This window comes from Aristolochia californica, unplaced genomic scaffold (genome assembly GCF_029961685.1).
Source record: "Aristolochia californica isolate CCGP_79_NKW_82.1479 unplaced genomic scaffold, dmAriCali1.0.hap1 SCAF_8, whole genome shotgun sequence".
In the NCBI taxonomy this organism is placed as follows: Eukaryota; Viridiplantae; Streptophyta; class Magnoliopsida; order Piperales; family Aristolochiaceae; genus Aristolochia; species Aristolochia californica.
The window spans coordinates 22,965,462-23,109,640 of NW_027182279.1; the positions used below are offsets into that span (position 1 = coordinate 22,965,462).

Genomic DNA, 144,179 nt, shown 5'->3' on the forward strand with positions numbered 1-144,179 from the left:
ACAAAACCTAATATATAAAAAACTAAAAGCGTTTACAATCCGTAAAAATTACAGATACTTTTTAAAATTATCTCCCTCAGCATTTGTGCATTTCCATTTTGGTTGTTCAATTATTTTTCAAATCCAAACTTAGGTTTTCACTCTCCCATTTTTCTCGTAAACAAAAGGATAAGGCAAATAGATCACATGAAAATGAACATTCTAGAATTTATGTATGCAAAACATTGAAAACTATAATAAATGTAAGTGAAGAAAATTATTTCACGCTCCAAAAATGAACACCAAAGTTTTGTTATCCATGTTTTGGAAATTCCACTAGTACAACCTCAAACAGCTTGGTGGATTTTTATAAGAAAGAGATTTCTAATTGATCATAACATGTTTTAAATATGGATATGCATGCCTGAAACATTTTGAAGATGCAAATGACCTAATGATAAAAAAATTTCAAGGAGTAGAAAAATTTAAATTCTCAAGTTAACGTGCGGTGGTATATTTAACAAAAGAAAACAACCCAGTTTTTGCCTATTACAAAAGGCGGACCTAACAATCATAGATCATCGTAAACGTTTTGATAGATTAATAATGTGCAACGTCTATAATTTTTGTTAGAAATGACTTATGGTTTGGGAGTTTACACTCAGTGAAGAGTGCCTCGCCGCCAACCCCCCCCCCCCCCCCCTTTTTCAGATGATTGCAAAACCTAATATATAAAAAACTAAAAGAGTTTATAATCCTTAAAAATCACAGATACTCTTTGGAATTATCTCTTTTAGCATTTGGGTATTTCCATTTTGGATGTTCAATTTTTTTTCAAATCCAAACTTGAGTTTTCACACTCCCTTTTATCTCATAAACAAAAAGATAAGGCTAATAGATCACAACAAAAGGAAAATTTTGGAGTTTATGTATGAAAAAAATTGAAAATAATAATAAATGTAAGCGAAGAAAATTATTTCCCTAACTAAAAATAAACTCCAAACTTTTGTTATCCGTTTTTGGGAATTTCCACTAGTACAACCCCTAATAGCTTGGTGGAATTTTATAAGAAAGAGATTTCTAAATTATCTTAACATGTTTTAAATATGGATATGCATGCCTGAATCATGTTGAAGATGCAAATGACCTTATAGACCAAAAATTTCAAGGAGTAGAAAAATTTTAATTCTCAAGTTAACGTGCGGTTGGATATTTACCAGTGCCAAACAGACAAGTTTTTGCCTTTTTACAAAAAGCGGACCTAACAATCATAGATCATCATAAATGTATTGATCGATTAATGATGTGTAACAGCTATAATTTTTGTTAGAAATGACTTATGGTTTGAGAGTCAACACTCTGTTAAAAATGCCTCACCCCCTTTTTCGATGATTGCAAAACCTAATATATAAAAATCTAAAAGAGTTTACAATCCTTAAAAATCACATATACTTTTTGGAATTATCTCTCTTAGCATTTGTGCATTTCCATTTTGGATGTTCAAATTGTTTTCAAATCCAAACTTGAGTTTTCACTCTCCCATTTTTCTCATAAACAAAACGATAAGGCAAATAGATCACAATAAAATGAAAATTTTAGAGTTTAAGTATGTAAAAAATTGAAAACTCTAATAAATGTAAGTGAAGAAAATTATTTCACGCACTAAAAATGAACACCAAAGTTTTGTTATCCATGTTTTGGAAATGCCAATAGTACAACCCCTAATAGCATGGTGGAATTTGATAAGAAAGAGAATTCTAATTGATCCTAACATGTTTTAAATATGGATATGCATGCCTGAAACTTGTTGAAGGTGCAAATGACCCAATGAACCAAAAATTTCAAGGAGCAGAAAAATTTTAATTCTCAAGTTAACGTGCGGTGGGATATTTACCATAGCCAAATAACCCACTTTTTTTCGATTTACAAAAAGTGGACCTAACAATCATAGATCATCATAAATGTTTTGATAGATTAATAATGTGTAACGGCTATTATTTTTGTTAGAAATGACTAATGGTTTGGGAGTCAACACTCATTTAAAAATGCCTTGCCTGCTTTTTTCGATCATTGCAAAACCTAATATATAAAAAACTAAAAGAGTTTACAATACTTAAAAATCACAAATACTTTTTGGAATTATCTTTCTCAGCATTTGGTCATTTCCATTTTGGATGTTCAATTTTTTTCAAATCCAAACTTGAGTTTTCCCTCTCCCATTTTTCTGGTAAACAAAAAGATAAGGCAAAATTTTAGAGTTATATATGCAAAAAATTGAAAACTATAATAAATATAAGTGAAGAAAATTATTTCACTTACTAAAAATGAGCAGCAAAGTTTTGTTATCAATATTGGGAAATTTGACTAGTACAACCCCTAATAGCTTGGTGCAATTTTATAAGAAAGACATATCTAATTGATCCTAACATGTTTTAAATATGGATATGCATGCCTGAAACATGTTTAAGATTCAATTGACCTAATGATCAAAAAATTACAAAGAGTAGAAAATTTTTAATTTTCAAGTTTTCGTGTGTGGGATATTTACCAAAGTCAAACAACCCACTTTTTGCCTATTTACAAAAAGCGGATCTAAGAATCATAGATCATCGTAAATGTTTTGATTGACTAATCATGTGTAACGACTACAATTTTTGTTAGAAATAACTTATGGTTTGGGAGTCAACACTCAGTTAAAAAAGCCTCCCCCCCCCCCCCCCCCTTTCGATGATTGCAAAACCTAATATAAAAAAAAACTAAAAGATTTTACAATCCTTAAAAATTACAGATACTTTTGGGAATTATCTATCTCAGCATTTGTGCATTTCCATTTTGGATGTTCAATTTTTTATCAAATGCAAACTTGAATTTTCACTCTCCCTTTTTTCTAGTAAACAAGAAGATTGGGCAAATAAATCACACCAAAATGAAAATTTTAGAGTTTATGTATGTAAAAAATCAAAAAAAATAAATAAATGTAAGTGAACAAAATTATTTCCCGCACTAAAAATCACCACCAAAGTTTTGTTATCCATGTTTGTGAAATTCTACTAGTACAACCCCTAATAACTTGGTGGAATTTTATAAGAAAGAGATTTCTAAATTATCCTAACATTTTTTAAATATGGATATGCATGCCCGAAACTTGTTGAAGATGCCAATGACCTAATGATCAAAAAATTTAAACGAGTAGAAAAATTTAAATTCTCAAGTAAATGTTCGGTGGGATATTTACCAGAGCCAAACAACCCACTTTTTTCCTAGTTACAAAAAGCGAACTTAACAATCATTGATCATTGTAAATGTTTTGATCGATTAATAATGTGTAACGGCTATAATTTTTGTTAGAAATTACTTCTGGTTTGGGAGTCAACACTCAGATAAAAAAGCCCCCCCCCCTTCCCTCTCCCCCCTTTATTGATGATTGAAAAACCTAACATATAAAAAACTAAAAGAGTTTACAATACTTAAAAATCACAGATACTTTTTGGAATAATCTCTCTCAGCATTTGTGCATTTCTATTTTGGATGTTAAATTTTTTTCAAATCCGAACATTGGTTTTTACTCTCCCATTTTTCTCGTAAACAAAAAGATAAGGCAAATCGATCACAACAAAATGAAAATTTTAGAGTTAATGTATGCAAGAAATTGAAAACTATAATAAATTTAAGTACAAGAAATTATTTCACGCACTAAAAATAAACACCAAAGTTTTGTTATACATGTTTGGGAAATTCCACTACCCCTAATAGCTTGGTGGAATTTTATAAGAAAGAGATTTCTAATTGATCCTAACATGTTTTAAATATGGATATGCATGCCTGAAACATCTTGTAGATGCAAATGACGTAATGATCCAAAAATTTCAAGGAGTAGAAAAAATTAAATAATCAAGTCAACGTGTAGTGGGATATTTACCAATAGGAAACAACCCAGTTTCTTCCAATTTACAAAAAGCGGGCCAAAAAATTATAGATCATCGTAAACGTTTTGATCGATTAATAATGTGTAATATCTATATTTTTTGTTAGAAATGACTTATGGTTTGGGAGTCAACACTTAGTTAAAAATGCCTCGCCCCCCCTTTTTCGATGATTGAAAAACCTAATATATAAAATACTAAAAGAGTCTACAATCCTAAAAAATCACAGATACTTTTTGGACTTATCTCTCTTTGCATTGGAGCATTTCCATTTTGGATGTTCAATTATTTTTCAAATCCAAACTTGAGTTTTCACTCTCCCTTTTTTCTGGTAAACAAAAAGATAAGGCAAATAAATCTCAACAAAATGAAAATTTTAGAGTTTATGTATGTAAAAAAATGAAAACTATAATAAATGTAAGTGAAGAAAATTATTTCCCGCACTAAAAATGAACACCAAAGTTTTGTTATCCATGTTTTGGAAATTTCACTAGTAGAACCCCTAATAGCTTGGTGGAATTTTAAAAGAAAGAGATTTCTAAATTATCCTAACATGTTTTAAATATGGATATGCATGCCTAAAACATGTTGATGATGCAAATGACCTAATGATCCAAAAATTTCGAGGAGTAAAAAAATTTAAATTCTCAAGTTAATGTGGGGTTGGATATTTGCCAAAGCCAAACAACCCACTTTTTGCCTATTTACAAAAAGCAGACCTAACAATCGTAGATCATCGTAGACGTTTTGATCGATTAATGATGTGTAATGGCTGTAATTTTTGTTAGAAATGACTTCTGGTTTGGGAGTCAATACTCAGTTAAAAATACCTCGCCCTCCCTTTTTCGATGATTGTAAAACCTAATATATAAAACACTAAAAGTGTTTACAATCCTTAAAAATTACAGATACTTTTTGGAATTATCTCTTTCAGCATTTGTGCATTTCCATTTTGGATATTCAATTTTTTTTCAAATCCAAACTTGAGTTTTCACTCTCCCATTTTTCTCATGAACAAAAAGATAAGGTAAATTGATCACAAAAAAATGAAAATTTTAGAGTTCGAGTATGTAAAAAATCGAAAACTATAATAAATGTAAGCGATGAAAATTATTTCACACACTACAAATGAACACCAAAGTTTTGTTATCCATGTTTGGGAAATTTCACTAGTACAACTCCTAATAGCTTGGTGGAATTTCATAAGAAAGAGATTTCTAATTGATCCTAACATGTTCTAAATATGGATATGCAAGCCTGAAACATGTTGAAAATGCAAACGACCTAATGATCTAAAATTTCAAGGAGAAGAAAAATTTTAATTCTCAAGTTAACATGCTGAGGGATATTTACCAGAGCCAAACAACCCACTTTTTGCCTATTTAAAAAAAGTGGACCAAACAATCATAGATCATCGTAAACATTTTGATTGATTAATCATGTGTAACGGGTAAAATTTTTATTAGAAATGACTTATGGTTTGGGAGTCAACACTCAGTTAAAAATGCCTCGCCCCCCTTTTCCAATGATTGCAAAACCTAATACATAAAAAACTAAAAGAGTTTACAATCCTTAAAAATCTCACATACTTTTTTTAATTATCTCTCTCAGATTTTGTGTATTTCCATTTTGGATGTTCAATATTTTTTCAAATCCAAACTTTGGTTTTCACTCTCCCATTTTTCTCATAAACAAAACGATAAGGAAAATAGATCACTACAAAATGAAAATTTTAGAGTTTACGTATGTAAAAAAACGAAAACTATAATAAATGTAAGCGAAGAAAATTATTTCCCTAAGTAAAAATGAACACCAAAGTTTTGTTATCCATGTTTGGAAAATTCCACTAGTACAACCCCTAATATCTTGGTGGAATTTTATAAGAAACAGATTTCTAATTGATCCTAACATGTTTAAATATGGAAATGCATGTCAGAAACATGTTGAAGGCGCAAATGACCTAATGATCCTAAAATATCAAGGAGTAGAAATAATTAAATTCTCAAGTTAATGTGCGGTGGGATATTTACCAGAGTCAAACAACCCAAAGTTTTCCTATCTACAAAAACCGAACCTAACAATCATAGATCATTGTAAATATTTTGATCGATTAATAAAGTGTAACGGCTATAATTTTATTTAGAAATGACTTATGGTTTAGGAGTCAACACTCAGTCAAACATGCCACCCCCCCCCCCCCCCCCTTTTCCGATGATTGCAAAACCTAATATATAAAAAACTAAAAGATTTTACTATCCTTAAAAATCACAGATACTTTTTGGAATAATCTCTCTCAGCAATTGTGCATTTCCATTTTGGATGTTCATTTTTTTTTCAAATCCGAACTTGAGTTTTCACTCTCCCTTTTTTGTCATAAACAAAAAGATAAGGCAAATAGATCACAACAAAATGATAATTTTACAGTTTATGTATGTAATAAATCAAAAACTATAATAAATGTAAGTGAAGAAAATTATTTCCCGCACTCAAAATGAACACCAAAGTTTTGTTATCCATGTTTGGGAAATTCCAATAGTAGAACCCCTTATAGCTTGGTGGAATTTTATAAGAAATAGATTTCTAATTGATCCTAAAATGTTTTAAATATGGATATGCTAGCCTGAAACAAGTTGAAGATGCAAATAACCTAATGATCAAAAAATTTCAAGTAGAAAAATTTTAATTCTCAAGTTAACGAGCGGTGGGATATTTACCAGAGACAAACAACCCAATTTTTGCCTTTTTACAAAAAGCGGACCTAACAATCATAGATCATCGTAAATGTTTTGATCAATTAATAATGTGTAACGGCTATAATTTTTATTAGAAATGAGTTATGGTTTGGGAGTAAAAACTCAATTAAAAATGCCTCGCCCCCCCCACCCCCCCCCCCCCCCCTTTCCGATGATTGTAAAACCTAATATAAAAAAATTAAAAGAGTTTACAATCATTATAAGTCACAAATACTTTTTGGAGTTATCTCTCTCAGCATTTGTGCATTTCCATTTTGAATGTTCAATTTTTTTTCAAATCCAAACTTGAGTTTTCACTCTCCCTTTTTTCTCGTAAACAAAAAGATAAGGCAAATAGATGACAACAAAATGAAAATTTTAAAGTTTATGTATGCAAAAAATTGAAAACTATAAATAATGTAACAGAAGAAAATTATTTCCCGCACTAAAAATTAACACCAAACTTTTGTTATACATGTCAGGGAAATTCCACTAGTACAACCCCTTATAGCTTGGTGGAATTTTATAAGAAAGAGATTTCTAATTGATCTAACATGTTTTATATATGGATATGCATGCCTAGAACATGTTGACGATGGATATGACCTAATGATCAAAAAAATTCAAGGAGTAGAAAAATTTTAATTATCAAGTTAATAAGCGGTGGGATATTTACCAGAGCCAAACAACCCATTTTTTTCCCTATTTACAAAAACTGGACCTAACAATCATAGATCATCGTAAACGTTTTGATCGATTAATAATGTGTAACGGCTATAATTTTTGTTAGAAATGACTTATGGTTTGGGAGTCAACACTCAGTTAAAAATGCCACGCCCCCCGCCCCCCCCCCCCCCCCCCCCCCCCCTTTCCGATGATTGCAAAGCCTAATATATAAAAAACTAAAAGAGTTTACAATCCTTAAAAGTATTAAATACATTTTGGAATTATCTCTCTCAACATTTGTGCATTTCCATTTTGGATGTTCAGTTTTTTTTCAAATCCAAACTTTGATTTTCACTCTCTCATTTTTCTTGTAAAAAAAAAAAGATAAGGCAAATAGATCACAACAAAATGAAATTTTAGAGTTTATGTATGCAAAAAGTGAAAACTATTATAAATGTAAGTGAAGAAAATTATTTCACACACTAAAAATGAACACCAAAATTTTGTTATCCATATTTGGGAAATTCCACTAGTGCAACCCCTTATAGCTTGGTGGATTTTTATAAGAAAGAGATTTCTAATTGATCCTAACATGTTTTAAATATGGATGTGCATGCCTAAAACATGTTGAAGATGCAAATGACCTAATGATCCAAAAATTTCAAGGAGTATAAAAAATTAAATAATCAAGTCAACGTGTGGTGGGATATTTACCAGAGCCAAACAACCCAGTTTTTTCCTATTTAAAAAAACCGGACTAAAAAATTATAGATCATCGTACACGTTGTGATCGATTAATAATGTGTAATGTCTATAATTTTTTTTTAAAAATGACTTATGGTTTGGGAGTCAACACTTAGTTAAAAATGCCTCCCCCCCCCCCCCCCTTTCCGGTGAAATCGTAAGGCGTTGTTCCAACAAGTACTTTAAGCTACAGTGGTCGGTGCGGATAAGGAAATGACGGCCCCACAGATAAGGTGTCCAATGCTGAATGGCTTTAGCTAGTCCAATAAGTTCTCGCTCATAAGCCGCCAATTAGTGATGATGTATTGCCAGTTGTCTGCAGGAATAAGTAATTGGATGGCCTTGCTGCTGTAATACCGCTCTGATGCCGCCCCCGGATGCATCACATTCAATAATAAAGAGATCCTCAAAATTAGGAAGATGAAGCACCGGTGCAGACGCTAAGGCTTGCTTGAGCTGAGCAAAGGAGGAAGAGGCGGCCTTGAACCAAATGAAAGCATTCTTTTTCAGCAAACTTGTCAATGGGGCTGCTATTTGGCCATAATCTTGGATAAATTTGCATTAGTAGCTAGATAAACCCAAGAAGTCCTTTAACACAAATGCTGATTCAGGAGGGGGCCAGTCAATAATGGTCTGAATTTTAGTATGGTCAACCTTGATGCCAGAGGCGGAAATAACATGCCCCAAATAAGCTACTTCCGGGTCTCCGAAAGAACACTTCAAATGCTTGAGGAATAAGTGATGAGCACGCAATATGTGGAAGACGGAACCCAAGTGTTGTAGGTGGCCTTCCCAAGTGGAGATGTAGATCAAAATATCATCGAAGAAAACAAGAACAAATTTGCGTAAAAGGGGCCGAAATACCTTGTTCATGAGCGCCTGGAAAGTGGAGGGGGCGTTGGAAAGCCCTAATGGCATGACCAGAAACTCGAAATGGCCATCATGGGTACCAAAAGTGGTCTTTTCCACGTCTTCGGGGTGGACACGTATCTGATGGTACCCGGATCGCAAATCCAGCTTTGTAAAAAAGTGGGCGCCATGTAGTTCATCCAAAAGTTCATCAACCACTGGAATGGGAAATTCATCCTTGACGGTATGTGCATTCAATTTTCTGTAATCAACACAAAACGCCAAGTATGATCCTTTTTCTTTACTAAGAGCACTGGTGACGTAAAGGGAGATCGGCTGACTTGAATGAGGCCTTTCTCGAGCATTTGTTGGCATTGGCATTCTATTTCATCTTTTTGAAAATGTGGGTAGCAATACGGTCCTACCACTACCGGCTCCGTTCCCATTTTTCGGTGGTCACAATGATGGATAGGAGGCAGAGATTGCTGCTCCATAAATAAATCCCCAAATTCTGCAATGAGAGAGTGTATTTGATTGCGGTCGGGGTCCGCCACCTGAAGTTACTGGAGTGCGCACAGCGAAGGTGACTGAGTCCCATGAAGGGTGATGTGGTGCTGGCCCGAAGTGAAACTCATAGTCAATGAAGTGAAATCCCACAATATCGGACCCAGCATTTGGAGCCACTTAATGCCCAATACGAGATCAAACCTGGCCAATGGAATATCCAAAAATTCTGCGGCAAAGTGGTGGCCCTCAATAATAGACTTTACTAATGAACAGAGACCCACACTGGTGATCCTTTTCCCGTTAGCTACTGAGACTGAAAGTCCAGAATTCTGCTTGATTGCTAAGCCCAATTGAGTGGATGCTGTTTGCCTTATAAAATTGTGGGTACTTCCCGAATCAACCAAGGCAACTAACCGGAAATTTTGAATGCCCCCGTGAACTTGCATGGTGTTGGTGCTTTGTAACTCAGTCATAGCATGGATTGAAATGGTCGGTTCTTCATCCTCAAGGGCTTCCTCATTTTCAGGTGGGGGGGGGGGGGGGGGGGTGGTCTCCTCTGGATCTTCCATTTCCAAAAAAAAGAGCTGCTTGCATAAATGACCCGACAAATATTTTTCATCATAGTTAAAACAGAGCCCTTGTGCCTTGCGCTATTCCATGTCTGTTTTGGACAGGCGCTTGATGTATTGTGGAGGTGGAGTAGATCGGGGAAGCTCAGAAGGCTGCATAGGAGCTGGTCCTAGGCGCAGAGGGGACGCCACAGAGTCTTTCATCAGACGTTGTTTGGCATCCAACGTTCGTGCCAAAATCATAGCATGGGCTAGAGAGGGGAGGGGGTGTCATTTAATTCCACCTAGAGGTGAAGTGCCTCCACTAAACCAGCAGTTAACAAATTAACATATTGAGTAGGACACACATTTGGACTAGCTCGGGCCAGTCGTTTCTGAAATTATTTTTGGTAGGCCTCGATGGAACATGTTTGTTTCTGTTAAGCACCTAGCCAATACTACCCAAAAGACCGGCCTGTTAGGAGCGGAAGACATAGGTACTTAACCCCACGACCATAACATCACACCCCACCTTCGCGAGCTGACGACCACGGCAGCTCAACGACACTGGCCCAACCTGGTGGCCTACTCTAGCGGCGGCCTACTCCTAGTGCCCCTTCACAATTCTCCAGGTCGCACCCTCTGCTAGGTATCCCCTTTCGAACCTATCAGTAATTTTAATCCAGCCTTTGCGCTCCCCGAGACTCGAACTCGCGACGTGGGAGCCTACTCTAATACCAAATGTTAAGCACCTAGCCAATACTACCCAAAACATCAGCCTGTTAGGAGCGAAAGACATAGGTACTTAACCCCAAGACCATAACAGTTTCAGATTGACTAAATCCCCCAAAGGATTGCTGCGGGCGGGGGGTCCAAACCGCCACATACAAAATTCACGAAAAAGGTCTCAATCATGCACCGGATGCTCAAATTTAAATTGGTGGTACCACAAGTTGGCTTCACCGAGCATGTGAAATGCAGCTAACAGAACCCGGTCCTCTAGCTGGGTTCATTGGTTCCCAAAATATTGGTCACTCCGTTGCAACCAAATCAGAGGGTCAGTAGACCCATCATAAGAAGGAAAATCCAGCTTAGTGTACTTGGGAAGAGTGGAAGGGATGTGGCCATGAAGTCCTCCTGGAACAGGGTGTGCTGGGCACAGAGGAGCCATTGGTGGTGGCCGAAGAGGTGGGTGGTGGTGGTGGTGGTGCGGGTAAGCAATAGGGGCAGTGGTCCCTACCATAAACTCTTCCATTCGAAGAGCAAATTGTTGTAAAGAGTCCCGCAGCTCAATTAGTTATGTGCGGACAGAAGCTACAGAGTGTTGAGTCTCCATTCTAAGTTCATCCAATTGATTACTCACATCTGTAAGGGAAGATGAATCATCGGCAGTGGTCCTATCTGATACCACGGTGTTATATTCCTTCGCCATAGATCGAGTCACCCAACGATCACTCTTTCCTTCCAGGTTGACGTGTGTCGTCGAAGAAGACTTGGAATTCTTTGATCGAGCAATAGTGAGAATATAGAATTAACAAGAGGAGGAATAACTTAGCTTGTGAAGGGAAGCACACCTTGGACCTCAAAGGGAGAATCCAACCTTGCACTAAGTTAATTGATCAAAGCTCTCTCTTCTTCTTACTTCCCTCATTTATATAATAAGAAGGACCATCGTCCACACAATTTCTCAAACAAATCCTTTTCCCATGAGGTCCACACCTTGCCCAAGACGTCCCTACATTTCTCATGATGCCCACTCTTTGCCCAAGACGTCCATACACTTCTCATGACGTCCACTCATTGCCCAAGACATAGCTACATTTCTCATGACGTCCACTCCTTTCCCATAACCTGACGCTAACCTCTATGACAAGCCCCACACATATAATGCAAATTACATTCAACCCATCCCATAACGTGACATGAAAAAGACACCCACTAAGTATGAAAATGACACCCACTAAGTAACCTCCATGACAAGCACCCACACTATTGCTGAAAATTACATTAGACCCAATTCATAACGTGACATGAAAATTATATCAAACCTTTATCCTTACTTGAAAGTGATCCCACCTTGGTCCTAGGTCTAGCAACCACTCTAGATGTTATGGATTCCATAACAGAAAGGTGGTGTTCATAGTCCTTACAAATGGTATCAGAGCCTATGCCTCGGAGTTAGCCATTGTGGATGAATCCTCAAAATGACGAATGAGTGTGGTGGGCTTTGATTAGATCATGATAGGATACGTGGATGAGCTCTTCTATCCATGTGGGGGACATTTGTACTTAGCTAAAAAGTTCATTTTATTAAATTTTTCTTTTAATAAGAGGAGGAATTCTAGTTATGGGTTTATACAGGTCAAATGACCCAACATTAAATTTTGAATGTAGTGGCATTGGAAATAATGTTCGGTATTTGGTTTGGGCTTCCTTATTGCTTATGTTTATACTGTCAAATCACCGATTATACTCACTCCTACATACATGGTTACCATATACCCATGGGGAAGCACATTCGTATGCTTCTAGCCCGAATTTATTACATATAATGTGTCTTCAAACATGGCTCGCCAGTGGTGGTGGTTGGGGGCCGTCATTGATAGTTTGTTCGACGACCACACCGTCTGCCGCTGGTGGTGGATCGGGGCCACCAATCGTAGTGGCGACCACACCATCTGTTGCTGGTGGTGGTGGTGGTAGTTCGGGGATACAAATCGTAGTGGTGACCACACCATCTACTACGTGTAGTGGTGGTGGTGGTTCGGGGCCACCCTTGATAGGCTGCTATTCGGTGACCATCGATTCGAACAAGGGACGAGGTGGAGCTCGTGAGGATAGACAGCAAGGTGATTGCCATTCTCCTTCTTCTCGCTCTCTCATTTCTTCGAGCAACCATTAAATAGAGGATTCGTAGCAAGCATGTAGAGACAATAATCTCCATTGGTATGAGGTCTTTTGGGGTTAACCCCATGAACAAATCCATGAGGGCTATGACCCAAAATGGACCATATCATACAAATATGGGGAAAGGTGGTGTTCAAAGTCCTTACAAATGGTATCAAAGCCTATGCCCCGGAGTTAGCCTTTGTGGATGAATCCTTTGAATGGGGAACAAAGGTGATGGGATTTGATTAGATCGTGATGGGATCCATGGATGGCCTCTTCTATCCATGTGGGGGACATTTGTACTCAGCAACAAAGTTCATTTTGTTCCATTTTTCTTTTAATAGGAGTTCCAGGTATGGGTTTATACGGGTCAAATGACCCAACATTATATTTTGAAACATCAGCTAATCAATCATATCCTATGGCAGCAGCATTGGAAATAATATTCCATATTTGGTTTGGGCTTCCTTATTGCTTATGCTTATACTATCAAATCACCGATTATACCTACCCTTACATACATGGTTACCATATACCCATGGGGAAGCACATTCTTGTTCTTCTAGCCGGAATTTATTACATATAATCTCATCAAACATGGCACGCCCATGGTGGTGGTGGTTGGGGGCCATCGTTGATAGTTTGTTCGGTGACCACACCATCTACTGGTGATGGTGTTGGTGGTGGTTCGGGGCCGCTGACCATAGTGGCGACCACACCATCTGCTGGTGGTGGTAGTGGTGTTGGTGATGGTTTGGGGCCACCCTTGATAAGGTGCGCTTTGGTAAACATCGACTCAGACGAGGTGACAAGGAGGAGCCCAGTGAGGATAGACAGCAAAGTGATTGTCATTCTCCTTCTTCTGGCTCTCTCATTTCTTTGAGGCTCCATTAAATAGAGGGCTCGAAGCAAGCATGGCGTGAAGCGGGCTCTACGCACCACCTCTTATGTGCCATCCCAAGAGAGCCACACGCTTGAGATGGGAGAGAAGAGTACACCCAAAACTCCTCTCTCTTAATTTTCTTCTTCTCTCTTCTTTCTGTTTTCTTTTGTTTTAATTTTTGTATCTTTTCAAAATGGTAACTCCATCTATGTTGTTGATGGAGTAGATTTTTGTTCGATGTGGAGAGCGAATTTAAAAAATGACCCTAAAGCTTTGTATACTGACTCCTAATTGAATTATTTGGGATTCAGAATCTCTCGCTGAGATGATTCAGGATTGCTCCTGAGTATCTCTCTGTAGATAACTCCGATTGGAACAAATTATTTTTCTTTAGAAAGTAGACTCAAATATATTTTTCGTCAATATATAATTTGAAATATAAAAAATAACTTACAAAGGTAAAAAACGCAACTCAAACTACGGGTATAGGGACTAAAAAAAATAACTACGAACCTAGACTTAGGGTTTAGAGAAAAGGATCACATTACCTTCGTGAGTTTACCAAGTCAACTCACAAAACCTGTTCTGATACCATGTTGAATTTATGGAAAAGATAAATACTTTATTGACATCAATAACTTGTTGTAATAAGAGTACATGAACCTCTATTTATAATAAAGGATGGTAGTAGAGTCCAATTATAATAAAACTACCATTGTCCCAATTACACCCAAACTCTAACACTTAAAGATAAGTACTTGCATAATTAAATAACTCAATATTGATAAAAGACAAACATAACTCAAATTAAAACTCTTCTAGGTCGTGACCCTAAGATAAAGATACTTTTGTGAGTCCTTCTTGATCTTCCAATTGATGTGATAAGGATGTCAGCTCATGGTAATCATGGTGGGTCCTACTTCTTATGTGTTTGGGCCCATCTTGTAGGCCTTCCTTGGTCTTGTGGCCCATCTTATAATAATCCTGGATATGTGAGCCTTCCTTGGTCGTGTGGGCTTGAGCTTATCTTCCAACAAGGCAAAATAGAAAGATAGGGCTTAAATACACTTAAAAATGTTTCTCTTCATGTTTATATATAATAGACCAAAACTTCTACTTTAAGTTTTTTTAAAAAAAATTGGATTGTTAGGACTCGTTTACCACTTCTAACATTGTTTAAAGTATATCTTGAGTTAACTCGTCCAAATTTGTGTCACCTTGTTTAACGTGTGGCCTATCTCTCTCTCTCTCTCTTCCATGTGAAGGAAGACAAAGACGTGGGAAATGAGCTTTCTCATGGGATTTGAGCCTCCTGAGATTTTTTGAATAGTGATAAACCATGAGACAAAACCAGACTAGTTCATTCATGTGAGAGATTCCGGTTCAAGCAAAGATGCAGCAATAGAATTACTAAGTTCTTGGAAGACAAGTGTCAAACTTTTATTTATTATTTATTACATTATATCTTCAAACACGGCACGCCCGTGGAGGTGGTGGTTGGGGGCCCAACAGCTTTCCATCGTTTACGGCTAAGACTTTTGGGGTATCTAATCCCATTCGCTCTCCTAGCTTTCGTCGTCTCTCAGTGTTAGTGTTGGCCCAACAGAGTGCTTTCATCGTTGGTGTTCTTTTCGATCTCTACACATTTCACCGCTCCACCGAAAATTCCCTCTGCCCCCTACCATTCTCCAACTTGGTAGTTTCCACCGCTTGTCTAAGGTTGAGCCCTGTGATTTGACAGTGGATTTTAAAAGCCACCTACAGACGCTTTACGCCCAATCATTCCGGATAACGCTTGCATTCTTTGTCTTACCATGGCTGCTGGCACAAAGTTAGTTGATGTTTATTCCTCAGATATTGTCATTGCTTCTTCTCTAAGAAAAGAAGTTCACAACCCGTGGACCTTCTACCTCCAAGCGGCATTGCTCTATCAGGCTTTCACCCATTGCGGAAAACTCCCCACTACTGCCTCCAGTAGGAGTCTGGGCCGTGTCTCAGTCCCAGTGTGGTTGATCATCCTCTTGGACCAGCTACTGATCATCGCCAAGGTAAGCTACTGCCTCACCAACTAGCCAATCAGACATGAGCCCCTCCTCGGGTGGATTCCTCTTTTTGCTTCTCAGCCTACGGGGTATTAGCAGTCTTTTCCAGCTATTGTTCCCCTCCCAAGGGCAGGTTCTTACGTGTTACTCACCCGTCTTCCACTGGAAACACCACTTCCAGTCCGACTTACATGTGTTAAACATGCCACCAGAGTTCATCCCGAGCTAGGATCGAACTCTCCAACCCACTCTAATTCGAATGAGTTGAACCGATCGATTCAGTCTGGTTGTTTCAACATTGAAAAAAAACACTGATTTCTTAGTAAAAACATTGCTATTTAACAAAAGAGGAAGAGGAATTGAAAATTTTTCGAACAAGGATCTTCTACTACCAAACAACCAAGTTGAGAAAAAAAAAATCTGAGTTTAGAAACACAGCCATAAATGGGATCCTGAAGGCAGCCTCGAGGCGATCTTGCACTGGGAGGTGCATCAGGAGCTTGGAGACATTGCTTGCTCCAAAGACCTTGTGAATGGCAGAAAAGTGTGTAGCCCCTTGTTCATGGTAGAAGTAGGGTGCAAAAACACAACCTCTGTCACATTTCCTTCTGAGGAACTTGCAAGCTCAACAGGAAGACCCAAACCCTGTCATCTTGGCCTCTCTGCAAGTGTAATGGATGACTTTTGGTTTGCAGCCAAATGCAAGCACTAGCCTGTGTTTTGTATAAACGTTGGAGAGACGAGGAGGTGGATGATATAATAATAATAGTTATTTCCTCTTGGTCTCCATTATGGCCTACAAATTTCTTTATTTTTATATACAAAAGCACCCTTTAACCCATCTTCAATTTTATAATCTGGGTGGGTTTTAAGATTCCATTCAAAGAGCCAAAAACGACAAATGCTCTCATATTGGCTTCATTTATCATCTCATGGAGGACTCTTCCAAGTGTGATAGCCCAAACTGCTTACATTGATATGTAAAAAAAGGCTCCAACAGAGGACTTGAACCAGCAGAATATTCCTAAAATGAATGAAACAAATGATAATGACACTAAATTGGAACACTTCACAAGAGGGAGAGAGAGAGAGAGAGAGAGAGAGAGAGAACCTATTATGTGCTGGATCACTAAACCTTTATTTTCTTCTGTGTTGCTTTATCACAAATGATAATCAAAACTCATTCAGAATGGTGAGTGTCCCTTAACATGAGAAGCCTATTAGAAGGTTAACCTGGGGATAGAATGCATATTTGCTTCAGATATAATGCACGTAAAGAACCCAAACCCTTGGATAAGAATGCTGGAGCTGCCAAAGTTATACCCAGAAACCCACCTGCAATCTGATTCAAGCTGGCTATCCCAAAAATATAAAATCTGAACCCATAATTGCTTCTCACGAGACTCTCAGATTAAAAATTTCAAAGAGACACACAGGATCCAACAAGAAGAATATATTCTTAAAATCAATGAAACAAAAGGGAATGACACAAAAATAGAACACAACAAGAGTGAAAAAGAGAGAGTTTTAGTCTGTGATTTGTTATGACTTGTTAGTGTCACAGTACACAGCTTGTCTAGCAATAGCCAAAAACTAATGATACTAGTTGCTGTATAATCAATTTCCCTTGTCACATATAAATCCCAACATGTACGGCCTTTCCAGGCCACATCCTGACCCCATAAAAGTCTCACCCATCTAACATGAGCCCTCAAATATTGCACCATTAACCCAAAGTTGCCAAATGAACAGCAACGGTTAAGCTCACCTAGTGACAACATTGACAACTGAATAGAGCTCTGCAATTGGGTATTCCCATGGGTTAGATTTCTAACATATCATTACTAGGGTTCCCAGTTCTCGACGAATTAGTCAAGCACAAAGACAGGTTATTGCGTGGCATACGCCTCCGTGGAAGCCATTATCTGTCTCTTTCTTTCTCTCTCTCCCTCTCTCCCCAGGAAACACTTTTGCAAGATTAAATTCAATTCTTGTATACTTTGTTGGCCACTTAACAATTAGGGAGCAAGTGATATTGGAGACAGGAAGGCAGGTTTTTTCAATGAGATTATTAAAATAATTCCTTAGACAATAATGTGGGGGTTCAACTAATCCAGGTAACCAACCTTGAACCACAATATGCTGTAAATTAGAAACCCACTTTGGATATTGGTATCCTCAAAAAGCCTTTCCAATAAGCTTTCATAAATGTAAAAGTGACTCCTATTCATATCAAACTATTTTAATAACCTGCCTAGACTGGCAGTCTTATTTTAGAGCTATGAGGTATTCAGGATGAATCAAATCAGGTAAAAAGAAAAGATACTCTTGAAAACAGTAAACATTATGAGCTCAACCAGCCTCTCAATCATTCACACCCATGATCAATAATTTCAAGAGAGATTTTTAAGTAAACGTAAGCATCTAGAGACATCCTTTTTTATATTTCAGTCTTGTTCTTATGTCAGGCATCCTCAGTTATTCTCATTAGTATGCCTATCATCAACACTATGATGGCACTGACTCCTACTGGTAAATCTTTATCCTTTGATTTACTGTTAAATTTGCAGCCTCTCCCACTTTCATGTCGGCAAGGACATTACCAGTAAGACAAATCTGGGCTCTCTACATCCATGAAATAAACGTGCATGCAGATTCAAAGCTCCATTGAACTTCTTTAGCTTTAAACAGTTCATTCTCTTATGTAAAACCTAGAGAAGCTTCCACACACAAGAGTTGTAACCATAAGGAAATCTAAGGGTAATGTGAATTCACATTTGCCCTAGTATTTCCTCAGGATATCATTAGTGAAACTCTCAACACTCATCTTTATGCTTTCTCAATGAATATTATGGCCTTTCAGGGGTCAAGAGGTTAACTGTTTCACTTTTAATGGAGATCAGACTTGAAAAGAAGTGATAAAAACTGCTCGAGAGCTCTTCATTCATCAGCCCTTTAAGGAAGCAAACTCTGAAAATTTCACACCTTTATTAGATCATCAATGGCAGGGCCATTGAGACCCCTCAATCTCCACCAAATGTGAAGTTTATAAAAGGGTCTTCAGCCTAAACTGGGTCTGTTTTTAAGCTCTTACAAATGAATAAATCCTTATACTGCAGATTTCTAAAGGACAACCAGTTTCTCCATTGATTGTAAAACAAAAATTCAGTAAGCAATTCAGTTTGGCATGGTGGCATGTATTCCGGTGCTTCACATCCATGCAGAAGAAGGATGGAAGTCATCCTAGGAAGGAATCCACATCTTTTCTTAAACTGCTTTCAAAGAGAAAAGAGCAAATAATCTAAACTATTGTGCGAGACACGTGAACTATTATGGAAGATTGTTTATGGATTCCTCCGTGTAGGGATTGTTAGAGTTTGGCTTTCTACAAATGCCGCCGTAATTAACCAGCTAATTGTTAGTGCTAGATATGAGCCTAGAAATGCTCATAACTTCTAGAAATCTCCATTTCCTTGATTAGCCAGCCACCACAGCATCAGCCCTTGGATTAGGCTCCAAAAGCTGACGGAGCTTCCCGGAGTTCTCATGAGTCTCACCATCACGTTGACTGCTTCTGCTCAACAAGCTCGTGTTGTTCACTCTGGTCAGGAGATTTTCAATATTGACAGGCGGAGTCTCTTGTTTTTCTATCCTTTCAGTATCAGTTTCTCCCTCTCCTTGTTGAGCATTTTTAAGTTTCTCCAGTAGTTGGGAATTTTCTTGTCTTAATTTCTATGCATTCTCAGTTAAGCGATTTATCTCAGATCTAACAGTCATGTTCTCTGCATTCAGTATGTCAACTTTCATAGCTAGTTGCTCAGCCTCAGCCTGTTTTCTCAACCTTGACCTTCTAGCAGATTCTCTGTTTGACTGTTTTCGCTTCTCTCGTTTGAACTCCCGCTCATCCTTTCCCCAGAATTCAGATGGTAAACCATCGCAAGTAGGAATGACAGCCCTCAGAGGAACATTGGCTGCTCCTGTTTTATCATTACTGGAACTCCTGAATTCCAGTCCTGGCACTGCAGGTGAAGGTACACGTGCTAACTGCCTGGTAGATGACTTTTTTTCTTTTCTTTCAGTGGCATGCCTTCAGAACTTTTACTCTTTGAGTCACTCCCCTCTTGGCTGCTTCTTCTGTCACTTGAACTTCCTGTTCGCTTCCTTCACTTGGAGACTGCACCTCCAGAAACATTTTCAGCATTTCCAGTGCTCAATGAGACAGCAATTCCATCAAAACCTTTCAATTTCTTCATTAGACCTCTATCTTTATTCCCTGATTTTGCAGGTTTTCTATGCTTAATGGAGATGCCATATGTTCGGCTGTTGCAGCAGGTGAAATTATGCCAGGAGCATGTGGATGTGGTCCTACTGGCATAGATAGGTGAGCATAGATGTGGGTAAACAGCAGCATATGGTGACCCATAAGGTGGCATAATATGTTGTGGACCCCACAAACATGGGTGAGGAGGATGACCAGCTGCCATAGGTGAACCAAAATATGGAGGTGGCAAACTGAGACCTGGCCCTTAATATGCCTGAATTGTTGCTCAGTCTGGATAACCATGAAAGTTAGCTTGTTCCTGCACAGGGGAAGGCGCTTTCTCCGTTTTAGAAGGGGTCCATGCCTCACCATTTCCCATGGGTGCCTACCTAATTTCAGAGAGTACTAAAATTTTTGTTGCTTATGGCAAACGTTGCACCTCAGCAAAGAATATTTTTGGATCCAAGACCAAGTTTATGCTACCCAAAATACCAATCTATTAGGAGAGGAAAGCCAAACTCTAACACCCACCGTTCCCGGGTTCATTCCGCTGCACTCAGGGATTCAAACGCAGAATGTGGCGGAGGGCTCTGATACCATGTCAAACGCCCAGCCAATATTACCCAAAAGACCGATCTATTAGGAAAGGAAAGCCAAACTCTAACACCCACCGTTCCCGAGTTCATACCGTTGCACTCCGGGATTTGAATGTGGAACATGGCGGAGGGCCCTAATACCATGTCAAATGCCTAGCCAATACTACCCAAAAGACCGATCTATTAGGAGTAGAAAGTCAAACTCTAACACCCACCGTTCCTGGGTTCATACCGTTGCACTGCGAAATTCAAACATAGAACATGGCAGAGGACTCTAATACCATGTAAAACACCTAGTCAATACCTAGTCAATACTACCCAAAAGATCGATCTATTAGGAGCGGAAAGCCAAACTCTAACACCCACCATTCCCGGGTTCATACCGCTGCACTCCGAGATTCGGACGCAGAACGTGGCGGAGGGCTCTGATACCATGTCAAACGCCTAGCCAATACTACCCAAAAGACCGATCTATTAGGAGCGAAAAGCCAAACTCTAACAAGGATTAAGCTCAAAATATCATTATCTTATTATCTTAACCCTCTAATCATGGTTTACAATTGCGTATAACCCAATAGTTAAACCAAAACATTAAAACATTAATAATTTTAAAAGAATTTCTGGAGCAATCTTAGATCAATTTAGCCAGAGATTCTGAATCCCAAATAATTCGATTAGGAGTCAGTACACAAAGCTTTAGGGTCATTACTTCAATTCGCTCTCCACATCGAACAGAAATCGACTCCATCAACAACATAGATGGAGTTACCGTTTTGAAAGGATATAAGAAAACAAACAAAAGAAAATGGAAAGAAGAGAGAAGAAGAAAATTAAGAAAGAGGAGTTTCGAGCGTACTCTTCTCTCCCATCTTAGGCATGTGGCTCTCTTGGGATGACATAGAAGAGGTGGTGCATAGAGCCTGCTTCACGCCATGCTTGCTTCGAGTCCTCTATTTAATGGTGGTTCGAAGAAATGAGAGAGCGAGAAAAAGGAGAATGTCAATCACCTTGTTGTCTATCCTCAATGGGCTCCTCCTCGTCACCTCGTCCAAGTTGATGGTTTCTGAAGCGCACCTTAACAAGGGTGGCCCCAAACCACCACCACCACCAGCAGATGGTGTGGTCGGCGAACAAACTATCAATGATGGTCCCAACCACCACCACCATGGGCGTGCCGTGTTTGAAGACACATTATATCTGTAATAAATAATAAATAAAAATTTGGCACTTGTCTGCTAGGAACATGGTAATTCCATAGCTGCATCTTTGCTTGAAACGGAATCTCTCACATGAATGAACTAGTCTGGTTTCGTCTCGCCGTTTATCATAGTTCATAAAATCTTAGGATGCTCATCTCCCATGAGGAAGCTCATTTCTCGTGTCTTTGTCTCCCTTCACGTGGAAGAGAGAGAAAGAGAGAGAGAGAGAGAGAGAGGCCACACGCTAAACAAGGTGACACAAATTTGGACGAGTTAACTCAAGATAGACTTTAAACAATGTTAGGAGTGGTAAACGAGTCTTAACAATCCAAATGTTTTTCAAAAGAAAATTTTAAGTAGAAGTTTCGGTCAGTTATATATAAACATGAAGAGAAACATTTTTAAGTGCATTTAAGCCCTATCTTTCTATTTTGCCTCTAATAATCGTGCTTTGAAGTTTTTAAAGCATTCAAGTTCTACCTCATCACTGTGCCTCAAAAATTCAAAACTATGTTCTAGAGAAAGAATTTAATATTATTCACTTAACTCTTCAAATTGGTAATTTTTATCAATTTTTGTATACATATAATTGCTTGAAACTGTAGAAATTTCAATGGGATGGTTGGTTAGAACCTTTCAAAATCTATAGGAGTGCAGTGAGCAAGATTTGTCAAATCTTATTTTATGTGGATCGTTATTATTAGTAGCTCTTTTAGTCATTACACTTAGAAAAAAACTTAGGCGCTATTGATAAAAGTAATAATTTACTAATTGGATCATTTTACAAAGCACCTCCTTTCTTTCATTTAGAAATTATCACAAGTATCAATTTACTCGATGGTACGATCATTGGAGTTATCGTGTTATTAGTCTAGGATTTACTTTTTTAACCATAGGTATTCTTTCGGGAGCAGTATTGGCTAATGAGGCATGGGGATCTTATTGGAATTGGAACCCTACGGAAAATTGGGCATTTATTACTTGGACCATATTCGCAATTTATTTACATGGCTCAAAGTTTGCAAGGTGTGAATTCCGCAATTGTGGCTTTCTGTGGGATTTCTTATAATTTGGATATGTTATTTCGGGGCCAATCATCTATTAGGGGTAGGAGTACATGGTTATGGTTCATTCACATTAACATCTAATTGAAGAAAAATCTTGAAGAGTCCATAGCGGTTCCCTTAGATAACGAAAGTTTTTCGAGTTTTTGAGAACATTACATTGGTTCTTAAAAAACTCTGGATGTTTCTGATTACAATTCAAAACCACTTCACTTTTTTTTCTTTTGATTTTTTCATTTATAGTTATAGAAAATAAAAATATTTTTAAAATAATTTAATTAGAATTTAGAATTAAATTAAAATAATTATTAATATAATTAATATTTTAATAAAAAAATTAAATTATAAAAATGAAAATAAACATATATTATTATAATATAAAATAAACAAATCAAGTTCTCTTTCGTTCAGATCCGAAATGAATGAAGAAATAAACTAGAATTTTAGAGATAAGAAATAAACCATGGATAAATCCAAGCGACCCTTTCGTAAATCCAAGCGATCTTTTCATAGGCGTTTGCCCCCAATTGGATCGGGGGATCGAATTGATTATAGAAACATGAGCTTAATTAGTCAATTTATTACTGAACAAGGAAAAATATTATCTAGAAGAGTGAACTGATTGACTTTGAAACAACAAAGATTAATTACCATAACTATAAAACAAGCTTGCATTTTATCTTCATTACCTTTTTCTTAATAATGAGAAAAAATTTGAGAGAGCGGAGTCGTTCCCTAGAATTACTGGCCCTAGAAACATAAATAAGTAGACCCACCACCTGAATTGAATAAAAACTCTAATTGGAACTCAAACTCTGATTGATGTTTTTTTGGAAAAGTCAAGAGATTTGATTGTCGTGCCATAAGAAAAAAAGACAAAATAATGGGTAGGGAGAGAAATATTTTATTTATTTATTTATTTATTTATTTATTTATTTATTTTATTCATTCCTACTGTTATCATATGTAGGGGTGGCATTGAGTCGAGCAAAGGCCGAACTTGCCTATGTTCGAGCTGAGCTTGATTTAAATATTTTATACTCGAGCTCGAGGCCAGCCTCGAGCCTAAAATTGTTATTGATCTCAAGCCCAATAATTTTAACCCAGTTCGAGCCGAGCTAGAGCCAAGCTCGAGCTTCAACATTCATTTAAAACTTTTCAAAAAATACATGTTTCCAGTTCGAGCTCCAACATACATTTAAAACTTTTCAAAAAATACATGCCAAATAAATTGTATATAAAATTATGCATTTACTACGATTCCACTAAGAGGTATCTCTCCAATTACCTTAGCTGATCACAATCGGTACGGAAGGTTCTCATTACTCGTGACCTTCTAAGTCATGTTATCAAAATCCTTCCTCTGATTGATGAAGAAGATGAAGTCTACCACAAGTGGGTTAAAAATGATAACATGGTTATCAGTTTGCTCATCAATAGCATGGAAGAGCACGTGGCTAACAATGTGGTCCATTGGAAACAGCCAAGGACATTTGGGACACTTGTGCTAAGCTTTACTCGAGTACTGCCTCATTACAAAGAGTATATGGTGTCTTACAAAGTATGCTGCATACTAAACACGGAGATAACATTCATGAATTTTTGGCCCGATTTCGGGGCCCTCTCCAAGAATGAAAAATAGCTCAGTCATACTCCACTGACATTGTTGTTCAAGAACAACAACGAGAAGCCTTGGCAGCAGCTATTTTCTTGTCAAACATTAAGCCTTACATTGAGGTTGCAAAGACCCAACTTCTAAGTTCCTCCGCTCTTCCATCCTTCGATGACATTAGTGCTACATTACTATGGATACTTGATCCATCCCCTCCTTCTCCTATTGATGCTCTATTGGCTATGTTCTCTGGCAATCGAGGTACATCATCCTCATACCGAGGATGGGGTAGAAACATGAGAGGGGGTAGAACTATGAAAGGGGCAGAAAATAGAGGTGGTCGAATGGGTCCGAATAATTCCCGTACTGAGCCTCGACTTTGCACTTACTGTGGTGGTCAGAACCACCTTGTGGAAACATGCTGAAAACTTCATGGCAAGCTTGATTGGGCCACGACTAACCTAGTCTCTATTAATGTTGAGAAAAGTGAAGAAAAGGCTCCCACTCAAGAAATGTGACTCTCACTACTGAAGACTATGTTATATTTAAGAAGATGAAGTCCTCAATGGAATCCTCCATTCCTCCATTCCTCCATTATCTACTGCCACTACTACTATTGCCTCAGATATGCTTTCTTCCTCTTCATCCTCTTCCTCTTGGACCATCGACTCTAGGGCCTCCGAACATCTATCAAGTAACAAACACTTGTTTTAGTCATTATCTCCTTGTTTTTCTCAGAAATTCATTACTATTGCTAATGGTACCCAAACCAAGGTCATTGGCAAAGGTTCCACCTCTCTTACCTCATCTATTCCTCTTTAAGATATTTTGTTTATCCCTCAATTTCTTTTAAATTTGCTTTTTGTAAGTCAATTAACAAAACAGTTGAATTGCTCTGTCACCTTTTCACCGTCTTCTTGTATATTTCAGGATCTCACTACGAAGCAGGTGATTGGTGGCGACCATGAAAAAAGGGCTTGTACTACTACACTCTTCCACCATTAGCTGTCCTATCATCCACTACATCTGAGGCCCAACTTTGGCACAACTGGCTTGGTCATCCGTCTACCTCTTCACTTCGTTCTTTGCTTCCGTCTTTAAAAGTACTTTCTAATTTCAGTTGTGAGGTTTGTTAATTAAGTAAACACATTAGGAGTACATATTCTTCTCGTCTTACAAGTACAAATGTTGCTCCTTTTGAGTTAATACATTCTCATGTATGGGAACCTTTATGTGTCTCAAATATTTCCCAAGTTAAATATTTTGTCATTTTTGTTAATGATTTTACCTGAGTGACTTGGTTATATTTATTTAAAGAGCGTTCAAAACTTCTTCCTTTGTTTAAAATTTTTCATGCTATGGTATTGACACAATTTGGGAAGAAAATTCAAATCCTTAGGTCTGATAATGCTAAGGAATATTTGTCTAATGAATTCAAATCATTTTGTGAGGGTAATAGGCTTATCCATCAAATATCATGTGTCTATACCTCTCAACAAATGGTGTTGCTGAAAGGAAGAATCGTCACCTTCTTGAAGTTACTCAGGGCCTCCTCTACTCCATGAAGGTACCCTATTTTTATTGGCCTCATGTTATACTTACGGCATGCTTTCTTATTAATAGGTTACCTTCATCAGTTCTTCATAATAAAACTCCTTACTCTGTTTTATTTCATGGTGAAGATCCATTTTCTCTTCATCTTAAAGTGTTTGGATGTATATATTTTTTTCATGTTACTTCCTCACAAAAAAATAAACTTGATCCTCGGTCTATGAGATGCATTTTTTTGGGGTACTCTCGCACCCAGAAAGGTTCTGTTTGTTACAATCCTATCCTTCGAAGGATGCTTGTTTCTCGGGATGTGACTTTCTTTGAGGACACCTCCTTCAACTCCTCCCATGATGCTCCTCCAGGATGGACATTTCCTTCTACCACTCCGTGTCCGCTTGTGCCTTTCAATATTGATATTAATCCACCCCCTGACGCATTGGTCGTACCTTCACCTGTGGAGTTGTCGGATCCACCAAAGGTAAGTCCGTCTCCTCCTACGTTTGGGCCTGAATTGGATACTAGGTCTATTACTTTAAGAAAGGAACGTCGTTCCTGTACTACTTCGCATCCTATCCCAAATTTTATGTCTCGCTATCACTTGTCTTCCAAGTGTTTTCAGTTCCTTGTTTCTCTTTCTTCTACTTCCATTCCACAGTTGTATCAGGAGGCTCTGAAGCATCCAGGTTGGAAGGCCGCTATGGATGAAGAAATGCACGCCTTATATGAAAATCAAACCTTGTCCTTAGCATCACTCCCAAAGGTAAAAGATCGATTGGTTGTAGATGGGTGTTTTCAATGAAACATAACCCGGATGGATCAGTTGCTGTTCTTAAAACTCGACTCGTTGCTAAAGGTTATACTCAGTGCTATGGGATAGATTATGAGAAGACATTCTCTCTTGTTGCCAAATTGAATTTGGTATGTATCATCTTATCTATTGCTGCTAACTCATCATGGCCCATATATCAATAGGATGTCAAAAACGCCTTGTTAAATGGTGATATACGTGAGGAAATTTATATGGTTCAACCACCTGGTTATGTGGTTGAGGGGGAGTCGGTATGCTGGTTAAAAAAATCTTTATATGGGCTTAAGCACTCCCCTCGAGCTTAGTTTGATAAATTTAGTCAAGCATTTCTACGGTTTGGTTTTCATCGATGCTCGGTTGATCATTCAGTATATTATAAAGATATTGCCAAAGGGAAAATATTATTGGCTGTATATGTTGATGATATTTTCTTAACCGGTGATGATGCTCAGAGCATACAAGAAGTAAAGAATATGATATGTCAGGAATTCAAGACTAAAGATCTGGGTATGCTTAAATATTTATTGGGCAAAAAAGTTATTCAATCCAAGCATGGGATAATATTGTCTCAGTAGAAATATGTCTTGGATCTTCTTAAAGAAACAAGAATAAAGGGTTGTCGACCAGTTGACACACCTATGGATACAAATGTAAAATTGTGTGTCACGAATGGAGAAGATATTGATATTGGCAAATATCAAAGACTCGTGGGAAAACTGATCTATCTCACGGTAACTAGGTCGGACATATCATATGTTGTAAGTGTAGTCAGTCAATTCATGCACAAACCACAAATTACCCACTAGCAAGCCTTAGAGAGAATATTACGATACCTAAAAGGAGCTCCAGGAAGAGGATTATTGTATAAAAACACGGATACTTCAACATAGAAGGCTTCTTAGATGCAGATTGGGCTGGATCACCTGATGATAGGAAATCTACATCGGGATATTGTACACTTGTTGGAGGGAACTTGGTTACACGGAAAAGTAAGAAGCAAAATGTGGTTGCAAGATCTAGCGCCGAAGCAGAATACAGAGTTATGGCCCATACAGTTAGTGAACTCTTATGGATTAGGACCCTCCTTACTGAATTAGGATTTTATAAAAGAGGTTCCATGGGTCTGCATTGTGATAACCAAACAGCTATTCATATTACTTCAAATCAAGTCTTCCATGAAAGAACTAAACATATTGAGGTGGATTGTCACTTTATACGGGAGAAGTTTCAAGCATGAATAATCTCCCTACAATATGTTTCATCTCAAAAGAAAGTAGCTGATATTCTCACTAAACCCGTTACATCTAATATCTTATCTTTTATATGTGGCAAACTGGGTATTTATGATGTCTTTTCTCCTCCATCTTGAGGGGGAGTGTTGGAAGATGGGTTCAAGCCCACAAGCTCAAGACAACAAGCCCACACGTCAAAGGAGTGACATATGTGTAAAATATGGTACTTTCCATCAAGATGGCATAGAGGTACAAATATGTGTTCCTTTTATGTCTTTTGTTTTATCAAGTTATAGTCCTAAGGGCATTGTAAAACTATAAATAAAGGCATTGGCTAAGAGGTAGAGCATTGAAGCCCTCTCCTCTCCTTCCACAAATTCGTCCAGCCCTCCTTCTTTTTAACACAAACCCTTCTTCCCTTAATCCAAACTCTCTCATTCCACGTTCTTCTTCTTCTCCTCTCCTTTCTCTCTTCTTCTTCTTCCTCGTTGATCTTAAGTCCTTCTCATGGGATCCTAAATTTTACACAAAACTTGAAAACAACATTGAAGTAGGACATTTTTGCATACCTTGAATGAGCACCTCATGGAGTGATTAATTATAACCAAAAATCTCTACTTAGAAGAGAAATTTGGCTAGAAATCTAGGATTCTAGGAGAAGAAGGAAACTCAATTCATGCCAATGCATGAAGAGATAATAGGAAAAAAAAGATTTTTAACTGATTTGACCTTTAGTAACTCCGATATCAATATCTCCCACAACATAGATCAAATCACAAACCATTATTGGTTAATAAACTAAACTCAAAGAGGTTTATTTTGATACCTAATTTGACATAACAAGCTTCATTCTTGAATTTGTTATGACCTATTTATATTCTTCATTTTTTAGCTTGATGGTTGTCGACTCCAATGTGAATATCTCCTTACATATAAATCAGATTAACGTAAAATTTTCTCCTTCTAAAACTAGACTTTGATAAATTTAATTAAAGTATAATATGTCCTCATAAAATATATATATTTTGAGAGAAACAATCTAATAGATTTCAGACTTTGTAATCTGGCCGAACTGAGTACTCTTTCTTCTTTGGCCTACATAACCATTGACTCTTCTGATCTTGATAACTCCATCTAGAAAATTTAGATTTGAGAATTGGTATAGTAGTTAAGAAAATAGACTTATAGATCTATCTTTGACATTTAATTCTCCATATAAAGTCTTGTTCTTGATGATATAAAATGCCTCAAAAGTTGAAGTTTTCTATTGTTGCTCAAACCTCTCTTGCAATTTGACATTTACTACTTCAAATATCAATTTCTCTTTGTAGATAACTCCGATTGCCAAAATTATTTTTGTGTTGGAAAGTAGGCCCGAAGATCTTTCTATAAATATATAATTTTTAATATGAAGATTTCAGTATGGAGGTACGAATCCCAAGAAAATAATAGGCATTGGGACAGGAAAGAAAAAAATAATAGAATATGAACCTAAACTACTAGAGATGATAAATTATTTTTTATTATCTCTGTAGGTTGATCAAGTCAAGTCACTAAACCCGCTCTGATACCATGTTAAAGTTTTGGAAATATGAAAAACTTCATTAACTTGATGTAATTTGAGTACAATGATCCTCTATTATAATAAAGGAAACACGTAGAATCTAATTATAATTAAACTACCCCTATCTCAATTATACCCAAAGTTAAACATTAAAAGATAAGTCCTAGAACAATTGAACCACTAAATATAAATAGAAGAGTAACATAACTAAAACACCTTTAATTGTGACTCTTGTAAAACTTCACCATATTAATTATGGCTTTGTAAGACTTCTTACTGTGAGAGTCATGTAAGACTCTTCTATATTTGGTCTTCAACATTGATTTACTCCTCAAGACCCCACAAAGTTTAAGGAAATATAAGAGAATAATCGAGTAAAGTCCAGTTTTACCACACTAGACTATAGTTGTTCTTACCACCCGGAGTCTTTGAACCGTAAATTGAAATCCAACTTGTAATAGATTTGAATCCATTCTCTAAAAGGTCTGCTATGATTCCATGAGAATAATTTAGATGATCAGATTAAGATATTTAGGAAGAAGAAGAAGTAAGATCAAGAAAAGAGAAAATAGGAAAACAGAGAGGAAGAACTTCTCTAAAGAGGGCAAACCTTGGGGCTACACCTCACTTGATCAACTTTATTAACTTAAGCATGAGCGAGTTTACAAATTACACAAATACCCTTAAGCTTAGTGAGTAAAGGAAGATAAATGAAGATAACCCTTCTACTTTATTTTTTGACAATACTTAGTGAAACACATATGAACTTGAGTCATTACTTTGAAATCAAGTTTATTACTTGTTGGGGTTGTTTAAAAAAAATTCAAGTGTTGATATACCCTTATTTTGAAATCAATTAAATATTCTCAATCATGTAAGTATGAACTAAAGATCTTACACTTTGGAATCATCAAAGTTGTTAAGAATATTCCGTGTAGGCTTGTATTGTGGAATCATCATGTTATTTGAGCTCCTTTATAGACAATCCCCTTATTTGAAAAATAAAAGATTTATTTGCGCTTTAAAATTTGAAATCAAGTCAATGAGGACTTGTTAAGTAGCAATTACATTAGGCACATAAAATTGGTTTTGTTTATATTTTATATTTGTATTGTAATATTTTTCTATTTGAGAGACTATTATGAATGGTTGAATTGTAAAAAAAGTAAGATTTATAAGCTTTGATTAAGTTTTGTGTACGTAAGACTATCTTCATCTCAAATTGTTTGAGAAAAACTAGTATAGTTGAGGAATAAAGCCTAGTAAGCCTTGTTTGTTTCTACTGATAGTAAGTCCTTGTGTGGGTTGGAGCTGCTAAAAATCCTTATATAGGTCTAAATTTGTGTAACTTAGTGAGATGCTACAAATACTTTTTGGGCTTAGGCAACAAGATTTGGGTATATATGTAGTTTATTGCTATAAAAATCTATGTGAATGTGTGCATTGTTATTAGTTGTTGTGGTCAATTGAGTGTCATAAGTTCGAGTGTGGGTAACATTATAATTAGTTGTAAAGATAATTGATGTAAGTATTATATAGGATCGTAAGTCATCATAAATTCTTGTGTGATTGATTATTTATGCTTGAACTTTGAGTTTGAAATTAATATTGTATATTGCATTATCTGAAATTATGAATACACTTAATGGCAAAAAGGAAAGAAATAGAAAATAACAATAAATGTTAATAAAACTATGCACCCCTTTAGGTTTGGTCCAAAAGGAATTGTACAATTAATTCAATTGAATGTATGCTAGAAATAAAAAATGATTCAATTGCCGTTTTCTAGGATTTTGTTAATTTTTTATGAATTAGTTATATGTTAGAATGACACTGTTATTAAGCTTTAAGTATTATTTTTTAAAATTTTTATTATATATTTTATCTAGTATTTTATTACCTACTTATTCACCTGATTACCGATTCTATTATTTGATAAATAAGTAAATAAGAGGTATATAAAATAACTTATTTGATTGTAGAACAAGTTATATATAAATAGAATCATATATGAAGTAACTTATTCTATTCTATTTGTATACTATTATTGTGTACCATAAGTTTGTGTCTAAGACCCACCCTTTAATAAGATATTTGTGGAATGTAGTGGTGTAGTGAGTATCTTTTTGTTGGTTGATCAATCGAGGTAACCTCTCATTCAAGCCACCTCTCAAGTCTTAACATCCTACTAACAGGGCCAAAAATAGGTAAAGAATTCTTGTAATTTGTTTGATGGCCACTGTTTAGAGTAATACCTGGTACCACCTTCTTGACAACCTAATTTCTTCAACTTTCAAATTGAAATAAATCTGAGGGAAAAGGCTTTCTGAAAAGAAAAGCCTAATTGTGCCCAGTATCTCCCTAACCTTGACTTGACCTTGACCATCGCCGAGGCGGGACCCATGGCTTTGAAAGAGTCCCCGGCGGAAATCGCTTTTGAATTTTAACAAACACAGTGAGTGCATGAAAACTACATAAAAATTAAATTTCCATAAACTGAAGGGGACAAAGCAAAGTTTCAGAAAAAGGTAAAGGTTAAAAAAATGTTAAAATTAGTCCCAATCTCATTATCCCAGCTGCGACCCAATTTGGGACGGTGGAGCATCGAATGGTGTGCCCATTCTCATTTTCTGCTTCTGCTCCACTCCGTGAGTGAAAATGGAATCGGATCAATTGGGGTATCTAATGGCAGAGATTATGGAATAAGTCTTATTAATAACTGGGCTTTTCGTGCAAGAAATCCATAATACGTGTCTTTGTCTATAATTTGAATCTCATCCTTGACAGTCCACCGGCAACGAGACACCGGAGTTGGAGAGAAAAGAAAGGAAGTGGCGCAAAAACAAAAAAGAAAAAGAAGGAAAGAGCAAAAAGTAAAAGTAAAGCCTGCAGTTCGGCTCTCCTCTCCTGCCTGCCTACTAACCGCATTTGATCCATGCCGACCAACTGAACCTCCTTCGTTCCGTCTAGTTCGTTTTTTTCTTCCTCTTCTCGTTGAGAACACAATTCTTTCCCATGTCTAAGCTGCTTCTCTCTGTCAAACATAGACAGTCGATCGTTCCTGCACATGGGTATCTCTTACTTTCTCTAATTTCGGCCATACTCTCCAGTGCAAATTGCCAGGTGACTTCTTCTTTTCTCTTTTTGACGCAGTTTCTTGGAGTTCATCTTATCTTTAGTATGTGAGGAAAAAAAACTTAAAGCTGTATTTTGTTGTTTCTGGAGACCTGCTCGTCTGCTACCGAGTGTGGTCCGGGTCTGTACTGTGGGAACTGCCCCTCGACCGGGAAGAATCAACCTACTTGTATTCGAGGCCAGGTGAATCAACCCACATCAATGGTATGTTCCCGTCTTCTTTTAAGTCCTCCATTTTACGTTCTTTATTTTTGGAAATTTTTTACTTTTGATTTTTTTTCTTGTTCTGTACAATTCGGTGTGGGCATGTTGTGTGCAGGTAAACGGACTTCCCTTTAACAAATACTCATGGCTGGTGACCCACAATTCATTTTCAATTGTGAATGCGCCATCTCTTACTGGGATCCCCAGGGTCACATTTTACAATCAGGAGGATTCGGTTACAAATCAGTTGAGGGTACATTGTTAAATTTGCTGTTGAATGGAGTTGCTTTTTTATCCCTTCGTTCCTTTTCTGTTCCTGATCGTTTTAATGGTTTTCTTAGAATGGTGTAAGGGGGTTGATGCTGGATATGTATGACTTCGAAGGTGACATCTGGCTTTGTCATTCGTTCAAGGGGCAGTGTTATGACATAACTGCTTTTGTAAGTGATGATTTCATAATGCGAGTTAAATTTAAATGATTACTATTAAGATTCCTGCAATACAAAATTACTGCATTTACCTCCTATTTATAGATTACCATTTCCTTTTGTGACTGCGATGTTCATGACGAGATCTGAAATGCTTACTTTGAGTTGTTGTATCTGCTGATAGGAACCTGCCATTAATACATTAAAGGAAGTTGAGGCTTTTTTGACAGAAAACCCATCAGAGATCATAACTATTATCATTGAAGATTATGTCCACACTGCCAAAGGCTTAACTAATGTGTTCACGAATGCCGGCCTCATGAAGTACTGGTTTCCAGTCTCACAAATGCCAACAGATGGCAGAGACTGGCCCACTATCACTGATATGATAGAAAAAAATCAACGACTTCTGGTTTTCACTTCAGTTGCATCAAAAGAAGCTGATGAAGGAATTGCATACCAGTGGAGATACATGATTGAAAATGAGTGTAAGTTCATTATAGCCTTGGAGTGCTCTAACTATAGGTTTATGTTGATTTTTTATACGTCTTATAAAGAACAGAAACTGATTGTGGGTCACTCTGAAATGTTTTTGGCAGCGGGAGACCCTGGAGTTGTTCAGGGATCATGTCCTAACAGAAAGGAATCCCAACCACTCCGATCAACAAATTCAGCTTTGTTTTTACAGAACTACTTCCCCACATTTCCTACCGAAAGTGAAGCATGTAAAGAAAATTCTGGTAGCTTAGCTGCAATGGTAGAGACCTGTTTCAAAGCAGCAGGAACCAGAATGCCCAACTTTCTGGCTGTGAACTTTTACATGGTATTAAAACTTTACTCTCATACTGAGTGATAAAAATAAAATAAAATCAAATGACTGTTTGATGTTTTGCAGAGGAGTGATGGTGTGGGTGCCTTTGGGGCTATAGACAGAATGAATGGCCAAACATTGTGTGGATGTAACACTGTCGCTGCATGCCAGGTGGGTCCTCATTGTGTGGATGTTTGTTTCTTTGAGAGGCATTGTTTCTTGATATCTCAATTTTTAGTGTAACTCATGATTTATGCAGGCAGGGGCACCAGCAGGAATTTGTAAAAGCACGGGTGACCTCAATAGAACTCCTCCAGCGGATACTGGGGATGAGAGGAACTATTCTGGATCTGTACAATTTGCGGCATCTGTTCCAAAACATCAGTTTTCAGATGTATTTCTTTTCTACTATTTCTGTCTTGCACTTGTGATGTTGCTTTTGTTATAATAACCAGTCTATTTGCAGAAGCTAATTTAAGATTAAAAGGAGTTTCTTCTGCAATGGTTTCTGTTACATAATTTTGGCTTGCCTCATGTTGAAAGACCTGTTGGATGGCCAACATGTCAGCTGTTTATTTTAGGATAGGCATGCTTGGGGATTTTTGTCACTTCAAATGCTGCCAAATGCATAATTTCTTGAGGTAATTTACTTTATGATTCTGATGTCAGGTTGATTTTCTTCTGCCAGTTGCTATTTACTTTTTTCTTAAATGCCTTCTCGTGACTCTGTACATGATTGTCATTTTTAGATGCTTGTGCATTGATCCATGTGGGTTTGTGGGTCACAATTTCCCAATAATTAAACTGTTGCTATATTTATCATAATCAAGTTGTTGATCATGTGTATGCTGTTTCCAATTTACATTTAATTTTCTCCAAAACTTTAATCTCAAGTACACTGCTGTATAAAGGGTTTCTAGGGGAAGAAAAATGTGTAATTTGACATCCTTATCACATACTGGCTTTTGGGCAGGTGAATTGTTCTACAAGGCTCTTGGCCTATTGCAAAGACGTTAATTTTTTTTTTTTTTCAGTAAATGGATGAGATACTATAAAGTCCAGTGAGAAAGAAACTTAAGAGGGCTGCTACCTATCTTGACTCCTTTTAAAATTTCTTTAAGTGCTAACAATCAATAGTATCGCGTGGTATTTACGCTTTTAGTTAATTCACTTTGTTCAGGTTGCGAAATGACACTTTCATCAATTTTCCCTAAATCCAATTATAATACTGCCACTATAGAGACTTAAACAATTCAATAGACAACAAAAATTGTTACAATGTGGGACCCACCATGAGGACGTGGGACACCAAGAAGAGTCCTCATCCAAGCTAGCACGGGTTAAGGAGTTAAGGAGTTAAGAAGCACAAGCTGAAATGAGTTAGAAGACTTGAAGATCAAGTGGGACCCACAAATATCCCACAAGCTGGCAACCTTAACAAGATGAGATGGAAGATCATGAGGGACCCACAAGGATAAGGCCACGAGCTGGCCTCCTCCCTTATATTCACGTGATTGAAGAAAGAGTTCTAGTTCAACTCATATTAGTCTTCTAGTAGATTGTTTTGAATAGACTTATCTTAGAGAGTTAGAGTTGGAATGTAATTAGGAGATTGAAAGGCTAATTGTATAAGGACTCTACCTCTTCCTCTACTATAAATAGAGGTGTTGTAATTCAGAATTAATCAAGTTACACATCTCCTTCTTGAGTTAATCTCTCCCTCTCTCTTTGCTTGGCGCATACCTCTTTTTCTCTTTTCTTTTTTTCTTCTTTCTACCCGAGAGCTCTTCTTCCCTATTCTTTTTTTTCTTTCTTCTTTCTCTTGCTCGGAATATTGGAAAAGGGATCCTAAATTCAACATGGTATCAGAGCATTAAATTTAGGATCCCTCGTCAAAGGAATGCTCTAAAGAAGTGATGATCAACACCACTCAAAGAAGGCTCTTTTGTGAAGGAAGAACACAAGCCGTGAGATAAGTGCTTCAAATTTTTTTTTGCTTCATGTTACTGGTTTCCGATTTTAGAAGATGATTTAAGGATGAGTATGTGAATGCTTTCATCTTATTATATTATGGATATGCATGCCTCTCTATCTAGAAGAAGCTATCAAAATAGTTTTGTCGGTTTGGAAATTCTATTAACTGAGACCAGTCCATGATCAGATTGTTGGAATTTTTTTCGTGGGTACAAGAGTTCCTTGATATAGAAGATGGTTATTGAGTCTCTTATGAGTGGTATTAGAGGAAAAAAAATCAAAATAATAATTTAGCATTAATGCTAAAATTCCCCATACATCGAGTTGTTTGAAGAGTACTACTTGGTGTTATTATTAGAATTTTTGGAAGAAGGGCCTATCATGGCTGAAGAGAATATGAATATCAAAAGTGATATACTAAGAATTACCACCATACCCTTACGTTGGGTATAAAATTTTATGAGTTGGTGCACATTGGTTCGGAGGTTCCTTATAACAAAAGACCTACTTGGTCACCTCACCACCCGAGGATCACCTATTGATGAAGATGATATTTTTTATAATAAATTGTTGAAAAATGATATTTTGTTGATTAGTTGGCAAATTAATAACATGGAAGAACATGTCTCCAACAATGTCATTAATCTTGACACTACTAAATAAATTTGGGAGACATGTGCTAAATTGTACTCTTACCCGGATACTCTACATAGACCATATGACATTCTCCAAAGAATATTGAATACTAAACAAGGAGAAAATATCCATGAGTACTTGGCCCGCTTTAGAGGTTTTCTTCAAGAGTGGAAGTTAGCTCAGCCTTCAACCACATATATTTCTATCCAAGTCAAGCAGAAGGAAGCCTTAATTATTGCTATTTGCCTTGCAAATGTTAAACCCATCTTGAGATTGCTAAGAGTCAACTTCTGAGTGCTTTTGTTGTCCCCAAGTTTGATGATGTATGTGCAACACTACTTCGTATTTCAGACACTTCTTCCTTAACTACTGAAGTATCATCCGCTATGTATTCCGATCATAGAGGATCATCATCTGACCGCGGCCGAGGCCGAGGCAGAGGTGGAAGGACTGGTGCTGGCAAAGCAGATGGGAAAGAATGTACTCATTGTAAAAAAATTGGTCACACTATAGATCAATGCTATAACAAGGATTCCAAGGCATGCAGTTACTGTGGACAATATGGCCATTATAAAGAAATATGCTATAAAGCCAATGAACAATTAGAATTGACAAGGGCTAATCAAGCCTTTGTAAGTGATACAAAAGAAGAACAACCCACAAAATCAGCAGCACAAATTTTTTTTACTAATGAAGGGTATGAGCTATTTCAGAAAATGAAGACAATGCTGGGTTCTTCTCCTAGTTCCTCCGCAACTACTGCTGCCACTACCGCTTCAGGTATGCTACCTACCTCATCTTCATCCTGGATAATTGACTTAGGAGCCTCTGAGTATCTTATAGGTAACAAAAATTTATTACATTCTCTATCTCCGAGTTTTTCACACAAGTTTGTTACCATAGGTGACGATTCTCAAACCAAAGTCTAAGGGAAAGGTTCCACTTTTGTCCTACCATCACTTCCACTCTCTGATATTCTTTTTGTTCCTATTTTCCCTTTGAATCTATTATCTGTTAGTCAGTTGACAAAATATTTTAATTACTGTATTACCTTCTCACCCATTTCATATGTCTTTCAAGATCTTATAACGAAGCAGGTGATTGGTGGTGGCCATGAACAAGGGGGCTTTACTACTTGGACGTGCCAAAAATGAATATGGTTTCCACTACTGAAAATGAGACACGGTTATGGCACAATCAGTTGGGACATCCATCTGCACAGTCTCTTCATTATATGTTTCCTTCTCTTAAAGTAAGGTCAGAATTTCATTGTGAGGTTTGTCAATTGAGTAAACATCAAAGGAGTACATACTCTCCTCATCCAGAAGTCAAAAGTGTTACTCTATTTTCTTTAGTTTATACTGATGTTTGGGGGCCCTTGAGTGTCTCCAACATTTCTCAGGCAAAATATTTTATTACATTTATCGATGATTTCACTCGCACAACTTGGTTGTTTATATTTAAGGAGCGTTCTGAGATACCATTTATTTTTAAGTCATTTCATGCTATAGTACTCACACTATTTGGTCAGAAAATAAAAATTCTCTGGTCTAATAATGCCAAAGAATATGTTTCCGAAGACCTTGACTCTTTTTGTCAAGAAAATGACATTATCCATCAAACATCATGCGTCTACACTCCTCAAAAAAAGGTGTAGCCGAACGGAAAAATCGTCATATTCTTGAGGTAGCTCGAGGTTTATTATATGCCATGAAAGTTCCATACTTTTATTGGCCTCATGCAGTCCTTGCGGCTTGCTTTCTTATAAATCGTTTACCATCTTCCATTCTAGGTAATAAATCTCCTTACTCTAGATTATTACCAAATGATGATCCATTTACACTACCTTTGAAAGTCTTTGGATGTCAATGTTTTGTTCATAATTAATTTCCTAGACATAGCAAACTTGATCCTAACTCTATCAAGTGTATCTTTTTGAGATACTCTCGCACATAAAAGGGTTATGTTTGTTATAGTCCCACTCTTCAACGTTTATTTGTGTCCAAGGATGTAACATTTTTTTAAGACTCCTCATTTTATTCTGATAGTGCTCGTCCTGGTTTGTTCTCAGTACCAGGTTCCCCTCGACCGGTTGTGCCTCGTGATACAGAGATTATTCAACCCCAAAGCAAGTGGTCGGCACCACCCCTGCCGAGTTAACAGATCCAACAGAGGTAAGTCCTTCATCACCAGTTATTTTTGGCCCTCAATATGATACTCGTCCTATTGCTATAAGGAAAGAACCTAGATCATGCACTAGACCTTCTACTTCTCATCCCATTTAAAATTTGTGTCTCATCATCGCCTCTCACCTTTATGTTGTCAGTTTCTTTCTTCTATTTCCTCCATATCTATTCCACAGTCCTATCAGGAGGCTCTACAACATCCAGGGTGGAAGGCATCAATGGATGAAGAAATGAAGGCACTTAATGACAATCATACATGGTCACTGGTTCCTCTTCCAACAAATAAAAAACCCGTTGGTTGCAAGTAGGTTTGTACTGTCAAACATAATCCGGATGGGTCAATTGCACGACTGAAGGCTCGACTGGTTGCCAAAGGTTATACTCAGTGTTATGGAATTGATTATGAAGAAACTTTCTCTCCAATGGCAAAAATGAACTCGGTACGTATATTATTATCTCTGGCGGCCAATTCATTATGGCGATATATCAACTTGATGTGAAAAATGCATTTCTTAATGGTGATATTAAAGAAGAAATTTATATGCAACAACCACCTGGGTATGTAGTTGAGGGGGAGTCAGTATGCCGCCTAAAAAAATCTTTATATGGTCTAAAGCAGTCCCCTCGGGCATTGTTTGAGAAATTTAGTCAAGCCCTCGTACGGGCCAGCTTTTACAGATGCTTTGGAGATCACTCAGTTTTTGTTGAAAATACACCGAGAGGTAAGGTGATTCTGGCTGTATATGTTGATGATATCATTTTAACTGGTAGTGATTCCGAGGGCATCCAGAAAACAAAGGAAAAAATATGTGCTGAATTCAAGACGATGGATCTTGGACTAAAATATTTTTTGGGTATTGAAGTATTACAATCCAGACATGGGATTGGGCTATCCCTAAGGAAGTATGCCCTTGATCTACTGGAGGAGACAAGAATGATGGGATGCAAACCAGCAGACACACCTATGGACTCAAATACAAAATTATTTGGAGGCACTGGAGAAGATGTAGATATTGGGAAATATCAAAGGCTAGTGGGAAGACTTATTTACCTGTGTGTAACAAGGCCGGATATTTCATATGCAGTAAATATGGTAAGTCAATACATGCGCAAGCCACAACTTAGTCATTGGCAAGCACTTGAAAGGATACTACGATATCTAAAAGGAGCTCCAGGAAGAGGGATTCTCTATAAAAACCATGGTCACTTCAATATCGAAGGATTCTCAGATGCAGACTGGGCCGGATCCCCAGATGACAAAAAATCTACTTCGGGATTTTGTATGATGGTTGGAGGGAATTTGGTTACATGGAAAAGCAAGAAGCAAAATGTAGTAGCACGGTCTAGTGCAGTAGCAGAATACAGAGCCATGGTACACACTGTTAGTGAACTCCTATGGATAAGATCTCTTCTCACTGAATTGGGATTCTACAAAGAAGCTCCGATAGATCTATACTGTGATAATCAAGTACCAATACACATTACATTGAATCCAGTCTTTCATGAAAGAAGTATATTGAAGTGGACTGCCATTTTATACGATAAAAGTTCCAAGCAGGTTTCTTATGTCTAAAACATATATCATCACAAAGTCAAGTTGCAGATATTCTCACCAAGCTATTTACTCACAAGATTATGTCTATCATATGCAGCAAGCTGGACATTTATGATGTCTTCTCACCCCCAGCTTGTGGGGGAGTGTTACAATGTGGGACCCACCATGGTGCTCGAGCTGGTGGGATCCACCATGAGGACGTGGGACACCAAGAAGAGTCCTTACCCAAGCTAGCACGAGTTAATTAGTTAAGAAGCACAAGCTGAAATGAGTTAGAAGACTTGAAGATCAAGTGTGACCCACAAATATCCCACGAGCTGGCAACCTTATCAAGATGAGCTGGAAGATCATGAGGGACCCACAAGGATAAGGCCACGAGCTGGCCTCCTCCCTTATATTCACGTGATTGAAGAAAGAGTTCTAGTTCAACTCATATTGGTCTTCTAGTAGATTGTTTTGAATAGACTTATCTTAGAGAGTTAGAGTTGGAATGTAATTAGGAGATTGAAAGGCTAATTGTATAAGGACTCTACCTCTTCCTCTACTATAAATAGAGGTGTTGTAATTCGGAATTAATCAAGTTACACATCTCCTTCTTGAGTTAATCTCTCCCTCTCTCTTTGCTTGGCGCATACCTCTTTTTCTCTTTTCCTTTTTTCTTCTCTCTACCCAAGAGCTCTTCTTCCCTTTTCTTCTTTTTCTTTCTTCTTTCTCTTGCTCAGAATATTGGAAAAGGGATCCTAAATTCAACAACAACCAATTATAATGTACACCTCCCATATAGATTTATAGCAGCAACTAGGTTGTCCAACTTAGACCCACAAAGGGATTTTCTAGTAGCTTATTAGGCAATCCTACTTAGACCCTCAAAAGGGATTTTGTAATAGTAGTTCACTAGGCACACTAGGCTTAGACCCACACAAGAATTTTTGACAACATTACTCTGTGAAAGGATTTACGCTCAACAACATTAAACAAGGTTTAGCAGCCTTTTCTTTTTATCCATACAAGCTTTTCTTAAACCAATTGAGATGAGGATGGTCTTGCCTACACAAGGCTTGACCCAACTTTACAAGGGTTACTTGCTTACACTTAAGCCCGATTACAAAACCTTCTCAAATAGGCAAATATTTACAGTGCAAACATAAATTAAGTAAGCGCAACTAATCCTAGGTGCCTATGCAATGTAAATAGCAGCTCAATGGGTCCTTTATTGACCTGATTTTATATTTCAAAGTGCATGTAAGATTTGGATTGGTTTTGAAATAGGGGGACAATATTGAAAAAGCAACTCAATTCAAATATTGATTTCACGGTACAAGCCCACAAATATTTTTATGAACTACTTTAAAGATTTCAAAGTAAAAACTCTCATGTTTAGACACACTTGATCTAGTATTTCAAAGTACTTCCACATTGATGCTTGAATTTTTGAAATTCAGCTTCCAGATTTTAATGCTATGCAAAAGCCTTGACACATTTGTGTTCTTGAATGTATTAATAATTTCAAAGTAAATGAGCTAAGATTTTAGTAGAAAAAATTGCTAAGCATAGATTTCAAAGTAAAAGCCCAAACAGTACTTTGCCCTTTGGGGGATTGCCTTTTCGAAAGCCCAAATTCAATCTCAATTTTGATTTCAAAGTATGGAGCACTTGGGAGATGTCGTGGAAGCCTTAGAAGTTGAGAGAGACATTGTTTGGAATGAAAACAACATAAATAAATGAGTTCTCAATGTTAAAAAATTGAGCCATTGAGCCCGGAAAGGAACATTGTCCTTTTTCTTATCTTGGTGACATCTTAACTAGAAATCATGATAAAATACTTAAAACTTTTCTTATGAGCTGTTGATCATATTGATATGTCACTTATAAATTTTGGAGTTCTATTATGCCTAGATGAAGCCATGAATCTCGTTCCGCAACTTTTTTGGAATATGCCATTCGAACAACTATGGACCAGTTGGATGGTCTTCATTAGATACCTCTTCTTCTTCTTTTGGGCGTTTGGCTACTTTGGCCTAGTTGTTTGGACGGTTCGCCAAACGGATGCTTCCTAAGGCTTTTCTTTTTCATCTCCATTTGGATGATTTTTGCCTAATCAGATGGGCTTCTTTACTTTGCTTGATTTCTTCTTTTTTGTCTTCTTGCCTTTGTTAGGGTAGCCAATCAGATCTTTGGATGAACAGTCTTCCACATAGAGTTTTCTCTCTTCTTCATTTGGATAGTTGGTTCCTTTTGTCATTCAGATGGATGGGCTTTGCTTGCTTCCTGAGTTAAGCGTCCTTATAGGCCATTCGAATGCTGCCCCAGATGTAGGGTTTTAGAGAGTTCTCTCTTTTGTTTAGTTGAATGGTTATTGCTAAGCCATTTGAATGATGTGCTTTTTGGTATGAGCTGCTTGTTTCCTTTTTGTAAGGGCCGTTTAGATGGTCTGCTGCCAGTTTTACGAATATGCTCTCAAGAATTTCATATGAGGCTTTGCAATAGATGTTTGGATGGTCTACTGCCAGTTTAACGACTATGCTGCCAAGAATTTTCTATCTTTGCTCCTCTTATTTTCTTTGATTTGTTTGCCCCCTAAACTAAATCTATTTGGTAGTTTAACTCATATTTTTCACTCATACCTTTACTTGCAACTAGAGATAAAGACCCATCTACAATACACACTTTAAGATTACCAGGAAAAGGAGTTTAGGATGAGAACAAATGAGAAAGATTGGTCATATAATCACTAGCACCCGAATCAACTATCTATTGTGTGTTATCAGAAAAAGAGTTAAGGGCGACAGGAGAACTACCTTTTTGAGCAAGTGAACTAGTAGCAGAGGTATTGGGATTAGATTTGGACTGACTCAATAGTCCATACAGATGCTATAACTGTTCCTTATTGAATAAAGGTGTCTTGGAACTACAAGGATGAAACTGTTCTCTGACTTTGTGTAGCTGTCTGCATACCTTTACTATATTTCTTTTTCCAGTTGGAACATTTGTCATGTAACTTATAGTATGATTCCCTAGTATGTCTGAGCTTATAACAATTGTCAACGCCACCCTCTATCTTTCTCAACCCATTTCTTGTTATCAACACCATTTGACCCAGACTTAGTTCTTACTAACGTTGAGCTTTCCCCAACCGACTTTTCATGATCAGGCTCTTTGTCACCTAATAGCTCTTCCTGACTTTCGGCCTCTCAAACAGAAGTAGAAGCTTCAGTAAGATCAGAAAATGGTTCTTTACCAAGAACAAGGTCACATACCTGGTCGAGTTCAGGATTGAGTCCCAACCAGAACTGGAACACTCTCTCCCTCTCCAACATGTCTTTTATTTTTTCTGTGTCCACGACAGATTCTATTTCCACATGCTCTGTAAACAACCCTCACAATTTGTTATAGTAGTTTGTAAAACTTGAGAACCCCGTTTTGTCTTGTGGATTTGCCGTTTGATCTGAAAAATCTGAGAAGTAAATCCTATCTTGGAGTATGTTTTATGCACAACAAACCAAATGTCCCTAGTAGTGAAAGCAATAGATGTCTTACTAATCTCAAATTGCATAGAGTGTAGCAGCCACAACACGACAGTAGCATTGCCAACCTCCCACCTCGTAGGACTTATCATTTTCTGACTGTGCCTTTTCAACTCCATTCACATATTTAAACTTCCTGCGACTCATCAAAAAGATTTTGGTAGATTGAGACCACTCCATAAATTTCTTTCCATTCAGTTTAACTGTAGAAATCTATAGGGTAGGATTCTCAGCTTTAGTAGAAATTTTCTAGGGAATAGAGGTGATAATAGAAGATTTGGAAGTATCAGACATGATGAGTAGATGAGGGAAAAAGAAAAACCTGTTGGTGCACCTTTCCACACAGAAAAGTCTGACGATGAAGGCATTTCAGAAAATAGAGGCTGGTAAAGGGGCAAAAGAATTTTCTGATAATGAAGACTGGAACAATGGTTACTGCCGGCATTGAAGGTCGGTGAAAAGAAAGAAGAATTTAGAGCCCAAGCTCTGATACCATGATGAAAATGAAGAAGAAAGAGCTTTTTATACAATTTCTTAAATCACCACTACAATGGCTGCAATATATTCAATATAGGATGATGAATAAAAGGAAAGTTGATTAATTCTTAGAGCTAATCTAGCCTCTAATATTGGAGAGATTTCAGCAAGACAATAAGAAAATGAATCTAGTCATATTTCAACCATGAATCTGGTCATATTTCAACCATGAATCTGAACATATTTCAATAATGAATCTGGACATATTTCTACAGAAACAATGGCCATCCTTTAATGACTGTAACAGAAATTAAAATACAAACGGTATTGATATGAGCAATTGGAGAAAAGGTGTAAAAAACATCTATGAAAAGAATGAAACTAGAGAAGATTTGAGAGAAGGAGAGGGAAGAAATTGAGAAAGGGAGAAGCAATCAAGGCTGTGTTGGAGTACGTGCTTGAAAAACACAAGCTGCACTCTTGTAACTACTCACTGAAGTGATATTTACATAAATGGACAGCAATACTCCTAGTATTTACACAGGCTGCCCTCTTTTAACTTCACATGTTCGACTGTTTACTTAAGCTCCCATGTGCGGATCTCGCACTTGTGGGTTTTTCTTCTTCTTCCCGAGCTTTTGATTAATCAAAAGGTCGATGGTATTCGGGAAGACAGGGAAGAAGGGGTTCTAGTGGCAGGACGGCTGGCTCTTGGCAATGGTAGTGAAAATCGACGGCGGCAGCAGGCGGTGAGTGTCCTCTGCAGTGACAACAACGATTTGAGGGTTTTCGACGGTGGGACGAGCTTGGGGATGAGTCTAGGTGTCGGGGATGGTGGCTGGGCGGTGGAGGAGTGATCACCGGTGGGAGCTGTTGATGTCAGTGATGGGGCTTGGCGAGTGTACCTGGGCTCACAACTCGGTCGACGACGACGTTGGGTTGTTAGAGGGGTCGTTAATCAGATGCTCTGGAGCCGGCGAGATGCTCCGGAAGAATTTCGGTGATGCAGTAGGCTTTGGGATGTCTTTAGCGATGGGAACCTGGCTCTGATACAAAATTTGATGCGGGATGAGTGAAGGAGAATTGGAGAAAATAGGAGGAGAAGAAGAAAGGAAGAGAGAAGGAAGAAGAAAACAACAGGATAAGAAAGAAAAGTTTTTAACAATCCTCAATTACATGCATAACGGGTTTAAATAGCTTTTGTTGTAGTCCGGTGTCTCCGAGTATAGATTCGTGTAATTGGTGGCACATGAGAGATTTCCCCATCAACATTTCCCCTCCGCTCCTTGCTACTTATCAAAGAAGAAGGAAATGAGGCCAGCAATGGATAATCCAGGAGGAGTCCAACAACCGAAATGACGTTCAAATTGATGCCTCTTCTGTCCAGATCATCTTTCCCCCTCCAAATAATAGAGCTCACAGACTTTTGAAAGAATTCCAATCTGAGAGATATAAATATGATGAGGATACCCGGTGTCAGATGAAGGAATTGGTTGAGATGATGGGCGTTACGAGGGATAGTTGCTAGGGGATGAGAGCAGCAAAGGAGTCAACAAATCCAAGCACACAAAGTGATGATTATTTCTTCATGAAATGTTCGTCGATTTGGCTCTCAAAGAAAGCGAGCTACAATCCCTAATGTTCTTACCTCCACTAATTCTACCATCATTACCCTTCAAGAAACCAAAGCTCAGACTATGTGTGATTCAACTGCCCACAATCTTTGGAGTTGCTCCTCCTTGAGCTGGTCTGCTCTCGACGCGGTGGGGCATGCTAGGGGTATCTTAATCCTTTGGAACTCTGGCCTGGTTGATGTTCTTGCACTAGGCATGGCACCTTCTCCATTCGGGACCGCTGCTTTGGCGTAGTTTGGTGTCTTGCGGGAGTCTATAGCTCGACTCAATATCGGGTGAGACAAGATTTTTGGACGAGGTCTTGTCCCTCAATCAAAATTGGAATCTCCGTGGTTGTTTGTTGGAGATTTTAATGCCATCTGATACTGTAATGAGAGGTTTCCTCTTGCCACCTGCATCTCCTCCTCTATGTAAGGCTTCACTGAATGTATTGGTAACTGTGAGCTCGATGAAATAACCACCTCCGGCAAAGCTTTCACATGGTCCAATGATCAAGCTCATCCAATCCTCTTCAAGCTGGATAATTTTCTCGCCAATGGGGAGTGTTTGAGATTATATGAGAACACCATTGGTAGGGTTGTCAACCGAGCATGCTCTGATCATTGGCCTATCCTACTTGACACAAAAGCTAGTAGATGGGGAGCAAAACCATTCTGCTTCGAGAATTCTTGGCTTCTTGCTAAGGATTTCGATTGCCTTCTTGTTGATTGATGGACCAGTGCATGCTGTGATGGTGCGCCATTGGGTGGCGGCTCCCTTGAAAATTGCAGTCAATCAAATGGAAGCTCAAATCCCGGGCATCTGAGCTCCGCCACCAGGGATCGTTCCGCACTCCTATATTGGATTGCCCAACTTGATGAGTTGGAAGAACAAAGGCCTTTTGTCTGTCGAGTTTTCGCTTTGCTCCTCTCTTCAATGCAATTTTCAGACTCTCTCACTGTGAGTGCATCTAGTGGAAGCAATGAGCCCAATTTCGTTGACTGGCTAAAGGGGATGAAAACACGAAATTTTTTCATGCGGTTGCCTCGGCTTGGAGGAGGACTCACCGGGTCTCCTCATTATCTATCAACAATGAAGTGACCTAGGCTAGGCCCTCAATTACTATCGCAATTATTAGATTTTTTGCATATTTGTACATTGAGGAGGTGCCTAGCTGCCCTGCTATCTAGCATCTTCCATAATCTCCCCCTGCGTCGCCTCACTCCTGTAGCTCCCTTTTTCCTCCTTAGTAACTGAAGATGTGGCCCTTGGCATGTTGACTGATTGTGCCCCAGTCCCAGACGGCCCGTAATGGAGGTAGATGCTAGCTGACCCTCAGGGAAGACATTCTTTCCATGGTCCGTAGCTTCTACCGTAATGGCATCATATACCGAGCTACGGGTGCATCCTTCATTGCTCTTGCCCCCAAGAAAGCTATTGTGGAACACCCTCGGCACTTCAGGCCAAAATTATTTCTCAGATGCTTTTTCGACATCTCAAGGCTGCCCTCCCAGCTGTCATCCACTACAGGCAAAGTGCCTTTATCAAGGGGCCCTCCATCCTCAACTCTGCTATGGCTGTTCATGAGCTCCTGGATATCTTTAAACGGTCAAGACCGCTAAAGATTGTTATCAAGCTTGATCCAGAGAAAGCTTTTGACCAGGTTAGTTGGCAGCTACTTGATGACTTCCTTGATTGGGTGGGTTTTGGTGCTTGTTGGTGGTTTTTGATAAGTTGTGACTCTTCAGCCTCCTAGTTTATCCTCCTTCACAGTAAAATTTTCAGCTATCTCTAGGGGACCAAAGGAATCCAGCAAGGAGACCTCCTCTCCCCCTCGTATTCAATTTCATTACCGAGTATCTGTCCTCGGTCTACCTAGCAAAGTCTTTGAGATGGCTCTCCCCAATTGATGAGAAGCAGGAATTTGACATCCCTATCTTGAAGTTTGTAGATGATATACTCTGGTTTGGTGGTGGCACTCTTAATCAGGTTAAGCGGATCAAGGGTCTCCTCGGGCTTTTTGAGATCTTGTCTAGGCAGAAAATTAACCGGTGAAAAACCACCTTCATTGGATTCCTTTGTTGACACTGAGACTCTTGAGTACATGGCCAGTTGTCTTGGATGGTCTATTGCCAGCCTCCCAACTATTTACTTGGGACTTCCTCTTTTTGATAGCCGCCCCAACAAAACTCTGTGGGCCCCTCTTATTGAGAAGATGGAAAGCCGACTTGCAATTGGACGCGGAAGACTCCTCTCGAAAGCTATCGGCTCACTCTTCTTAATTCATGTCTTGATGGGCTTCCCACATATTATCTCTCCTTCCTCTTGTACCCGTTATTTATTTGCCACTTGGACCATATCAAAAAGAGATTTTTGTAAGGTCACCGTGGGGGTTGGAAGGGGGTGGGGAGCCACCGGGCGGGTCCATGATATATTGATTGTTGTCTTATTAAGGGTAGTTTGGGGATTTCACTCTTGTAATCCGGTTGCCCTAATTTTCTCTTTATATTTGGGGGCGCCATTGTTAGGGTTTTATCACCCGGAGAAAGATCAGTCATCCGAGGAACATCGGTTGCGGGCGAGAGAGGTTAGAGAAAAACAACACCTGTAAGTGTGTGCAATCTCTCTTGTAAACTATTTCAACTTCATAGTGGATTATTGTAGCGGCAGAAAACAGGACGTAGTCTCACCTTGAGGCGAACCTGTATAAATCTCGTTTTTTCTCGTGCTTGCTATTATCCTTCTTCTGCGTTTATTATTATTGCTCTCGTTAGTTTGGAATTAGGGCATCTAATTCCTAATATATCATACTTTTTCATATTCCATATATTGTTCTCTTACCTCTAACATCATTTCTAGGGGTGACATATGGAACAAATTGTTGGCAAGTAGTGCCTTCTTGAATCAGCCGATAAATTTGCTGAACAAAACCTATGTTCCCACGAGGTCTGAGAGGAAGGTGTGAAATCTGTAATTTGAAGGAAGTGATGATAAAACTCCACCAATACCAGCAGCCCGAGAAATGACGCTGAATGAATCTCATGACCCTTGTTTCCCACCACGGTTATCCTATTTCCCCTAGGCATTTTCATTCAATTGGGATATCGTCTGGTTCCACAGATTTTTGCATCTTCCTCTTTGCTAAGCTTTCTTTGTGCCTTTCACTCTAGCATAAACATAACATGTAATTAGCTAGCTTTTGAGTACTAATATCTAAAGTAGTGTCTAAGTTTTTACTTAACTCTCCATCTAGTAGTCTGTCAGATAGGTTTTCCACCTTTTGTTATGTCTATCCTCCACAAAATCTCTTAGGCCATTTAATTGCCAATGTATTTGAATTGAGAGTAGCAAATAAGTGACATTTCCTTTGTGAGGTTGCCATGAGGAACTTGTGATGTTGTTCTCTATGGGGAAAAAAAAATTAACCTGAGGATCTGTTACTTTTTTCTAAGAAAATATATTTTATAAAGGTGCTCAGTTATAAATGCTACAATGTTATAGGCAATGAAAAAATTACTGAGCTAGTGTATAAGTAGCAAAATCAAACTTTTGGCCCTATGGACCAAAGTGGCAGTTTCTTATTTCTAGGCTGATTCGTATTTATTTTCTACCTAAATTTCCTGCATCAGCGATTGACATTCAAATAATGCCATGACCAGGCTTTCATAGTTGTATTAAGCAACAGCCCCAAAGGAAATATATATTCCTTGATCTTACAATTTTAGTGTATTTCCTACAACAAACGGAGGGAAGAAGGGACCTGTTTGTAGTTACTTTGTGTAGGGGAAAGCAGAGATGTGAAGACAAAGGTTAGAAAAAGAAGACAGAAGGAAGAAGAACGAGAAGAGAGAATATGGGAGAAACAGAAAGGGCAATATAGACTGTAACTTCCTGCTCGATCCCTAATGACTTTGACAACATTGTTATAAAAGACCAATCATTTAAAAGTGAAGCTAATACAGTAATTAAGTAATTACATACAACAACTAAATAAACCAAAACTGTACCTACCGCACCAGAATGAAATAACCAGTCTAATTCTAACACGTGACTGACCTGTACAGATAGTTACATGTTCTGCTATGCTTATGTTTATGAGCTATTTGTTTTCTATATTGCTTCACTAAGTATTGTTGTTTTCTGGCTTCTTTCAGGTGTTTTTAGGCAGATAGTAACATGTTTTTACAAGGTAGGAAGAGATTGTGTGGTAGAGATGTAAGTGATTGTTCAGTGAATCAGTAACAAGTAGAGACTTAATCCCGTATGTGGTTTTTGGTCTATTCCGAATAATTTATCCCCTTACTAGAGTTTCTTCATTTGTATCTTCAATTCCTAGTGATCATTACTACACTTTGATTGTGGTTGATCTGTGACTGTTCATTTCCGATTGCTATCTATGCTGTCGTGTTCGTGGGCAGGAAAAGAAGTGTAGTGACTGACCTTTGTAGATTCACTGGCAGTTCCATCTACTTTGTTGTCTGAAAATTCTGTTTTTAGTTGCAAAAACTTCCTGGTTTTGCAACCGGTAGTTATTTATCTCTTTATTTCCATTTGTCTTAAATATTTGGGAGTATGTGGTAGACACTAGTGCTTTTGTTCATAGGTGGTCTTGACCATCAAAACTGGTTCCAGTGTTATGCAGTTAAGCAGTGGTCTTGACCATCTCACCAATTCTAGTGATTTCATGAATGGTCAGCCCAGTTGAGTATCCTGGCTCCTCTATAACCTTAGTACAATCTAAACAAAACTGATTCCAGTTAAGCAAGTCAACGTGGAAAGGTTTATTTTGGTCCCAAAGGATTCCAATCAGGCTAAGTTATTTCATAAAACTGGATTGAAGTTCTACAATCTTATGCCAATACTTTATGGGGCAAAATGAAATGAAAGCTTCTCTTCCAGAACAAGATTTGCAAACTGGCGAAGAGGACGGTTTGTATCGATTTACTGTCCGGTTTGATATTCCTGGGTGTTTTGGTTGTTTAAGCCCTCCATGGCTGAGGAGGGCTGTGCTGACTAAAATGCTAAGCCGTGTTACTCTACACAGGGAGTGTTGAACGTGAGAGGAGGTGGTATCGATATCATCCTATATCTCAACCTTAAGAGTTAGAAACAAAAAGTTACGTTATCACTATTTTTAAAAAACTTTCTATTCTAAACACAAACAAAAACATCATTTTCTAGCACCGTGCAATGAATTTCACTTTCTTTTACTTTTGAGTGATCTACACCTCTTCCTACCCCAGCGAGTATGTAGCACCATTGGTGGGTGTATGGTAAATATTCTTTATATAATGGTCAATATGTAATTGAAGCTAGGTCTGATGCTTGGTGTTCTGATGGGCTCATTTAGGGTGCCAGGAATTTGTCCATTCACTTTTTTTTTTCTAGTGAATACTTGTCATTGAGTGGGTACATATTCCTGGGTGGATAGCAAAAAATGTCATTTTTTTATCGAATTTGAATATATTCCCTTGAGAAACCCTAATGACCCAACTCGATAGATTAGCTTTGTCGAAGCTGCACGAATTGGCAAGGAGAAAAATCCAAACAGCAAAATGCTGCATTAATGAGGCTTTCAGCCTAACAATGAAAACTTTCAAAACACATGAGAAAATACTACATGTTTCTTTGATCATAGAAGTCAAGAACAAAATCAATGATTACTAAATTTTTTTAGGAGAATAATTTCATTGATTTTTGTTATCTGGGTACATTGAGCCTTTATTTATAATAGATAAAATATATATAATTATAACAAAATTAAATTACCTAAGTCTCAGTTACACCCAAAATAATACTCCTAATTATAATTTAACTAAATAACAATTAAAGAGAACTAAAATGACTAAAACACTTTGGAACTAAGATATTCTTGTGAAATTTTCTCCAATGAGACTCCTATTTCACTCCACCATATTAATTCTCTTTTTTTAAGGTTTCTTCCTATGGGAGACATGTAAGACTCTTCCATAATTGGTCTTCAATACTCTCCCTCAAGTTAGAGTTTATAACTTCAACTTGCAAGGAAAAGTATTTTGGTTTTTAATTTTCATAGATGTCTATTCTTCATCTTTTGTTATCTTGTATATGTAAATAATTTGTTAACATAAAATTTAATTACCACAATACATGAAATTCTTCATTGTAAGTTACCTCTTATATGTACTTCTTCTTTTGCTTTTTCCCCTCAAGATTAGGATCACTTTTTCTTTTTCTCAAGAGGCCCAACTTGCACAAAATAAATGTGAGAGAAGTAAAATCAACCCTCGCCCAACGATTGAACTCCAAACACCAGCTTGAAAAGGCTGCTCAAATTTGAAGGTGGACCAACCCAATTTTAGGGCAACAAAAAGGCTACTCATTTTGTAAGGGTAGTTCAAAAATACCACTTGGATAAAAAGAATAAAATAATTTATTTAAGTTGGATGTTGGGTGCATTCTTGTTTTTTTTTTCAGTTCTATAAGCATTGCTCCAAAGTGATGAAAAAAATGATAAATAGAATAAATACTACAAGAACACAAAGATAGTAGCTCACTTCAAACCGAAGGAGGCGACATTGCTGTACTCATACTTCCAAAAAAAAGACGTTCATCAAATCAATAGATAAACGAGAATGACAAATCTTAACACAAAAAGGGATAAAATAAATTAGAAGATAATATTTCTATCATATTTTTGAAAATTTTCTTAAAGAAACGAAGTGATATTTAATGGGAGAAAGAAGATTACCACAATTGACTAAAAACTAGAAGCTTTTGGGGGGAAAACTCAATGAAGGAGGCAATAATGTAACACTCATACTTCCAAAAAAAAAGAAACACTTGTCAAATCAATAGATTAAGGAGAGTGACCAATCTTGACACAAAAAAGGGAAAAACAAATTAGAAGACCATATTTCTATAATGTTTTTTGAAATTTTCTTAAATGAATGAAGTAATATTTAGTGGGAGAAAAAAGTTTATCACAATTGACTAAAAAAGTAGAAACTTGTGGGGAAAACTCAATGACACATAAGGGTAGTAAAGGGAGTTGAATAAGAGAACTTGCTTAGCTTAAGACTCAATGCTAACAAGTTAATAAAATAACATAGAAAACTTCAATAGAGAAAAAAACTTGAGAAATAGACCCTTCTTCTCCCTTCTTTATCTTTTGAAACAACCAGAAACCTTGATGTAGGGTACATTTGGGAAACAAGTTAATTTTGTTTAGAAAAAAAAGTTTATTTAAGAAGGAATTTCAAAGGAATTTTAATCCATATATGAGTACATTTATGACATACAAGTTGAAGATAATGGTTGGAGAGGGAAAAGAGAAACTGTGATGGTACATGCAAAACATAATTTTGATAGAGAAGAAAGGACTATGATGTGCATGCTTGTAAATTGATGAGACATGTAATTAAAATATAAGCTTTGGATCACAAAATTTACTTAAATGAAAACCAACCATAATTGAAACACATAAACTTAACTTTTGAGGAATGAGCTTAAAATTCGGATTTTCTCAATTAACATGTTTCCAATATGACCTTTGAATCTTCTGATATTGATATCTCTCTATAGAAACATTGGATTGGGAAACGGTTAATTGTTTCAGAAATTAAACTCATACAAATTTATTTTGGGATATAATTCTCTTAAAATTTTTTGTCCTTAATGGCATAAAATGTTTTGGAAGATGAAGCTTTTTGTACATGCTCGAACCTTTCTTGTTGCCTGACTTTTGCTGCTTGAGATGTTGATTTTTCTTTGTAAAAACCTTTGATTGCTAAAGTTCATTGTGAGTTGGAAAATAGACTCAAATAATTTTCCATCAACATATAATTTGAAATATGATAAGTGTATTATGAAGGTGAAAATTCCAAGGAATAATAGGTATTGGGATAGGAAAAACATCAATGAGAAAGAAAAAGCTAGAATACAAACCTAAACTTATAGAGATGAAAAATAAGAAAATGATTATATTGTCTCTATGGGTTGACTAAGTCATCTCACAGTACCTACTCTAATGTCTTTTTGAACTTTTGAAGAAAATAATTCATTGATTGTTTTAATTTGAGTACATTGGGCCCTTATATATAATTCGATGAAGAAGGAAAAGTTAGAATACAAACCTAAACTTATAGAGATGAAAAATAATAAAAGGATCACATTGTCTCTATGGGTTGACTAAGTCAACTCACAAAACTTGCTCTAATGCCCTTTTGAAGTTTTGCATAAAAAATAATTCATTGATTATTATAATTTGAGTACACTGGGCCTCTGTTTATAATAGAGTAAATACATAGAATCATAATGAAATTAAACTACCCAAGTCCCAGCTATACCCAAAATAGTACTCCTAATTAGAATCAAAATAAATAATAATTAAATAGAATTAAATAACTAAAACACTTTTGAACTGAGATACACTTGTGAGACTTCGTCCCATGAGATTCCTCTTGGACTTCACGGTATTAATTCTCCTTATTTGAGGCTTCTTCCTATGAAAGTCATGTAAGATAATTCTCTTAAAAAATTCCCATGAAGAATTGCTCCACATCACTACAACGATTCCACTCTCTCAATAAGCATTTGAGCTCCTCAATGGGAAAGAAGCAAAAATGATTCATAAAAAAAAAAAAAATCAGCTCGCGCATCTTAAAAGGACCCATGCCCAATAAGCCTTAGGTACCTCCTCTTCTCTTTCCACTCCCAGGCCAATCCAAAACAATTTCAACCCCTCCCTTCCATTCTATATAGAGCCCCTTCTCTTCTAAGAAAACAAACTAAAAAAAATCCCAGCCAAGCCTCTTTGTCTTCTTCACAACCTTCCTCCCACAAAATCCAATCAGATACATGCACCTCGAGCATCCTCAAAAGAGACCCAAGACTCTTCCCTTTGGAGCAAGACCCCAACCCCACTGCCTCCTTCCTTAAAAACATATGGTAAATCATCTCACAAGAGCCAACATGAAATACCCCCCATTGACAACAATCCAAAGCACCTCCAACATCGACAAATTATTGGAAGACATCTTGAAGTGGCATCAAAGTAAATACCTCTCCCACATCAAAGACATGGCGAATGAGGTAATTAAAAGGTCTTCTCATAAGTATAACACAAAGGGTGTAATTAATGAATATGATGTATGTCTACTTAATTTTTTTCTTTTACAAAGCTTGTAAGCTAAGGGCATTGTAGTCATTGCAAACCCCATTCCACAACTGAAAAATATCTGAAATACAAATTTTGTAACTATCAATATTATTAAGTATTTTTATCATAAAAATATGGATGAGAGTCAACTCTAGGTAAAGAATCTCCCCCTTTTTTTATGATGACAAAACCCAACATATGATAGACTAAAATAACATAACCCATACACGTTGAAGCCTCAAAACTATCAAATAATTAAATTTCAAGTTAGAATTAGCTCCTCGTGAATTTATGGATACAAGATTTGCAAATTTACTTTACGCATATTGTATTTTTTTCCCAATCTGCTCTTCATTTTCCTTTTCTTTTTTCTCTTTGCTTTTCTTCTATTGTTCTTTTTCCTTCTTCTCCTTTTCTTTTTTTCTTTTTTTCTTTTTTCGTTTTTCCTTTTCTCTTTGTTTTTAATTCTTTCTGAATTTATGTCCTCTGTATTTTTCCCAATTTTCTATTTCTTATTTTCATTATATTTTTTCTCTTTTTTTTTTTTTTTTTGCTTTTTTGTTCTTTCCTTTCCTTTTCTTATTTATTTCCTCTGTGTTTTCCCCAATTTTATCTTCCTTATTTTTTTTTCTCTTTTCTTTTCGCTCTTTTTTCCTTTTCTTTCCTTTTTCTTTTCTTTTTAACTCTTTCATTTTTCTTCATTTTTGTCCATTTATTTTTTTGCCAATTTTCTCTTCCATATTTTTTCTCTTTTATTTTCTTCTTTTATACTTTTTCTTTCTTATTTTTTTCTATTTTATTTTTCTTTTCATTTCCTTTTTATTTTTTTCTATTTTCTTTTTCTTTTCTTTTCCTTTTTATTTTTTTCCTTTTTTCTGTTTTTCTATTTTTTCCTTTTTGGTCTTTTCGTCTTTTCTTTTCATTTTCCTTCAGTTATTTCTTTCCCTTTTTCTTTGAATTTTAATTTTTCTTTGTTTGTTCCCTCTTCTTCCTTTTTCTCTCTCTATTTCTTTTTCCTCTTTTCTTACTTCCCTCCCCCCACCTTGCCCCCCCCCCCCCCCCCCCCCCCCCCCCCCCCCCCCCCCTTCCTTTTTCTTTCTTATCTTTTTCTTTTCATTTCTTTTTTATTTTTTCATTTTTTCATTTATTTTCTATTTTCCTTTTTATTTTTTATTTTTTATTTTCTTATTTTTTCCTTTTTGGTCTTTTCTTCTCTTCTCTTTTCTTTTTTTTCCTTTTATTTTTCTTTCCCTTTTTCTTTCTATTTTCTTTTTCTTTTTTTGTTTTACCTCTTCTTCCTTTTTCTTTCTTTTTCTTTTTCTTCTTTTCTTACTTCCCTCCCCCCACCTCGCATCCCCTTCCTCCCTCACTTCTCTTTTTTTGTTCCTCTGCTCGCCCCTATCTCGAGTCGTGTGCCCATGGTAGGGTTTTCTCCCAGTCTCCCTTCCTCACGTATCCTTTCTTCTTCCTTTGCTGCCTTGCTGACAGAGACCAACGCACGAAATGTTAGATTTGCGCACGGGGGTGGGGGAGTAGGGGGAACTTCTAGAATCCACTTGTTCTGAGAAACCCTTAGAATGGTGGCATAAACAAAAACCATATGCCGACCTCGAACTTCTTGATCCTGAAAAAGAAATCCGAGAAAAACCTATGGTTTACACTCCTTCTGATGTTGAAGAATTCTCAACACAGATAAATGACTTGCTAGCTCAAGGTTTAATCCATGCAAGTTATTCTCCACATACATTTCCTGCTTTCCTGGTACGGAATCATGCAGAGATAAAAAGAGGAAAAGCTAAAATGGTCATTAACTATAAAAAGGTTAATGAAGCCACAAAAATGGATGACTACTATCTTCCTAACAAAGAAAGATTAATAGCTGCCATAAGAGGAAAACAATGGTTTTCTAAATTTGATTGCAAATCCGGGTTTTGGCAAATTCGTCTAACCGAAAGAGCTATTCCCCTTACTGCATTCAGTTGTCCTTCAGGACATTATGAGTGGCTTGTAATGTCCTTTGGGTTAAAACAAGCACCCAACATATTTCAAAGAAGAATGAATGATATCCTCAAACCATTCTTTAAATTTTGCTTAGTTTATGTTGATGAACTGGTGCGGCAGGGGGCGGAGGGGGACAGTTGGGCAGAACAAGGGATAGTGGGCCGGGCCAAGGGGTAATGGGGCCAAGGGACATAATTATATTGTTTAATTATTCATGTTAATGTAGCTTTTAATTATGATTTTTAATATTTTGATTATTAATTATGGTTTTAATTATATTTTTTTTATATATCAAAATGTTATGGAATGTTTTCCTTGCGACAAGGAGAAAATAGCCACTTGAGGGAAGGGAATATGAAGGGACCATCGTTGGATTTTATTTTTTAGGGCAAGACAAATCACCATTTTTACTAGGTTGGATAGTCGAGGGTAGAGTATTATGACAATAGACATAATTATAACAATAACATGAACATAATGTCTCTATGAGAAGATAATTCAATGTAAAGCCAACATAATAACATGATGTATTAAAAAAATTAGCGTAATATGACTTTTAATTTTTTGTAATATGAAACTAAAAAAGGCACAATTTGAAACTAATCATAGGAGTAATAATATGTAAATTTGTGGTAATATGAAAGCATAAATCATAAAACTGTGTATAACACATAAGATGCTCAGTCAAACTTCAGCTTTGGTAGTTGGGAACATTACAAGTCCTACGATACGAGTCTTTTGTTGTTCATAATATTATAAATTCTCAAAAATATCTAATGCTTGCATTTAAATTGTTAAATTTATGACTACCCATTCAAGAGATTGAATATTGTTAAGTTGTAGAGCCTAATTAACGTATTTCGCTGAGTTGGTTCGATCCACGATATATTGACTATTGTTTCATTAAGGGCAGTTTGGAAATTTTACTCTTATAATGTGATTGTCCTAACTTTCTCTTTAAATTGAGGGGTGGGGAGGGTTCTTTTAGGGGGTTTTATGATCTTAATATGAGGAGCATCTCGACTTGCAGCCCAAGAGGTTAGAAACACCTGTATGTGTGCGATTTCTCTTGTAAACTATTTCATCTTTATAATGGATTACTGCAGCGATGGAAGACAGGACATACTCTCACCTTGAGGTGAACCTGTATAAATCTTGTTGTCCTTTTCCGTGCTTGCTTTTCTTTTCTTTTCTTTTGCGTTTATTATTATTACTCTCATTAGTTTGGAATTAGGGCATCTAATTCCTAACAAATATTGTACATAATTTTGAACTTTTATGTCTAATAAATTACATAGATACTAAATATACCCATACAAATCTTGAATTATCTTGTGGAACAGTTCGATACTTGCAAATATATTTACTATTGTAAGTATTATAGTTTGAGATAGTTGTCGATGCATTCATATACATCTCCCACAAATTCCTCGAGTGTTATACTGCATACTTCACTGTCTGGTATGTATTGTGCTCTGGAAGCAGAGTGTGGTGAATACACGTCAACTAATTATACCAGTATAACATGAGTAGTGTGGGGAGATGTTGAAATTTTGATAAGTGTCTTAAATTATAATCGTACAATATCCAACAATAGCGACAACCTGGATGGGTGAGGTGGAGTCAAGAACTCAAGAGGACAATGAAGTTGTAAGTGATTTGGGAGTCGTACTCTAGGACATATCCCATATAAACTCAAGTGTGTTAAAGTAAAGTATTCTCTAGTATAGTAGGACGTTGTCGATTGCTGAATTATGGGTTTATATATTTTGGTGCAATGCATAAAATGGATAAAAGTTGGATGAAAATTGTTTGCAACAGACTCTTGAACGAAGAATATAAGATAGGGATAGAGGTGCTTATTCGAAAGGTGTGCAGATTTTTTATGCACACACAAGAGAGGTATTTAACAAATGCAACACTTCTTTAGACCATAAATGATTTCCCATTTTACGGATCACTTTGAGGTTGTAGTAAAAAGGGAAAGTTGGCATGTCCAACATGTATGAGTGAAACACAATTTGACACATTGAAACATGGAAAAAAGGTATGTTAATGGTCATCGACGCTTTTTACCCATGGATAATAGGAGACAAAGAGAGAGAAAGTTCGATGGTAGATTGGAACATCAACTACCACGAGTCCCCCCACCCACCTCGAGTTTAGTTAACTAGATATAACATTGATCAATAATTGCAAGAGCTCCCCCTATGCTTTATGGTAAAACTCACACAAATAGGAAGAGGAAACGATCTACTGATGAACTAAATTAGAAGAAGAAGAGTATATTTTTTTAGTTGAGTTATTGGTCGAAGTTGAGATTGAAACATAATTATATGTAAAGCATATTGAAAAAAAAACATTTGTTATAGCATTTTGGGCACACCATTGAACATAAGTGGTAAAACAAAAAGACTTTGTGAAAGCTAGACTTGACTTGGAATATATGGGAATAAAAGGCAACTACACTTGAGAAGAGACGGTGATTCATTTTATATGCCTAATGCATCGTATACTATAATTCAACAAGAGAAAAGAAAAATTTGTACATGGCTCTATAACATCAAGTTTTTGGTGTTGCTTCAAATATCACATTATGTCAGGGTGGATCCCCCAAACATATCAAGCTTAAAAATTCATGATTGTCACATCATGATGCAACATTTGCATTCAATGAGGTTAAGCAGTTATCTATCATAGAGTGTAATTACTCCAGTAATTGAGTTGGGATCAAAAGCACTTAGAATTGATACATTGAAAAAATTAACATCATGATGATCTTATTAATGTTGGAAAAAATATTCTCACCCTCATTTTTTATATAATGGTCCATTTGGCAATTCATCTACCTCAAGAAGTACTACTATGTGGTCCAATACAATATCAGTGGATGTACCCGATTGAGAGGTTCCTTCTTCAATTAGAAATATTGGTACGAAATATAACTCATCTGAAAGATTCAATTGCAAAAGCATAAGTTGAAAATGAAGTTTTGACATTTTGTTCACTGTACTAGAATGGTGTTGAGACGAAATTTAACAGGACAAATCAGAATAATAATGGCGTTGTCGATCACTAGAAGGATAAATTTTAAGTTTTTGCATCCATCGAACAAACGAAGTTTTATGACAAGATGTAATGAGTTGTACTTAACAATTGGAATGAGATTGAACAATGCATCTTGTAAGTATTTAGTGATTTTATTTGTTAAGCTTTTAGTTATTAAACATTATCCATAAATCATTTATCATTTTTATCATACAGTAAATACAAAGAAGTTTTTCAAAAGAAGCGTATAAATAACCTGAGCCAAAGATATGAGGAAGAGTTTGTCATTTGGTTTAAATAAAAGGTTAGTTGTGTAAATCAACTATATAAGCCCACAATCTTTAGATTAATTGAATATTTATGATGACTTCTAATTTATTACATGGCAAAACCCTAATAGCTTGTGGCCAACTTGAAATGAACAGTGATATTCTCCATCAAAATAGCGGCATAATTTTAAAGGGATACTATGAAGATAATTATCTTGATTATTATGGGATCGTCACTAATATAATCAAATTATGGTACTTGGACTAGAGTTCAATTTATGTGCTCAAATACAAGTGGTTTGATATTAGCCATGCTATTAAGACATATGAACAATTTATCAATGTTAATATATCACGGACCTGGTGCGATGACAACCCTTTTTCCTTAGTGTTTCAATTCGAACATGTGTATTACATGGTAAACCCAAAAAATGGTGGTTCATAGAGTGTAGTTTAGAATGTGGTTATGAGAAATATGTTTGATGTACTGAGAAACAATTATCCATAATTAATGAAATGACTACTTACCAAGAGGAGTTGTCAAATGGTAATCTCTATGTTGACCAAGTGGACGATTATGTTGGAAAGTTGACAAGATCAGATGTTCCTTCAAATCGTATCAGTGTATCAGTGATTGAAGATGAAGACAACGAAGAGAATGTAGAAGAAGAAGACGAAGTTGAGGTAGAGGACATTTTCGATGAAGAACAAGATGAAGTAGGAGAAGACGAAGAAGAGGTTGATTGAGCGATGAAGATATATAATGTTCTTAGATGACAATAAATCAAAAAATATATTTTATGGGTCTAAAACATTAGTCTTTGTAACATTATTTATGTCAAACATCATTAGTATCTTTTTTTTAGGAGTAACGTTATTGATGTTATAAATATACTCCATATGGAGGTTCATCTAATATCACGCCCCCTCATCCACATAGGCTATGACCAGTCGCACTCCGTGCAACATCCGAGGAGATGGTGTTGACATTGCCACCATCTAAGATGCATGATAGTGAATTACATGGGAGGGATGATCATCTACTAGTGACACAAACTATGATAGTCAACTAATTATCTATCCTTTACATTAAATTATATTTTTCCCATTATAATTTATGTTTCGTATATATAGGTACATCAACATCATCTCCATACACATCGGCCCCATCTGCATCCTCATACGAGGTGATCAAGAGGCCCGAGCAAGGGCTCTAGAGTTAATGAGCGGTGTCATACCTCGATGGACGGAGCATCCCATTGGAGTTCCGAGATGCACATAGGAGGGTATTAGGACTCCACAATGCCATTTTCACTCCTCATGTACGCCATGTACTGAGGACTTATATGGAGGTGAAGGTGGAAAGATTCAAAGCCTAAATCGAATATCAGATGCTTAGGTTGATCTTAGGTTGACCTTAGGTTGACTCGCTTATTGATTTTGATGATAAAAAACTTAATAGAGATGACAATTTGCAAACTAAGTATTTCAGATATTTTATCTTCAAGAGAAAATGCATTTCAAAGTCTAAAACTTCAAAAGGAACAAGCCTACACAAGACCTCAAGCAACATTGAAGGACATATCTTGCAGAAGTACCCATAAAGAAGAAGACATTGTGAAGACTAGAGTTTAAGTGTCATTGATGTATATCAAAACTCAGTAAAAAATGAAAGAGAGGTTTCCTAACTCTTTTCTTTAGAGTACAATGGTATGAATAGAGTTTTAGGACACACATTGCATAGATAATTGTTTAAAAACATCATACACATCTTCTAAAACATGTTAAGAGCACTTAGATTCAATCGTTCTCATGCTTTAAAAATCAAATTGTTTGAATTGGCATCGGAATGATTGATCAACCTTTGCCATTGATTGAACATCTAGAAGTATGCAGGCCAAGACTACAAAGCATGATTGATCAACCATAGTTGATTGACCGATCATTTAGAACATGACTGTTTCATGCTATAAAGCATGATCAATTGTCCTACTTGGATTGATCGATCAATACTGTCTAGGCAACTAAAATTTACATGGAAGAATCGATCATCTCACCCGATTGATCGATCAGACAGAATATTGCCTGTTAGGGACATTAAGCATGATTGATCAAAGGAAGTTCATTGATCGATCATACTTGCATTACACAGCCAAAAGAAATTTTGATTGGTTGATCATCCCCTGGTAATGATAGATTAACTTAACTTTTCTGGACCAACAATAACTTGTTGATCGATCAGTCCATCAATCAATAAGTCACATCTTGAAAAAAATAGCCATTATGATTGATCAATCAATATTCTGATTTTTGCAATCGAGAAAAAAATGATTAGTTTGGCTTGGGGAAGTTATAAATATGTTGTGGACTCAATAGCACACCGAGTCACACAACAAAGGAGGCAACAACAACTCACTTAGTAGGATTTATTTCTTATATTACTTTGAGTAGGATTTATTTCTTATATTTTTTTAAGTAGGACTTATTTCTAATTATTGTAATAGGTAGGGTTGTAGGGGCATTATGGGAATTATTGTAACCCTAACCCTAAAACTCCATGACGTGATCTATTTAAAGGAGAGAATGAATGAAAGAAGGCAAGCTTGAGATTTTAGAGTATCCTAGTATAAACAGGCTGAGATCACCTTTTGATCTCGAGTTAAGGGTTTACTCCAAAAACCCAATGTATCCTTCATCCTCCATTGTCATCCATCTTCACCCATCTTCCTTCATCATCCATAGCTAGAAGAGGAGCTTCCTGCCCCTTTTTGAGCCCAAAGAGAGGGTCTTCCCTCCTTCTCAACGTCAACAACAAGCAAGGGGTCTAACCCTCTGATGAGCAGAAAAGGAGAAGTTTTTCTGGTTCTTCTACGTGAAGGACTGGTGCACCTCCTTCCTTCCAGCTTGAAGTCACCATGGAAACAGAGAAGAAACCTTCCCAACGTGAGCCAAGGGCTACCCCTAAGCTAGGACCTCAACCCTAGCACGAGCAACAACAAAGTTAGGGGTAAAACCCTGATTGTCGTGAACCAGAAAAGGTATTCTTTAATCAGATCTTTCCACATTGATATATCTTCCATCATATCTATATCTCTTGCACTATATTGGGTTATCAAAGGATTGACTGATCACGTGAGGAAGATCAATCAAAGAAGGGATCTTTAATCCTCCTTACCGAGTCCAGCAACTCAGTACCAGTGCTGGATTCACAAATCCCATGCCGTGTTACTCAATCCATGACCCGGGACCGTAACAACGTGGTGTCAGAGCAGGGTAACATGGGGGATACTTTCAGCAATGAAGAAATTCAAACCAGAATGCAAAAGATGGAAGATAGCCTTAAATCGGCACAACCATTGCTGGGGAGAGTTTGTGGGATGGAAATAGAGTTGAAACAAAATAGAGAAGAGATGCAGCAATTCAGAGAGGAGGTACATCACATGTTTGCTGAGATTCAGCAAAGGTTGGAGACGAGGGCAGAGATGCAACCCAGACCAGATACGAGGGAGGGGATCCTAACCCATAACAGGAGAGGGGAGCAGTGGCCTGGGCGCACTGCTATACAAGGACCACAACATGGAGGCACCATACCAAGGTACACAAAGTTAGAATTTCCTACTTTTAATGGCTCAGTGGATCCCTTAATTTGGTTGCATAGGTGTGATTTTTTTTTTTAAATCAAGGAACTGCTGAATGGGATAAGGTGCAACTAGCATCTTTCCATATGATAGATGAAGAAGCCCTATTATGGGTTAGCCAGGTGGAAAAAGAGAGACCAGGGCTGGATTGGGGTGAATTTAAAAATCTATGCACCATCAGATTTGGCCCTCCCACCAATAGCAACCCCTGTAGGAAGGGGGGGGGGGGGGGGGGGGGGGGGGGGGGGGGCGTGGGGGGGGGGCGTGTCGACCAACAGGTCTCCCTATTCACAACGGGTCTCAATGAGTATTTATGGCTAGAGGTGGAACTCCTTGAGCTTACGGATTTAGCTCAAGCAATGAATATGGCCCGGGCAATGGAACAACGACAACGGTTGCAGCAACGTAAGCCGAGCTAGTCGGGTGAGAGGAACATTCCCTCCACTTGGCAAGGGCGTTGCTATACTTCGTCGCAGGTAACATCTCCAGCAGTACCTCTCTCCAGACACAATCCGACTACGACTCTGGTAGCCGATCGTGTTGGTGAGAGGGTACGGGTCGACCAACAGGTCTCCCTATTCACAACGGGTCTCAATGAGTATTTATGGCTAGAGGTGGAACTCCTTGAGCTTACGGATTTAGCTCGAGCAATGAATATGGCCCGGGCACTGGAACAACGACAACGGTTGCAGCAACGTAAGCCGAGCTGGTCGGGTGAGAGGAACACTCCCTCCACTTGGCAAGGGCGTTGCTATACTTCGTCGCAGGTAACATCTCCAGCAGTACCTCTCTCCAGACACAATCCGACTACGACTCGGTAGCCGATCCCCGCCCTAGTAATTCCCCATTGCACTTTATCAAAATATTAACAAGTGCGGAGATGGCAGAACGGCGGTCCAAAAATTTTTGCTACAACTGCGATGAGCAGTATTGGGTGGGGCACCAATGTAAAAGATTGTTTTGGCTCGAGACGACGGATTTAGATGATTCTGAGGAGCCAAAGGATGTTATCAAGGAGGAACCACCGGAGATCTCCTTGCATGCTATTACTGGGCAGAAATCGCCTAAAACGATGCAAGTCCGAGCTCATGTCATCGACTGGGAATTGGTAGGACTAGTCGACTCGGGGAGTACACACAATTTCTTGAGTTTAACAGCCGCACAACACCTCCAGCTACAGATACACCCTCATCAGACAGCCACCGTCTCAGTGGCCAATGGCGAGAAGGTCCCTAGCTATGGGATCAGTAAGGCGGGTTGTCAGGTGGACAAGGCCCACCACATTCACACCATGCAGACACAGGAACAACCGGACAGTTCTATTGATGGTCTGGTTGAGAAGTTCTCTGACCTCTTCCAGGAGCCTTCGGGGTTGCCTCCCCTAAGGCACTGTGACCACATGATCTGTCTAAAACCAGGATCTGAGGTGGTAGTTGTGCGACCGTACCGTTACACACACCTTCAGAAGGACGAGATAGAGCGTCAGTGCCAGGATATGTTGCAACAGGTCTTATTCATCCCAATCGCTTCCCGTTCTCTTCACCCGTCTTACTTGTGAAGAAACGTGATGGGACATGGAGATTTTGCGTGGATTACCGGGAGTTGAACGTTCAAACAGTGAAAGACAAGTTTTCGATTCTGGTAGTGGATGAGCTCCTGAATGAGTTACATGGGTCGTGGTTATTTACTAAACTCGACCTCCGTTCGGGATACTATCAGGCCCGGATGCACCCCTCTGATATCGAGAAAACGACATTCCGCACACATCATGGCCACTTTGAGTTCGTCGTCATGCCGTTCGGGTTATCCAATGTACCCTCCACTTTTCAAGCTCTAATGAATGAGGTATTTAGCCCCTATCTTCGAAAATTTGTTCTTGTGTTTTTTGATGATATTCTTATGTACAACAACTTGGTGGAGGAACATTTGGAACACTTGAGGATTGTTTTTGACTTATTACGAGCACATCAGCTCTATTTAAAACATTCCAAGTGTTCTTTTGCGGCTTCACATGTGGCTTATCTGGGACACATTATCTCACATGAGGGGGTCACGGTTGATCCTGAGAAGATCCGAATTATTCATGAGTGGCCGAAGCCACAATCTTGTTCTTCATTACGGGGTTTTTTGGGTCTTGTGGGCTACTACCGCAAATTTATTCAAAACTATGGGCCATTGGCAACACCGTTGACCAATCTCCTCAAGAAAAACTCCTTTATTTGGAATGAGGAGACCACCCAGTCGTTTGAGGCACTCAAATCTGCTCTCGCATCCGCACCAGTATTACAGCTTCCTAACTTTGACGCATTATTTGTGGTGGAGTGCGACGCTTTGGGCGGGGGCATTGGGGCCGTTTTAAATAGTTGGGCCATCCTATTGTGTATTTTAACAAACAATTGGCAGTCTGACATCACAAGCTGGCAACCTATGAGCGGGAATTGATTGGGTTGGCCAAGGCGGTCCAACATTGGCGGCCTTATCTATGGGGCCGGGCATTTCTCATACGCACGGATCACTATAGCCTTAAATTCCTACTGGAGCAATGTTTAACAACGTCGCCACGGTAGCACTGGATTAGTAAGTTGTTGGGGTTTGACTTCTCAGTGGAATATCGTGAGGGGAGATTGAATAAGGCAGCATATGCCTTGTCGCGGTGTTTTGAGGATCAGCATTCGATCTATTCGCCCAGCCAACCGCGATTTCTCATCCTTGACTTGGAGAGAGATGCACATGCCACTGACCCTGCGTTGCAGGAGTTGCATCGGAAAATTTCGAAGGGGACAATGAATTCGAAGTGGTCCATCCAAGATTCATTTATTTATTAAAAGCAGCGGTTTTTCCTTCCACCTGTGTCCGACTTGATTCCAGCTATTCTCTTTGCCTACCATGACAACACACACGAGGGGATACAGAAGACATTGCACAGAATTCGGGTTGATTTTTACTGGCAAGCCATGAAGCCCTCTATTGCGACTTATGTAGGCGACTGTCAGGTCTGCCAACGTAACAAAGCCGACCACTTGAGTCCAGTTGGTCTTCTCTAGCCTCTGGCCCTTCCTACGCAGGTTTGGGCTGACATTTCGATGAACTTTGTGGAGGGTCTACCCCTGTCCTCCGGCAAATCTGTACTTTTCATGGTGGTTGATAGATTCTCAAAGTACGGATATTTTATATCGCTGGCTCATCCTTATAAAGCAACATAGGTTGCTCAGACTTTCCTGGAGCAGATAGTCTGCTTACATGGCATCCCGGAATCAATTGTGAGTGACCGAGATGCAGTCTTCACGAGCACCTTTTGGCAAGAACTCTTTCGCTTGAGTGCGACTAAATTGTAGTTCTCCTCCGCCTATCATCCGCAGACTGACGGGCAGACTAGGGTGGTTAACCGCACCATCGAGATGTATCTACGGGCAGACTGGGGTGGTTAACCGCACCATCGAGATGTATCTACGGTGCTTGGTGGGCGATCGTCCGAGACACTGGGTTCAATGGCTTCCGTGGGCCGAGTACCGTTACAACACTTCGTTCCACTCTGCCTTGCAATCCACTCCTTTTCGGGTACGATATTGCAGGGATCCACCTCGTCTTCTCTCGTACACCCCAGGGTCCACCTGCGTGGACGCGATTGATCAGGCACTCATGGACCGTGATCTGCTGCTACACAATATCACAGAACGACTACGATGAGCCCAAGTTCGCATTAAAGATGTCTACGACAAAGGCCACTGTGAGGTCTCTTTTGAGGTTGGGGATTATGTGTGGCTACGGCTCCAACCCTACCGCCAACAGTCTCTTGCGGGACCTCCACGTCATAAGCTCTCTCCCAAATTTTTTGGGTCGTTCCCCATTCTTCGGCGCGTAGGACCAGTCGCTTATCAACTCAAATTTCCAAACACGGTCAAGCTTCATGATGTCTTTCATGTCTCCCTCTTGAAGTCACATTCCGGGGCGCCGCCTTCATCCACTTCATTCCTACCACCGGTTGATAATGGCGAGGTTATACTTACCCCTGCCGCAGTGCTACGTGCTCGACTGACTAATGACGAGTGGGAGATTCTCATTTAGTGGACGGACCCTAACCTTGATGCTGCAACATGGGAAAGTGTGAACATCTTCAAATAGGTCTACCCAGCTTTTGAGCTTGAGGACAAGCTCTTTCTCCAGGGGGAGGCAGATGTTCTGGACTCGATAGCACACCGAGTCACACAACGAAGGAAGCAACAACAACTCACTTAGTAGGATTTATTTCTTATATTACTTTGAGTAGGATTTATTTCTTATATTGTTTTAAATAGGAGTTATTTCTAATTATTGTAATAGGTAGGGTTATAGGGGCGTTATGGGAATTATTGTAACCCTAACCCTAAAACTCCATGACGTGATCTATTTAAAGGAGAGAATGAATGAAAGAAGGCAAGTTTGAGATTTTAGAGTAACCTAGTATAAACAGGTTGAGATCACCTTTTGATCTCGAGTTTAGGGTTTACTCCAAAAACCCAACGTATCCTTCATCCTCCATTGTCATCCATCTTCACCCATCTTACTTCATCATCCATAGCTAGAAGAAGAGCTTCCTGCCCCTTTTTCGAGCCCAAAGAGGGTCTCCCCTCCTTCTCAGCGTCAACAGCAAGCAAGGGGTCTAACCCTCTTGACGATCAGAAAAGGAGAGGTTTTTTTGGTTCTTCCACGTGAAGGATTGGTACACCTCCTTCCAGCTTGGAGTCACCACGGAAACAGAGAAGAAACCTTCCCAACGTGAGCTAAGGGCTACCCCTAAGCTAGGACCTCAACCCTAGCATCAGCAACAACAAAGTCAGGGGTAAAACCCTGATTGCCGTGAACCAGAAAAGGTATTCTTTTATCAGATCTTTCCACGTTGATATATTTTCCATCATATCTATATCTCTTGCACTATATTGGGTTATCAAAGGATTGACTGATCACGTGAGGAAGATCAATCAAAGAAGGGATCTTTAATCCTCCTTACCGAGTCCAGCAACTCAGTACCAGTGCTGGATTCACAAATCCCACGCCGTGTTACTCGATCCATGACCCAGGACCGTAAAAGAATATCCCACCAAACTACACATAGAGAAGAAGTCAATAAGTAGTTATTGGCAAATCCTTAAGCCTTCATTGTCAAAGACTTGCAATTCTTCTCTAAATATTCTTTTGAGTGAAAGAGAGTTACACACTTGCATTATCTTTGCTCTTTCCTCCTCCTATCCTTGCATTTCACATTAGTCAAGCTCCCATATACTACACATTGTGCTAAAAAGAAGATAATGCTTGGATCTCTCAAGGAGAAGGTACTTTCGAAATGTTGGGTGTAAGTTTTCCTTTATTGATTCTCATTTGAGAAAGATTTATCTAGAACCTATTTAATCTAGATAGAAAGACTTAGCTAGATCTAGAATCTAAAAAATCTTTTGGGTAGATTGAGTATGTAAAAAGCGTGTATTGAGCTACAAGTGGCTTAAAGAGAGCCGAAATCTCATTATTTAATTCTAGCTATTAGATTTTTTTAAAATATTTGAATATTCCAAGCAAGGGTTCTTCGATGGTGAATACTAATAGGGGAACATCGATCATTAAAATTCTCGTCTCATATGGTATGTGTATGTTTATTTTACTTTGAAATTGCTTATCATATAATTTTTTATTACATGCACTACTTAGTTTTACCTTAAAATTCTCTAGCAAGTTTCTGATAGTGGCTAGGCATAAACATGTTTCAAAGAGAGATTTAGGGCAATTATATTTGTAGGGATTTTTTAAAATACTAATTATTTTTTTATTTTACTCATATCTAATTTTCATTTGCAGTGACATTCCTAAGAGCCTTCCATATCTTCTCTTCAAAAATATTAAAAATACTTTTTTATATAGGGCATTAGGAAAAGAGGTGTACATGGAGCAACCTCTTGTGTAAGTTACTCAGAAAGATATCGAAAAAGTGTGTAGGTTAAATAAAAGAATTTATGGCCTCCACAAAGTCTAGGAGTGTAGTTTGACAAACTTAACAAAGTAATTATGTCTTGAGATTTACTAGAAGCCATTGTAACCATTCATTGTTTGTCTTGAAAAGATCTTTTGGAGTTGTGGTGGTAATATTACATGTGGATTAGTATTTTCAAAAAAGTATTTGAAAAAGTATTGAAATAAAGGAGCAAATTGTAAAACACTTTCCTACTAAGGACTTGGGTCCATCAAGTAGGGAAAAATTGTTTTATCATAGACAAAGTATGTCATAGATATGCTACAGGAGCATGGGTTGCAAGGAGCAAGGAATGTTGAGACACCTATGGAAGTGAACCAAAATTTTCATGAAGATGATAGTGCAAAACTCAAAAATAAGACCATGTACAAAAGGTTATTTGACAAACTTGTTCATACCACAGTAACTCAGTCTAACATATCATTTTTTGAGTACGGTACATCAATTTATGGAGTGTCCTAAAAAATACATTTAGAGGCAGCATACATGATATTGAGATACTTTAAAGAGGGCACCAAGAAGAAGATTATCGTATGAGTTACATGGTCATTTTGCAAATTGAGAAATATTCAAATTCAAATTATGGAGGGTGCAAGATGGATAGGAAATCTACCACTGTTTAATGGGCTAGAAGAGTAAGAAAGAAAATGTAGCAGTTCATTCTAGGATAGAAGCTTAAATCTAAACAATGGCTCATATAGTTAGTAAACTTGAAATCTACAATTGGCTATGGTGTATTTGTTGATGGAAATTTAATTATCTACAAGAGTAAGAAACAAAATGTTGCAGCCCATTCTAGTACAAATACTAAATACCAAGCAATGGCTCATATAGTTATTGAACTCCTCTAAGTCTATTAGTTTTGCAACAATCAATCTTCCCCACTAAAGAGGCTATGATTATGCAATTTGATAACCATGCTGTGATTTTCATTGCTTGGTAACTCGGCATGAACCAACCAAGCATGTAGAAGGAGACTGTTATTTCACCCGTAATGATGTGATCAGTGGAATTGCGGTCACTGCATATGTTAAGTTATTGATAAGCTTACTGATATTTTTTCTAAGGATTTAGGCAAGTGAGAATTTGAAATTTTTTGTAACAAGTTAGGGTATATTGACATATGCTCTAGGTTGAGGGGGAGTTTTGAAATATATGTAATAGGTAGTTTGGTCATTTCACTCTTGTCATATGTCTCCCTTAGGATAATAGCGGTAAGTTTCTCATCACATTGGAGTTATATACTTCAACTTTCATTTTATTAAGAGAAGTATTTAAGGAGATAATAGTTCAAGTATAGAGGGGTATTTTTGTAACTTTGGTGTTTTATCACATAACTGAATATATAAAAGGAAGGGAGTCAATCTCTCCCTTAACGAGTGTTGAACGGACACATTCTTTCTCTCCCTTCTTCTCTCCCTTCTTCTCTCCTTTCTCTCCTTTCTCTCTTCTCTTGTCTTTTCTTTCTTAATTTCAGAGTTCTACATATTTTAACATCTACTTGATTGAGAGGTGCTGGTAAAAAAAAAAAAAAACACACACACACACACACAATTGTAAAGCAAGTAGCCCATATAAAGTTGGGTCAAACCTTGTGTAGGCAAAACCACCCTTTATCTCAACTACATCTCAACTACATTGTGAGAAGCCTATGCAACTGAACATTAGCTACTAAAATAAGCTCTTTGATGATCAAAATTTTGTTACTCAGTTGGCTATTGAAATTCCTTTTGAGGGTAAAAAATTGCTAAGTCTTGTTTGTTGCTATTGAAAATCCCTATACAGTAGTTGCTAATAGTAAGTCCCTGTGTGGGCTGATGTTATTGAAAATCCTTTTATGAGTCTAAGCTAGTACAGTTTAGTGAGTTGTTATAAATTCCTTTTTGTCTAGACAAGAGTGTCTAGTTAGCTGCTGAAAAATCTTTTATGAGTCTAAGCTGATAGTCTAGTTTGTTGATATAAATCTATGTGAAAATGTGCATTGCAAATTGGTTATTGCAATCAATAGAGTGGCATAAGTCAGTACATATGCAACACTCTAATTATTTGTAGAGACAATTTGATGTAAGTGTAATTGGCAACCCAAACATTATCAATTAACATTTGAAGTGCAAACACCTTGAGAGTATGTCAACAATCCAAGATGTAATTATGCAGTATTATAAATTTTTGTATGTTCTTTATGTTATTAATTATTTGTGTTTAAACTTTAATGTTAAAATTAACATTGTACATTGTATTAATTAAAAGTATGAACACACATAAATTCAAATAAAAGAAAAGGCATAATTAACAAACCTATTCACCCCCTTCTAGGTTTGTTTCTCATAGACCTAACAGTGATGTCATTAAATAGCACTCCAATGTTACTCTTCTCTCTTTTCCACAGACTCAACAAGGCAGTAGTTCATGCACTCCTCATTGGTCTTAGAATTTACACAGTATTTCTCTCTTGGTGATTGTTTATAGAGATGCCAAGAAGCTATTTCGTAAGCAAAATGCTAGAATCAGTTCAGCTAATGCTTTGATCAGGACTTTACGCAAATTGATGCCTTTTGCCTCTGGCCTCTCAATCAATGGTTGTTGATAAACACTTTTGCAATCTAACCATATTGGCATTCAAATGATTCCATTACCCTATGCTGTACTTAAATTCCAAGGCAACCCGGTGAGGAATCTTGCTCTAGATAGATTTTTTGGGGTTCTTTGGGATTGGGAAAATAACGTATACAACCAATAAGCTCTGATTAGATTATAAGGTTTGCTTCAAGTCATTTTTATTCCAGCTTCAACCCTATTATGTTTCACTCAGGAGAAGTCTTGTAACTTACCAGTGAATAGAAGAAAGAAAATAGCGACTCGGTACCTTGACAGCCTTAATTATCTCTTTCTGTCTTTCACTCCCTCCTTTCTTCTCTTTCCTGCTTCTCTTTCGTGCAAAACTTCCCCTCTATTTGTTTCTCTGATTAATGAAACGCTAAGCCATAATTAAAGAAAATGGATAATGATATCAGGGCTATATTGACCTACTCTAGCCCTTTTGAGATTACGGAGAGCCAAGTTCGCCCTTCTTCAGATGATAATGCTAGCCATCCAGCACTTCTTCAGCCCCTCTAGCACTATGATGGACAATCACATTCTGGTGTCATTGAGTAAATATCATAATTCTTCAGGCCGTTTGGCAAGATGAATATAGTGAGTCACATGTTGTTATTGAGAGAACCCACTATTGGTCCTACATAGCTTTTTCCTAATAAAATGGATTTCACTGTACTAAAGATAACTATCTGGTAAATATAAGGTTGTGGATACCCAGGGGAGGGTGTCTCCATACGGAATCTCGTATCAAGACCATTTAACCTGAAGAAACGCTCAATATGCCACATACTGGGATGCTTCAGGTCTAACTAGAGAAAAAATGAGTGAGTAAATAGTTCGATACTACTTGGCTGTATTAGTAATGTTTTACCACCATCAAAATCTGAAATAACTTGACCGATACACTAGTAATATTTGACAATGCAGGCAACCCTGGTTTTAGATGCAAACACCTAGGCAAACTTCACAAGTGCAACATTGAGTAAGTATTCTAAAACTGGATGTCAAATTCGTGATGAGGATTCCATTGGTTATCCAATCAGCACAATAGTTTATGAAAGTGCTGTAAATACAGACCATTGATATGACAACGGAACCCTTTCACCACATATATACAAATCAACCTCCAACATCATAGAGGAAATTAGCAGTTTCAAAAGAGCAGTACACAGCTTTTCTGGCCTTAAAATTGATTGATAAGATAAAAGATGTACTCGATGTACATAAGCAACTTCAGTATAAGAAGAAGTTAGTGTTTTCAATTGCTGCAGAGAGGCTAATATTATACCACACAACAGAATGGCAGCAAATATATAATAAAGGGATATCTTCAGACTGGTGAAGAAAATGCTTATGACCTGACCTTAGCTAGGCGAGCCCGTATTTCTTCTAGTTCTTCTTCATCATCCACTCCCTCGGCAACAGGTTCAGCCTGCATAAAATTTTTATATGTTTTCATTACGCAACGCAAAGGGGGAAAAGGAACCATGCCATGCTTTCTCTCATTTTTTAGAGAAAGGGATGAGAGTGTCTTCAAAATTTTATACCTCTTGTGCAGGTCTCGCTTTCTCCGCAGGTCGTGTTGTTCTCTCGCTTTTGGCAGCTTCTGGAAGCTGAGCAGCAGTCTCACCGCCTAGCTCAGTCAGTACTTTATCAACTTCTTCCTCAATTTCCTCTTCTATGTCTTCTGAATCCAATGCTGAATCCACTGCATCATTTACCATCTCTTCAATCACCCCAGCCTACAGATACATGAGTTCACATGTTACAGCCAACAAAGCTAAGATATATTTCTACCCAAATTTTCATGATAAGATCTCTCTTTGAATAGATGGATCTCTAGTCATAATCAAATTAAAAAGGCTTCTAAATATGCAACGGAGGGCAATGGCATCCCCATCGGATGGTGCAGAAGAGCATCATCAAATGGAAAAGAAAGTAAAGGCGAAAAGCAATTAGGATGAAATAACTATTTTAAGAAGAATTGTCATGATTTTAGTAAGACAACAGAATAGCTCCATATACAACCATTTCAAGTAAATAACATCACCTACTTGAGCACTGTTAAAAATACTGAAGATTGCAATGTTTTTTTTTTTTTAAATGATGCTGATTTTTATGAAGACAAAAGCTCAAAAGAGCAATTAACAAAGGAGGGAAACCTTCCCAAACAATGAGAGATTTCTAGGAAGTTCTGAAGATTGCAATGTTAAAATTAAAGATCAGCAAGAAGAACATAAACAGGTAGCTCTCCTATGAGGAGGTACGACTCAATGCATGTGAGTAATTAAAAATTAAGACCAGATGGAATCATTACCCACTCTTAGTTTGTGCCTCCATAATTAAAATAGATACATTCTCGAATGGGTATAGAGTGGGTAAAGAGCCCCACCATTTTAAATACATTCTTTATGTGCTTTTAGTGAGTAAACGGTCCCACCATTTCATTGGGTTCATACCATTCATGATGCTAACTCTGGCAAATTCTTTAGTGCAATAAGTTGTTTTACTGGATGATCTTTCAGCATAAAAGTCCTTCCTCCATTGATTGGACTTTTCTTTTTTGGATTATTTCATGTTATAAACCTTTTTAAGTCTCCATGAATTTCTTCCTTCTTCTTGATAAATCTTAAGAAAAAAAAAACAAAAAAAACATACGCTCCATTTATCACTGGCTAGTTGTTTTCAAAGTAAGATTTGTTGTCAAAGAATAGTTCCATATTGTTTTAAACTTGGAAAAGCCATGCATTTATTAGTAGGAAAGACGCCTCCAAACTTAACTAGTCATTTTAGAAAGAACTGCCAACCTCTATTATGGACACACAGCAAACCCAAGCGTTTTTTTTTTTCTGGGTGTGTTCTATGTGGAGACATGTATGAACCCCAAATCTAGCCGCAGGTTATCTGTTTGGACCTGGAAATTAAGTAAAGGGTGGTAAAGAGTCCTATCATTTTGCGATTACACATCTCAAGCTAGTCTGACAGCCAAGAGTTGCTACAGGAGAATCCCGCATTGAGTTGAGGCTGTAAAAATAGTGTTTATTAGTTGGCATGCGTCCTCCTAACATCCACTAGCCATTTTTGGGAGAAAACCGCCTAATTGTAATAATATGTTCCCTACAGTTGGTGTATATTACGTAAAAGGGAGTCTCATCGATAACAAAGCACTTCAGTACAACAAAGAAAGGGAAACTTTCTATCCATTCTGTTGTAGTGTTCTAGTTAAGTACAATAAAGTACAACAGAGAAAGGGAAACTTTCTATTCTTTCTGTTATATTGTTTTACTTAAGTACAGTACATTTGAGTACTATAAAGAAAGGGAAACTGTCTATTCCTTCTGCTGTAGTGTTTAAGTACTGCGCTGGTTTTCTACTTAAACTAGGAAAGCTTCTATTATTTGTATGAAATGAATAATTTTGAATGATAATAAAAAAGGAATGAGGAATCGAACAGAATTATCTCGTTCCCTGTTTCTCTTCCAAACTCTTCTAGTTGTGCTCTTTTATCTGAGTTTTCTTCTATTGAAATTCTAGCACTTGCATGAACAGACAAGTTGTAAGAGACCTCAACATAAAATATTCTCAATAGTCAAAGGTAATTGAGGCTAACAAGAATCATGTTACTCATATTTTGCTTTTCTTCAAATAGTGATGGAACTCTTTAAAAAGAAAGAGAAACTGAAAGGAGGAAAAGAGATCCCAATTTAAGCAAATTCCTTCCTCTGAACTTCATTCATAAGGCAACCCCTCACTTAAAGACAACAAAAGCCCCTCTGTGGGACCCCCTATGTCCAACTTCAGTTTACCAATCCCAGCAATAGGATGAGTAAAAATTGAGATAAATGGGCCTGGTCGCACAAGAAGGCCCAGATCCTGTGATCTGAAGTTGGAACACCAGTATCCCACCAGTCACCCAGGTTTACACTCTGAGGCTGAGCCCCATAAGGACCCACCACATTGCAGTTGCACGATTCCATATTTTTTTAATTCATTTATTTTATTTTATTTTGTTTTTTTTCATGATTTTACGAGATTTATCAGTTAGTGATTTATCTCTTTTATGAATTTTGAATTTCAATTTCTCTTTTATTAATTGCTTGTAATCGGATTAGTGAGAATTAATGATGAATTGAGAATTTTTACCTCCCTGACTATTTCCTCTCTTCTCGTTCTTCCTCTTCTCCTCTCTACTCTCCTCTCTCCTTCATCTCTATTCTTCTTCTCCTTCTCTATTTCTATCCTAAACTCTACAATCGGTATCATCAAATTAAACAATACACCTTGCTCCGCATCAGTTTGGTATCAAAGCCACCAGGAGCTACACTCAACGGGGTCGAGATTGTCCTACCTCAGGAGAGTTGGTGGGGATACCAGTATGCCACCAGTCACCCGAGTTTACAATAGGTGGCATCGGGCCCCACTGTGGTTGGGTGATTCCATATTTTTGCAATTCATTTATTTTATTTTATTTTATTGAACATGGAATCTATGTGATCCACCTACAGGAGCAGCTATTGTGGGGTGTCGTTGGGTTTATATTATCAAATATAATGTTGATGGCTCTATTGAACGGTACAAAGCTCGACTGGTAGCGAAAGGGTATATGCAAACTTTAGGAGTTGATGTCTTTGAGACATTCTCTCTTGTCGCCCGACTTACTTCGGTACATATCTTAATATTTGTGGCTATTAATAAGGGTTGGCCTCTCTTTCAACTCGATGTGAAGAATGTCTTTTTATATGGTGATCTACATGGTATCAGAGCGGGTACTCATATGTGGGCCTGAACCTAAACTATCTACTTGTAGAGCCACAAAAGAGGGCCTACATCTAAACTATCCACTTGTAGAGTCACAAAAGAGGGCCTACACCTAAACTGCCTACTCCTATATTATCCACTTGTAGAGCCACAAAATAGGGTCTACAAGTGAGGGGGAGTGTTAAGGAAAACTCCCACATAGATTAGTGAATACAAAGATCTTGAGTTTATTAGTTAATAAAGAGGTTTCCTAAGTTGGCTAGTCATTTTGGGGTGGGCCTTGGACCCAACTTAACATTTATCTTCTTAATTTTACGAGATTTATCAGTTAGTGATTTATCTCTTTTTCGAATTTTGAATTTCAGTTTCTCTTTTATTAATTGATTTTAATCAGATTAGTGAGCATTAATGATGAATTGAGAATCTTTTCCTCCCTTAGTGTTTTCTCTTTTCTCGTTCTTACTCTTCTCCCACTCTACTCTCCTCTCTCCTTCGTCTCTATTCTTCTTCTCCTTCTTTATTTCTATCCTAAACTCTACACTTCATTAGTCCCAAGGATTTGGAGTAAGAAATCTTGCATGAATTTGCAGTTTTTGCTGTGGTAGCCCGCAAGGCACCTATGTATTTCTCTGAAGATCCTCCACACGAGGTGGAGTCCATTTTATAGGACTTCCAAGATGTTTTCTGCCAGGATCTTCTTAATGAACTGCCTCCTATGTGCAATATCCAACAACCTATCAATTTGGTTCCAACAGCCACATTGTCGAACCTAACGCATCATCCCTCTGAACATGGCGAACTACAGCGACAAGTGAATGAGCTTCTACAAAAGGGATTTATCAAGGAAAGCCTAAACCCTTGTGTTGTGCCAGCCTTACTTACACCAAAAAAGGATAATACCTGGAGAAAGTGTATGGACAATAGGGCCATCAACAAAATCACTGTGAAGTACCACATCCCAACTCCCCGGCTAGATGATATGATAGACATGCTAATGGGAGCCACTATCTTTTCCAAGATTAAAGCGATTACCATCAAATTCAGATCCGCATGGGTGATGAATGGAATATAGCCTTCAAAACAAAAGATGGACAGTATGAGTGGATGGTCATGCCATTTGGACTGTCAAATGCACCCAGTACGTCTATGAGGATGACGACATAGGTGCTTCGATCATTCCTTGGAAAATTTTTAGTAGTCTATGTTGATGATATCCTCATCTATAGTTAAACTAAAGACCAACATCTTGACCATATCCATCAGGTTTGCCACACACTACGAAAGAAGAAACTTTATGTTAATCTTCATAAATGCTCATTTCTGACAGATAAAGTAGTTTTATTGGGTTTTGTGGTCACTCCTACTGGTATCACTGCAAATCCCTAGAAAGTAAAAGCAACCGTTGAGTGGCCGGAACCTTCTACCAATCATGAGGTTCATAGCTTTCATGGTTTAGCCACTTTTTATCGATGATTTATCAGGGGATTCAGTTCCATTATGGCACCCATCAAAGATTGCAAGAAAAAAAGAGAGTTCTCGTGGTCGAAAGTTGCCTCTCACGCTTTCCAAGAAATTAAGAAATGTCTGACAAAAGCACCTGTTATGAGATTACCTGATTTTTCAAAGGTTTTCAAAGTCAAATGTGATGCATCAAGTATCAAAATAGGTGGAGTACTAAGTCAAGAGCAACATCTGACCACGTATATAGCGAAAACTTAACGACGCCAAACAAAAGTACTCGGCCTATGATAAGGTATTCTATGTGGTTGTATGAGCTTTATGTTATTGGCATCACCATCTCCTCGCCACATGAATTTGTCTTGTACTCCGATCACGAGGCCCTTCAATATCTCGATTATAAAAAGAAACTTAATTCTAGGCATGGGCGATGGGTGAGTACCTACAGGCATGCTTTTTTGTCTTAAAGCACCAATTCGGAAGTGTGAATAAAGTGGTTGATTCCCTCAGTTGCAGGATTAGCTTGTTGACCGCTATGAGTGTGCAAGTTACTGGTTTTGAGAAGATCATAGATGACTACACTTCTTGCCCCGACTTTGGTAAGGTGTACAAATTGCGAGAAGGACAATACTGCCTCATCGATGACCTCTATCTCCAAGATGACTATTTATTTCAAGCAAATAAGCTATGCGTTCCTTGTTACGTCAGTGCGAGACTTTTTGGTTTGGGAACTCCATGCGAGAGGACCCAAGGGACATTTTGGGCAAAACAAAACGATTGAGGAGGTGGAAAGTCGATTTTAGTGGCTGAGCTTAAAAAGGGACATCACAAAACTGGATGGATAGTGTAGGACATGTCAATTGGGTAAACATAAGAAACAAAACACTAGGTTATACACACCCCTACCAATCCCTACAAGCCCTTGGCAAGACCTCAACATCAATTTTTCTTAGGTCTACAATGTACCTTTCAGAAAAATGAGTCTTATCTTTGTTGTGGTAGATCTTTTTCCAAGATGGCTTCCAATGCATCCAAAGTTACTCAACTATTCTTCGATGAGATCGTCAAGCTATACGGTCTTCCTCAGACCATAGTTTCATGAACCACTTTTGGAAAACTTTGTGGCACTTTTTTTTTTTTTTTTTTGAAAAAGATGTATTAATAAAACAGAAGAAAATTACAAAGTTTGAGGGAGCATTTCCCTTACAACCAGTGATTGTAGGGTAGCTCCCTACCTAGCTAGCAATTACATCTGCCACTGAATTTGCGGATCTCGGAATGTGGGTCCAACAACAAGAAACAATTGAGGTAATATCTAAAATTTCCTTAAATGTATCCCAATGTCTCCACGGAGGAGAAGACTCTCTCACACCAACCAATCACCACTTTTGAATCCCCTTCAACTTGGAGGGGCCCACTACATCTTTCTTTGAAAACACGAAGACCGGAGAGGAGAGCCTGTAACTCAGCATTCGTAGAGTCAGAAATACCAAGGGGGCCAGCATACGTGTAGAACTGATTGCCGGAATGATCTGAAATTACTCCGCCATAACCAGAAATACCAGGGTTGCCAAGAGATGAACCATCAAAATTTAGCTTGAGATAACCAGGAGCCGGAGGAGTCCATTCTTGCATGACCGGAGGTTTTTTTCCAATGTGTATCAAAGCCAAGTTTCTCCAATTTTCACGAATGGAGGAACCTAGATAGGGAGATAATGCTTTCTTTGTTAAAAGCCAAGTAGATATATGACCCACCACTCTGTCCGTAACCCGATCTACAGATTCACTTTTTGCATCAAATCGTCTTCTATTCAGTCCAAAGCCCCCACGGGATGAAACTGGAACAGGCAGAGAGCATCATCTTTCCAAGACGCGGCATAGAGGTACCCAAGAGTGATTTACTAAAAGTGAGGAGATCCGCCGCCATGCAGAATTGAAACCCAAACTTACCAAGGATGCTTATCCACACTTTCCAAGAGAAACTGCAATGCAGTAGAATGTGTCTGGTAGTTTCGTTCTCAGAGTTGCAGAATGGACATAAGGGATCAACAGAGGGGTGGCCTCTTCTTCGCAATACGTCTTCCGAGAGGATTTTACCTAGACAGGCACTCCACATGAAGAATTTTACCTTTGGAGGGGCACATAAACGCCATACGAAATTGATCCCATTCTCCCTCCAAGCCGAATTACTACCGTTTAAAAATCTGTATGCCGATGAGACCGTGAAAGAACCCTTTTTATCCGGCCACCAAACGAGCTTGTTCACCTCCCAAGGATGGATTTTAAACGAAGCGACTAAGTCCAACAATTGACTAGCTTCCAATGCCTCACTATCCGAGAGACCCCTTCTAGGATGAAGACTCATACCTCCCCCCTCAAAAGCTTCTGCTACTGATATGTCTCTGCGAGTCGTGAGAAGGAAAAGACTTCTGAATGCAGTCTGCAGGGGTTCCGGCCCTATCCACAAATCGTCCCAAAACTTGAGCGATCTACCATTTCTAGCATAGAATCTACTTGCAGATTGAAATTTTGGGAGCAGAAGATATAGCGCTCTCCATATAGGGGAGGGGGTCCTACAGTTCCCACCAGACATCCACCAATGAGGTTCACTACCCAGCTTTGTGAGAACCATTTCCTTCCAAAGATTTGAAGAATGAGTGTTAAACTTCCATAGCCATTTTAACAATAAAGCTTGATTCATGTCTCTAGGTTTCCGGATTCCCAGGCCCCCCATATTCTTTGGCTTGCAAACATCATCCCAACTAACCAAGTGGTACTTAAAAGCATCACTCGATCCCCTCCATAAGAATCTTCTTTTCATCTTATCCATGATCTTACAAATAGCAATAGGGCAAGGCATGAAAGACAAAGCATAATTTGGGATTCCTGCTATGCATGACTTTAGAAGAACGAGTCTCCCTGCTTTACTAAGAAGACACCCCTTCCATGATGATAATCGGGATTCCATTTTTTCTACCACCGGATTCCATAGCCTCCAGCATATACGCCCATTGAAGAGAGGTAAACCAAGATGTGTTACGGGTAATTGACTTAAGGTGCATCCAAATATATTTGCCATCTCTGTGAGAACCTCAGGATTGACATTGAAGCCCATTAGGGAAGTCTTTCCCCAATTTACTTTCTGACCAGAGGCTAACTCAAAAAGCCCCAACACAGCTTTGATCTTTATTGCACAATCAATGGTGCCGACTCCAAAAATGATGGTATCATCTGCATACTGAAGTAGGGGAGTATTAAAAGCTGGACTGGAACAAGTAGGGGGGAACCACCCAAGGTTTCCTGCCGAGTAGAATATTGCAGATAGAAATTCACCAATCATATTGAATAGAAGCGGGGAGAGGGGGTCTCCCTGTCTAATTCCTTTGGTCCCTTTAAAATAACCACATACTAAATCGTTGATGAGGAGGGAGTACGATGCTGAAGCCACACAACTTCTGATCCAGAATCTCCATTTGTTGCCAAAACCCATCTTTTCCATGATCTCATCCAATAGGATCCAATTGACTCTGTCAAAAGCCTTTTCAAGGTCTAACTTTAGGGCAATTCTTGGGTCCTTGTTGTGCTGAAAATGATCAATAAGTTCATGGGCAGCCATAGTAGAATCCAAGATCTCTCTTCCTTTCAAGAAAGCGCCTTGCCCTTTGTGAATTACTGTAGGAAGGAGAGCTTTGAGACGATGAGCCAAAATTTTGGCTATAATCTTGTATGCACTAGAAACGAGGCTGATAGGCCTGAAATCCTCTGGTTTCTCCACATTGAGTTTCTTCGGGACCAAAGTGATAAAGGATGCAACGATACTATGGAACGTGATCCTGTTGTTGAAAAAAACATTAACCATGGCTATGATATCCCCATTGAAGCCATCAGGGCCTGGCGCCCTATCACTATCCATGCCTAATACAGCGCGTTCGACTTCTCCCAGTGAAAATGGCAACTCTAGAAATGAGGCAACTACTGGAGAGAGGCTAGAAAAATGAATATTCTGAATTTTTGGCCTGTAATGGCATTCCTCAGTATATAAATATGTGAAAAACTTGAGCAACACATTAGTGATCGAAGTCCTACACGATGTTACCTCATTATTGATACATAATGAGGTAATACGGTTGGTCCTTCGCTTAGCCAAAGCCACTGTGTGAAAAAAAATTGTGTTGGCGTCTCCCTCCTTGAGCCATTTAAATCTGGCACGTTGTTTCCAACGGACCTTCTCTTGATGAAAGATTAAATTTAGATTTGAGTTTAGAGAGATACGGGTAGAGAACTCCACCGGAGATAATTCCTTTGCTCCTCTGCCAAGTCAAGGTCCGCAATTTGGGAGATAATGGAAGACTTCTCAGCAGCTAAAGAAGTGCGATGCTCTGTGGCCCACTCCTTAATTTTCTGTTTTAGGAACTGAAGCTTTAAGAGTGAAAGCCCACTCTCGCCTGCCCAAAAATGGACCCTCAGCCCACCATTCATCGACACGAGCTTCAAAATTTTTGACAGATAACCATGAATTCTTGAACCGGAAAGGAGAAGGGCCCCATTTCTAGACAGAGGTGGTCAGCATGATTGGCCAGTGATCTGATCCCACCTTGTTTAGAACCCGACCAGAGACATTCCCAAACAGTTGCAGCCATTCAGGGCAGGCCAAAAATCGATCCAATTTGGATAAAATTGGCTGTTGTTGGTTGTTCGACCAAGTATAATTCTTCCCCGAGAGGGGGACCTCATCCAAATCGCATCCGCCAATAAAATCAGAGAACCGCGCATAGAAGCCAAGATGCGATTTGTCGGCGGTTTCTTCTCACTGCAATAACGAATTGCGTTGAAATCACCAGCGAAAAGCCAAGGGAAACTCCAGGACTGGAAGAGATTGCTGAGTTCTTCCCAAAAAAGTCCACGCTCACGATATCTGGTCGGTCCATATACTCCCCCAATACACCAAATTTTGCCCGAGGAGAGGTCTCTAAACTGCAAACCCACAGAGAAGCGACCTTCAGCCACTTGCAAGGAAGCCAAAAGAGTCGAGTCCCAAGCGACTAGAATACCTCCCGAGAGACCCTCAGCATTAACAGCCACCCATTTAATAGAAGAGTTAGACCAAAGCTCTTCGACAATAGCTTCGGACATCTCTTGACACTTTGTTTCTTGTAGGATCACAATGGATGGCCTGAATTGAGATAGGAAATTTGAGATCATCCCCCTATTCCGAAAAGCCCCAATTCCTCGAACGTTCCAGGAGAGGACGATCATTTAGTACCGTACTTGATGACTCCAGATGCATTCCTGTCTCCAGGCAACGGGCCTCTGAAAATTGCTCCCATAAGGCGGGCCAAATCCATCATATGTTGCCATGATTCTTCATCATACTTGTGCCTTTCTACTTGGAGAGCCTTGACCACCCGGCCAGGTCTACCAGGAGAGAGAGGAGTTTGGGAGTTTTTTGGATTGTCCTGATTGTGGGCATTAATCTGTGGTGTATTACTTGGAATAGGCTCATGGTGAGAATTTTGAGGTACCATGGGAGGTTGAGGGAGCAAATTAGAAGGTTCTAAAATTCTCGAACAGGGGGAATCCGAGATACTAGAAATTTTATCAATACTCATAGATGGGCCTTGACTGAGAGGTACCGTTTGGCATAGTTCTGTTTGAGGTTCGGGGGTGATGAAGTGACAAGCTTGGCTGGTTTGAAAATTTATGACTGCATGCTCTAGATCAGTCTTGTGCTGTTGCTAATCCCGAGAAAGTGGACTCCAAAGACGGGTGGAAGTGGAGAAAGGGATATCAAGCGGACATTTATGAGGAGGGGAGGTTGCGCCAGTTGGAGAGTGATTATTCTGGGAGTTTGAAACGTGAGCTAGGGAGGTAGCGGAATAGGAGGACAGAAGAGGTTGCGTTATTTCTGGGTTTGTAGGGATAGAGGTAGGTTGGTAAGAGGTAGAGTTTTGGGGATTTGGGAAAGTAGAAGAGGGGATTTCCGGAGATTTCTCTGAATTTTTTGAAGAATAATTTGAAGACAGCCTTGATATTAGCGAGCACCCGTCTTCCGTCTCTGTTTCTGTGTACTCTCTGTCTACGCCGCTTGTAGAGGTTTCATTTGAAACCGAGTCTGTGTACGATCTGACTACATCGCTCGTAGAATGCTCATTTGAAATCGAAATAGTCCTTAGGTTTTCGAGAATCGTACCTGGATGTAGCGTTGGAGCAGCTTGGGAATTTTCTTCTCAGAGCTTTGAGCCAGACATATGCCAAACATTTTCTTCTCGGAGCTTTGAGCCAGACAAATGCCGAACATTTTCCCGTTGATCCCCATTATCATTTGATTTTGAAGAAGCTTCGTGAAACTGAGTCGATGCTGGGTCGAAAATTGGGACTACCTTAGGCACCTGGGTGCTCGTGCCAGAGTCTTCGAGAAGACCCCCTCTCTCGGGCAACGTATCACTAGATTTTTTAAAAGTTGAAGTACTCGTGTAAGAGTTCTCGGGACTCTGACTTGCATTTGACGTATATTTACGCCCTGACCCAGCTTCGTCAGCTGCTTTGAGCATTGGCGTACATAAGTTAAGAGTCCTCGGGACTCTGAATTGCCTTTGGCAGCGTGTTATGCCAGGACCCGAATTTATTCAGGGTACTGACAGAGTCCTGTCTCGAAGTACTTCCCAGGAGTTTGATTTTGAACCCGAGTCAGATCCAAAACTCGGCAGAGAAGTTGATTCGTTTGAATCCGACGGGTTATAATCCGAGTTGATTCGGTTAGAAGGAGAGATGGATTCTAGTGATGTTCGTCCCTTTTGAGTCCGGCCGAGCTCCGGTGGCCGCAGAGTCTCCATGGCGCTGAAAACCACCTCAATCCATACGAAATCCCCGCCGAAAATTAGCTCCATGAATAGTGTTGCCGGCCAACACGAGCTTGGGGCAACGAATGCCCTGGCAGCATCCATTTTCTTTTTTCCCAACGTGTCTTTATCCCAGCGAATAATGCGTCCGAAGGAGCAGAAAAAACGTTGCAAGACCTCCTCTGACCATAATTCGATTGGAAGTCCCTTAACGATAATCCACTATCCGAGGGGGAGATTTCTGGTGGTTTCCTCCCATTCCGACACTAAAATTTCAGTTTCGAACTCCCATAAGCTGTCAGTGAGGGCTGCCTTCGCCTCCTCCCTTGAGTTGAGATAAACCAGCCATTTCCAAGGACTCAACCAGGAGATTTTTGGAAGGTGATTGGCTTGAAGTTTCTTCTGAAACCAGAGAACAAGGTTTTCTCTTGTCCAGTTATTGGATTTGGTCATCACCGTCAAAGCCGATTGCAGAGCTTTGCTTCCATTCGAGAAAAGATCCGAGGGGAGATGTATGGCAATGTTTTGGACTTTGGGGTGTGGAGGTTTCTGGATGGAAGGTATCAACAGGGGTGGGTTGGGGATTTGAGATGCAAGGAGGGGGGGGGGGGAGGGAAATGGAGGTCGTCTTTTCTAGGGGGGATGGGATGAATGGGTGGGGGAGTTATGGACGAGATCAATGGGATGAAATTTAGGAGTTTTCCCCTCAAATCTTTCCAACAGAATGATTCCCCAAATTTTTCTGGGATGTAGATTCGAGCCATTATCAACAAACCTCTGCACTGAACGATCTTCAATTCTCTCATTCCTTTCTTTCGGAATGCCGAGATGGAGAAAGAGAGTTCTTTGACTCTAATCTCCCTCAGACGAGGGACATTCGACTCTTCCTCGTCGACGAAACAGTTTGCGAAATCCACAGCTGGGGCTACCAGGAATGAAACAAAGGAGCGTCTATTGTCGTTTTTCACTGTGATTCGAATCATCTTTTTGAATCTCCCTGTTTTGAGCTCCAACGAGATTTTCGAGTTTCCGCGCACCCACACTGCTTCTTCTTCCTTTCGTTTTCCTTTTTTTCCCGAATTCCGACCTCTTGTCGTGCACCATTCTCCATCTTCATCATCTTCCTCTCGATTGGGGGCTTTTCCGGTCGTCGGCAGAAGCTCCTTCGATATCGCCGGCGTCGTCAAAGTCGCCGTCCGGGCCGCCGCATTTCCCCTCGTAGCTCCCATCGTCGTTTCATCCGCTGTGTAAGATCTCTGGCCTTTACCCTTTCCGCAGAAAGCATTTGTTTCCTTTCAACAGGTTCAGGAAGCTGTTCTTGGTCATCACTCTTCTTTTTTTGCTTGTATTCTACTGTGTGGCACTTTAGTAGGTACACAATTGAAATGTTCAACTGCCTACCATCCACAGACTAATGGTCAGACTAAAGTTGTTAACCGCAGTTTAGGGAACCTACTTCGATGCTTTGGTGGTGACTATCATCGAACATGGGACTTAATTCTTCCAGTTGCACAATTTGCATACAAAAACTCGGTGAATAGGTCAATAGGTATGAGTTTGTTTCAAGTTGTTTATGGGTATCAACCTAGGAAACCTTTAGATCTCATACCAATGTCTCCCCAAACTAGGTTTCTGACTCCGCCATTTCATTTTGCACGTCGAGTCCAAGAATTGGAAACTGAAGTTAATAAACGTATTCACACAAGTAATGCCCAATACATAATGTATAATGCTACAACATTTAATGCGGGTGACTATGCCATGGTTCAGATTTGACCCGAGCGGCTACCTTCGGGGCACGCTCGAAAGCTGCAAGCCCATAGTGCAGGACCATTTAAGGTGCTGAAAAGAGTATGATCTAATGCTTATGTTGTTGATTTGCCACCTGAATCTGGCATTAGCTGCACTTTTAACATTAGGAATTTGATAGAATAGAGGGGTCCTTCATCCATTCCTGATGATCCATTTTGTGTATCCCTTTCTGACTCTACCACTTTGTCTGATACAGCACCTATTCCCACTCCTGCAGCCCCTTGGACTCCTTCCCCTCTTCCCCTCCCACCAGCATAAAAAGATCATATTGATGCTATTTTAGATGAACAAGTTGTTTTTACTAGAAACGTTACAGTTCAATGTTTCTTTGTACGTTAGACGGGGGCGTTCAGACTCAAATAACATTTGGATGGCTCACGAGACACTGCAGTATTTGTACCCGGATTTGTTCAAGTACTATCAGAGCCACCAAGAGCTACACTCGACAAGGTCGAAATTTGCCTACCCCAGGAGAGTTGGTGGGGACATCAGTGTGCCTCCTGTCACCCGAGTGTACACTCGGAGTCATGGGGCCCCACCAGGACCACATTGTGGTTGGGTAATCCCGTATTTTTGTAGTTCATTTATTTTAGTTTATTTTGTTTTTATCTTCCTTATTTTACAAGATTTATCAGTTAGTGATTTCTCTTTTTTGAATTTTGAGTTTCAGTTTCTCTTTTATTAATTGATTGTAATCGGATTAAATCGGATTAGTGAGCATTAATTATGACTTGAAGAATTTTTTCCTCCCTTACTGTTTCCTCTCTTCCCGTTCTTCCTCTTCTCCCTCTCTACTCTCCTCTCTCCTTCATCTCTATTCTTCTGCTCCTCTATTTTTATCCTAAACTCTACAGTCAGTATCATCAAATTAAAGAACGCACCTTGTCCCGCATTAAAATGACTTCTCTATAAAAATGCAAATGAAACCAAATCAAAGAATCACAGTGTAAAACACTGGACAAGGGCCTGGACGAGCAGGCTTGTACACCTCAAATACATATAGAAAAAAATATACTGTCCTCGAACAGAAATAATGAGAAAGAAGTTACCTTAGTCATTTCTTTGCTGAATTCCTGCATAGTGACAGCCATTTCAGGTGCCTTCATAAGATTGTTAACAAGTTTCATGACATCAGCACTCTTAGATAAGTGTCCCACTGTACGGGCTGTAGCTGGAATTCAAGAAATCGCAAAAATTAGTTACTCCTACCAAAGAATTATTTCATTAAGATTACATCATTCCAAAGTAGACTAACCGTACTCAAAGAGCCAAGGTGTCCAAACAACCAACCAAAAACAAATACCAAAAATAAGCCAAGAAATCTCAGACTCATTGCAGTCCACATGATTTCTTTGCAGGGACAAATATATTTTGATGTACATGACGAAACACTAACAAGTGCCACATATTTTTGGCAGGAAGCATTCTCAATGACCAAAGCGGGTCAGCAACATAAATATAAAAAAAAAAAGCAAATAGATGGAAGAAAGTTAAGAAAAACATAATAAAATCAAGACACTACTGTAGGCAGAGAAACAGAGAAAGTCATTAGTGGCATTAAACTCTGAATTAATAGACATGCAGAGTCAAATTAGAAGTATACCAACGCTTTCTCCCAGGTGCATGGATATTGAATTCAACTGTGCCTTATTTTCATAAAGCCGGTTCACAGCTCTTCTTGACCTCACAAGTTCTTTTGCAAGTGACTGTTCATATATCCAATGAAATTCTTAAATTAATACCCAAAAAACTAATCATAAAGACTACAGCTGACTGATAGACAACTTACAGATACAAGTAAAAGAAAACAACAAATATTTTGGACAGATTTCGACTCAAATATTTTTTAAGTCCCTGTAGCAAAACTGACCCTTGCATCAATCATTGATGACAGAATGATTGATATTGCTAAAATTTACACTCTAAATATTAATCCAGACAAAAAATGTAAAGAGTCCAAATGATCCACCAATGGATAATTCAGATAAAATATACTTGAAATGGTCCAAACAAAGTCAAATTTATATAGGCCATCCAATTTGATGTCGGGTTCTGGTTGAATGGTCACTATCTCCTGAATCTGATGCAAGGCCTGCTCAAACAAATCACTTATGGAATATACATATATAAACAAGCAAGTTCTCTGATCTCCAACCCTCGGATAGAAGAGTGGGAGGCATCTCACTGATGAAGCGAAGCTTCTTCATTGTACCGCTATAGGTCATAGTAGATAATTCTTCCCACTCAAATTCACTGTCATAATTTGAGTGACAGCATAATTCCTATCATCTTTTTTTCTGATCTCTCACGAGGAATGAAAATCTGGCCAGGACCAACCATGGTACCACCAAAGCAACCACAAATCACACTATAGGCACCAAATTACAGCACCATAAAATAGAAAGCACCAACAAACAGCAGTCACAGACACTTCTATCCTGCAAAGATAATTATTCCACACAGGAATCTGATAGACCCCACATTAGTATTACCTACTCTGGAAGGAGTAAACAGAAGGATAATTAGAAGGTGATTAGAGGGTGATTAATGGGTCGGGGGCATTTTGGGAATTTGAGAAGGCTAAGTGGGTCGGGAGGGAATTTAGAGGAGGAGCCGAGGGAGAGGAAGGGGCGTCGTTTCGTCTACAGAGCTGTGCTCAAGGAGAGTCCTAGTCTCTCAAATACCAGTGGTTATCTTGTTGATTTTAGTGGAGTTCGATTGGGATTTCGATTTCAGAGTTTCCGTTTTTGTGGCTATTGCTTTCACCGTCGGGGATTACTATTATCAGAGTAGCTTGGCGTGATCGGAAGGTTATCGTCTGCGCGAGGTTTGGTTTGTCGAGCTATCGCGGAATCATCGTCTACTCGAGGAGGTTATTTACTTCGATTTCAGCAACGAAGGTTCGTGATTTATTTCTCTTTGGCTTGAAACTCTTATTCTGGTTATCGGGGTGTATCATTTGGTATCAGAGCATTGGTTGGGGTCGCATCTAAAGCTCGGCAGTGAAAAGGAAGTTTCGTTTTTCGATTTCGGTGGCATTCAAGGCTTCGGCTTACTGAATCGGAAGATATCTGAGGCTTCGGGAGCGTCGTCTGCTCGAAGAAAGTGGGTTCTGTTACGATTTCGGCAGTAAGGAGATCGGAAGCGTTGTCTGCCGGGAGTCGAGAGGAGTCTCGACTTCGATGATTGGTAGAGAAGAAGAAGAGTGTAAAAAAAAAGTGTAAAAAAAAAAAAAACTCTCCTCATGGCTACTACCAGAGTGGAGTCGAGGGTGGATTCGGCGGAAGGAATTGTTAGCACAGTAAGGGAGGAGGTGAGCTCGATGAAGGAAGAAGTCCGGAAGATTCCAGCCATGGAACAAGGGTTGACGGCGCTGATAGGGCGTGTTGAGCAACTCCTGCGTACCCAAGAGGAGCTCAACCAAAATGTGAATGCGCAGAGTAGGACGGCGAGACAGGGGCTGGACTCGACAGTGGGCGATAACTCGATCCAGAGAGGTATCGGACATGGAAGAGACACTGGCGAGGCTGATCGGAATAGGCAGAGCCAATATGAAGTGCGACCCAGAAAGTTAGAGTTGCCAATTTTTGAGGGAGAAGACCCAGATGACTGGATTTACAGAGTTGAAAGCTATTTCTCGCAGAACCGGGTATCTCACGGTGAAAAACTAAAAGCCGCAGTAGTATGTCTTGAAGGGGAGACATTAAAATGGTTCAAGTATGAAAATAACAGGAGAGAGATCATGAATTAGGAAGAATTTCAGTCCTTATTGCTAAAACGGTTCCGAAGTTCCGAAGACGGCTCTCCTTATGAGAAATTTCTAGCGTTGAACCAGGAGACCACCGTGAGAGATTACAGAAGGCGATTTGAGGATTTGGCGTCCACATTGGAAGACATTCCAGAAAAGGTGTTGGAGTCCAACTTTGTTAATGGGTTTAAGCCTGAAATTCGGGCCGAGGTGAGGGTGTTGGAGCCAAATGGGTTGGGAAGGACCATGGAGTTGCTACCGTTGTAATGAAAAATTCTCAACTAGGCATAGATGTAAAAACAAGAACCTACAAGTGCTGATTTTACAAGAACTGGAAAAAGAAGTTATGGAGGATAGCGACGATGGCCAATGTGAACAGCAGGAGGACGAGGTTAGCGCGGCTGCTCAAATAGTGGAGGTGTCGCTGAATTCGGTAGTGGGATTAACTCTTCCAAAGACTATCAAGATTGCGGGAAGCATCGGAGAACAACCAGTCGTCGTACTTATAGATGGAGGAGCAACCCATAATTTTATTTCCACCACAGTGGTCAAGAAACTATACTTGCCTTTATCTCCAACAGCAAAGTATGGCGTTCTATTGGGTACAGGTGCGGCACTGCCTAGGGAAGGAATTTTTAAGGGGGTTCGATTAACTCTTCAAGGAATAGAGATAGTGGAGGATTTTTTGCCTTTGGAATTGGGAAGCACCGATGTGATTTTAGGGGTACAATGGTTGGAAACCTTGGGAGGCACATATACGAACTGGAGAACACATGTTATGAAGTTCAGGTTGGGTAATGAGACGGTGGTGTTACAGGGAGATCCCTCCTTGCACAAAACTTTGGTTTCACTTAAGGCAATGATGCGAACTATCAAACATGAGGGACATGGGATTCTTGTGGAGTTGGGCAGTACCACAGTAGCAGAGTCACCACCGAGGGAGGATACGACAGCGATGGTGAAGCAAGTTTTGACAGAGTTCGGGGATGTTTTTGCCATGCCCCAAGAGTTACCACCCCAAAGGGCAAAGGAGCATGCCATAACTTTGAAGGAGGGAGCTTCACCGGTGAGTGTTCACCCATATCGGTACCCCCAAATACAAAAAGATGAAATAGAAAGGTTGGTGGGAGAAATGTTGGCTGCTGGAATCATACAGCCTAGCCCTAGCCCTTTTTCAAGCCCCGTGCTATTAGTCAAGAAGAAAGATGGAAGTTGGAGAATTTGTGTGGACTATCGAGCCCGTAACAAGGAGACTATTCCGGATAAGTTTCCCATTCCAGTGATCGATGAGTTGTTAGATGAGCTTCACGGAGCCCAAGTTTTTTCAAAGCTAGACTTGAAGTCGGGATACAACTAAATCCGAATGAAAGCAGCAGCGGATGTACACAAGACAGCTTTCTGGACTCATGAAGGCCACTACGAATTCTTGGTCATGCCTTTAAGACTTACCAATGCACCGGCTACATTTCAATCCCTTATGAATGAGGTATTTAAACCCTTTCTCCAGTGATTTGTATTGGTATTCTTCGATAATATTTTGATATATAGTCCAAGTTGGAGTGCTCACTGTGATCATTTAGTTGTCGTTTTGGAGAAGTTAAGAGAACACCGGTTGTATGCTAATTCTGCAAAGTGTTCTTTTGGAAGAGAACAGATAGAATAGTTGGGACATATCATTTCTAGAGAGGGGGTGTCAGTTGATCCGAGTAAATTCCAGGCTATGCTTGATTGGCCCGCACCGACCACACTTAGGGACCTACGGGGTTTCCTTGATCTTATGCGCGACCCTTGGCTAATCAATTAAAAAAAAGATAGGTTTGGGTGGTCGGATGAAACCACCGGGGCATTTGAGCATTTGAAGGAAGCCACGACTACGGCACCAGTTTTGGCTCTACCTGATTTTTCGAAACTGTTTGTTGTGGAGACCGATGCTTCTGGATATGGGCTAGGGGTTGTTCTACTACAAGAGCAACGACCAATTGCATTTTTTAGCCAAGTATTGAGCACACAAGCCAAATTGAAGTCTATTTACGAAAAAGAGCTCATGGCCATTGTGTTGGCCATTCAGAAATGGCGTCCGTACCTGCTGGGCAGGAGGTTTTTGGTGCGAACTGACCAGCAAAGTTTAAAATTCTTGCTGGAACAGCGTCTCGTAAGTGTGGAATACCAGCGCTAGTTGGTGAAATTGATGGGCTATGACTTTGACATTCAATACCGACCGGGGGCAAGTAATCGAGTGGCGAATGCACTCTCTCGCAAACCGGACATGCTGAATATAGCTGCAGTTTCTAGGGTGCAATGGCTGGATATGGATGTGTTACAACAAGAAGTGGCAGAGGACTCATTCTTACAACAAGTTATTACCCGATTGGCAGCTGGTGACAAGGTAGTCGGGTTTCAAGTTGACCATGGGCAGCTCTTTTACAATGGCAGGTTGGTTTTGTCTGCGACTTCCTCTTTAATTCCAACATTATTGCGTGAATACCACTACACACCTATTGGGGGCCATTCAGGCGAGGTTAAAACATATAGAAGAATGGCTACGGACTTATATTGGCCGGGTATGAAGAAAAAAGTGACAGAATTGGTGCAAAATTGTGAGATCTGCCAAAAGAACAAACACTTGGCAAGGTCCCCAGCTGGTCTTCTTCAGCCTATTGATTTACCTGAGAGGGTTTGGGAGGATTTGACCATGGACTTTATTCAAGGGTTGCCCAAGTCAGAGGGCGTGGATACTATTATGGTGGAGGTGGATAGGTTGAGCGAGTATGCTCACTTTTTGGTGCTGCGACACCCATTTACAGCCAAAACCGTGGCTGATTTATTTGTGAAACAGGTGGTTCGATTGCATGGGGTGCCCAAGTCTATTATTTCGGATCGGGACAAGGTGTTTATGAATCATTTCTGGCAAGAACTTTTTCATCTTCAAGGGACTGATTTGCGGCACAGCACCGCCTACCACCCTCAAACAGATGGTCAATCTGAAGTGGTTAACAGATGTTTAGAGACCTATCTTCGATGTTTTGCTTCTGATAGACCAAAAACTTAGGCGAAATGGTTGTCCTGGGCAGAATATTGGTATAACACTAGCTTCCATTCTTCTACGGGTACCACTCCATTCTGAGTCTTATACGGACGTGACCCTCCGACCATATTGCACTATAAGTCCAGGACAGTGACAGTTTCTGTAGTCGAGCAGATTTTAGAGGAACGGGATGCGTATCTCGATGATTTGAAGATGCAATTACTGCGGGCTCAGGAGCGAATGTAGGCCACAGCAGATCTTAAAAGGAGGGATGAAGAATTTCAGGTGGGGGATCGCGTGTTTGTAAAACTCAGACCCTATCGACAACGTTCCTTGGCCACTCAGCGCAGTGAGAAGTTGGTGGCACGTTGTTATGGACCTTTTGAGGTGGTGTCACGTGTTAGAAGTGTTGCTTACAAATTGCAACTTCCACCCGAGTCCTCCGTGCATCCGGTGTTTCATGTCTCCCAACTTCGTTGAACAAAAGGAATATCTCATTCATGTTCGCTTCTTCCTCCACAATTGAATGCTGAATTAGAGATGTTGGTTGAATCTGCTGCAATTTTAAATATACGCAAAGTGGACAAAAATGGGCAGCAACGGATGGAGTTTTTGGTGCAATGGAAGGACCAACCCGAATTTGAAGCCACTTGGGAGGATTTTAAGGCAATGAGGCTCCAATTTCCTGCTTTTCACCTTGAGGACAAGGTGAAAGTTTGGGCGGGGGGTAATGATAGACCCCACATTAGTATTACCTACTCTAGAAGGAGTAAACAGAAGAATAATTAGAAGGTGATTAGAGGGTGATTAATGGGTCGGGGGCATTTTGGGAATTTGAGAAGGCTAAGTGGGTCAGGAGGGAATTTAGAGGGGGAGCCGAGGGAGAGGAAGGGGTGTCGTTTCGTCTACAGAGCTGTGCTCAGGGAGAGTCCTGGTCTCTCGAATACCAGTGGTTATCTTGTTGATTTTAGTGGAGTTCGATTGGGATTTCGATTTCGAAGTTTCCGTTTTTGTGACTATTGCTTTCACCATCGGGGATTACTGTTATCGGAGAAGCTTGGCGTGATTGGAAGGTTATCGTCTGCGCGAGGTTTGGTTTGCCGAGCTATCGCGGAATCATCGTCTACTCGAGGAGGTTATTTACTTCGATTTCAGCAGCGAAGGTTTGTGATTTATTTCTCTTTGGCTTGAAACTCTTAATTCTGGTTATCGGGGTGTATCAGAATCACACCAAACAGCACCAAATAATGAAGCTAGGCACAACAGAGCAATTAGTAGCACCAATATCTGCACAAACTCTGATTGAGAACACAATAGGGCAGCATACACAAATTAACCCAGCAAGGAGCACAATTATATCACTGCAGCTTTTAAACCATCAACCAAAATCTTGTGCTACAAAAGAAGAAAAAAGAAGTATCCTTGGAACCATGTAGACCCTAAACGTTTTTGCACAAATAGGATGCTGTGAAGATCAAGAGAAGAAAAGAAGGAAGAAGATTTGGAGAGATCTCACACAGAAGTGTTTCTGCTCCGCTGGTGCCACATGACATTTGAGCTGGATTGAATAGTTGAAGCAAATTGAGAAGAAGAGAGACCAGAGAGTGTTTGAAGTAAATTGAGAAAAAGAGAATGCAGTGAGTGTTGAAGTAAATTTAGAAGAAGAGAGACCAGAGAGTGTTTGAAGTAAATTGAGAAAAATAGAATGCAGAGAGTGTTGAAGCAAATTTAGAAGAAGAGAGAGACCAGAGAGTGGTTGAAGTGAATTGAGAAGAAGAGAGAACCAGAGATTCATTGAAGCGAGTTAAGAAGAAGTGAGACCAGACTGTTTGAAGCAAGAGAGACGAGAGAGTGTTTGAAGCAAAATGAGAAGAAGAAAGACCAGAGAATTTTTTAGACTAAAAAGAAGAGAGAATAAGAAGCGGAGAGTGTAGGCCCTCTTTTGTGGCTCTACAAGTGAATAATCTAGGTGTAGGCCCTCTTTTGTGGCTCTACAAATGGATAATCTAGGTGTAGGCCCTCTTTTGTGGCTCTACAAGTGGATAATTTAAACGGAGACCCACATATGAGTACCTACTCTGATACCATGTGAAGTTGAGTCCAAGGCCCATCCCAAAATGACTAGCCAACTTAGGAAGCATCTTTCCCAACTAATAAACTCAACATCTTTGTACTCACTAATCCATGTGGGACTATTCCTTAACACATGAATAATATGCTTGTGCGAAAATGTCACCCCTCAATTAAGCAGTACATAAAGCATAAACCCAAAAGTCAATAAAATACCTTTACAAAGAAGTGATCATTCATGTCCACATATGAAGAACAATAAATCAGCACAAAGACCAAATGCCCATGCTCAAGTGTCTCAAGAATACTTTTAGAAGAAATACAGCAAAATCAAGCACAACCTTCATACTTTTTTAACAGTTTATTATCTCTTCTATTGGAAAGTTCTCCTAGATGCTAAATTGGAACTTAAAAATGCTATATCAGACTTTATTGTGGAATCACTATTGGTAGAACACAGGTACAGCTGCAAACTGAATTAGATTTTTATTCTTCTCCTTATGTTGGATGTGCAAAATAATTTTTCGCTTTAAGGTTTCATTTTATCAAGTAGCATTTACATAAATAAACAATGGATTGTTGATTTCCACGTGAGCTGGGCCTAAAAGTCACTCAAGTTGGAGCATACAGCTTTAGCATGTTACAAATTATATCTCACAATCCCCCATTTTAAGCATATGAAGAAAAGAAAGTATAAATTGATCTTTTTTTTTTTTGAAATGATGCTAAATTTTATTAAGAGATCTCAAACGAGCAAATTACAAGAGGGGAAGCCTTCCCAAACAATGAGAGATTGCTGGGAGGTTCCGAATTTTGCAATTTATCAGCCAAAGAATTGGCTGATCTAGGAACGAGGTTCCAATTACAATGAATGTATGACACAATGTCAGCAATACAATCAGTGCTTGGCCAATGGCGCCAAGGAGGAAAAAACGGGTCTCGTGTTAGAAGTCATTAAGTCAATCCTGTAACCCCAAAAAGGAAAAGATGGGAGCGTGTCAGACTCCCCATCCAGCCTGTCCCTCCCGGTATCCAATGCGAAATCCGCTCGATCCCCCAGCAAAAATTTTCAAAATTCAAATTTGATGAGTCATGTGAGTATCCCGAGATCTGTTCTCGTCTCGGCAATCGAGTCCACCCCGATTTCAAATTTAAACACTGGTTCCCAAAAAGAGAACCAGTCAGACCCTACCTCCTCTTTGTAGAACTCCAATACCGACTCCTCTCGTTCTTTGGCCAGTCCCTTGTCAGAAACGTCTGCCCCTTCAGCTTTTTGAAACCCCGAAAATACACTTTCCCCTGTGTCCGCTTCTTTTTTCTCATCTTACCCCAGACCACTCACGAATCTTCTATCCAATCCTCTCTTCCAGAAATGCCCTTCCAATATTTCTTCCTCATATCAAGAGACTAATCCACAGGTTTTGAGACCATCTGGCGGTCACAAGCACACTATTCACCTCGGGAACACAAAAAGTCAAAAGGAGAGGTTTAATCTGAACCTCGAACCAAGCACCTCGCATGCATGTCATCTCGAGGACCCAACGACCCTCTCGAGGTCTGAAACCTCGAGCACCGAGAACACAGGGAGTTCTCATGAGAATAGAGCTCTCTTCCCCTCAAATTTTGTCTCTTTTGGGGAATGGAATGAGCACATGCCAGGAGCTACTCTCACTGACTTAAGCTTCCATCTTACTCCTGTCGAGCAAGAACCCCTTCCTCCGAGAATAGAAAGGCCGACGGATCCCACCCCACCCCCGTGCGCTCACATGGAGCCCGGTCATCCTGACCTTCCAAACTCAAAAAAATCCCCTTGTCTACACCCAGTCTCTCCCCCTGTCCTAGCTACATATCAAAGAAGAAGAAGGCATTTGGAAAATGACTTACCTCAGAGAGAATCTATTGATCTTCCTAAGAGAAAGAACATTGCTCAACCTCCCCCTTCCTCCAAATGACAGATCAACTCGTCTTGAGAAGGAACTCCAAGTGGAACGTCATAAATATGATGACGAGACATGGCAACACATGATGCATTTGGCGTGACTTATGGGCGTTGTTTATAAAGGACAGTTGCCTGGGGACAGTACCGCGTCAGGAGTCCAAAACCGAGTTAGCAAATGATTTTGCTATCTTGGAATGTCAGAGGGATTGGTGTTGTCCGAAAGCGCGGCATGATATCAAGCTTCCTTTCTCAATTCAAGCCTTCAATAATTATATTCCAAGAAACAAAATGCAAGAGATGATAGACGGCATTGCCAAAGAGCTTTGGTCGTGCTCCTCAATCAAGTGGGTAGCAGTTAATGCTATTGGTCACTCTGGAGGTGTATTTGTAGCCTGGGACTCGACAAATTTTGACTCTATTAATGTCATTGAGGGTCGCTTCTCTCTGGGTATTCATTTTAGAGATCTCTCCTTCGGAAAAATTTGGTGCATGGGCGGAGTATATGGTCCAACCAGATATAAGGACCGTAGCCTATTCTGGGAAGAGCTCAGTTCGCTTCAGCAGAATTGGAATTTCCCATGGATATTCGCGGGGGATTTCAATGCTATCAGATATTGTCGTGAGAAGAAACCTCGTCAGCCCGCATTTCGGCCTCTATGCGAGGCTTCTCAGACTTCATTGGCAGTTGTGGGCTGGATGAGATATCTCTATCCGGGAAGAACTACACTTGGACTAACGGCCAGCAGCAGCCCATCCTATCAAAATTGGACCGTTTCTTGGCTTGCCATGACTGGTTGCAGATGTATGGGAATGTTACTGGAAGAGTTCTCAATAAGGTGTAGTCTGATCATTGGCCAATTATGCTAACGTCTGTTTTTGAAAAATGGGGGCCCTTGCCTTTCCGTTTCGAAAACTCATGGTTAATGGAGAAAAACTTTTAAACTCTTATTGATGGTTGGTGAGCTGCGGGTTCGAGCTTTGGTAGAAGGGAGTGGGCTTTCCCTCTAAAGATGCGATTCATAAAAGGAAAAATTAAGGAGTGGGCCACTAGTTTTCATGCATCTTTGGTTGCTAAGAAGGCCTCTCTCCTTTCTCAGATCGCGGCTCTGGACCTGGTGGAGGAACAAAGGTACTTAACTTCTGATGAGTTTTCGTTCCGAGATTCTCTAAATTATAATCTCAATTCCATCCTGCACCAAGAGAAGATTCGGTGGAAGCAAAGAGCCAGATTTAAATGGTTAAAGGAGAGCGGTGCGAACACTAAATTTTTCCATGCCGTCGCTTCGGCAAAGAGGAGATCCAATCGTAGTACTTCATTATGCATTAATAATGAGGTAACGTCGTGTCGGACCTCAATTACTAATGAGTTGATTAAGTTTTTTACATATTTATATTCGGAGGAGTGCCCAAATAGGCCGAAGTTTCAACACATTAGCTTCTCTCGCCTCTCCACAGCAACCGCCTCACTAATAGAAGCTCCTTTCTCTTCAGACGAAATTGAGCGGGCCGTCTTGGGCATGGAGAGCGATAGGGCCCCTGGCCCTAATGGTTTTAAAGGAGAATTTTTGAAAAAAATTTGGTCTCGTCTCAAGGAAGATATCATTGTTATGATCCATGGTTTCTTCAGAAATGGCATCACCTTCCACAGCATTGGTGCATCGTTTATCACTTTGGTTCCAAAGAAAGCAAGTGTTGAGAAACCAGAGGATTTTCGCCCTATCAGTCTTGTTACGAGTGCAAACAAAATTATTGTGAGAATCCTGGCCCATCGTTTAAAGGTATTGCTCCCTATCGTCATCCACAAAGGGCAAGGCGCTTTCCTTAAGGGGAGAGAAATTGTAGATTCCACAATGGCAGCACACGAGCTTATGGACAACTTCAGAGAATCGCCCTTAATCTTGAAAAAGCTTTCGATAGAGTTAACTGGATCTTGCTTGATGAGACAATGGAAAAAATGGGCTTTGGAGAAAAATGGTGATTTTGGATCAAAAGTTGTGTGGGCTCGGCATCCTAATCCCTTATCCTCAACGGTGCGGTCTGTGGATATTTTAAAGGAACCAGGGGGATCAGACAAGGTGACCCTCTCTCTCTGGCTCCTATTCAACATAGTAGCAGAATTCCTTTCTGCTATGTTCTATTCGGCGGTAGATCTTGGATGGCTTCCCCCCACTAGTCCCCAGTAGGCTTTTAATATTCCTCTACTGTAGTATGCGGATGATACTATTATATTTAGAATCGGGGATATGGATAGTGCCAGGAGGATCAAAGCAGTTTTGGGGCTTTTTTGAAATAGCATCTGGTTGCTCAACGACTACTCTTCCAGCAATGTATCTTGGCCTCCCCCTCTTACATGGGTGTATTTCCCAAAGTTTATGGAACCCGGTGGTCAAAAAGATTTTGAGTCTTGGTTAGCAACTTGGAAGGGGCATCTCCTCAATTAAGCGGGTAGACGAATACTCCTTAAGTCTTGTATTGCAGGTATCCCAAACTATACTTTGTCCTTTATGCCTTGTCCCTCTTTTCTATGCAAAGCCATGGATGAAATGAAAAGAAGGTTTCTCTGGAGGGGATCAAGTGACTCTTTTAAATACCACCTGGTTAGATGGGATGAAGTATGTCTGCCTAAGAGATTGGGTGGATTGGGGATTTGGAAATCAAAGGAAATGAACAAAGTTTTGCTCCTTAAATGGATATGGAAGTTCAACACAAATTCTTCTAACCTTTGGAAGGATATGGTTCGTGTCAAGTTGGTTTGGAATTCTTCATGGGGGATGTCCTATGGAAATCGGAGAGGGCTATCCTCAATATGGAGATCGATTTACTCGCTTCTTCATAAATTCTCCTCAGCCTGTAGATACTTTGTTGGCAGTGGAAGATCTCTTAAATTATGGGATGATTGGTGGACAGGGCAGGAACCTTTGCGGAACTCTTTCAAGAATCTATACCTTCTCTCCACACAAAGGGAGATTTCAGTAGCCGAAGCCTTTGAGGGGGGTGGTCTGAGCCTACATCCCTGAAGGGGTCTTTCCGATACAGAGGCCTTGGAAGCAATCTGTTTATTGAATTCATTGAATTCTGTCAGAATGAGGCCCTTCGATGCAAACAAGCTCATTTGGTGGCCTGACAAAAGCGAAAAATTCTCAGTTTCATCGGCATACAGATACATTAAGGTTGGGATTCGATGCAAAAGGAGCATGATATCAACTTCGTTTGGCGTCTTTGTGCTCCTCCAAAGATAAAATTCTTCATGTGGAGTACTTGCCAAAGTAAGATTCTCACGGCAAATGTGGTTAGAAGAAGGGGTCACCCATCTACAGACCTCCTATGCCCTTTTTGCAATGCTGAGGCTGAATCCACCAGCCATACTCTGCTCCAGTGCCAGTTCTCATGGAATGTGTGGACCTCTATCCCATGCAAATTGGGGTTGCAACTCTGTATATCTGCTGATCTCATCTCTTTTAGCAAGTCAATCATTGGCTATCCCCTTCCTGGTCTCTGTAAAGTGATAACCTCTTCATGTGTCAGTTTCGTGTCATGGGGGATTTGGAATGAACATAACCGAAGGTGTTTCAATGCTAAAAGTGAATCTGAGGTAAGACTAGGGGAAAGGGTGACGAGGCAAATTTCCACCTGGCTTCTGACTAAGAAGTCTTTTTGCTCTTTCAAGGGCACATCCATCCGTGATAGCTGGAGCAATCTAGCAAGGATGCATTTTGGGACCACGGTTCAAGTAATGAAGGAATGGACTCCCCCGGAGGTTGGTTACCTAAAGTTGAATTTTGATGGCTCTTCTCTTGGCAATCCGGGGATCGCTGGATTTGGGGGTGTGATTTTGGATCCATCTGGCAATCTGTGTTTCTCTTATGCTGGCCCGTTAGGCTTCTCCGATTCAGCGTCGGCGAAGTTATATGGCCTTCTTAATGGGCTTCGCGTGTTCAGAGACAACTGCAGTGGTCCAATTCACATTGAAGGGGACTCCAAGGTGGTCATTGGATGGTGTGAGCGTGTTTCCCTTCCACCGTGGTGGCATTGGGACATCTTGTGGGAGATTTTAGATATAACCTCACTATTTTCTTGTATTTAGTCTCACATTCCGAGATCTGCAACTTCGGCAACAGATGTGCTTGCCAAGTAGGGAGCGTCCCTTCAATTTCTTGTTGTTAGGGTTCTGCTCCCTCTTCCTTTGTAATTTTTCTCTTGTTATTATAATACATCTTTATAAAAAAAAAAAAAACAAAAAGTGGTGCCAAGGGGGGGAGCTATCTTTTGAACACCAGCTGATGACAATCTTTGAGTGTCCTTCGATAAGCAATTTACCATGAAAGCCGCTCTTTAAAGATTTGGAGGCCGAATAGAAGGGCACTCACTTCAACAGTATTTGAATCAGCAATACCAACCGGCCTAGCATAGGATAGAATATGGTCTCCACTACTATCTTTGAAAACATCACCAACTCCAACCGGCCCAGGACAACCTAAAGAACTACCATCAAAATTGAGTTTGATGCAGTCGCAAGGGGGAGGATCCCAAGTGGCCATAACCGGATTCTTGCAAGGGCCTGCCATATGCGCGATCAAACCCCAATTTTCCCAAAGGGAAATGCCCGTTGGAGAGAAAAACTCCTTCCTAGTATTTTTTACTTTTTTTTGAAGAAAGATGTATTAATAAAACGAAAGAGAATTAAAAAATTTGAGGGAGCACGTCCCTTACAACCAGTGATTGTAGGGTAGCTCCCTGCCTGACAAACACATCAGCCGCCGAATTAGCGGATCTCGGAATGTGAGACCAAATACAAGGAACAATTGAGGTAATATCTAAAATTTCTTTAAAAGTATCCCAATGCCTCCACGGAGGAGAAGATGCGTTCTCACACCAACCTATCACCACTTTGGAGTCACCTTCAACATGGAGAGGCCCCCTACATTTATCTCTGAAGATACGAAGACTGGAGAGGAGACCATGAAATTCAGCAGACGTAGAGTCTGATATACCAAGGAGTCCGGTATAAGTGAAGAGCTGATTACCATAATGGTTTGAATTAACTCCTCCGAAACCAGAAATACCAGGGTTGCCAAGAGACGAACCAGGATCAAGAGGAGACCATTCTCTCATGACCGGAGGTTTTTTCCCAATGTGCATCAATGCCAAGTTTCTCCAATTTTCACGAATGGAGGAACCCAGATAAGGAGAGAAAGCTTTCTTGGTTAATAGCCAAGTTGATATTTGCCCAACCACTTTGTCCGCAACTCGGTCTAAAGATTCACTTTTTGCATCAAAACGTCTTCTATTTCGCTCATTCCAAAGACCCCACGGAATAAAACTAGTACATGCAGAGAGCATCATCTTTCCAAGACTCGGCATAGGGGTACCCATGAGAGATTTACTGAACGAAAGCAGATCAGCCGCCATGCAGAACTGAAAACCAAACTTTCCAAGAATGCTAATCCACACCTTCCAAGAAAAGCTGCAATGGAGAAGAATATGGCTAGTAGTTTCATTTTCAGAGTTGCAGAATGGACATATGGGATCCACTGAGGGGTGACCTCTTCTTCTCAATATGGCTGCCAAGAGAAGTTTACCTTGACAGGCACTCCACATGAAGAACTTTACCTTTGGAGGGGCACATAAATGCCATACAAATTTGATTTCATTCACCCTCCAAGCCGAGTTACCGCTGTTTAAAAAGCCATATGCTGATGAGACCGTGAAGGAACCCTTTTTGTCTGGCCACCAAATGAGCTTGTCAGCCTCCAAAGGATGAATTTTAAACGAAGCAACAAGGTCCATCAATCGACTAGCCTCCAGAGCCTCACTATCCAAGAGACCTCTTCTAGGATGAAGATTCACATCCTCCCCCCCCCTCAAAAGCTTCTGCTACTGATATCTCTCTACGAGTCGTGAGAAGATAAAGACTCCTGAATGCAGCCTGCAAGGGCTCTTGCCCAATCCACAAATCATCCCAAAACTTGAGTGATCTACCATTGCCTGCATAGAATCTACTAGCCGAATGGAATTTTGGAAGCAGAAGGTATAATGCCCTCCATATTGGGGAGAGGGCTCTACGATTCCCACTAAACATCCACCAGTGAGGATCCCCACCCACCTTTGTGAGAACCATTTCCTTCCAAAGATTTGAGGAGTGAGTATTAAACTTCCATAGCCATTTCAACAACAAAGATTGATTCATATCTCTAGTTTTCCGGATTCCCAGGCCACCCTATTCTTTGGCATGCATACTTCATCCCAGCTAACCAGATGGTACTTGAAAGCATCACTCGATCCCCTCCATAGGAAACGTCTTTTTAGCCTATCCATAATCTTACAAATTGCAACAGGGCAAGACATGAAAGATAGGGCATAATTGGGAATACCGGCTATGCAGGACTTGAGAAGGATGAGCCTCCCCGCTTTACTAAGAAGTCGTCCCTTCCATAATGCCAGGAGAGATTCCATTTTTTCCACCACCAGATTCCAAAGCCTCCTGCAAATACGACCATTGAAAAGAGGTAAACCAAGATATGTTCCAGGTAAGTGACTTATTATGCATCCGAATATACTTGCCATCTCACTGAGAAGCTCAGGGTTAACATTGAAGACCATTAAGGAAGTCTTTCCCCAATTTACTTTTTGACCAAAGGCTACCTCAAAAAGCCCCAACACAGCTTTAATCTTTCGTGCACAATCAGTGATGCCAACTCCAAAAATTATGGTATCATCTGCATACTGGAGGATGGGAATATTATAAGCTGAACTGGAGCTAGTAGGGGGGAGCCACCCAAGATTACCTGCCGAGTAGAACATAGCAAATAGAAATTCACCAATCATATTGAATAAAAGCGGGGATAGGGGATCTCCCTGCCTAATACCTCTGGTCCCTTTGAAATAACCACATACGGAGCCATTGATGAGGAGCGAGTATGAAGCCGAGCCCACACAACTTCTTTATCCAGAATCTCCATCTGTTGCCAAAACCCATCTTTTCCATGATCTCATCTAACAGGATCCAATTTACTCTGTCAAAAGCCTTTTCAAGATCTAACTTTAGGGCAATTCTAGGATCCTTGCTGCGCTGAAAATGATCAATAAGTTCGTGAGCAGCCATAGTAGAGTCCAGAATCTCCCTTCCCTTCAAAAAAGCCCCTTGCCCTTTGTGAATAATTGATGGAAGGAGAGCTTTGAGACAGTGCGCCAAGATTCTGGCTATTATCTTATAAGCACTAGGAATGAGACTGATAGGCCTGAAATCCTTTGGTTTCTCCACACTTTGCTTCTCCGGGACCAATGCAATAAAAGAAGCACCAATACTATGAAACGTGATCCCATTGCTGAAAAATCCATTAACCATGGCCATGATATCCCCCTTGAGACGAGGCCAAAAACTTTATAAGAAATCCCCATTGAAGCCATCAGGGCCTGGTGCCCTATCACCCTCCATGCCTAAAACAGCACGTTCGACCTCTCCCAATGAAAACGGCAACTTCAGAAAAGAGGCAGCTGTTGGAGATAGGCCAGAGAACCTGATATTCTGAAGTTTCGGTCTATAATAACATCCATCTGAATATAAATCTGTGAAAAACTTGAGCAACACATTAGTGATCGAAGTCCTCCACGATGTTACCTCATTATTAATGCATAACGAGGTAATACGGTTGGACCTCCGCTTAGCCGAAGCTACTGCATGAAAATTTTTTGTGTTGGCCTAGTATGTAACTAACTGCTTGAGAAGTTGTATTATCCGGGGTACTAGCCTTGGAGTTGAATCTCCGATTATTTCACTCGAGTTATAGGCACCATGGGACATGCGCAAGCCATACCAAGAGAATTATCTTGTCCAACCTAGGAAGGCGGATCCCCATAACCATCTCATAGGTGCCAAAAAGGTCCTGATGTAGCCCCATTTGGAGTATCTTCTGAAATATTTTCATCCAGACTTGCCAAGAAAAATCACAATGTAAGAGAACATGCTGGACTGTCTCATCGCACACACCACAAAGGGGACAAGTACGATCGGGAGTTGTGTAACCTCTTTTATGGAGGTTGTCAGAGTTGAGGACCTGTTCCCTGATGGCCATCCACACGAAGAATTTGATTTTACTCGGCGCTGAGAGCTTCCATGCCAGGTTTGCCTTGTGCTCATGCATGTTGTAATCTTGCTTTCTAATGTGAGAGTAGGCGGATGCAACTGTGAATCGGCCATTAATGTTGGGCTTCCATGTCAATTTATGAATTGCAAGCTCACGAATAATAATGTTGCTGAGTCTGGAGAGGAGAGAGCAAAAAACTGAAGCTTCCTCATCATTTAATCCCCGGCGAAATGCGAGACTTCATGAGCGATCTCTCCAAGAATCAACCACTGAGCAAGAAAGATCCCTCGCCACCCTAGAGAGCCCCGTGAAGTCCTCGGAGAGGGGGCAGGGGCCACACCATTCATTCGACCAAAAGAGGAGGGTCCTTCCATTGCCTGTGTGAAATGAAGTTGCATCTCTGAATATTGGGAGGAGCTTTTGAATTGATTTCCATATCGAGGATATGAGGCGAGTAGGGCCATCCTCACTCCACTAGGCACCCGAAGGTTGAAGATAGAACCTAACCATATCTCCCCATAGGCTATTATGCTTGATGTTGAAGTTTCACATCCATTTGAGCATAAGGGCATTGTTCATCTCCTTCGTAGGCCGGATGCCTAAACCACCCTGATTGCGGGGCATGCAAATATCCTTCCAACTCACCAAATGATATCTGAAGGTGTCCTATGATCTTCTGCAGAGAAAACGCCACGCCAACGGATGGCGTCAATCCAGTTGCAAACGGAGGCCGGACAGTGCATGAAGGAGAATAAATAGTTGGCCGAGAGGCAAATTTCTCAATAAAAGCTTGCCCCTCCAAGTAGTTAGTCTCTTCTCAAATTTCTCAATAAGGGGGAACCAAAGCGTCGCCGAAGGCCGAGAGTCAAAGAGTAGGAGTCCAAGATATGTAACTGGCAAATTTCCCACTGAGCACCCCAAATAGTAAGTCATACCCTGTAGCATAGGTGAGTCGATATGATAGCCTAGGAGGGTGGTTTTTTTCCAGTTAGTGTTCCGACCAGAAGCCAATTCAAATAGTCCAAATATAGCACGCACTTTTCGGATCTGATCCATAGTACCAACCTCAAAGCAAATGGTATCGTCTGCAAACTGAAGGATAGGCACATCAAAGGCTGCACAGTCCGTCGTGGGGAAGAGCCAACCCAAGTTCTTGGCCGAATAGATCCAAGAGGATAGATATTCTTCTACCACATTGAAGAGCAAAGGGGAAAGGGAGTGTCCTTGCCTGATTCCTCTAGATCCCTTAAAATACCCATAGGCCGTTCCGTTGAGAAGAACGAAGTAGCTTGCAGAGGAGATGCAACTTTGAATCCAAAAACGACATTTTTCCCCGAATCCCATCTTCCCCAGGAGAGTGTCCAGAAGCTTCCAATTAACTCTGTCAAAGACTTTCTCAAAATCAAACTTCTAGATGAATCTGGGAAGCTTTAAAGCCTTAAAATGGTTAATCAGCTCGTGACATGCCATGGCCGAATCTAATATATTTCTTCCCTTGATAAAAGCACTTTGGCCAAGATGAATGGCAATAGGGAGAACCGCCCTGAGGCGATTGGCAAGGAGGCGCGCAAGCACCTTGTAGGCACTGGTGGTGAGACTGATCGGCCGGAAGTCAGACGGAAGTTTTGCCCCTTCTTTTTTAGAGATGAGGGCAATAAACAAAGCTCTGATGCTCATATATCTGATGTCTTGCTGATAGAACGGGTGGACCATGCAGGTAATATCGTCTCTGATGAAGGGCCAACATCGGCGATAGAATTCTCTGTTGAAACCATCTGGGCCTAGAGAGCGATCCAAAGGAAGACCCAGTGTTGTTTTTTCAATTTTCTTACTGGAGAAAGAGAGCTCAATGAGACTAGTTGCGGCCAAAGGAATAGCCTGGAAATGAACCCTTCCGAAGAAAAGGCGAACTGGCTGGCAATCAGAATATAATTCTACAAAAAATTTCACCAGTGAGTCTGAAATAAGGGATTGATCCGAGGTAATCTCACCATTGACGCTGAGCGTGGTGATGCGGTTGGCTCTTCTCCGTGCAGAGCAGACTGCATGGAAGAATTTAGTATTGGCATCCCCCCTCAACGAGCCACTTAAATCTTGCACGCAGCTTCCAGTGCACGACCTCACTATGAGCGAAGGACTACATTTGCCCTTGGAGGGTATATCTCTTGGTTACTTCTGACAAAGAGAGGTTTCCAGATTCCTCCTCAGAGTCAAGAGTGGAAATCTGAGAAAGGACAGAGGCTCTCTCGGCTGAGGAAGAGGCCTTTCTCTTAGAGGCCCAGGATCGCAGCAACGGCTTCAACATCTTGAGCTTGGCTGGGAAAGTCCACCCGTTCGGGCCAGCCACGACCATCCTCTCCCAGAAGGACTGGATAGAGGGGTCCGTCATCCAAGCATTATTGAATCTGAAAGAAGAGAGGGGGGGGGAGGGGAGCTATGCCGTAATCGGCCAATGATTGGAAACAACCTTATTGAGAACTTTGCTTGTAGCATTGCAGTATAACTGGAGCCAGTTGTTGTTGGCTAAGAAGCGGTCAAGCTTGGAGACGACGGGGGGTTGTCTGCCATTTGACCAAGTGAAAGTCTTTCCAGATAGGGTGACCTCATCAAGATCCCAGCTCCCAATAAAGTCTGCAAATAGCCTCATGGAGATAGTGATTCTCCGGGAGGGAAGGGATTTCTCATGGCAGAAATGGGTAACATTGAAATCCCCCACAAGCATCAGAGGAATGGGCCACCTCTAACAAGTCCTCAAAAGGTCATCCCAGAAGAGATCTCTCATAGTATCTAGTAAGACTATACACACCCAGAAGGCAACAAACTTTCCCCGATCCTTTGTCTCTCAGCTTGATTCCAAGGGAGTAAGTGCCACAACAACGATCGGGCACCTCAATGATATTAGTGTCCCACACCATCAAAATGCCGCCAGCCAATCCAATCGCATCCACAGAAATCCATCCAGCATAAATTGATCTTCAAAATATGCAGTATGTCATTACTTTGTGACTTTGATTTGAACTTGTACTTGTAGGATGGTCCTTCGACTTCATTAGCACTCTTATTCTCCCCCTCAAGATGGGAAGTACACGCCAATGATACCCGACTTAAGTATAATAGATATTTTTTTGATTCTTCAAAACTCAACTTCTTCCACCTCTCCTTGAATAACAGACAAACTCAAGATGTCCAATTAGACAAAATAATCAAAACAAATATTAGCGAGGACAAAGAATCTCATAACCCTAAAGAGTTGGCACAACTTAAGAAAAAGGAAGAAGACATATGGGTTCAAGATCCAACACTAAGTGATTTTGAACATAAAGTAGTAATAACAATCACCAAGAACAAAAAACCTTGAATTAGACTATGTGAGAACAATTTCAACCACTCTTTCAAGTGCAGACAACCCAAATTAAGTCGATTAGAGCTCACATTGAACTAAAACCACCTAACAACGACACAAAACCACCTAGGGCACCACTATGACACCAAGGACGAAAACACCCATACACACCAAACTAAGAAAACCAACCATTGGAACTCAAACTAAGGCATTGACACACTCAAATCTCAAAACACAAGAAAACAATTTTTCTGAGACAAAGTGCAAACTAAATGATATTTATTAAGTCCAAACAAAAGATAACGGGTTCCAACATAAAAACATAAGGAATTGATCTTACCAAATAAAAGAGAATCATTTTCACAATTTGAAATGGAATGGGGGACAGGTGTATATTCTGCCATGCTTGTTTCGGCCAAAGAATGTGGATGGTTACATCCAACCAGCAGCTCCTCGGCATTCAACATTCTGGTGCTACAATATGCGGACGACACTTTGATTTTTGGAGCTGGAACGTTGGATAACATAAAAAAAGTGAAGGCAGTTTTGGGGCTCTTTGAAATCTGCTCAGGTTAGAAAATCAATTGGAGGAAAACTTCTTTGATTGGGTTCAATATCTACCCAAACTATCTCTCAGAAATGGCGGAGGTACTTGGTTGCGGAATCTCATCCACCTCTTGCACTTACCTTGGCCTTCCTCTATTCACTAGTCATATTTGCATGGATCTTTGGAACCTAGTCATAGAGAAGATGGAAATACAGTTTGCATCATGGAAGGGTCGTTTGCTTAGCAAGGCAGGAAGGTTGACTCTTTTGAAATCATGTATCGCTGGTATTCCAAACCACTATCTTTCCTTCATGCCTTGTCGTGCCTCTATTTGTCAGCAGCTTGATAAAATGAAGAAGAGTTTTCTTTGGAGAGGGAACAGCCCTAATTTCAAGTACCATTTGGTCAACTGAGAGGAAGTTTGCCTCCCAAAAACTTTTGGAGGTCTTGGAATCCGGCTTTCCAAAAACATGAATCAGGCCTTGCTCCTTAAATGGATTTGGAGACTCAATTCAGCTGCTCCAAACCTCTGGAAAAATATGGTGTTTTCAAAGCTCGGCATCTCCTCAAAGTGGTGGACAGATGGGGAAAACAGAAGGAATTTATCTCCTATTTGGCGGTCACTCTCTCTTAACTCCTACTTTCTCTGCGGCAATCCGATTCTATATGGGAGATGGCCATCATATCAGATTCTGGGAAGATTGGTGGTTGGGTGAAATGCCTCTTCAAAACACTTTTCCGAGCCTCTTCAGAATTTCAACAGTGAGGAATAGTACCATTGCTGAAGTCGCTAATAATGGGGGATGGAGCATTCAGCCTCGTCGTGGCCTATCTGAGTCAGAAAGTCTTGAAGACAGTCGACTGTTGGACACTCTGCAGCCAACCAGAATCCAAGCTAACAATTCAAACAAATTGATCTGGTGGCCAGATAAAAGTGGCTCTTTCTCTGTCTCTTCTGCTTATCTTGCTATTCAAGGAGAGATCACTCAGGGCCCCAAGCATACAGTAGAATTCACTTGGCGTCTTAGTGCCCCCCCAAAAGTAAAATTCTTCATGTGGAGTGCTTGCCGTAATAAGATTCTCTCTGCTAACAACCTCAGAATTTGTGGCCACCTCGGAGTTGACCCCATATGTCGTTTCTGCCATGCAGAGGAAGAAACTGTTAGCCACCTGCTTCTTTTGTGCCCTTTCTCTTAGGGGATTTGGACGTCAATTCTTAGCAAAATTGGACTCCAACTCTGCTTCCCTGAGGACTTGACAGCCACCTGTCGTATGCTCGTTGGGACCCCTATCCCCGGTCTTGGGAAATTGATGATCTCTGCTTTATCCGCATTCATCCCCTGGGGTATTTGGCTAGAGCGAAATCAGCGAAGATTCAATGCCAAACTCAGCTCTCAAGATAGAGTTATTGAAACCATCTTAGGCAATATTACAACTTGGCTTCATTCTAGAAAGGCCTTCTCCCCCTTCTCTGGATCATCCATCAAGAATAATTGGAGAAGCCTAGCCCAGCTTCACCTCTCCTCGAAGCCTCCTGTCATCTACGAATGGACCCCGCCTCCTGCCGAAGTCCTTATGCTGAATTTTGACGGCTCTTCTCTTAGTAACCCTGGCTTAGCTGGCTTTGGTGGCGTGATCCGTGATTCTCTTGGGAACCAGATCGTCTCTTTCTCCGAGCCGCTTGGTGTTGCAGACTCCACGACGGCTGAGCTTCAAAGCCTTCTCAATGGGCTTCGTGTTTTTTGCGATCATTGCTCCGGACCTGTCCTGATCGAGGGAGACTCTAAGGTGGTGATCGGTTGGTGCCAGAATGCCTCTACTCCTCCGTGGCACCATTGGGATGCCTTTTTTGAAATTTTGGATATTGTAAATCTCTTTAATTGTTTCTGGTCTCTCATTCCGAGATCAGCAAATTCTGTGGCTGATGCCCTAGCCAAGCAAGGAGCCTCCTTGCAATCTCTTGTTGTCAGGAGTTAGCTCCTTTCTGTTCTCTTAATAAATTCACATTTCATAAAAAAAAAAAAGTAAAAGTGTATATCAAATAATATGAAAAACTTACAAGAGGAACAATATTGACTGAAGTACATGAACATGACTAACCCAAAAAGCACAATGATACGAGACATCAAAGTAAACAACCAAACATGACCACAAAATTGACTATCAAATTTGACCGAAAGATCAACTACAAATGAACCATGACACTGAACATCAAATTAAAACATGAAAACAACCAGAAATTTGACCAAACCAAGGGGGCCTATGCCTGTGAGGGTAGAGAAGGCAGTAGAGATACCCTTGTTAGTGCAGGAGAACAAGTCTAGTCAAAGTGCTTTGGGTTGCCACAATTGACAATAGGGACAAGGACAGTGAGAAAAGAGGGCCTCCCTTAGCACCGTGGTTCTTCTTCACACCTTAATATCACACAGCACATGGTTGAGAAACCTCAAACAAGTTTGTAAAATAATGAAGTAAAGAAGATTGAGAGAGAGGAAGAGAGAAAGGAGAGGGAGAAAGAGAGCCAAGACTCTTAGTGAGTAGGGTTCTGGTCAACTCCTAATCCATATTTATAACTTAAACATGGGTACAAAGACTATAACACCCTCACTTAAACTCACTTAAACCCTTATAACTCCTACATTAATAATCCTAATTACATGAAATTTGAGCTACATAAACTCTTCAACATACTGAATAAGATAAGACTATACTTAATAGGTGTAAACAATGAGAAATTACCAAACTACCCTTTACAATATTTTTAACACTTCCCCTCAAGCAAGAGCATATGCATAAACTCCAGCTTGTTACAAAAGTTCCCAAATTCATGTTGTCCCAAAGCCTTGGTAAATATATCAACAATCTGATCACTGGATCGAATATATGGAGTGGCCACGTCCTTTTTCATAACTGCATCTTTGACCAAATAACAAGCCACTTCTCTGTGCTTAGTTCTTTCATGAAAAAATGAATTTCCAGCAGTGAAGATAGTGTTGTGGACTCAATAGCACACCGAGTCACACAACGAAGGAGGCAACAACAACTCACTCAATAGGATTTATTTCTTATATTACTTTGAGTAGGATTTATTTCTTATATTGTTTTAAGTAGGAGTTATTTCTAAGTACTTTTATATGTAGGGGCATTATGGAGAATTATTGTAACCCTAACCCTAAAACTCCATGACGTGATCTATTTAAGGGAAAGGAATGAATGAAATAGGTAAGCTTTGAGATTTTAGAATAACCTAGTGTAAACAGGCTGAGATCACCTCTTGATCCCGAGTTTAGGGTTTACTCCAAAAATCCAACCTATCCTTCACCCTCCATTGGCATCCATCTTCATCCAACTTCATCCACCATCATCCCTATTTGGAAGAGGAGCTTCCTGCCCCTTTTCCGAGCCCAAAGAGAGGGTCTTCCCTCCTCCTCAGCGTCAACAACAAGTAGGGGTTCAATCCCTCTTGACGAGCAGCAAAAAGGAAGAGTTGCTGGTTCTTCCACGTGAAGGACTAGAGCAACTTCTCTTGTTGGGGAATCATCACGGAAACAGAGCAAGAACAGCCATCAACGTGAGCCAAGGCTGCCCCCTAAGCTAGGCCTTCAATCCTAGCATGAGCTGCACCAAATCAGGGTTGAAACCCTGATTTGCGTGAACAAGAACAGGTATTTCTTCCATTATCTCTCCACCTGAATTAATTCCATTCTAGCTATAACTTTAGCACTAGAGTGAGTTCATAAAAAGGGAGACTGATCACTGGTGGAAGATTAGCCAAAGAAGGGATCTTTAACCCTCCTTACTGAGTCCAGCAGCTCAGTACCAGTGCTGGATTCACACATCCCACGTCGTGTTACTCGATCCATGACCCGGGACCGTAACAAATAGTTGCTTGATTGCCATAGAACATAGTCATGGATCCATTGCTCTATTGATTCAACTCCAGTACAACTGATCTCACCCATGTCAATTGACTAACCGTATGCGCCATAGTTATATACTCAATTTCAGCACTAGAGCGGGCCACCACATTTTGCTTCTTACTTCTCCAATTTATTAAGTTTCCACCCAAGAACACACAATAGCCAGTAGTTGACTTCACGTCCAGTTTAGACCCAACATAGTCCGTATTTGAGTACGCCTCTATCTTAAGGTGATCATGAGGCTTAAGGATCAGCCCCTCTCTAGGAGAGCTCTTTTAGATATATTAATATTCTCTAAGTGGCTCCAAGATATATCTTCCATAGACGATCCATGAATTGGTTGACCACACTGACTGAGAATGATATGTTAGGACAGGTAACTGTACCATAGACCAGTTTCCCAGCTAACCAGCGAGACACAGTCTTGTCCTTGAGTTCATCACTACTCTCACTGTGAAGATCATGACCAACTTTGACAAGAGTCTTTATTAGTTCGGCTCCTAATAAATCATAGTCATGTAACATATCGGTTACATATTTTCTCTGAGGGAGTATGAGTCCTGCTTTGTTTTGGGCTTCTTCTATGCCAAGAAAATACTTTTAGGAACCCAGACTTTCGTCTAAAAATGTTGTGAGAGGTATAATTTCACTTCTTCAATCCCCTTTCTATCACTTCCAGACAGGATAATATCATCAACATACACTATCAAAACAATAACACCAAATGATCTCTTCTTTATAAAAGGAGAATAGTTACAATGACTTCGAGAGAACCATGCCTTCAAACTCAATTTAAGTTCATAGATTGTCTTTTTGAGTCTACATACACACCCAAACACTCGAGGAGTAAAGGCTAATAGAGAAACTAAGGGATAAGCAGCTGAATGGTAATTTTCCCACCAAGGACAGAAGATGGCATTCTGTTAGTAAGAAAACACGCAGTCATGATTGCATCAGCCCAATATTTTTTTTTGGAACATTCACACGAAGAATCATAGTGTAAGCAACTTCCAACAAGTGGCGATTTTTACATTCCCATTCTATTGGGGGGTGAACACACAAGACCAGTGATGAATAATTTCATAATTTTGGCAAAACATATCAAACTTGTCAGTGCAAAGGACACGAAAAGATGCATTAGACTAGGTCTTGATTTCATTGTAAAATTTTTAAAATACAGTGAATACTTCAGATTTCTCCTATAAGAGATACATCCAAGTATATCTACTGAAATCATCAACAAAGGAAAGAAAATACCTATGACTAAAGACACTGGACACGGGACATGGTCCCCATACATCTGAGTGAACAATTTCAACTAAATTTGCGCTTCTTATTTTGCTCAAGGGGAACATAGTCCAGTGATGCTTGCCCAGTTGACATTAAAAAAAAAAAGGATAAATTGGAAGGGAACTCAAGAAATAGCTTAATCAACTTTGCTAGAGATGGATGTCCTAACCGTAGGTGCCACTAGAGCGATGATACTACAGAATGTAAAGCATATTATGGAGGTTGTAAGTCTCCTCCCAAATGATAGAGTCCACCCCTCTCACTAGCGGAACCAATTGTCCTCCTCGTCAAGAGATCCTAAATACACAATAAGATGGAAACATGATTACTGAGCAGTTTATGGACTTAGTAATCTGACTTACAGACAACAAGTTAAGTGAAAAGTTTGGGTCAAGTAGCACTAACTGTGGTGACATAAAAAGGGGCAAGAACAAATGTACCCATTCCCAGAACTAATGACACTGACCCATCAGCTAGGGTAACACACTTGACATCAAGAGACTCCTTTAAAATAGAAAACAAGGAAGGCATACCTGACATATGAGTTGTGGCTTTTGGATCCAAAAAAGGGTTCAAGAGGGACACACATGTAGAGCATACGTACCTGAACTGGCTAAAGTGGTAGTGGGAGGTAGAGGAGGAGCTACGGATGTTGTAACAGAAGGAGTAGCAATCAATTGTGTCATGCTCTGAGCTAGTTGTTGCATCTCATCAGGTGCAGCCGACACAATATTCACAATAGGTCTAGTAGAGGATTTAGCATTTTCATGGACAAGGGAATTTGCCCAAACTGGCTTCCTAGACTTACTCCATCACTTGTCAGAGGAATGGTTCGACCAGCCGCAATGTATACAATTCCTATCAGGTCTACTGTAACCTCGACCTCTGCCTCTACCTAAATTGTCTTTGCCTCTGCCCTTACTAGATGCACCACGTCCTCTAGCAGATTCTGAGTTGCCCAAAATCTGAAGGGCTGATATGTCAATATGCTTAATCTCCTTTTGTCCTTGGACATAGCTGTGTTTTCAGCTCTCATGACCCAATTAAATGCAGTAGAGAACGATAGAATATCATCCGAGGCCAGCAACTATGCTCTAACTGTATCAAATTCTGGTCCCAAACTGTCTAGAAATTTAGCTACGTGTAGCTGGCCCCGTTGTTCCCTCATCTCCCTTTCATCCATAGAAAGTGGTGGAAAACACTTATTTCCTGTAGGACTCCAAGCAACTCACTGTAATACCTTGTAACTGAATGGTCATCCCGTTTGAGACCAAACTATCTCGCATATAGCACCTACACACAAGATAAATTGCTCTCCTGAGCATACAGTGTTTCTAGAGTTGCCCCCATCTTTTTAGCTATTTCACAGTTCATAATTTTATTCCATTGTTTTGAATCAATATTGTTGATTAAGATCAAGACTTGAGTATCATCTATTTCCCAGTCATCATCAATTGGGACAGGTGGGTTATCCCTAATGAATTTTGATTTCCGTTTGGCCTTGAGATAAATTCAAATGGACTTTGACCAACTTAAATAATTCTATCCATTCAACTTTTCAAAAGTAATGAAGATCGAATCCTTTCCCTCTGAGGTTTCATGTTCCCTAGAGGGGGTGAAAACTTCACCAGAATCAGCCATATATGCCACAAATATCAATAATAAACAGCAACTAATCAGAACAAAATCAATAGCTTGCGTAGATATTGTGGGCCCCACTTCTTAAAAAAATTAGGGTTTCCTCAATTGGAATACCAATCTGTCCTAAAATCATAAATCCTCATGGTTGAAGGTAAAATCTTAGAAATCCCAAAAAAAACTTCAAGTTTAGGGCTGACATCAACCAACCCAGTGATGATGCAGACAGGACTAGCCTCGTAATGGGCTGCGCAGCAGGTAGATGAGAGAAAATCCCAAGAAACAACCCCTTAAGGGCACTATGCAATTATCAGGTTGCTCAAAGGGCAGTAGACACCAATAACATTATGGCAAAGAAAGACAGCACAAAAATCTGATTTTTGTGAACAAGTAGCAATCTAACCTTGGCTTCAATGGAGTGGAGAGGAAGGCTTCGTGTGCTTGTAACCAGGCCTTTCTGCTCCGATACCATGTGAAATAATGAAGTAAAAAAGATTGAGAGAGAGGAAGAGGGGAGGCAGGCAGCAAGAGAGTCAAGACTCTCATGATTAGGGTTCTGGTTGACCCCTAAACCATATTTATAACTTAAACATGGTACAAAGACTATAATACCCTCACTCACTTAAACTCACTTAAACTCACTTAAACCCTTATAACTACATTACACATCATAATTACATGAATCTTGAGCTACATAAACTCTCAAACATACTGAATAAGATAAGACTATACCTAAGAGGTGTAGATAGTGAGAAATTACTAAACTCCGCTTTACAATATCTTTTAACGGCTTTAAAGTTGGTAGAAGAAACTTTGAAGTCTAAACTGAAAAGTGCAATGGTCCCTTGGTTGAGAGCGCCCAAATCCATGACCTTCTACACTATGAACTGGATTCAAAGGATAAGAGAAGAGAAAGATTTTGAATCTTAGCTCAGATTCATAGAGATCCATGAATAGAACAGGCAAAACTGAAATACCACTTTATCTCCAAAAAGCACGCTCTAGATGCCCTCCTTGACTAATATGACACATAACTTTATTATCTTACAAGAAGCAACAGGTTGAAGCACAATTTGTCAATTCAAGTTGCTCAAGTCTAAACAACCATGGCAATGGTGCTGCAGCCAAGGTTCTTCTTTCTACTTTGTTTCTTCTAATGGGAGGTCCTCCACAGTTAATCAACTTGGGCTCTTTCTGAATAGATACGGAAGCAAATGCACAAAGCATGAAAAGAGAATCAGAACTCCACTAATTCCCATCGATTCTCTGCTCTCAAGAATGCTCCATGTTTTTGTTAATCAGCTACGGAAACTTCTTCTAGAAATACGATCAAATTAATTCACATGTTGCAGTTGGATACATCCAAGGTCATAGTAGAAGAAAAAGTTAGATTATATATCAAACTAACAGACCAACAACACTAACCATTTTTCATAACTAACAAGAAATTATGCTAAAACTGGTATGAAAAATGATGCTAGTGGAGGGGCCTAGAGGGATGAAGAACAACAAGATAGGAGGGACCTAAGAAAAAAACCCAACTACCAGTGATCGACAAAAAAAACCCATGTCAGCAGCGGTAACAACCTGGCAAGAGAACCAAATTTGCCAAGAAATAGTAGAGACCTTGAAAAATGCAGTAGGTGTAAAGAAACTGGAAGATATGGCAATGACGGTAAACACAGAATTACACAATCGCTACTAGGCGCGTGACCTCAACAATGAATACAAGTGAGTTGGTGAAGAGTTGGTATGTCTTGGTGTAGACTCAGAACTATACGACATATTCCAAGATCAAGAAGAAAACTAAGAAGAATAGAGAATTACCAGAAAACCTACAACCTATGGGAGTTAACCATGTCAACTCACAGACCCTAGAAGATCGTTTGCTCTAATACGATGTATAATTTGCACGAGAAAAGTTTAGGAGAGATTCGAGTCTGGAGGCCCCTCTCCCATATTTATAATCTAAATAATATTTAAAAATTACAATCATGTCCCTGCAACCGGTGAACCCTAGACATCGACATTCTATAGGAAAAGACTTTTTTAGAAAATAAGTAAAACACAATTAACTCTAAATAACAACTTCCAACATTAGAAGAGCATCTTTGCTATGTTGATTACACACATAAACCCCAATTTATGCCAAGTGAGACTTGAACTCAAGACCTCACACTTAAAACCCCCCATGTCACCATTGAACCAAAGACCCAAGCCATATATGGGAGTATAGAGTATCTCAACGAATAATGTGTTATTCCCCATCAAATTTATATGAACAAGGTCACCTGATCACCAAGTTATTAAAAAGGGCTCTACCATGTTATTGCATTCAAGCCATCAAATTAATGTACTGAATTTTACCAGTACATATATTTCTTTTAAGTTGTTCAATTCACTTCAAGAATCACAATGCTGTCAATGATGACTGAAGAATGTTTTGATATTACAAAGTGAAAAATCCATGTTCAACGAACTTTCAGTTAGAGAGAAATAACATCTATATGTATATCTCATGCACATGGTAAAAGAATTTCATATTTACATGTCTATGTAGAGATACTTCACCACCTCTTTCACCATATTCAAGGCTGGAAACAGCTAGGTGTCTAAATTTTTGCTAAAACAGGATGTTGTAAGCAAGTTAACTGGAGTGCAAACATTGGTACTTGTTAAGAAGGATTACTGTATACTTCAGGAATACTGAACCTGGTAAAAATATAACATTTCTTCAAGTGAATAAGGCACTAATTACAGTCAAACCAAAAAAAAGGCAGAAAATCTACCTTTGCTGAGGCCATGTCATTTCTTTTTGCAGCATCCTTGATTGCTTTCTGGACATTTTTTTCTTCTCTCTGCACATCTGGAAATCTCCCAAAAGAAAAAGAATCATCACAAAGTCATACAGGCAGCAGAAATGGCTATTATATTAACGAACAAGAAGCAAAACATAAGAAAAGATGAATGGATATTAATCAGTAAAAATAAGTATAATAGGAACACATCTTGAATTCCATTCTAAGAAACTATCGGGAACCTCGGATCCAACAATTCACATGGATACTGAATTAACCGATAATTATCGATAGAGAGTGCACCAAAAAAGTAAAAAAAATAAAATAAAAAAACACTAAAAGAGGCAAGTGAAGCGACAGTAGTTCATTAATTTAAAACTTCACATAAAAATTAAAAATGAAAAGCAAAAACCAGAACACCAAAGTGTTAAGGATATTACAGAGGTCCCCATAGAATAGAACGATCAAATTAAAATTTTCAGTAAAAAATCGAATCAGTAACTCGATCAAGAAACGACCACAATCCAAATAAATTTTTGGGAATCAGAACCCAGAAATTAACGGAAAAAAAACAAAAATTTAGGCAAAATCAGGAAACTTCAAAGATTAGGCAAGTGAGTTGTGCCCAACGCTTGCCTCGGATTTGGCGTTCGACGTTTCTGCATTCTTGCCTGAGGCGTCTCTGCCAATCCCTCAATTGCTGCTGAGGGTTTGGTTTGGGCTTCAAAAGATTCTTCACTGTCTCCATTTCTTTGATTTTGTCCCTCCCTAAGGGATGAAGTTGGTCAGTAACGAATTTCTCAGCCTTAGCCGTTCATAAACGCTAAGTTAATGATTGAATTTAGAGGAATAAAAAATCGAACCTGACTTTCACTTTTCAAAAAAAGTGCTCGACGAGTCAACCACCGGTCCTCCGGAAAGATTTTTGTACGGCCGTTAACGCTAAAAAAGCCGAACCCGGTTCGGGCAACGTCAGACATTTTACCCGCAAGACGGGTTTGGAGAAGTTTTCTTTATAAGGTTCGTAAATGACAGAGGTAGGAGAGAGAAAAATTAAGATGTCAGAGGGAGGATGATGCCAAAATCAATAATTTGAGATATTTTCTATGAAAGAGATTTTTTTATTTTTTTATTTTTCATGATAAAGATTTTTTTAAGATTTTTCTTTTGGTTTTTTTTCTATTTATGATGAAGATTTTTTTGACTTATCTATTTTCCATAGCAATAATCAAATGGTGAACTCATGCTCCTCTCCTATTGGCTGGAACCTCTTCTCCTCCTCTCCTCTTCTCCTCATTCCATTGTATTATGCCACATTATTGTTTTTTATTTTCTACTTGAATGATCAAATTTATCCACTCAATTAGTCATAGTGACTTCGATAGGAATTATGAAAGGAATTTGTTATTAACATGCCATTTTTTTCTCTCTTTCGGTGTCAGATGTCGTATTTTTTTCTTTACTTCAATTTTTTGTGGCTTTGAACCATATACAATATGGCTAATGTATGCCTCAGTATTATGCATCTCATAGACCTCAATCAGAGTTTGCTTATATTATTTCATCAACTTGGTTGGCGTTTGCCTGGACAATTCCACGAATTAGATATCTTTAATCTAATTTCTCTCCTTAGAGAATCCTCTTTTGCCCCTTTGGCTGTATTTAAAACACAAAAAGTGAAGAGAAAAAAAAATTCTTTTTTTTTTTTGGATGCCAATGAAAAATAAGAGAGAAAACAAAAGAGAAACATAGTTTCTCTAGTTTGGTTGCACAAGGAAAATGGAAATGAACAAAAAAAAATTAAAGATTAAAATTATATACAAACCTAAGAACTAAAATATCTATAAATATTATCGATAGGCTTTTAATTTTATCTATAATAATTTTTATCTATAAAATTTCCTCTCTAATTTCTCTTTCTTTTCTTTTTTCTCCAAATTTCATACTTTTTTAGAGAAAGTCCATTAACTACGAGAGAAAATAGGTTTCTCTAGTATTTTCTCTCTTCAAGAATCTGTGTTGCAAAACACCGGAAAAGGAGCTTTCTTTGCCCTTTTCTTTTATTTTATGTGGTTTCCAAATACACCCTTGGATATGTAGAAGAAGAAAGTGAATTTCATGGGTATGTTGGGTCTTGATTTTGCATAACGTTTTTCTTTTTTTCATTATTGATACTCAAACAATCAATCCTTTATTTTTTATTCTCCATGGGTAACACTATTGTAAGCATCTCATTCTTTTGTTAGAGAAATAGAAGAAAGTGATCATAACATATGCATTTTCATTCCCTACTGTTGAAGAACTGATAAAATAGAACAAAATACATGTTCTATTCCTTACAGTACCACCACAGGCAGATAAAATAGAACAAAATACATGTATTCCAATTTCTTCATAACACTTAGGTCTGTCACGGAAAAGAAAAGAAAATAAAATAAAAATTTGACCATTATTATTCTAAAAATAGTTAGTGAAAAAGGAGAATTTGATCATTATTTTATTTTCACTAACTATTTTTTGGAATAATAATGGTCAAATTCTTATTTTCTTTTCTTTTCTTCTCTTTTCCAAAGGTTCCAAACAAATAAGGATAAAAGATGCAGAAATTACAGCAGGAGCTCCACAATTATGCCAATATGGAAACCAACATCATAGCAGAAATGAGAAGGACACTCATTAATCAGTGAAAGATAGGATATGGTTGTCCAACTTGTTAACCAAACTGCTATAAATAAAGATGGAGTACCACAAACAAAAGACTGACAAACCGCACCAAAAACAATAACAACAGCAGAAACTTCATGCTTTCAAAAGGTCAGTTGATCTAAACATGAAAAAAAAAACACAGTACCACAAACAAAAGACAGACAAACTGCACCAAAAACAATAACAACAGCAGAAACTTCATGCTTTCAAAAGGTCAGTTGGTCTAAACATGAAGAAAAAGAACACAGTACCACAAACAAAAGACAGACAAACAGCACCAAAAACAATAACAACAGCAGAAACTTCATGCTTTCAAATGGTCAGTTGGTCTAAACATGAAGAAAAGGAACACAGTACCACAAACAAAAGAGAGACAAACCGCACCAAAAACAAAAACAACAGGAGAAACTTCATGCTTTCAAAAGATCAGTTGGTCTCAACATGAAGAAAAAAACACAATAATTCTGCTATTGATTGCTAAGTGAAAATTTTATTTAATAAAGAACCCAAAAAAGGGAAGAAGATTATTGCAAGAAAAATATATTTGGCCGATTCTCAAGGGCATGGATACCTATGCACATGTGGAACATGAAAATCTTTGTCAGTTTGCCTAATTCTAGGCTTCCACCAACTGCCCAGAACCTTCCTATCCAGTGTCAGACCATCCCATTCCCAGTATAGGGGAAAGCACGCCAGAAACTTGATATAGCAACAGTCCTATGGGGTCAATGGGAAGAAAGGAACAGGAGACATTCAACAACATTTCAAAAACAGTTGAAAGTGTGATAGGAGTAATTCACTCGTTACTCTCACAGGCCCATTCATTAAAACACCCCTTAGTCAAGCTCGATAATCAGAATAAACTATCAGCCAATATCTTCATTCAGTGACCACACTGTCACTTGTTTGCCAGCTTGAATCCCCTTCCTGAAGGCTGGCTCCTTTCGAAATTCCATGGAAGCTTCTTCAAGTCCCCAGTCCGATGGGTATTGGGGTCTAATAAGATACCAGAGAGGTTCTGTCTTGCTGGCTTTTTCAGTCCAACAGGCATCTGTGACTCTGCAGAGGCAGAACTGAGAGCTCTCCTTCAAGGGACCAAATTATATTCTCAGAACTTCCATCAGCCTGTTGTCGTAGAGGGTGACTCAGCCATACTTCTTAGATGTCAAAGAGATCCCCTCCACCTGGTGGTAGACTTACATATTTTCTGAAACCCTCTTCTCATTGTCTTAAAAAAAATCCTATGTGTGGCCCCGCACCATTTATGGCAGCATGCTCTTCACTCTGCAAACAGCATATCAGATTCAATAGCTAAAGAGGGTGCCCACTCTTTACGTTATACTACATTATTCATTGATGAAAAGCAACTCAGAATTTCATAAATATAGAAATTGCTAATTTTCTTAATCAAATGAAATTAAAGGATCAAAAGTTTGTAATCAAGCGACATACGACATGCCTCATTATCAGCCCAATACCTGTACCCTACTATATATCCAACTATTTATGGGATGCTACATGGAGCTAACTACATCTCTATGTAGCCCTTCATAACTTTCCTCACCATTTCCATCCTTTTGCCTTCCTGTACTCGATATGCAGCCCTCAATTGACAGACAACTCTTAAAAATCATAAAATCTTTTTCTTTTTCCTCACTTTTTTTAAAACAAAAAGAGCCATTTTTTTAACAAGCCCAACCATTTTACATAACACTCTTTTTGCTCTGGGGTTTATTTGTGCTATTCCAGCATTCTCTAATTCATTAACCTCTACATTTTGCTTAGCAACATATCCAACTCAACATTCTCATCTAAGCTACTATCATCTTCCCTTGATGTTACCACTTCACTGCCAGATATTCTGCATCATAAAAGTGGCTGGCCTCATAGTCACCTTATGACAATTTAACTTCATCTTTTGAACATACACCAACAAACACCTATAACACAACATTTCTAGATGTCAATCTCCACTTAAGTCACCCCATATTAATGAGTTATAATCTCCCCAATTTCTATGATATATAGGGGAATTGGCTCAAAAAGTGGACAGCAAAGTCAAGTGCCTAGGACTGATTCAAGTGCCCCAAAACTGTAATGTCCCCTTCCTTTTATAGAATAAAGCCAGATAGCAAAAGATGGGCACATTACATATAGGTTGGCCCTCAATCCTCACTAGAACAACTTTCTGTAGAGCTCAACCATGATCAGAGCAAAAATATAAGATCTCACTTGGTGTCCCCAGAGACATCAACCACAGTCCTGTCTCCAGATACTTTAAACATTAATGACTAGAATTCAACAAGGATACTAGCAGTCCACATCAAAGGGCAAAATTACAATCCTTAGAAAAAATTAACACAACAGTAAGTAAACAAAAATAAAAAGAAACAGAGATACATCGCCCAGTTTGTTAGAGCTGGTTAATGAATCATCCTCTTCATTCTGGGACATTATTTGCTTACTCCATTGTTAAGGTCCCTTTCATCAAGTTTTTTCCTCTCGCGATTCGCTCGAACTTTATCCCAAATCTACTGCTTAGATATTCTCTGTATCCGAAGTTAAACCCCAAGTCTCTCCTTTTTCTTCAAAAAAAAAAAAAATGAAAACAAGTTTTATAAAGGGTTCACACAGTTCAAAGTAAGACCTGGGCACCCATAATCCATAATTCAGCTGAAGAAAAATTAGAGGTAAAGCCACACTGTATTCTATTTCATTTTCACATCATTCGGGAAACTCTTAATGTCATCCTCGCAACCTATGCTTTAAGGAAACCCTATTTTAAAGAAGTTTCAACAACCAGCATGATCTTCGTTTCCGCACGGCAGACTCAAAACACCCTAATCATCTTCGCCGCTCTCATCACTAAAATAGCTCACTCTCTTCTCCTTCTTCTTACTCTCTCTTTTCTCACCCATTACAACATCTCTCTCTTCAACGTGTCTCGTGTCCACCACGGAAGCCCAATTATCATCATCAAACTCCACCTCAGCCTCCAATTCCTCGTCATTATTTCCTCGCCGCTCGGCATCCTGCGCCTTTCGTGCCCGCTTAGGAACTGGCCTCTCCCTGGATCCTAGCTGATTCCGCGGGCATTCATAGGACAAATGGCCTTCGATCCCACATTCGTAACATTTGCTCTTATCCTTGTACACTCGCCGCCTGATAAACTCCGCTGCTCGCCCGTTATCCGTGGCGATGGAAACCTTAAGCTTCCTCTTATTCAAGATTTTTCCCTGCATCTCTTTGACGGCCTTCCGAGCATCTTCCAGCGAGACGAAGAGGACGAACGCAACGCCTTTGCTTTCGCGTGAGACCCTGTCTTTCAGCACTGTGACTTTTGCAACTTTTCCAAACGTGGAGAAGATTGTGAAGATGTCCGAATTGGTCAGACTAAAATCGAGATTAGAAACGTAGACAGTGGACTTGGAGGGAGCCAGGCCTCCGCTTCCAGACTTCCTAGAAGATTTCGTGAGATTGGTGGCGGATAGATTGGAGGAGGAATGGTATCTGTAGAAGAAAGAATCGTCTTCGCTATCTGAATCTGTTTTGGGGGGAACCATCTTTAGGAGAAGAAAACAGAGAGCCAGAAAGAATCGAGTCTCCTTCGATCCCGTGAAGTTCTGTGATAGCGTTTATATTAAGCAGGCAAGCCATGGAACTTGGATGACATTTTTCTACATTAAGCCGGCAAGAACCTGGGACAGTTTTACAAAACCGGACCGGTCCCGTTCAATTCATTCTTACCCAACCCATGTATGAGTCAAATAAATAAAAACTGAGGTAAAAGAAAAAATAGCGGGATAGCCGGACTTGGCCAACTCGATCGGTTCATCCATTGAACTAACCGACTCAAATCAGTTGGCCGGGTCTTGGAAGTAAGTGGAGAAATTTCCTCCCTAAAGGGTCTATTTGGAAGCCTTAGAAAAGAAAAGAAAATGAGAATTTATTTATTATTATTCTAAAAAATAGTTAATAAAAATAAAATAATAATCAAATTCTTATTTTCTTTTTTTTTTTCATGGTTCCAAACAGACCCTAAGTGCAAATGTCGCAAGACACCATCACCCCCTCCCCTCATATGGGAGAAGTGCTCAAGGGCTCCATTGCAAAAATTGAGATCAAGGAACCCCTGGTTCCCTGATCTATTTTTTAATAAATATATATAATACCATTGTGATAACATTTGAGTCAATCATGGGTCAACCTAGATTGACCTAGGCCCAATTGGACCCAACCACTTCATCACATTGATTTTAATAACCTTGACTAGAAGACATTTTTGCACAACAAGAAAAAGCATGAAAGTTTGTTGAGCCTAGGCAGGGATGGGGAACACAGGGATGCAAGCTGACTTGATTTTAGTGGGGATGACTTAATAAAGCCCTCTTGGAAAAGGTTATGATCCTTTTCCATTGTGTGCTAGGAGTGAGCATAAGATTGAGGATTTAGAGGGCTAGAAAATAGTTAAGGGTAGATTGAGAGGAGAAGAGAATAGAGAAGAAGGGAAAGAGGAAAGGAGAAAAAGTCTTGAGAGGGAAGAAGCGCAAGAGGGCTCATAAGGGGAGAGAGGAAAAGTAGAGAGAGAAAGGGATAGACAACACCAATAGGAGAGAAAGGAAAAAATAAGAAATTGCTTTTGGCATGTTTTACACTTAGCTAAACTTCTTTACTTATAGTTTGGTTTTTACATTCAAAAGAAAAAATAAACTCCTACTAGGATTCTTTCTAAGACTTTCAACTATTAGATTCTAGGGTTCCATCACTGGAAGGTCTAAGTTTAAGGAGAATGAAAGAGGAGAGAAAAGAGGGCAAAGAAGAGAGAAAAGAGAGGGGAGTTTGAGGGGTTCACGAGCGGCTCCGTTCTGGCTCAAGCTCGGCTCTGTTAACCGAACCGAGTCGAGCTTGATCTCGAATAACTTAGGGGTGGCATCGAACCGAGCCGATTAGTGAGCAGTTCGAGCTCTGCTTGGTTTTGGCTTGATATTGTTTGGTTTATCCCGATCTAGAATCAAATCCGAGATCAAGATCAGACTCATTTAAGTTAATGAGCCAAGCTCGAGCGAACCATGGTTTGGTTCAAAAACTCGTAAGCCGGTTCGTTAACTTAACGAGGGCTTGAGTGACGGAGGTCACAGAGCGATGCTTCATTTTTCGGATTAGTCGGGAAGATCAGAAAATGGGGATTTGGGGCACGGGAAGATCAAAAGAAAATAGGCTGCTAGCGAGAAAAATCAGAGTGCAATCTACTCCTTTAGGTAAGTTTTGGTTTTTTATTCGATTACGTCTTCTTTTTATTTGTTGTTCCTCTTAGATCTTTTTCCTCGCCGACATAAGTGATGGAACAAAGGTACGTTCTTTTATTCTTTATCTCTAGTTATATTTTATTTTCGTTGCCGATGGAATAATGATTTTTTGCCTTTTTATCTGTTGGGTTCTGGTCCTCTGGATATGTTGTATTCTATTCTTTTTCTTCGATCTTGCATTAAAACTACTATGGACGAACGACTCATGCTATGTCAGGAACTTCTTCCTACTCATTTCTCAGAGGTCTTTTTTCTTTTGAAGCATGTAGGCCTAAGGGCATTGTAGTCATTGTAAACACCCTCCATCAACTATAAATACAACCTCAAGGCATGGGGTAGAGTATCCAAGTCTCTTCCTCTCAGCTCAAATTCGTCTACACACCTCTCTCTTATTTCCTCTTCTTTCTCTCCCTTGGACTTGACTATTGACTGGTATATGCCCAAATGAGGACTTGACTAGCCAGTGTAAAAGGCCAAAATGGGGACTTGAGTAGCCAAGGGAAAAATGCATACTGAAGACTTTTAGAGGTTGTGGCCCAACAAATGATAAAATTACATATGTAGCGTGACCAATGGGATAGTCTAAGATTCTACAAGTTCACCAACACATTACCATTAGAATAAAGAAGACAAATTCTATAAAAATATATTAAAGTTTCACCTATGAAAATATCATAATATCACTTGTCATGTGTGTTTACGCCTATAGGAAAGTATAGATTGGTAAGAAAATATAGAGAGAAATAATTATTCACTTGAAATAAGTTTTACTGTTATATTTAAGTTTTAAGAGGTAAATTTTTTTTAGTCCCAATTCAACTTGCCTCCCAAAACTCTTTAATGGGACAAGAAAACAATCAAAAACTTTCTTATTGTTCTTATAGGAAATGATTAGGTTGTCTATTAATTTTATTGATTAGATAGAAAATGTAGAAGTTAAAATTTAAAATTGAATAAACCTATTCCCCTTCCCCTTCCTCCCAGGTTTATCGTTGTGAGACCTTACCTATATAGCTAAAGAAATAAATAAATAAATATATATATATATATATATATATATATATATATATGTATGTATATGTGTGTGTGTGTGTGTGTGTGTGTGTATGTGTATTTTAAGGATAATGTACTTTTGGTAGATTAAATAAAATTTTAGAGTTTTGGTCATTATATTGTGAAAATATCTTTTATAGTTTGAAAACTATTCATATATTGAATAATGTTAAAAAAATCATTTTTAAAATTTTATTGAAATAAATAGTACCAAAAAAGATAAATAAGTAGAAAAACAATTTTTTTTATCATATGAAATGGGACAATTGGCTCATGAAAAGTCTATCAAATTAAAACAAACATTTAGATTATTTTGTGATTGAAACTTACAATATGGAATAAGATTAAAAAAACAAAGTAATGTAAATGAATTGAAAAAATATATAACAATTATACGCCTTTTGGTAATTATAATTTTCATTACATAGTTACATAATATTTTGATTTTAATTTTTTGTAAACATAATTTTTTATAGCAAAAAATTTACTCCCTTATTGGTTGTTAACCATCACCGTTTTCCATGAAGTAAGAGAAAAGTTATGAACCCTAGAGTAAGAGCACACCCCAAATTTTGCTTTAAACAAGCCCGGGTTCCTTGGAGTTTTTAAACATGTCACCTAGCTCAAACTTTGAGATGTATCATTTCACCCCCTAGAAAATATATTATTACATATATAAGACATGTATCTACCCCGGGTTTCATAAGGTCACCAACTTATAAAAAAGATTCGTTGTCTCTCCTTTATAGTTTTGGACCAATCTAGAGCCACTGAATGAGGACCATAGGTTAATCAGTAGAAGTAGGGTCCAATTTTTTTTATTAAAAAATTGGATTTAAATCTTGTCTAATTAAAATAAAATTAGAAAAAACCAACAAAAGATAAAGGAAGATAAAAATATTAAAAATAAAAATAGAAAATGAAGAATTTTTTTTTTTATCAAAACTAACCCACAATATGTTGCAAATAAAGAGCGTTGATGAGAGGAAACTTCAATGCACACATGAAAAGTTAAAATTGAAAAATTAAAAATAAGTGAAGGTTAAATTTTCTATTGGATGATGGTTGAAGTGATAGTCCAACCCATTAAGCTTAAATTTACAAGATCCTTCCTTTTCTTAATAGAAGGATTCACTTTTGTCTAAAAAAAGACCTCGATATTATCATCATTGTAAGAGTTATTGTTTCATTGATGCATGGACTACTTTGAATTTTTATATCTGGGAATTAGTTTTTGCTTTTTATTTTTAAAATAATTTAAAAAATTTATTAAGAGAGAAACTTTATATTCTCTATTGAATTACCCCACACTTATGAATCTAGTAGGCAAATGTGTTGGAAATGGAAGCCACCATGATGAAAATGGCCCAATGAAGTTAGCTAGCTTGGGTATGAAAAAGACAAAATGTAGACTTGACTATTGAGTGGTAAATGCCCATGTGGAATTTCTAGACCAACCAAAGCAATGCACCAAAGTGTTGGCCAAAAAAGGGGGTAAACGAGAGTAGAAAAAAAAGGATGGTGAGAAAAAGGCTGTCAAGTAAAAGTTTAATGGGAATTTTTTTTAAAAAAAAAGAGAAAATAACCAACACCTTAATAAGAAGGAAATTATGACGGTAGTAATGAAATAACTAAACAAATTTGACTAAGTATACCTTTTGTGGGGTGACCACAATTTTTTGGAGTTAACTAAATTTTGGGCTCTGATACCTGGTTAAATTGGGTTCTGATACCATGTTAAATTTCTGAAAAAGAGAAAATTTTCACTAACTAGATTAATTTGAGTACATGAACCTCTATTTATAATAGAGGAAAAAAGTAGAATCCAATTACAATTAAACTACCATTATCCCAATTACTCCCAAAGTTAAACACTAAAATATAAGTTATTGAACAATTAAACAATTGAACTCAAATAGAAGATTAACATAACTAAAACACCTTTAAATTGAAACTCTTTTATGAGACTTCCTTCTATAATAATTTTCGTTCTGTAAGTATTTCTTGTTGTGCGAGTTATGTGAGGCTTTTCCATATTTGCTCTTTAACAACCCAAATGATAAATGGCCAAAATGTGGACTTGACTAGCCCGTGGAAAATATATAATGAATTATTTAAGTAGACATTGTAGTCCGGCAAATAATACAATTACATATGTTGCGTGACCAAAGGGATATATGAAGATGCTTAAAGCTCACAAACATATTGCCATTAGAATAAAGAGGACAAAAGTATAAAAATATTCAAGTATCACCTATGAAATTGACATAATATCAATAGGAATGTGTCTTTATGCCTAAAAAAATCATAGATAGGTAAGAAAGTGCAGAGAAAATTAATTATTCACTTAAAATAAGTTTACTTGAAAAATCAATGATAATTGAGTTTAGTAATCAAATCTGGGTCTATTAATTGAATCCGACAAAACAAAGAGAGAGCCACATGATAATTGTCGTTAATTAATTTCATTTAATTAAATTATATTTTAACTCACATAATTTAATTGAGTTAAATTTTATTTTTTTAATTATTATTTTTCCCTAAATTTTAGATTAATGAATTATTATTTATATTTAATCAAGTAACTTATAATTTATTATTATTACACAAAATAAAATGTCAATTGTTATATTTAGGATAATTTCTAGTATTAATTTACTTTTTATTTCAGTTAAATTGTTGTAAATTATTTAGTTTAAAAAATATAAATTAATTAATTCAATTAAATTAACTCAACATAATTTTTTTATTATTATATTTTAAATAATTAATATTTTAAAATATTATTGAAGTAAATAATTATTTTTTATTTTTATTGTAGTTTAATTATTTAATCTTTGGTTTAATTATTATATTCTTAATATATATTACAAATTAATATTTCAAAAAAATTATGATCTTCATGCTTGTAGTGCACTCGAACCTAAGCACTTGTGTTCCTCCAATAAAGCCCCTACCCCTACCTATACTGAATCCCCCACATAAGGGACCCCACACCCCCAATCTACGTGTACCTAAAAATTAGATCACCTTCCACATGAAAAAACAAATAGAAAATTTTAAAAATAAACTCGTTGACTAGCCACTACTGATCATCGTATCTTGTTGCCAATTTCCCTCTTGGCCTGGGTCATCATCAATCTCCCTCTCGATCTAAGTTGTTGCCACCATGCAAGCACTCTTGCTTTGACTCAAATGGTTTGTGAGGAGTGGGGGGAGTGGGGGGTTGCTCAACGGATGTAGAATTCCGCCATAGTAGATGATCTTTCATAGCTGAAATTTTTAAGAACTTTTGAAGAACACAAAGTTTCTCTTAAATAAAAAAAAATTGGTACAAAAGTTTTTCTTTACCAAAATGGGAAAATTTTTGTGGTGGAAAATAAATTCTACCATGATGATTTAATTTTTTTTATTTTTTTCAAAAAATAATTCCTCCTAAAAATAGTATATATTTTTTTGGTCGAAAATATTTTTTGTCAAAACAATATTTCTCAAAAAGACTTTTTGTTCCCAAAAAAATATGTCAACTGAAAGGTAATTCTGCTGATAAAAAGTATTTCCTTCCATGAATTTGTCATAAATCTAATAGTAGAAAATCAATTTTTTGATCATAGTGTTTTTTTTAGTTGCTCTATCGGTGAAATATTATTTATGCTAAATAAGGTGGCTTCTGTTGACGAAAGCAAAAACTCTTTTTTCTTGTAGTGTTATATTTAATTATGTAATTAATTATTTTAGGTTTTAGTTGCAAACCTATGCTAAAAACTTGACTTGGTCAAGGTACATGGCATGAACCCGATTCAATGGACCTATCTATTCCCGATTTTATAATAAAACATTCACCAACATCTCAGGGGCCAATTGGTTAATCTGATCGAGATTTATAATTGAGCATTCAACTTCTTTCTTTTAACTAATTATTGATTTTTGTGATTGGCATGGATTTTGTGGCCATGGACTCATCTTATAATCACTTATATTTTAACTAAACAAACTCGATCTTTCTTCCATGGAATATCACCATACGCTCTCTTGGGTGTTGTATCTTTACTTTGCTTGGTATTCCTTCTGCCTTAGGCTCCATTGGCAATAAACTCAGTTTTGGGTTGGTGAATTCTCTACTATTAGAAGAAGAACAATATATATGATTGTCATTATGCCGATACCAAAGAAGACATACATTACCTTTTGTCTTTTGAAAATTTCACTAATATTTTTATAAAGACAAACAAAAACAAAAAGAATGTCAATGTATTTCGAAAAACCCTTGTAAATTATTAAGGGAAAGATATTATTGAATGATATTTGCATTTGATGAAAGATGAGTTACAAAGAAAAGGAAAAAAAAAGCCATATCTCGTGAACATTTTTGAAGCTTTGGCAGTATTAATTTCTATTTCCGACGAAACCAAATTACAAACCATCTACAAATCAGAAATACATAATTGTCCAAGACCTTTGGAATAGTAAAATTCCAAAGACACTTAGGAAGTCAACTGCAAAACATCTTTGATGCTTTGACAATATTAATTTCTATTTCCAATGAAACCAATCTCGCAAACCATCTACAAATCGAAAATATGTAATTCTCTAAGACCTTTTGAATAATAAACTTTCAAAGAAAATTAGGAAGCCAACTGCAAATCCAGGAGCAGTGCTAACATAGATCCATCTCATTTCAGAGCCGTCTTCAAACTCTTGACAAATCCATATGTATTAATGGATGTAGTTTCCCAATGCTTTGTCGGAGTTACTCGAAAAAATTGATTCCCCGACAAGTTCAAAGCAATCAAACCAATAAGGTTTCCAACTTCTTATGGGAATGTTCCTACCAAATTGTTGTTTGAGAGATCTAAAGAAATAACCAATGTAAGACTAGTATTGTATTTATACAAAATCCATTCATTGACACATCAACCTTTTCTTGGTAATACATGGTGCTGCCCTTGCCCCTTATAGTCAAGTGTATTGTTTGTAATATGATTGGTTCTCATGGCTGCGAAATTTGTTATACTCTAGGAATGCCTTATATCAGATGATGATGTGATACTTCAAATACTTGCAAATAACACAAATACCATAGTTCTAGGGAAGTTCCAGTAAACATGTTGGACCTTAGTTGTAGTATTCGAAGGAGAGACAACCTTACACCGATCCAACTAGGAAGGCTTCCACTGAATTCGCTCCCACTAAGGTCAAGAGTTTGCAAATCAGTACAATTTTTCAAAACAGAAGGAAATTCTCTTGAGAGTTTATTCTTCTCAAGGTGCAAGCTTCATATATTTTCTAGCTGAATGGAAGACTATGGTATATTACCAAATACATGGTTTGCCTTTAAATCATGCACCTTAATAGATCCACAATTAGTCAAGGTCGGAGGCACGCGTCCAGTGTGATTGTTATGGAAAAGATTTAGAATTTCTATTCCCTTAATCTTACCAAATACAGGAGGAATGATCCCTAAAAAATTGATTGTATGACATATCACAAAAACTCACGGGTTTTTTTAGAAAAGTTATGGGACTTGTGAACTTATTGTAGCTCAGATCAATAATCGCTTCTGGATAAGTGACAATTGTATTGTATGGAGGTGAACCTGAAATATTGTTCATACTAAGGTTCAAATATCGAAATTGAGGAGTGATGTTCCAAAAAGACGAGGGTATATTAACCGCAAATCATCTAGAGAGATCTAGGACAACAACTTTTGTTTTTTAGTTTCAAGCCAAAGAGGAAATTGTGTGCCAAGACGGGAAGATCCAAGTTTCAGAGATATATCTTGAAATGGAGGAACCTAAGCCATTGGAAGATGAAACTCTATTATCGACATGTATAGGTCAGTTAGGTAACTCAAGCTTGGGAAATGTTTTTTCAAGCAAAAGACCTTCCAACATACTATTTGCAATCGTAAGAAATTCTAGAGACGAGAGTTCCGCTAAGCATGTAGGGAAAGTCCAAGAAATCTACTATCCAAGATGCATATGTAGGCTAGATTTGTTAATGAGAAAACCCAATCAAGCACCGGTGCAATCAGATCTTTCAAAACCTCTTAAGAACATATTTTGCAGGTTGTGTAAGTTTCCCATTTGGCTTAGAAAAACCTTTATGGTTCGATTCCCTCTTGATTCTCCAAAGTCAAGAGTAGTAAGAGATGTCATATTGCTAATAGACTCTGGGATTTCTCCATATAGCTGCACCTCACTAAGGGCCATTGTCTTAATATTCTTCTAACTGACATTGAATACATTTGAGCAATTTACTCTGATGTTATCAATGGCCCAAATGAGGACTTGACTAACCAGTGTATAAGGCCAAAATAAGGACTTGACTAGCCCGAGGAAAATTGCATAATGAAGACTTCAAGTGGACATTATGGTTTACGTGACCAATGGGATAGACAAAGATGCTCAACTCTGATACCATGTTAAATTGGGCTCTGATACCTTGTTAAATTTTAGGAAAAGAGAAAAACTTCACTAACTTCAGATAATTTGAATACATGAGTCTCTATTTATAATAGTGGAAAGAAGTAGAATTTAATTACAATTAAACAACTCTTATACCAGTTACACCCAAAGTTAAACACTGAAAGATTAATCCTAGAATAATTAAACAACTAAACACAAATAAAAGACTAACTTAATTAAAAAACCTTGAAGTTGAAACTTTTTTATGAGACTTCCTTCCATAATAATTCTATCTCTATAAGGACTTCTTGTTGTGAGAGTCATGTGAGACTCTTCCATATCAGCTATTCAACAACCAAAATGAAGACTTGACTAGCTAATGTAAAAAGCCAAAATGAGTATTTGACTAGCCCGGGGAAAATGCATAATTAAGACTTTAAGTGGAGATTGTGGTCTAGAAAATTATATAACTACATATGTTGCATGACCAATGGGATAGACTAAGTTGCTCAACTTTGATACCATGTTAAATTGGGCTTTGATACCATGTTAAATTTTTGGAAAAGAGAAAACATCACTAACTTCATGTAATTTGAATACAATGGTCTCTATTTCTAATAAAGGAGAGAAGTAGAATCCAATTACAATTAAACCACCCTTATCCCAATTACACCCAAAGTTAAAAACTAAAAGATAAGTCCTAGAACAATTAAACAACTTAGCACAAATAGAAGACTAAGTTAATTCAACACCTTTTCATTGAAACTCTTCTATGACACTTCCTTGTATAATAATTCTAGCTGTGTAAGGACTTCTTGTTGTGAGGGTCATGTGAGACTCATCCAAAGCTACTATTCAACAACCCAAATAAAGACTCGACTAACCAGTGTAAAAAGCAAAAATTGAGGGCATGACGAGCCCGGGGAAAACGCATAATGAACACTTTAAGTTGACATTGTGGTCCAACAAATGATACAACTGTATATGTTACGTTACCAATGGGATAGATTAAGATGCTCAACTCTGATACCAGGTTAAATTTGGCTTTGATACCATGTTAAATTTTTGGTAAAAAAAAACTTCGCTAACTTCATGTAATTTGAATATATGAGTTTCAATTTATAACAGAGGAAAGAAGTAAAATCAAATTATAATTAAAGTACTCATATCTGTTATGGTCCCTAGCCATGGATCTAGCAACTCGGGGAGATACTGATGAATCCAGCACGTTACAAGGTTTTTAAACACTATAAGGAACCAAGAATCTTGTCTCCAACCACTGTTCATGCAGGTAAGTTGAAAATAGAATCCCCTTTGTCGAACGTATGGATTTAACCACTATTCACGCAGGTAAATTAAAACAGAATTCTAACCTGCTGTTCTTAGGAAAATAGGGTCTCAAGTTACCTCTTTGAATGAATTCGGAACTCTTCCTCAGCCTAGAATTCGGAACTCCTCTGCCCAGAATTCAGAACTCCTCCTCAGCCCAGATTCGGAACTCCTCCTCAGCACAAAATTCGGAACTCCTCTGCCTAGAATTCAGAACTCCTCCTCAGCCCAGATTCGGAACTCCTCCTCAGCACAAAATTCGGAACTCCTCTGTCCAAAATTTAGAACTCCTCCTCAGCTCAGATTCGGAACTCCTCCTCTGCCCAGAATTCGGAACTCCTCCTCTGCCCCTTTCCTCTTGAAGGACCTCCAATACAACAGCCTCTTTCTGTTCTTCTAGGCTGAGAAAAAGGTTCCACGCCACCCTTCTTCTGCACCCTTTTCTCCCTGATTTCTGTGAAGAAAACCAGTCCTTCCCTTCACCACGTAGGTTAGGGTTTAATTCTCCTTTTCTCCTCCTTTCTCAGCCCTCAAGACACTCACGAAAACACCAAGATAGCAGTGAAGGTTCACGCCAAAATCCCTAGAAGAGGGAGCTCGAGGAGAACCTAGATTAACCTAATTACTCTAGTTTATGCTAATTCTGAACTTTCTTTATTTCTCCATCCTTACCCCTTAAATAGGGTAATTAACATCAACAAAGGTTAGGGTTATAAAACCCAATTCTACCCCTATCTTTAAGTCTTATTACAAATCAATAAAATTCGAAATTAAAAGCAACATATATAATAAAAGTAAAGTAGATGACTTAGTGTTATTGAGTCCATAACATCTGCCCCCCCTTGGAGATCAAGCTTGCCCTCAAGCTCAGAAGCTGGGTAGACCCGGTGGAAGTTGTCGAGCCGCTCCCATTTTGCGTAGTTGTGGCTGATTGCTACCTAGTAATGGCATGCAGGGAGATGTCCGGTGGTTCTTCCTCGATCATATCCTCCGTCACCTCGATATCCTCATCTTCAACCTTATCGATCAAAAACAATCTTTTGCACTGATGCCCAACCCGATATGGTTCATCAAAGTTGTAACACAGATTCTTAGCCCGCCGTTCCGCCATCTCAGCACTAGTCAATTTTTTTATATAAGGAGGTGTAGGATGACTAGATCTCGGATCCCCTATCAAAGTAATACTCGGGTTGTTTCTGAGAGGAATGCGCTCCCCTGACCATGGAGGTCATCTGTACTGTGCCTGCTATCGCAGTTCTAAAGCACGAGCTATATTCATAGCACTGGATAAGTCAACAGGTGCATAGAGCTCCACATCAAGCTTTAAGGCCTCAGTCAGTCATGATGTAAATAGCGCAACTTGCTGATCCACTTGTACCATACTACTGGCTCGTGCTAATTTTTCCTGGAACAATTTTTGATGTTGCTCCACGGCCCCAGTTTGGCGTAGTAAAACCAAATCTCCCAAAGGGTTACTGTAAGCCGGAGGACCAAAACGGAGAGAACATAGTTGCCTAAATTCATCCCAATCTACCACCTCGCTATCAACCTCAACTAGCTGGTACCAAAGTTGTGCTTTCCCTAGTAAGTGGAAAATAGCTACGTTGACTCGGTCATAGGTTGGGACTTGCTGATGGCTAAAATTTTTTTCGCATCGATACAACCATATCAAAGGGTCTTCTGACCCATTATAAGTAGGGAATTCCATTTTAGTATACCTCGGAACAGTGCCTCCCCCCTGGTAGAAGTGTCCCCCCGGAATGAGGGGTCCTTGCTGTCCCAAGAAACTCGTGCGCCTCAGAAATTCATCTCCCCCTCTGTTATACGAATGGTCCCCTCCTCTCTGATTTGGAATGAGAGGTACAGTGCCTCCCCCCTGGTTGAGGTGTCCCCCCGGAATGAAGGGTCCTTGCTGACCCGAGAAACTCCTGTGTCTAGTAAATTCATCTCCCCCTCTGATCTGCGAATGGTCTCCCGGAATTGGGTTCTTGCCAGTGCTTAGACCAGTCTCCATGCTATCTATCCTTCCTTTCAAGGTTTCCAAACTACGAGTGAACTTCTCCTCCAATGCAGCAAATTTCTTGCCAGTAGTTAGACCATTCTCCATGCTATCCATCCTTCCCTTCAAGGTCTCCATATCGATATCAATTTTTGAGAACCTCTCTAGGACAATATCAAATTTTCTTTCAAGCAATTCAAAGTATTCATTGGTGTTTCTCTCTGCCGGGTTACCCTGCTCTGATACCAAGTTGTTATGGTCCCTAGCCTTGGATCTAGTAACTCGGTGAGATACTGATGAATTCAGCACGTTATAAGGTTTTTAAACACTGTAAGGAACCAAGAATCTTGTCTCCAACCACTGTTCACGCAGGTAAGTTGAAAACAGAATCCCTTTTGTCTAACGTATGGATTTAACCACCATTCACGCAGGTAAATTAAAACAGAATTCTAACCTACTGTACTTAGGAAAATAGAGTCTCAAGTTACCTCTTTGAATGAATTCAGAATTCCTCCTCAGCCCAGAATTCGGAACTCCTCTGCCCAGAATTCAGAATTCCTCCTCAGCCCAGATTCGGAACTCCTCCTCAGCACAAAATTCGGAACTCCTCTGCCCAGATTCGGAACTCCTCCTTAGCACAAAATTCGAAACTCCTCTGCCCAGAATTCAGAACTCCTCCTCAGCTCAGATTTGGAACTCCTCCTCTGTCCAGAATTCGGAACTCCTCCTCTGCCCCTTTCCTCTTGAAGGGCCTCCAATACAGCAGCCTCTTTCTGTTCTTCTTGGCTGAGAAAAAGGTTCCACGCCACCCTTCTTCTCCACCCTTTTCTTCTTGATTTCCGTGAAGAAAACTAGTCCTTCCCTTCACCACATAGCTTAGGGTTTAATTTTCCTTTTCTCCTCCTTTCTCAGCCCTCAAAACACTCACGAAAATACCAAGATAACAGTGAAGGTTCACGTCAAAATCCCTAGAAGAGGGAGCTCGAGGAGAACCTAGATTAACCTAATTTACTCTAGTTTATGCTAATTCTGAACTTTCTTTATTTCTCCATCCTTACCTCTTAAATAGGGTAATTAACATCAACAAAGGTTAGGGTTATAAAACCCAATTCTACCCCTACCTTTAAGTCTTATTACAAATCAATAAAATTCGAAATTAAAACCAACATATATAAGAAAAGTTAAGTAGACGACTCAGTGTTATTGAGTCCATAACAGTATCCCAGCTACACCCAAAGTTAAACACTGAAAGATAAGTCCTAGAATAATTGAACAATTGGACACAAATAGACGACTTACGTAATTAGAATACTTTTAAATTAAAACTCTTCTATGATTCTTCCTTCATCACAATTATAACACAACCCTCTGGATCTTTTGTCTTCCATTTCTGCTCCTGACAATGTTTTGATAAATGCCGGTGGAAGCTGACTAGTCTTGGTTGTTGTGGAAGTATTTGCAGGGGCATTGGAGCACCATGTGCTACTAGTAGCAGACCTGTTATTTTGCCAAGGCTTACGATTCTGAATTTTTTGTTTGGCCTCTAGAGCACGGTCCAAGTTTATTGCTTGGGCTAAATTAGAGGGAGCGAGGAGCTCAACCTCTAACAGAGGGACTCTGATAATCGAGCAATAAATAAGCCCACCTGTTGATCCACCCAGAATATCTTACTGGCTTTGGCTAATTTTTCTTGGAATGCCTGCTAGTATTGCTCTACGGTGCCGGTTTGACTCGGCAAGGCTAGGTCCCCTAATGGATTGCTCTGAGCAGGCAGTCCAAACTGAATTGTGCATAAATCTTTAAATTCTTCCCAGTCTATGTCCGTATTTTCCATTTCGAGTTGGTGGCCCCATAGTTGTGCTTCATCGAGCATGTGGAAGGCAGCTAACCCTACTTTGTCAATTTCAGTTGTTATTTGATGGGAAAAAAATTTCTTGCACCTATATAACCAAATTAAGGGGTCCTCGGATCCCTTAAACAGCGAAAAATTCAACTTTGTGTACCTCGGAATGGTCCCACCACCAGAACCCGAGTTCATGCCATTTATGGTCTGCTCTGTTTGACCCACAAAGTGGCCGCCCTGCATAGCCACAGGGCTCCTCCTCCCTTCACGAGCAGTGGGGTTTCTTACCCCCATCAATTCATTAAGTTTTGCATAAATTTGTTAGATCTGAAAATTTAACTGAGACGCTCTGTTTTCCATCAAAATCGCTAGACGTCCCTCTGTCTCTTCCTGCCCAGATTGTATCATTTCTCTGACGGTAGACCTCCAATCTTCATTGTTCAATGACTCTCCCATTTCAGCTTGCTTTGATACCAAGATGTTGTGGTCTTTGACCATAGATCAAGTCACTCGCTCGTGGGAGAAGTAGACTTGCGTTTCTGGGGCAAAGCCTGGTCGTCGAGACCTCTCTGGTCTCCCTATGATGTCGATTTGGTGATAATGAGGGTGAAAAAGGATTACAAAAGGGAGAAGATGAGAAAAGGTTACCAGAATGGGGGATTTAGACTCATCGATGGGAGTCTACGCTGTGGGTTCTAGGGGAACGACGACCCTGGTTCCTTAGGGAGAACGCAAATCCAAAATTCCTTTCTTAGTTTTTCATTCCATTAGATAACCCTTAAGCTAAATCCGAAAATAGAGTTATTACAAGAATGCCATTAAGGCTTCCCTACTTACATGAATCAAATAATTAAAAGGCATGTACGCATAAGCCATTTTAACTCATAATTCCACTGTGTCACTACGCCTGAGTTGACTCACCACGTCGCCTCTAGATGACTCGTCCTGCTATCGAGTCCACAACACTCTTCTTCAAAAAAAAAACTTCTAATTAATAACACCAAGTAGCACTTCTTCAATCAACTTGATGTATGGGAAAAAATTAGCATCAATGCTAAATTATTATTCTTATTTATTTTTTAAAAAACCACTCATAAGAGGCTCAATAACAATCTTTTATATCAGGGAACTCTTATCCCACGAATTTTTTTTCCATAATTTGATAATGGACTGGTCTCGGTAAACAGAATTTCCAAACCGATAAAACTGTTTTGATAGCTCCTTCTAGATAGAGAGACATGTGTATACATTGCATAATAAGATGAAAGCATTCACATATTCATCTTTGAATCACCTTCTAAATTTGAAAACTAGTAGCATAAAAAAATTTTTGAACACTTATCTCTCGGCTTGTGTTGTTCCTTCGTAAAAGAGCCTTCTTTGAGTGGTGTTGATCATCACTTCTCTAGAGCATTCCTTTGACGAGGGATCCTAGATATAATGCTCTGATACCATGTTGAATTTAGGATCCTTTTTTCATAATTTCGAGCAAGAGAAATAAGAAAGAAAAAAGAGAAAAGGGAAGAAGAGCTAACGGTTAGAGAGAAGAAAAAATAAAATAGCAAAGAGAGGTTGCGCCAAGCAAGGGAGAGAGAGAGAGAGTAACTCGAGAATGAGATGTGTAACTTGATTAATTCTAAATTAAAACACCTCTATTTATAGTAGAGGAGGAGGTAGAGTCCTTATACAACTTGTCTTTCAATCCTAATAACATTCCAACTCTAACTCTTTAATTTAAGTCTATTCAAACTAAACTACTAGAAAGCCTAACTTGAGTTGAACTAGGAGTCCTTCTTCATTCACGTGAATATAAGGGGATAAGCCAGCTCGTAGCCTTATCCTTGTGGGTCCCTCATGATCTCCCAGCGCATCTTGATAAGAGTGCCAGCTCGTAAGATTTTTGTGGGTCCCACTTGATCTTCAAGTCTTTTAACTCAATTCAACTTGTGCTTCTTGATTCCTTAAATCATGCTTGCTTTGGGTGAGAACTCTTCTTGGTGTCCCACATCCTCTAGGACTCTTCTTGATGTCCCACATCCTCATGGTGGGTCCCACCAGCTTGATCACCATGTGGGTCCCACATTGTAACATTAACCTAATTACATCAATGCCATATCTATGAGATGAATCTTTATTTACCATCCTGCCATCATTGTATGGGCCTGTTGGGCCTTTTCCTTGATTTATGGGCCTTCCTTGGTGTTATGGGCTTGAGCCCATCTTCTAACACACTTGGACTTGTGGGACTTCCTTGGTCGTGTGGGCTTGGGCCCTATCTTCCAACACTCCCCCTCAAGTTGGGGGTGAGAGAACATCATGAACTCCCAGCTTGCTACAAATTATATATAAAATATTTTTGTATAAAATGGCACATCTTCTAACACTCCCCCTCACGCTGGTGCATCCTTCCATGAGGCCTTGCTGGCAAAAGATAACTGAGAGTAAAAATCTCTCCTAGCCGCTAAGACATTGCTCCATACTCCAGTCTTAACTCATGTTGGATGTAGGGCACACTCCGTCTTCTGTAGGTAGTGTGTCTATCGGCATTGCTCTAAAATTTAAAACTTCTCCACCACCGTGTCCCACCACAGGACAACGACTCTCAAGTGGTAGGAGTAATAAAAGCCATTACGGGGCGGGGGAGGGGGGGGGGGGGGTAGTGGGATATTGATAATCATGGTGTCCACACCGTGATATTTTTGGGAGTTAAATAAATGATGGTGTCCCAATCCGAGAACCGACTCTCATGGTGTCCCAACTATGATATTTTTTAGAGTCAAATAAATTATGGTATGAGAAAAGATACTAAGGCCACCTTTTCTTCAATAATAATGCCTCATCCAAAGAGACACAATAGCAGCAACTGAAATGGGTTTGGGCCCATATAACATGAACCAAAGTAATCCTTGTAAAATTGACCCATGAAATAATCTTATGAAGTATCTGTACCAAATAATATGCTGACCAAGGAATAATCTCTCAATAATTTAAAATAATAATCTAGCCAAAAAAGAATTTACTGAGTCGTGTCGAGTCAAATAGTAGATCAATATATCCGAGCCGTGGAAGAAATGTGTAAAAACTTGGATCTGGATAGGTATACCGAGATAAAAAATAAGTGGGGTCATGTCAGAGTTAACTCAATTGAAACAGAACCTCGGGTGGCAAGTTCGCTGGCTTGACTTGGGTGAGAGTCCGGTCTGAGTTTCGGTAGGCACTGAACCGGCCCTTGATTAAGTCAATTTCCTAAGTTAAGAAAAATCAATAATGCAACAATGCCTTCTTCTTCCCCCCGCTTCTGAACAAAGAGGAAAACCAGAGGGAAACTTTTTGACAGTAGTAGAATATATCTCCGGGAGATTCAGTAGAGGAACTTTCCAAACA

At 39.0% G+C, this 144,179-nt stretch overlaps 3 protein-coding genes and 1 pseudogene across 4 annotated transcripts; 1 reads left to right on the plus strand and 3 right to left on the minus strand.

Moving 5' to 3' along the window:
* Positions 1-19,239: 19,239 nt before the first annotated feature.
* On the minus strand, positions 19,240-20,402 carry LOC137939566 (G-box-binding factor 3-like; annotated as a pseudogene).
* Positions 20,403-32,398: 11,996 nt separating this feature from the next.
* LOC137938677 (PI-PLC X domain-containing protein At5g67130-like) lies at positions 32,399-50,750 on the plus strand. 2 transcript variants are annotated; one of them, XM_068783665.1, is made up of 9 exons: positions 32,399-32,772; positions 32,875-32,988; positions 33,104-33,241; positions 33,330-33,428; positions 33,601-33,904; positions 34,016-34,239; positions 34,312-34,398; positions 34,487-34,868; positions 50,347-50,750. In XM_068783665.1, the coding sequence occupies exons 1-8, from the start codon at positions 32,665-32,667 to the stop codon at positions 34,673-34,675; spliced, it is 1,263 nt and encodes a 420-aa protein (XP_068639766.1). In that variant the 5' UTR covers positions 32,399-32,664; the 3' UTR covers positions 34,676-34,868; positions 50,347-50,750. The 2 variants fall into 2 exon arrangements, with proteins under 2 accessions (XP_068639766.1, XP_068639767.1); XM_068783666.1 differs by having other exon boundaries at positions 32,401-32,720; positions 32,803-32,988.
* Positions 50,751-73,765: 23,015 nt separating this feature from the next.
* LOC137939134 (vacuolar protein sorting-associated protein 24 homolog 1) lies at positions 73,766-120,980 on the minus strand. Its single transcript, XM_068784335.1, has 6 exons — positions 120,789-120,980; positions 120,144-120,220; positions 89,354-89,456; positions 88,800-88,921; positions 74,431-74,625; positions 73,766-74,315 (listed from the first exon to the last, which is right to left on the minus strand). The coding sequence occupies exons 1-6, from the start codon at positions 120,898-120,900 to the stop codon at positions 74,235-74,237; spliced, it is 690 nt and encodes a 229-aa protein (XP_068640436.1). The 5' UTR covers positions 120,901-120,980; the 3' UTR covers positions 73,766-74,234.
* Positions 120,981-125,471: 4,491 nt separating this feature from the next.
* On the minus strand, positions 125,472-126,478 carry LOC137939231 (U11/U12 small nuclear ribonucleoprotein 31 kDa protein). The gene has a single exon (XM_068784459.1). It carries the CDS (start codon positions 126,419-126,421, stop codon positions 125,699-125,701), a length of 723 nt encoding a protein of 240 aa, XP_068640560.1. The 5' UTR covers positions 126,422-126,478; the 3' UTR covers positions 125,472-125,698.
* Positions 126,479-144,179: the final 17,701 nt, after the last annotated feature.

Bases quoted from the DNA above. Each gene is read 5' to 3' on its own strand.
- LOC137939134 (XM_068784335.1), bottom strand. From the start codon at position 120,900: ATGGAGACAGTGAAGAATCTTTTGAAGCCCAAACCAAACCCTCAGCAG. The intron at 120,221-120,788 runs GCAAGCGTTGGG...GGAGATTTCCAG, and splicing joins CGTCGAACGCCAAATCCGAG to ATGTGCAGAGAGAAGAAAAA. The intron at 74,316-74,430 runs GTATAAAATTTT...AATTTTATGCAG, and splicing joins AAGCGAGACCTGCACAAGAG to GCTGAACCTGTTGCCGAGGG.
- LOC137938677 (XM_068783665.1), top strand. From the start codon at position 32,665: ATGTCTAAGCTGCTTCTCTCTGTCAAACATAGACAGTCGATCGTTCCT. The intron at 32,773-32,874 runs GTGACTTCTTCT...TTGTTTCTGGAG, and splicing joins TCTCCAGTGCAAATTGCCAG to ACCTGCTCGTCTGCTACCGA. The intron at 32,989-33,103 runs GTATGTTCCCGT...TGTTGTGTGCAG, and splicing joins TGAATCAACCCACATCAATG to GTAAACGGACTTCCCTTTAA.
- LOC137939231 (XM_068784459.1), bottom strand. From the start codon at position 126,421: ATGGTTCCCCCCAAAACAGATTCAGATAGCGAAGACGATTCTTTCTTC.